This window comes from Marmota flaviventris, chromosome 11 (genome assembly GCF_047511675.1).
Source record: "Marmota flaviventris isolate mMarFla1 chromosome 11, mMarFla1.hap1, whole genome shotgun sequence".
Taxonomy (NCBI): domain Eukaryota; kingdom Metazoa; phylum Chordata; class Mammalia; order Rodentia; family Sciuridae; genus Marmota; species Marmota flaviventris.
In genome coordinates, this window is record NC_092508.1 from 47,132,313 (window position 1) to 47,276,491 (window position 144,179).

The following is a 144,179-nucleotide window of genomic DNA, read 5'->3' on the forward strand; positions in this document are numbered from 1 at the left end:
GCAAATCAAAACACAATAAAAGATACCTCTGCACATCAACTAGGATGACTATAAAAATTTAAAAATAAAAAAAGAAAGTGAGTGTTGACATTGAAGGATATAAGGAAATTTAAACTCCCATTTGTTGATGATTTAGAATGTAAAGGGGTACAGCCACTTTTAAAAACAGTTTGATAGTTCCTCAAAAGTTAAGCATAGAATTACCAAATGACCCAGCAATTCTTATTCTACATATATATCCAAAAGAAATAAAAACAAGTATTCAAACAAAAACCTGTAAATATACACTCATAGAAATAATATTCACAATAACCAAAAAGTGAAATAACCCAAAAGTCTAGTAACAGAAGAATGGACAGATAAATGTGAAATATCCAAACAATGGAATATTATTCAGCCATAAAAAAATGAAGTACTGATACCTGCTGCAACATGAATGGATCTTGAAAACATGCTAAGTAAGTGAAGCAGTAGCAAAAGATCACATATTATGATTCTATTTACATTAAATATTCATAGAAACATAAAACAGGTCAAGGATTGTTTAGGACTGAGAGTGGTGGTAGGTTAGGAGGGTGATAGTTTAAGGTCATGATGTTTCTCTTTGGGGTGATGAAAATATTCTAAAACTGTGCTGGTGGTTTTTTATATCTGTAAATGTACAAAAAAGACATTGAATTGTACACTTTACAAGAATATGTACAATTGGATGAATGGATGAAATATGAATTATGACTCAGCGAAACTGCTTTAAAACAGAAAGGAATGGGGCAGGGGACGTGGCTCAAGCGGTAGCGCGCTTGCCTGGCATGTGTGTGGCCCGGGTTCGATCCTCAGCACCACATACAAACAAAGATATTGTGTCCGCCGAGAACTAAAAAATAAATATTAAAAAAATTCTCTCTCTCTCTTTTTCTTTAAAAATATATACATAAAACAGAAAGGAACCAGGTATGAATTTTGAAATTTTCAATAAATGCAGATTGCAGAAGTTGCTAAAATTGAGAAACTGTCATTGCTCTAGAGAAAACAGAGAGGCTATACAAACTTTTGTTTATACCTCAGAAAATTCCTTTCAAGAGGCAAAGTATGTGACTCAAAGATTTTCACAGACATCAAAACAGAAGCCAAAGAAAGAGATGAAATTATTTATAAAAGAACAGCAAAGGAGTCTCTTGACTAATGGAGCAAATACCAATGTCATACACAGGAGACTCACAAGTTTTCTGTGAATTTTATATCAACAGAAACACAGCCAGCTTGATATGAAACGAAGAATGGGGAGAGAAAGAAATGAAAGGAGGATGGTCAGAATATTACTCTTATTGGCTAGAATAGTCTGATAACTCTACTCAGTTGCAAACACAGGATATAGTTCATGGGGAAAAAAATGAATCGGACAGTGGGGTCATGAGTCACAGAAAATTATTCACAGGACTTAAAACTAAATGGACACAGAAGTTTAGGAGGCTAAGACAGGAGGATGACGGGTTCAAAGCCAGCCTCAGCAACAGCAAGACATTAAACAACTCAGTGAGACCCTGTCTCTATAAATAATACACAAAATAGAGCTGGGGATGTGACTTAGTGGTTGAGTGTCCCTGAGTTCAATCCCCGGTACCCCTCAAAAAAAATAAATTAAATGGAGGTTGCCCAGTGTTTTGAAATTACCTGAACCAGTGACCTTTCCTCCCCGCTTCTATTTTCTCCTTTTTTGAACCAGAATATCTATCCTTGTATTGTACACCTGTCCCACTGTTGTATGTTTGGAGCAGATAACTGTTTCTCTGGCAATACAGTCCACAGATAGAGAAAAATATGTCCTCTAGGATGATGGATCACATCCCAAGCTTCACCCATACCTAATTCATGAGATACGAGATGTTTGCATTAATGAGATTTAGATGGGATTTTGAACTTTTAATTGATGCTTAGAGACTTCTGGGAACTTGGAGATTTTGTGTGAGATTGATGTGAAACTCTGAGAACCAAAGACAGACAGCTGGAGACATAATGCCCCCAAAGATGTGCAAAATCTATTTCACTGAACCTCACACAAAGGCAATTTATAGGTAATTAATTATCCAAAGCATGATAGCATGAAGCATATTTAGTGAACGAGAATGCAAGTAATTAAGGGGAGAACACGGAGTAGGTAGGGTGAAGAGCTGGATCTGGAGAACTAAGATGTGAAGAAGGGATGACATCTACCCAACGCATAAAGAGGTTCTCAGCTCTGTCACTGAATGGCTGCTCTACTCAGCTGCCGTAGGGTTCCCTCAAGAGGGTAGGCTGTCCTCTAGAAATACAGGGAAATTAATTCCTGCTATGTCATATTTATTACTTGCAAGTCACTGGACACCTGTGAAATGCTTGAGAAAAGACCATAGAGGTTCAGTTTGTGCTAGTCATTTAGCACCACTTGGTGGTGATGTATTGAGTTCTAGTTTAGTAGTAAAGGTTCATATTACAAATTCAAAATTGGTATGTCCTAGAAGAAGGAATTTTTTTTTAAATTTTTGGTACCAGGGATTGAACTGAGGGGCACTCAATCACTGAGCCATACCCCCAGCCCTATTTTGTATTTTATTTAGAGAGACAGTCTCACTGAGTTGTTTAGCTTTGCTTTTGCTGAGGCTGACTTTGAACTTGTGATCCTCCTGCCTCAGCCTCCCAAGCCGCTGGGATTACAGGCATGTGCCACCGCGTCCAGCTGGAAATTTAGTTTTTGACCAACTCTTTTACCTTTTATTTCCTTATAAAGAATACCAAAAGTCTCAAAATAATTTACTTATCTGCTAATTAGGTGATAATATCCCTAATTTTACAGATGTTTATGTCCCTGATAATTTCATCAACCTTTTTAACTGCATTATTCAAAGATGAAAAAAATTTATAAGCCATGTACCATATAAAATATCAACAATAATTTCTATTAATCTGGCAAATAGGACAATATTTCAAATTAAATACTGCTACTAATAGACATCATTTAGCACTTTTGTGAATGCTTTATAATAACTATTTAATATTCTGAATATGAGATTGTCTAAAGAGTAATCCCTAAAGATTTCAACACTCTGAGAAATGAAGTAATAGAACTTTAGTCTTAATTACTTTAAAGCAAATTAGATTTTTCAGAAAATATGGAGAAGGGTTATATAGTTCAGTGATAGAGTATTAGCCCAGTACAGGCATCTGGGCTTGATCTTGTAACACACACACACACACACACACACACACACACACAGAGTAAATTACTATGTTAAGGCCACATTTAAAATCTAAACACTATTTTTTTAAAAAAAATATTTTCTTAGTTGTAAATGGACACAATACCTTTGTTTTGTTTACTTTTATGTGGTGCTGGAACCCAGGGACTTACACATCTAGGCAAGCGCTTTGCCACTGAGCCACAACCCCAGCACATCTAAACCCTATTTTTATTAAAATAATTTATGCACTTTTTTATTCCTCAGAAAATAGAGATGACAAGGACAGGAAGCAAGGATGCAAAACTGAATCTAAATATGTTGCTTTCTAGAGATTCCAGAATAGCAGAAAGTGAATAAAAATATTAATTGGAAAAAATAATCACATTGCACCAATTGGTATTTGAGCATGCCAGACTATTCACTTGATGATAGAGAATCTATTTTGTAAGTTATGCCTAGTAATCTAGGCAGCATCACATAGCACAAGGTGTACTGAAGCAGGGGTTGGAATATGTAAGCTTTGGTTCCAACCCTGCCAGTTAACTGCTTTGGACAGGTAATGAACTTTCTGGGCATCATTAGCATTTGGAGGGATTAAGGTAGACTCCTTCTATTCATAGTTCTAATTCACAGCAGTTTGACTGTGATGTGCCTAGAGAATGTTTTTTTGTTTTTGTCCCATTTGGAGTTCATTGAGGTTTCAGGATTGTAGATTGTTATTCTCAAAAATCAAATTTGGAATTTAACTTCAAATAATTTGTCTATCCTATTTTCTGAGACTCCTCTTCTACCTAGCTGGATTGTCCCACAAGTCACTAAGACTATTTATTTTTTGTAATTTTTTTTTTTTGTGTGTGTGTGTGTGGGTGGGTATTTCAGTTGGAATACATTCATTCTATTCATCTATCTCTAAACTCATAGGTCTTTTCTTTTATTCTATTCTCTTTAATTCCCCGCCAATAGATTTCTGATTTCAAACATCACATACTTTTTTAACCCTAAAATATCTAATTGGGTCTCTTGTTAGTTTGCAAATCTCTCCTAAAATGCCCATCTCTTTACTGATGGTGATCATGTTTTCTCATAGACTCTTTAACATAGTCATCATTATTACTTAAAGTCATATCCTATCAATCATTTGTAAGTCTGTTTCTATTGACGGGTTTTTCTCAACAATGTAGGCCATATTTTCTCACATTTTTTTGTTCCTTCCCACTTACGTCCACACTCACTGGGCTGTGGATTACACATTTACTGGGCTGTGTAATTTTACGCTAAAAAGATCTCTTCACTAGCAGACAGTTCAGGTACAGGTGGATCACCTTATACTTGGGGAGGCTTGGCTTTGTGCCTTGTCATTTTGAGCCTAAAATTTACCTTAAAAAAATATGTGTGTGTGTGTGTGTGTGTGTAGTTATCAATGGGCTTTTATTTTACTGTTTATATACAGGGCTGAGAATCCAACCTCACACATGCTAGGCGAGTGTTCTACCCCTTAGCTACAACACAAGCCCTACCTTTTGTTATAAGGTGAGTTAACTGGTCTTGGGTTGTAGAGCTTCCTCCTAAGGAATAGATTCTTTGGGGTTTCAATGGAAAGATGGGCTGTTCCAAGCCCCTGTAACTGGGTAAGATCTGAATGCCAATCTCTTTCTCCTAATGTACACAGTAGCTGGAGTAACTGCTCTCCTTCTTCAGCCTGCTGTCTGCTGTTTTCCTTTGGGCCCCTTGGTGCCTCCCTCACTTGAGCATGTCCAGTTAAAGGTTAGCCAAGGATTTGTGGGGAAGTGTTCTTCCCCTCCCCCTGTAGCTCCTTTCTTTCCTGGATTTTCCTCCTCAATTTCCAGCCGCAATGGCAGTCCCAGCACTCCATGGAAGGAGAACAGCTCTCCCCTCTTCTATGCACACCACAGGGAGCAGTCTCAAGGGAAGTGTGTAACTTCCTGCTTTAGGAATCAAATTCCCTCCAATTTCTGTTTGCTTCAAGGCACTTATGTCTTCAGAGTTTTGTGTTTTTTCCTATTTTGTTCAGAATTTACCATTGTCATCTGACCCAAGTCGTTCTGCCATTATTGGAATTTGAAAGTCCTTTAAATTTTAAATGTTTGTGATTTTACTCTTGAGCACTATAATTATTTACAATGTTTTTGTCCTATCAGGTCAATTAAGTATGTAGAAATATTAGAATACCTGGGATCAAGTGTCTTGATTATATCTAGCTTATGTGCAAGTTGAAAGATGGAATCAATACAGGGAGTATTTTGGATATAATCTGGCAAAAGTGTTTGGTAAGGCAACTTCATCAGGTAATTCTGATCCTTCTACAGTTTGGATACTGAATGATCCCCAAAGGCCTGTGTGTTAAAGGCTTGGTCCTCATGATGGTGCCATTGGGAGGTGGTGAAACCATTAAGGGGTGAGGCCTACTGGGTTCTCCTTAGGTCATCTGGGGTGTGCCCTTGAAGACGATGATGGAAACCCAGCCTCCTCCTCACTCTTTTGCTTCTTGACCATGAGGTGAGAGCTTTTGCTCTACCACATCATAATAGTCATAAATGAGTTTGCTCAGAGAAGTGTATTAAGTAAGGAGACAAAAACAAAACAGAGAACTAATTTTGAACACTTAAAAGAGGACAGGATTGGCAAGGAGCTCCTCATGATATACTTTGCCTTGCCCCTGGGTCAAAGAAACAGGGTCAACCAATCACAGACTGAAAACTCTAAAACCTTGAGCAAAAATAAACTTTTTCTCCTCTTAATTAATTATCTCAGATATTTGGTTATCGTGAAGGAAAGCTGATTAACAGATCCAGTTATGATTCCAGTAGGATGTTCATCAGGAGTTACAACCTTAAATTCCTGGAGTGATCAAGCAAATTAGGCAAATGACTAACAAGGGACTAATCTAATGTAAGAAACAATACCTTCTGGGGTTTGTGTCAAACTAAAAGTTGCTTGGCCATCTTAGAGCAATGTTACTCAGTTCCAATGCTGTATTGGAGAAAGAATGCAGATGGTGATCTTCCAGAATGTTGCAGTTTTTAGGAGAAGCTGGAATCTCAATCATTTGAGTAAATTTCTCTCAGACATTAATGTTGCCCACTGGTTCATTTACTTTTAAAGTACTTAGCAGGCAAAACAAAATGCATAATGCCATTGCTGGCCAACATGTGACTCTGCTCCTAACCCAACATGCTTTCTGGGATTATTCTACCCGATTTCTTGGTGCTAATCCTGCCACTCCTTCTTTCTCCTCCATATGTCCTGGATCTGCCTTCCCCAGTTTTTTCTTCACTCCTTATCTATATTATAGCCTTAATTTTTTTTTTCTCTCAACATATAAGACTTCTCAAGTCCTTTTCGTCTGTGAAATAAGCTTTGGCACCTTTGGTCACACCTAAGTGGAAACTATAACCCTTTCCCTTCCATTCTAAGCCCAGCAAAGCCTAGTTTAGGTGTTTAATTCCCATCCACCACTTGAACCACTGTAATATGGCTTCTGTGCTTCATGCCACAACTGAAACCATTCTTGGTAAGGTCACCAATAACCTCTTATTCTTCAAACATCTTGCTTGTCTCTTCGTGATACTTTTGTCATGTTCTGCCTTGATATTCTTTGTACCTCTAGATGGCACTTACCATCCTGCCTTCTTTTCAAATGTTAAAATGCAGTGCTCCACCATCTTCTTTGTCTCCCTACTTTATACATGTTTTTTTGTTTGTTTGTTTTTGGTACTGGGGATTGAACCCAGGGGCACTTAATCACTGAGCCACATCCCAGTCCCCTTTTGTATTTTATTTATTTATTTTTTTTTTTCAAAGTTATCAGCCTTCAAATTTTCCAAGGCCTATTATTTATTTATTTATTTATTTATTATTTTTTTTTATTGTTGGTTGTTCAAAACATTACATAGTTCTTGATATATCATCTTTCACACTTTGCTTCAAGTGGGTTATGGACTCCCATTTTTAGCCCATATACAGATTGCAGAATCACATCAATTACACATCCATTGATTTACCTATTGCCATACTAGTGACTGTCGTGTTCTGCTACCTTTCCTATCCTCTACTATCCCCCCTCCCCTCCCCTCCCCTCCCCTCCCCTCTTCTCTCTCTACCCCCTCTACTGACCTTCATTTCTCCCCCTTGTATTATTTTTCCCTTTCCCCTCATTTCCTCTTGTATGTTCTTTTGTATAACCCTGAGGGTCTCCTTCCATTTCCATGCAATTTCCCTTTTCTCTCCCTTTCCCTCCCACCTCTCATCTCTGTTTAATGTTAATCTTCTTCTCATGCTCTTCGTCCCTACTCTGTTCTTAGTTACTCTCCTTATATCAAAGAAGACATTTGGCATTTGTTTTTTAGGGATTGGCTAGCTTCACTTAGCATAATCTGCTCTAATGCCATCCATTTCCCTGCAAATTCTATGATTTTGTCATTTTTTAATGCAGAGTAATACTCCATTGTGTATAAATGCCACATTTTTTTAATCCATTCGTCTATTGAAGGGAATCTGGGTTGGTTCCACAGTCTTGCTATTGTGAATTGAGCTGCTATGAACATCGATGTAGCAGTGTCCCTGTAGCATGCTCTTTTTAGGTCTTTAGGGAATAGACCAAGAAGGGCAATAGCTGGGTCAAATGGTGGCTCCATTCCCAGCTTTCCAAGAAATCTCCATACTGCTTTCCAAATTGGCTGCACCAATTTGCAGTCCCACCAGCAATGTACAAGTGTACCCTTTTCCCCACATCCTCGCCAGCACTTGTTGTTGTCTGACTTCATAATGGCTGCCAATCTTACTGGAGTGAGATGGTATCTTAGGGTGGTTTTGATTTGCATTTCTCTGACTGCTAGAGATGGTGAGCATTTTTTCATGTACTTGTTGATTGATTGTATGTCCTCCTCTGAGAAGTGTCTGTTCAGGTCCTTGGCCCATTTGTTGATTGGGTTGTTTGTTCTCTTATTGTCTAATTTTTGGAGTTCTTTGTATACTCTGGATATTAGGGCTCTATCTGAAGTGTGAGGAGTAAAGATTTGTTCCCAGGATGTAGGCTCTCTATTTACCTCTCTTATTGTTTCTTTAGCTGAGAAAAAACTTTTTAGTTTGAGTAAGTCCCATTTGTTGATTCAAGTTATTAAATTTTGTGCTATGGGTATTCTATTGAGGAATTTGGAGCCCGACCCCACAGTATGTAGATCGTAGCCAACTTTTTCTTCTATCAGATGCAGTGTCTCTGATTTGATATCAAGCTCCTTGATCCATTTTGAATTAACTTTTGTGCATGGCGAGAGAAAGGGATTCAGTTTCATTTTGTTGCATATGGATTTCCAGTTTTCCCAGCACCATTTGTTGAAGATGCTATCCTTCCTCCATTGCATGCTTTTAGCCCCTTTATCAAATATAAGATAGTTGTAGTTTTGTGGATTGGTTTCTGTGTCCTCTATTCTGTAACATTGGTCCACCTGCCCGTTTTGGTACCAGTACCATGCTGTTTTTGTTACTATTGCTCTGTAGTATAGTTTGAAGTCTGGTATTGCTATACCGCCTGATTCACACTTCCTGCTTAGCATTGTTTTTGCTATTCTGGGTCTTTTATTTTTCCATATGAATTTCATGATTGCTTTCTCTATTTCTACAAGAAATGCCGTTGGGATTTTGATTGGCATTGCATTAAACCTATAGAGAACTTTTGGTAATATCGCCATGTTGATGATGTTAGTTCTGCCTATCCATGAACAGGGTATATTTTTCCATCTTCTAAGATCTTCTTCTATTTCTCTCTTTAGGGTTCTGTAGTTTTCATTGTATAAGTCTTTCACCTCTTTTGTTAGGTTGATTCCCAAGTATTTTATTTTTTTTGAAGATATTGTGAATGGAGTGGTTGTCCTCATTTCCATTTCAGAGGATTTGTTGCTGATATACAGGAATGCCTTTGATTTATGCATGTTGATTTTATATCCTGCCACTTTGCTGAATTCATTTATTAGCTCTAATAGTTTCTTTGTAGACCCTTTTGGGTCTGCTAGGTATAGAATCATATCATCTGCAAATAGTGATAATTTAAGTTCTTCTTTTCCTATTTTTATGCCTTTAATTTCTTTCATCTGTCTAATTGCTCTGGCCAGCGTTTCGAGAACTATGTTGAACAGAAGTGGTGAAAGAGGGCATCCCTGTCTTGTTCCAGATTTTAGAGGGAATGCCTTCAATTTTTCTCCATTCAGAATGATGCTAGCCTGAGGCTTAGCATAGATTGCTTTTACAATATTGAGGTATGTTCCTGTTATCCCTAGTTTTTCTAGAGTTTTGAACATAAAGGGATGCTGTACTTTGTCGAATGCTTTTTCCGCATCTATCGAGATGATCATATGGTTCTTATTTGTAAGTCTATTGATGTGGTGAATAACATTTATTGATTTCCGTATATTGAACCAGCCTTGCATCCCAGGGATGAATCCTACTTGATCATGGTGCAAAATTTTTTTGATATGTTTTTGTATCCAATTCGCCAGAATTTTATTGAGGATTTTTGCATCTAGGTTCATTAGAGATATTGGTCTGAAGTTTTCTTTCTTTGAAGTGTCTTTGTCTGGTTTAGGTATCAGGGTGATTTTGGCCTCGTAGAATGAATTTGGAAGTTCTCCCTCTTTTTCTATTTCCTGAAGTAGCTTGAAAAGTATTGGTGTTAGTTCCTCTTTAAAGGTTTTGTAAAATTCTGCTGTATACCCATCCGGTCCTGGGCTTTTCTTAGTTGGTAGTCTTTTGATGGTTTCTTCTATTTCCTCGATTGATATTGGTCTGTTTAGGTTGTCTATATCCTCCTGACTCAATCTGGGCAGATCATATGACTTAAGAAATTTATCTATGCCTTCACTATCTTCTAATTTATTGGAGTATAAGGATTCAAAATAGTTTTTGATTATCTTCTGTATTTCTGAAGTGTCTGTTGTGATGTTGCCTTTTTCATCACGTATGCTAGTAATTTGAGTTCTCTCTCTTCTTCTCTTCGCTAGCATGGCTAAGGGTCTGTCGATTTTGTTTATTTTTTCAAAGAACCAACTTTTAGTTTTGTCAATTTTTTCAATTGTTTCTTTTGTTTCGATTTCATTAATTTCAGCTCTGATTTTAATTATTTCTTGCCTTCTACTTCTTTTGCTGTTGTTTTGCTCTTCTTTTTCTAGGATTTTGAGATGAAGTATGAGATCATTTATTTGTTGGTTTTTTCTTTTTTTAAGGAATGAACTCCAAGCAATGAATTTTCCTCTTAGAACTGCTTTCAATGTGTCCCATAGATTCCGATATGTTGTGTCTGTGTTTTCATTTATCTCTAAGAATTTTTTAATTTCCTCCTTGATGTCTTCTATAACCCATTGATCATTCAGTAACCTATTGTTCATTCTCCAAGTGATGTATGCTTTTTCCTTCCTTCTTTTATCGTTGATTTTCAGTTTCATTCCATTATGATCAGATAGGATGCATGGTATTATCTCTACTCCTTTATATTGTCTAAGAGTTGCCCTGTGACATAATATATGATCTATTTTTGAGAAGGATCCATGTGCTGCTGAGAAAAAAGTGTAACTGCTTGATGTTGGGTGGTATATTCTATATATGTCAATTAAGTCTAGGTTATTAATTGTGTTATTGAGTTCTATAGTTTCCTTATTCAACTTTTGTTTGGAAGATCTGTCCAGTGGCGAGAGAGGTGTGTTGAAGTCTCCCATGATTATTGTATGGTGGTCTATTAGACTCTTGAACTTGAGAAGAGTTTGTTTGATGAACATAGCTGCACCATTGTTTGGGGCATATATATTTATGATTGTTATGTCTTGTTGGTGTATGGTTCCCTTAAGCAGTATGTAGTGTCCCTCTTTATCCCTTTTGATTAACTTTGGCTTGAAATCTATTTTATTTGACATGAGTATGGACACTCCTGCTTGTTTCCGAAGTCCATATGAGTGATATGATTTTTCCCAACCTTTCACCTTCAGCCTATGTATGTCTTTTCCTATCAAATGCGTCTCCTGTAGGCAGCATATTGTTGGGTCTTGTTTTGTGATCCATTCTACTAGCCTGTGTCTCTTAATTGGTGAGTTTAAGCCATTAACATTTAGGGTTATTATTGAGATATGGGTTGTTCTTCCAGCCATATTTTTTTATTTCTGTTACTAAACATGGTTTGTTTTCCTCTTTGATTATTCCCCCCCCCCTTTACTGTCCTACCTCCCACTCTTGGTTTTCATTGTTATTTTCCATTTCCTCTTCCTGTAATGTTTTGCCGAGGATGTTTTGAAGAGATGGTTTTCTAGCTGCATATTCTTTTAACTTTTGTTTGTCGTGGAAGGTTTTAATTTCATCTTCCATCCTGAAGCTTAATTTCGCTGGAAACACAATTCTTGGTTGGAACCCATTTTCTTTCAGTGTTTGAAATATGTTATTCCAGGATCTTCTAGCTTTCAGAGTCTGTGTTGAAAGATCAGCTGTTATCCTGATTGGCTTACCCCTAAATGTAATCTGCTTCCTTTCTCTTGTAGCTTTTAAAATTCTCTCCTTATTCTGTATGTTGGGCATCTTCATTATAATGTGTCTAGATGTGGATCTCTTATAATTTTGCACATTCGGCGTCCTGTAGGCTTCTAGAATTTGGGATTCTGTCTCATTCTTCAAGTCTGGGAAGTTTTCTCATATTATTTCATTGAATAAATTGCTCATTCCTTTGGTATGGAGTTCTATACCTTCCTGTATCCCAATGACTCTTAAGTTTGGTCTCTTAATGTTATCCCATATTTCTTGGATGTTCTGCTCATGGTTTCTTAACAGTCTTGCTGAGCTGTCTATGTTCTTTTCCAGTTGAAATACTTTGTCTTCATTGTCTGATGTTCTATCTTCTAAGTGTTCTACTCTGCTGGTAGTATTCTCAATTGAGTTTTTAAGTTGGTTTATTGCTTCCTGCATTTCTAGGATTTCTGTTTGTTTGTTTTTTATAACCTCTATCTCCCTGTATAGTTGATCCTTTGCTTCCTGGATTTGTTTGTGTAATTCATTGTCGAAGTGATCTTTCATTGTCTGATTTTGCTGTCTAATGTCTTCCTTGATACTCCAGATCATCTGAAGCATATATATCCTGAATTCTTTATCTGACATTCCATCTGCTGCAGCTGTTACCTCTTCTAAAGTTGAGTTGACCTGCATTGCTTGTAGTCCTTTCTTTCCTTGTCTTTTCATACTGCTTGCGTTTCTTTCTTCTTGGTGAAACTGTTGTGTTTTTGAAATTTTTCCCCCCCTATATATTTATATTGCTCTTGTATAGTTGAAAAGTCTCCCTTGCAGGTGCGGGCGGGGGCTCTGCTCTGCCCCTCCTCCAATTGGTGTGAGGTGTCTACCACGCCCGCGGACCCCTGGGCCTGATCTGCCGTTCTGTCGCAGGTCTGCCTACCTTGCAGGTGGGGGAGAAGGCTCTGCCCTGCCCCTCCTACCACGCCCGGGGACCGCTGGGCCTGATCTGCAGGTTGGTCGCCAGTCTGCCCACCTTGCAGGCACGGGTGGCAGTTCCGCTCCGCCCCCACTCCAATTGGGGTCACTTGACCACCACACAGGCGGGCCGCTGGGCCTGATCTGGGCGCGGGCGAAGGCTCTGCTCTGCCCCTACTCCAGTTGGGGTGAAGTGTGTAGCACGCTGGCAGGCCGCTGGGCCTGATCCGCCGGTCTGTCGCAGGTCTGCTTACCTTGCTGGCGCGGGCGGCGGCTCTGCCCTGCCCCTCCTACCACACCCGCAGACCGCTGGGCCTGATCTGCAGGTTGGTCGCAGGTCTGCCTACCTTGCGGGCGCGGGCGGCAGCCCCGCTCCTCCCCTCTGGCTCGACGACAAAGCGAGAGAGACTCGGGTATCTGTGACTCACCCTCCCTACCAGGAGACCAACTGTTTCCGTCGCCGCTGGCACCAATGAAGTTCTCTCCTCGGCCGCTCTCCGATGACATCAGATCTCTGCCATGCTGGCATCCCCTGTTCTATGGCTGAATCCCATTTTCTTCTCTTCCAATAGGCGGAGCTGTGCCCTCCGAGCCGAGCTTCTGCCCTCTATGTGCTGACAGAAATCCCTGTAAGGTGGCTCCTGGGAGTCTCTCAATCCTGTTAGTCCAGAGCCCTTTCACTTATCCAGCCCCTCCCCCTGTTCCTCCTCCCAGCCAGCCAGCCAGGTCCTGTTCACCGGAGGCGGTTCCCCAAGGATCTGATTACACTTGCAGCCCCACCGCGTGTCCTATATCCCAAACGATGAACACCCTCTCTGTCATTCATCTAAGCCCCAGTGCTGTGGTGGGGTGATCTGGGAACCAACAGTTTAATTTTTCTGGACCCCTTTGGTGGGCACGCCCCCAGAAACTGGCGGCTAAGATCTTGGGTGTCGCCGCTGGTGTTAAGGGGAGGTGGGGATTTGGAATCCCCTCTGCTTCCCTACAGACATGCCCCCGGAGAGATTCCCGAGGTTTCCTGGCTGCTTGTATCTGGAGGGGGTGGGAGTCACACACCTGCTAACGTGGATTCCGCTGGGAAGGAATTCTGTCGGCGGAACTCTGGTGACGTCACCTCTCTGCTATGGCGGGCCCCAGGCTCCTTGACGGAGTGTCCAAAGGGAGGGGGTGGGACTGGTCTGTCTCTGGTTGGTTTCAGCTCCCGGTTCGCTATTTCATGAAGGCTTGGCGAGAGACCTCTTCCTAGAGTCCCTGCACCGCTCCTGCTGCGCTGCGCCTCGGAGGCTATCCGCCCTGACACGGGGGCTGCGTGCAGGCAGCCGACAGTCGCCGAGTCGCGTGGGCAGCGGCTGGCGGGTCTGGACCTCTGCGCTGCGTGGCGGAGATTCACTCGTCTAGGGCAAACTGTCACCTCCAAAAATCCTTCCAATTCCCGGCCGGTCTCTCTTTAGTGGAATTTTGCTAGGAGTTTCTCAGCAGGTTGAATCTAAGCGTATCCATGCGTCTCTCTGACCCGTTGTTGAGGAGGTACTGAGAGCGCTGCCTCCCCACTCGCCGCCATGTTGGATCCCTGAAGGCATTTTAGGTTCTGTAGAGATAGTCCTTCTCATACAAAATCAGCTTGTATTTTATTTAGACACAGGGTCTCACTGAGTTGATTAGCGCCTTGCTGTTGCCGAGGCTTGCTTTCAACTTGTGATCCTCCTGCCTCAGCCTCCTGAGCCTCTGGGATTATAAGCATGGGCCACCGCACCAAGAACATACATTATACATTTCTCCTGAACATTCCCTTTTACTATTGCCTTTATTAAAATTCTGAACTTTGCTTCTCTAGATTTGATCTTTTGCCAGAGTACTAAGATTTATGTTTATAAGAACCTGCAGGAAATTTCCATCTGGATGTGCTGTAGGTATCTCAAACTTAAATGTACCTTTTCCCCTCCTGACCTTCCTGATTTCCCCCCAAATCTCTGCTTCTTTACCTCATTTCATATCTCAATTCAAAGTCCAACCCATCCCCCAAACCAGAAACCCATGGATTTTAGGCAATGCATATATCCAAAATATGTTTCCTCCTTTCCATTCCCATTTTTACCCTACTGGGTTAAGTAAGCCCTTATTACCTCCTATTTTGGAAGTAACAGGAAAATATCACCAGTCACTGTTCTAAGTCTTGTAATGTTAGTACATTAATATATGCAAGCCCTTGGTACACATCAAATGTTCCAAAGACAACACTCCATAATGAAGTTGCTATTCAGATGTCCATCCTATAGGGTACAAGAAAAAGATGTATAGAAGCACTAGGTGGCTTGTGCAAGGAAAGACAAGTTCTCAGTTAATTTAATAAAATTAATTATTTCAAAGTTACAAGACTGACATAATTTTTTCAATTTAAGTTTTTATAGGTGTTCCACTTCAGGGACAATGGGACAAATAAGAAAACACACCCTACCTACATATCCAAGTCTACTACTTGCTCTCTGTGAGATCTTAATCTCTCTGAGTTGATTTTTCAAATAAAATGAGGAAAAATATATTATCTAAATATTAGTTGATATGTAAATTGTAATAAAGAATGTGAATGGAAATATCACCAAGGTAAAACAAACAAACCAGGTGTTTCTTACTATACTACCAGCTGCTTCTTAGAAATAAGTGGTGCAGTCTCCTCTTCTAAAATGCATGCACTTCTGTCCTTCTTATCGACATGGCTGCAGATGATTGAATTTTGTGGTATTTCAGGCCTGCATGCAAATGAGTCTCTAATTATCAGCTTGCCTAATTAATGATGTGTCACCATTATACACCACTGTAGGGTTCAGAAATGTTTTAAAATTAACCTGGGAAAAGAGAAGTCTGCTGCCTTCCTCTTCCTCAACTAATAAAGGGGAGGATGATAAGACTTATTTGATAAGTAAATAACAAGTGCTTTTGATAACTCCCATTCTTGTATTTTCTCATAAAATCCTAACAACCTTAGACTCTGATACATCTTGGGTATAAAGAGGTTAAGCTTGTGGTAGGACAGAATTTTCAATCCAAGAGGTTTAAACAGTTTTCAAAACAATTTCATATGTCATCTCCTTTGATCCTAAACAGCAATTACTAAGTTAGGACACAAAAGATTTTGCCCATTTTATAACTCACGTTCAGAGCAAACATTTGCATTCTCACCAAGTGTAGGGGCTGTAAATTTTACATATTAATAAGAACTATAGTGGTCAGCATAGGTACGACTTGCTGGCTTAAGAGAAATATCACATCTAATTTAATGCATAGTGTTAGAAATGAGGACAGTGGTTACTTTTGTAAATAGAGTACATCTGGAAAGGGACAGAAGGCAGCTTCTGCAGGCCAGCAATGATCTATTTCTGAACTCATTTTTTTTTCCAGTAGAAATTTATGGCTATGTATTATGCTACTTCAATGTAATTTGCCAAAAATCTTAACACTTCTTTATTTTATTCTCTGTGCATTACATTACAAAAATGCTTTTTATTATGGGGAAATAATTCAGTTAGCTTCCTTATCTAACAAACCAGATTTTAACATTTTCATATGGCTTACCTAAATGCAGGACTGGGGATATAGCTCAGTGGTAAAGTACTTGCCTAACACACACAAGGTCCTGGGTTCAATCCCCAGCACCACAAAAATAACATAAAATAAAATGTAAAAAAAAAAATTAATAAATACATTTAACATGTTTTTTCCAATTACCCCAGTTTTCCCCCCAAATCATATCTGTCTACCCATTTAGAAACTTATAACCTAATTTGTTCTTAAAAATTTATTTTGTTTCTTAGGAATTTCTGACTTTATATGAATTCAGGTATCCAGAAAGTTTCTTATAGAATATCCTGTCTACCAAATCCTAAAAAATTCTTATGAACTTCATTTTAGTTGAAAAATGCTTCTTTTAAAAAGCACCTCTCTCCCTAATCGCTCCTTCACCGCCCCCTGACCCCCAGCTTTGCTTTTTCTCTTCTTAGAGAATCCATGGTATTTTTGAGGAGGCCCATCCTTTGCTAGTCAGATGGTTCCTTCTCATTCAGATGAGATTAGTCCAGGCCATACTTGTTATCCTATCAGTTTTACAGAAGCAGCCATGACCATAATTTTCCTCACTGACAATAAACATATCCACACTAGTCACAGCTAACTATCCCCACCTCCTTCCTGGTTATTGGAAGAGTCTCTGCCAAAAAACAGTCATCTTAAGGCAGTCCACATTCAGCAGCATTTATTACGGAGAATGTAAAAACAGATATTTGGCATCACCAAATTCAAGGAACAAGATCAACCTGTTTACTCCTTGGCAAAGACTTGCCTTCTGATCCTTTGCATCTGATTCAGGGAAGTCTGAAAACTTTTCACTGTGATTAGCTAGGCAAGTGGCAAAATGCTAGTGATCAGTGTTGACAGTTGGATGTGGTTAGAGCCAGACAACTGTTTTTCCCTTTAATCAAGTAAACTTCTTTTTGCAGAAAAGAAGACGTGTCAGGCAGTTTTCTTCATAAGAATCCTAAAAATATATAAATGTTCAGTATCCATGAAACCATGAAAATGGCCAATTAGATATAATAATGTATATATACTATATTTATGTATTACATAAATATTGTATATTTTATATTTTGGCTGATTAAGCCAAAAATTTGTCACTTTTTTACTTAGTCTTTTCTTACTGCTATACTAATTTTTCCATTTCTCTTTCATAGTTTTAAATGATAAAAAAAAATTGATTAAAAAAAAAAAAACAATGGCATAACTACTGCCATATAGAGTTGCAACTGCTGCTAAAACTAACCTACCTGCTTTGTCTCTGACAAGACCTCTCTAATGGCAGAACACATGTCGTCATCAAGTGCAGCCTAAAATCTATAATCTATACCCGAGTGTAGATTATACACATATGTAGTTTTTAAGCATTTTGGATAAAATAGATACTAACAAAATGTCATGTTTATGTTGATCCATAACTTTCCATGGTAACTTTTATTGGAAATTGTTTTAACAATATAAAATTGATCACTCTCTACTTCCTCAGTGAAAAGCAAACTGCTGTATGTTGTATAAAAAGTATTTTATTTCAAAATTGAATGAATAAAAATAGGTTTTTGTAATATTTGTTCTTGTATCATGATTAATTTGTTTTTTAAACTAAAATATGAGTGCTTTTTAACAAATTATTTCAATTTTAAGAACAAAAGATTTTTTTAATAAAACAGACTTAAGAGAAAAACCATCAAATATGTTATTCAAAATGACCCTATAATTCACCAATCTATTTGTAGACAGTTATAAAAAGACAGCTTATATTTCCCTTAACTGAAATGCTTGGAACTAGAAATGTTTCAGATGTGGGAATTTTTGAGATTTTTTAATATCTGCATGAAAATTACCAGTTAAGCATCCTGAGACTGAGCCTCAATATCACTCTCAGAAAGTTTCAGATTTTGGAACATTCTGGATCTCAGATTTTGCATTAGGTATATTCAACCTCTGCTAGAATTAGAGATATATATTACAAAATTATGAAACAAAGAAGAAATATATAGTTTATTTGATTTTTTAAATTTTTTAGTTTTAGATGGACACAATACCTTTATTTTATTTATTTTATTTTTAGGTGGTGCTGAGGATTGAACTCAGTGCCTGACACATGCTAGGCAAGCACTCTACCACTGAGCTATAACTGCAGCCTGGAAATGTACAGTTTTAAAGTCATCTGATAATGTAATAAAAAAGATCCATGTAATGAAATTCAGACATAATTCAGTTTGTTTGGAAATCAAAGGATTCTTTTGTTTTGTTTTGTTTTTTTTCCTCTCCTTTTTTAAGTGGTATTTGGGATCAATCCCTGAACTTAGTACATGCTAGCCAGGCACTCAACCACTGAGTAAAGGATTCTTACATTTCAGGCAAATAAATATTTCCCTTTCTAAGGGTATATTTTAACATTAGGCTCCTGTGTGTGTGTGTGTGTGTGTGTGTTTTCTTTAACACTGCTAAGAATTTTAACTTTTAGAGAGATGTCACCACTTTGAGGTCACCCCTTTAGTGCATTAGTGCTGGTTCATGTTATTAAAAAATAAAACATCATAGAAGAAAAGGATAAAGTCCATACACAAAGGTGGCACCATATGCTCAAGTTTATTGTACAGTCACAAGTTACACATGGGAAACTAAGCAGAACACTGTATCAGCTTTCACTAACTCAAACCAAGTTAGCAAATGACAGATTTGAGGAAAAAACTCATTTCATGTCTCACCCAATGTGGGTGATCACAAGAGAAGCTAAATAAAGATGATTACTTTCTGTGTTACTTAGGTAGCAAATTATTTTGATATATACAGCTTCCAAGTTACCTTAAGATATTTCAAAGTGTTTCAAAGCTGGTAAGGAACAGTTCATATTCAGCCTGAAATAAACCATAGAATGGAGTGTTTAAGGGCAAATAACTTCTTTGTACATCCACAGCAGAAACATTCTTTCCCACTAACAGAAATACTACTAAATCTCTGTTCTTTAGGCTTACTAAATTAATGATAAATTTGATATTAGCTAGGTTTGGTTACATTGTTATATTGCACTTGATAACAATGACAACGAAAACCACCAAAGATTCAACACCTTTTCCAAGAAGTTCATTAGGTATCAGAAATTACAACAAAATACAAGAACATATTCCATGCTGCACATCCAAAAGTTCATTGTTCAAACTCATCATTCGACAAGTTAAAAGGAAATTTTTCCAAAGCACAGATATATTAATTAATTTCATTTACTTTTTGGATCCCATAATTAATTTATCAGATTTTTTTTTGTTGTTATTTATCAAATTACTACATATGCAAGTTATCCAAGAGTACAAACAAGCTGACACTGAGATAGGCAATGGCCACACCACAGGTTTAACAACAACCTCTTCTTGTCCATCTGGCTCATCAACATAGTAACGTATATCAACTTCACATTCTGTTTGCTTTACAAAAACTAGCTGATTTGCTATATACTATAAATGTGCCCCATAAATCTCTTCTTAGGGTCATGATTCAATATCAAAAATCTTTCTCAGCTCTCTTAAAGAAGCCAGTAAACTCTCTTTTATCAACACTTGGATTTTCTCTTTATATAAGTATAAATATGATATTCACGAGAATTAATTATGAATAAGTAATTTCATAACACAGGCATAACTGTGGCAATGACATTCTAATTTGTTTACCTTTTACAATGACAAAGAATTGATCGGAATTTATGATAATTGATCATAAAAGAAAGGAAAATGAAAAAAGTGACCCTCACACAAATTTTCTTAAAATACCAATTCCAAAATAAATACCCTAAAAAAGAAACCAATATCAGTATCAATATTTCTCAACTATGGCAAATGGTTTTAATATCTTCTAACTCGTTTTTTAAAAATTCTCAGATTAATGAGAATTTTCTACTTTGAAATTAATTTTAATTTTCAATAAATCACAAATACGGTAGTACTTGAAATGTTTGACAACTAAAATAGATTCCATAGAACTATTTTTTTATTATTATTTAGTCAAACATACAAGGAAAGGTAGCAGAATACAACAGTCACTAATATGCCATTATGTAAAAATGTGAGTGTGTAACCGATGTGATTCTGCAATTTGTATTTGGGGTAAAAATGGGAATTCATAACCCAATTGAGTCAAATGTATGAAAGATGATATATCATGAGCTTTGTAATGTTTTGAACAACCAATAAAAAAATTTAAAAAAATATACTCATGTGCCACTTTAGGGTAATAATCCCAACATTTTCCTCAGAATAGACTTTCAAATTATACTCCATATTTTTGTAGAGATATATGTGTTCATTTTTGAAAGAAAATCCATACTATTACCTAACACTACATTTCATAAAAGCAATTTAAAACATCTTGTTAATTTCCAACTACAGCATTTTTCAATCTCCAATAGAAATTCCTTGAGATAGAGTTCATAAAAGGAAAAGACTAAATGAAAGCAAATACTAATACCTACTGAAGAATGAATTTCTATTCAAAGTATATTTTTATGAATGACAGCTCTTAGATGGAAAAACAGATATGGAAAAAGTTGCTATAGACCAACTTAGTGACTGCTTGGTGGTAGGCAACACTTGGCCCTAGGATAAAAATATTTTTTTCTTAAAAGAATTTAAATTTATTGGCAATAAAAATACTTATTGCATATGATTGAGATCTTTCAAGCTACTAATAAATTCTACATTCCAAAACCCATTAATTTTAAAACTCACTAAAGCTAAATATAAGGTTTTTTCTGTGTTCTAACTTGCATCTAAATGTGGTTCTACTTTGTGAATATATTCTCCAGTTCAGGTCATCCACTTGTGCTTATATAACACAATATGGCAAGATAAATTGCAATTATTTTTAAAATACAGAAAAAAATAGTCAATTATTTAAGGGAAATATTTATCATTGCCTAATGAGGACAGCAGTTAAAAAGCTACTAAAGTCTTAATTTCTTGAGTACAACATGATGTAATTGCACAAAATAGGGATAATTAAAAGTCATCCCTAGGCCTTGAGGAACTGTGAATAAATCATACATTCCACCAGAAGATTCATCACCCTGCAGGCATATAAAACTACAATTTGCTGCCTATGCTGCTTTTATTAAAAAAGTAATTTCTGTTAAAAAAGAAAAAACTTTAGAAAGCTTTAAAAGGTTTTCAATAAAAAAAAAATTTAAAAGGTTTTCAATAAGTTGAACAGCTTATAAAAATACCTTTTTGTAGTTATTCTGATAACTGAGACTGGTTTTGCACATTACCTTGATTAAACTGAGGAACCACCCATGGGAGTAGCGTCATGCTACTGCTAGAAGTAAACCATGGAGCTACCTGGAGAGTTTTGATCTCATGCATTTCTCATGGGGTGGGAATGGGGATTCAGGTTCCTGTCTGTAATGAAAATGATCTTGACCCGTTATTGCAACAATTTTAGAAATACAAGGAAAAATACATATATAGGAGGAAAATAAATTAATAACTAAAGACTCCACTCTAATCTAAGAACATACTATTAATAAAGTAATAGTCTTTTAATTAAAATGCTTTCTTTAAGTGTATTGTAAATAGCCAGATGAAAACAATGGGATAGATGTGCTTTGGAAATGATTTCCAACTTCGTATGGCTTTAACCATCCGGATATTGAGCTGAAATTACACTATTACATACACAAAAAGGTATTTTTGAATACAGACTACATTTTTATATAGGTTGGCTTAAAGGATTTCTTGTAGGACTTAAACTATACAAATTAAAGTAATAAAACAGATTAAGGATTAAATATAAATAAAAATTAATCACATGTACCCAATTTTCATATTAAAACATTGTACCATTATTATTACAGAAAAAACTTCTCCCCAGGGCTGGGGATTAAACTCAAGGCCTCACACATGCTAAGCACATGCGCAACCACTGAGCTAAACCTAAACACCCAGTTTCCAGGAAATAATTCTGGTGGTATCATTAATTTTTTAAAAAATTCTATGTAACAGATATTAAAATCCAAGTTCAGGTAATTACAAAGCTTTTAGTAGCTTTACAAGTCAACTGTAGTGTAATATGTGTTAAGTACCTGTACAAAAAAAAAAAAATGTGAATGCTAAGGTCCAAATTTAGATTGCTTTAAAACAACAACAATAAACAGCAAAACCCAAAATACTAAATCAGAAATGAAAATTGTAATAGATACTATTTTATATAAAGTAGTAACTGAGGCACCACCTGTGTTATGTACATTGAATAAAAACCATCATGTGAAATTTTATTATTTAAATATCTAGGGCAATGTATGTGTATTAACCTGTCTGAACTTACTTATAAAGAGAAGGCCAACAAATATTGCTCTCAATTTTGTGGTTAGACGGAAGTCACTGAGTACCTTCAGCAGAAGTCTTATAATTTTATTCCTCATGAAGGAAATTGAACTCTACAATCAATCTGGTAATTCTAGTGATCTGGGATGCAGTATAACTTAAAAATCACAGTTAAGTTTCTGAGTTTCCTTCACCATTTTCATGAGGTTGAAGCTGTTCCCTTTCCTGTTCTTCTTGAGGTGGCCGAACACGTTTAAAAAAGCCCATCTGTCAGTTGAAGTAAAAACATTATTTTCACATCAATATAGAAAACTAAAAATATTTTTCCATATTTTCCTTAGTGCGTTATAATTATACCAAATAGTGAGATTTACTGATATATAGTCATAGGTGCACACAATATAACATGATAATTTGTTCAATATTATTCCCCAGGATCACCCCTTTCCTAGCTCTCCTCCCTCTTCCTAGTTCCTTTCCTAATTCCTACTGGTCCCTCTTCAATTTTCATGAAATCCTCTCCCCAAAAAAATACTTTTTCAGTGACTATATTATAACCAAGAAAATTTACATAAAACTTTATGCAATTTCTCTTCCTTTAAATAAGTCATATAATTATGCCACTTTCTTCCTTCCCTTGTTTCTTTTTAATCCTTCTTTCTCTCCCTCCCTCCCCATTTTCTTCTGTTTTCCTCCCTCCCTTCCTCCCTCTTTCTAAGTCCATTACGTACCCTGTACATTACGAAAACTAAGACAGCCAGCAACAGCAATCCTGCCAGAACTGCTAAAATGATCACCCACACAGGCACAGGCATGGGAGCTGGCTGGATGCCCCAGGTGACATTAGTGGTAACCTGTCAGGAAAATAAAAAAGATCTTTAGTCTTAAAAATAATTTATAGATGACTAAGTAGTTGGGTGCTGTTAAATTTTATTTTAATAGTAATCACACTGAATGCTTTTTTTGCATACAATAATTTGGTGGTCACATGTTTTGTATCAAAATATAAATATACACATAAAATTCTCAACAATAGAATAATTTCCAATTGCATCTAAAATGATTTCTAAATATTCCAGTCCAGCCATTTATGTATGATGGCTGATCTCATTTTCAATCCTCAAAAATCTTCCAAATGCCTTCACTTGTTGCAGTTAATTTCACACTTTCTAATTTAATGGGAAGAAAATATCCTTAAAAATCCCCCACATAATTTAGTATACACTAAAAACTCTCTTATATAAGACAAGATGCAACAGTGAAAGGACCAGTTTTGATAAATCTAGGTTGGAATAGTAGAATAATAATATTTTTTAAAAGGTCATAATCCTATCAAATAACTCTTCCATTACTTTAAATATCAAAATAGTTGAAGTGCCATTAAAAAATAAAAAAATGTTTTTAAACATTTAAGGCCTTTGAATGGAGTATATTTACTCTATTTCCCTAAACCAATAACTTACTAATGTAGAGTTGAAGATATCCTCAATTGGAAGGTTTTTGTAAGGAAACTCTATGACATTAAATGAAGCAGATGACTTCAGAGAATATGAATGATTCTGGTTTTCCTTCTGCATGGAAATAACAAAGAGATGATTTTCCAGATGTCAGACCTTTTTGATTGGAAAAAGAAAGTGGAAAAAAAGTGGATAAATCTGCTGTTACATCTGTCTACTTACATTCATAAAGGTCTCAGTCCACAGTAAAGACTTCACATACAGGATTGCACTCTTGCCTCTGTCTAGTCGCCCAACCTGGCAGACAATCCTCAAGCACTGAGCAATTCCACAACCCTGTCAAAACAAATGATTTACTTACCCCGAAAAAGGGGCGTTCTACAATCTCTGCAACATTTAAATATTAGACATTGTATTTTATTATTTTTATGTAAAGGCCAAAGAGAGATTATCTAGATTCGTTTGTCTTGTGGAATTAATGCTTAAAATAATTAGGCTAATAGTTAAGACCGATTTTTGTAATGAAGAGGTTGGTTTTAGTGTGATTGATTATAGAAGGTTAAAACCTATAACTTAAAAGACTTGTTTTTACAGCTAGAACTCAACATTCCTAAGGTGACACCAGAGCATGATAACAGATCACAATATCCCAGTGCAAAAGAAAAGGAGAGCGAGTGAATTTTTAGAGGTTATTCTATGTCAGGCCTGTAGAAATCTAATAGCAAGCTGATGACCTCTGACACACTTGATGTTTTTAATCAATAACAATTTAATCAAAATAACTTGAAGGCTGGTAACCAAAGAAAACAAATATATATCACCTTCTGTGTACCTGTCACAGTGCATTAAACAGATCACATGCATATACCTCATAGCAATTGCTATCTAATAAGTGGTACCACCAATGAATGGACAGGAACAGAAGTGAACTCCCTAGATCTGACAAAGGGCATCTACAAATTCCCACAGCTAACACCACTCTTAATGGTGAGACACTGGATATTTGTCTCTAAGACTACAAGCAACACAAGGATGACTTCTCACTCATGCCATTCCAGTCAACATTGTATGGAAGGTTCTAGTCAGGACAATTAGGCAAAAAGAACATAATGAAAGAATGAATAAAAGTTCTCTCTTCGCAGCTGACAACATCTTATACATAGAAAACACTAAATAATAATCCCCAAAACTAATAAAAGCTAACAGGTACAGAAAAGTATAAGACACAAGATCAACATAAAAATATAAGCAATAAAAAATCCAAAAAGGAAATTAAGAATTTTTTTTTTAAAAAAACAGCATCAAAAAGAACAACATACATAGGATAACATAACTAATATCTACATAAATGCAAGAATAGTACAATGAAAACAACAAAATATTACTAAAATCAAAGAAAAACTAAATGAATAGACAGCTAGTGTTCAATGATGTAAAAACATGATATTTTAAGATGGTAATACCCTTCAAGTTTCTGATCAGGCTCAACAAAACTTCTCTCAAGATTTCAATGACCTTTATTTGAAGAAATGGATAAGCTCGTCCTACAATTCATATAGAACTGCAAAGAACCCCAAGGAGCCAAAACAATCTTGCAAAAGAAAAAAATATTAGATGGTTCACACTTCCCAAATTCAAAACTTACTGTTGCAGAGCTATGGTACTCCAAACAATTTGGCTTTGGCATCAAGAACACACACATGGGACAATGGAATAGAACTGAGAAAGCAGAAGAGGGATTACTAGGGACAGGGAAGGGTGTGATATTAGGGACAGCAAAGGGAGAAGAGGGACATGATCAATGCACAATGTGTGCATGTATGGAAATATCACAGTGAATCTCAATAGAGTTAATATGTGTTATAATAATGCAAAAAGTAAAATGGGATTGTAATAAACCCAAACATATTTATGACAAATTTGTCTTCAATAAGGATGCCTAAACCATTTATCTTTTCAATAAATAATGCCCAAACAACTAAGCAATTACATGCAAGGAATAAATCTGAACTCCTACCTCATGCAACATACAAAATTTAACTCAAAACAAACAGATGTAAATATAAGAGCTATAGGAATAAAATTTGGAAACCTAGATATAAATTTTATAACTTTATCCTTAATGATGGTTTTATAATTTTTTTTGGGGGGGTAGGACCATTGAACTCAGGGACACTCAACCACTGAGCCACATCCCCAATCCTATTTTGTATTTTATTCAGAGACAGGGTCTGTCTCACTGAGATGCTTAGAGCCTCACTTTTGCTGAGGCTGGCTTTGAACTTGCCATCCTCCTGCCTCAGCCTCCCAAGCCAGGGATTACAGGCATGTGCCGCCGTGCCCAGCTATGGTTTTAAAATAGAATGAAAATATAAGCAACAAAAGATGACAAAGATAAATTGAGCTTCTTATATTTAAAAACTTTTGTGCATCAAAGGATGCCATCAATAAAGTGGAAACTCATACAGAATAAGAGGAAATATGTGCAATCATATATCTGATAGAGATGGTATCCAGAACATATAATGAACTCTTTGCAACTCAATAATAAAAGGCGGGGGGAAACACAACAGACACTAGTATGGCAATATGTAAATCAATGGATGTGTAACTGATGTAATTCTGCAATCTGTATATGGGGTAAAAATGGGAGTTCATAACCCACTTGAATCAAAGTGTGAAATATGATATATTAAGAAATTTGTAATGTTTTGAACAACCAACAATAAAAAATTAAAAAAAAATAAAAGTGGACAAAGGATTTTAACAGACATTTTTCCAAAAGAGATATACAAATGAATATGCTCAGCAATGTTAGTCAATAGGGAAATGCAATTAAAAACCACAATGAAATAGTGCTTCACACCAAATGGGATGATTATAAAAAATTAAAAGCAATTAAACAAAACAAGACAATGACTAGTAGTGGAAAAGTTTTAGAGAAATTGGAAGCATCATATATTGCTTGTTGAGAACGTAAATGGTTCAGACATTTGTTTTGTTTTGAGACAGGTCTTGCTATGCTGCCCAGTCTGATCTTGAAATCTTAAGCTCAAGTGATCTTCCTGACTCAGCATCCTGAGTGCTGGGATCTACTTTGGAAAACAGTTTCTTCAAAAAGTTACACACAAAATTTCTAAATACCCCAGTTGTCTCATTCCTAGGTTTATTCCCAAGGGAACTGAAACACATGTTCACATAAAAACTTTTGCATGAATATTCACAGCAGCACTATTAAAAACAGACAAAAAAGTAGAAACAATCTAAATTTCCATCAAATCAATGAAAGAATAAACAAAAGATAATATCTACAAAGTGGAACATTATGCAGTTATAAAAATGAATGCAGTACTCACACATGCTACATCAATGAATCTTAAATGCAAGAAGCCAAACACAAGAGAGCACTTATTATACGTTGCCATATCTATGGAAAGTCGGGAATAGGCAAATGCAGGATTGAAAACAAATTAGAGGTAACCAGGAGCTGGTGGTAAGGGAGAATGGGAAGTAACTGCTTAATGGGTAGATAGATCCACTTCTTTCTAGGGTGACAAAATATCTTTTGGAATTACAGTGATAATGGTTGTCTAATGTTGCGAATATACTAAAAACCACTATATCATATACTTCAAAATGGTTAACGTGATAAATTTTGTGTTACTGTAAGTTTTATCACGATTTTTAAAATTATAGTTTTATAGTTTTCATTTCATGTGGATTGGTCAGAGATAAATTATGACAGAGGTGTCATAATTTGACATGCTAGCATTCCAGAAAGAAATGGGTAAATGTGTCACAGGGCTATCTGGACAAAAATCATTTTAGGAACTGCAAGAGCAGTTTTCAAAATCTGGAGGTAGAAACATGCTGTGGTGGTTCAATGAAAAGCCAGGTGGGCACGTAATCACAGGGGGCAGGCAGGGAGGAAGAGCCAAGTCATGATAAGCTTAAAGGCTTTGTAGGCTCTGGGGTTTTTTTGTTTGTTTTTAATTTTCTTTTCAGTTAGATGGGAAGGCATTGGAGAGACATAACCTGACTTATATTTGAAAGAATCACATGGATTCTATGTGATGAATAAACTGTAGAGGGAAGAAGGAAAGTATTCAGGGACCAAGTGAGGATTTAACAATAGTCGAAGCAAGAGAAGGGATCAGATTCTGAATTATTTGAAAATAGATACTAACTGACTTGGCTGAAATGTAAGATGTGCGATTTGAGAAAAAAGAGTAGATGCAGGTTTGAACAGAGAATGGAGTGGATATTTACTCAATATGGATCACTACGGAAAGAGCAGAGTTCAGAAAATTCCAGGGTCTATTTTTATTTTTTTTCTTTTATTACAGCATTATAGTTTTATATAATAATTGGGTTCATTTTGACACAGTCATGCCTGCATGGAATTTGATTTAATCCATTTTAGTCCCAGGAACTCTTCCTTTCCTTCCCTTCCTCCTTCCTCTACTTTGTTCATCTTCCTTTCACTCACTTATTTATTTTTGATTGGTACTTTATAGATATACATAAAGGAGGAATTCACTGTGGTATATTAACACATGTACACAGAGTAGGTTTGTCAAATTCATTCTGCATTTCCTCCCCTTTCCCATCCACTCTCCCTCCCTCTTGACCTCCGTCTAACCCCACTGGTCTTCCCTACATCTTTATGATATTCGACTTCCCACTTTTCTTCCCTTACTTTGTTTTAGCTTGTGCATACAAAAGAAAATGTTTGACCCCTGATTTTCTAAGTCTGGCTTATTTTACTTAGCATGATGTTCTCTAGTTCCATCCATTTACTGGCAAATGCCATAATTTCATTCTCCTTTATGGCTGAGTAAAACTCCATTGGGTATATATAACACATTTTCTTTATCCATTCATCTATTGACAAGAATCTGACTGGTTCCATAATTGGCTATTGTAAATTCTAAGGCTATAAACATTGATGTGGCTATATCACTATAATATGCTGATTGTAGTTATTCTGGATAAATACTAAGGAGTGAGATAGCTAGGTCATATGGTGGTTCTATGCTGGTCTTTTTGAGGAATCTCCATACTGCTTTCCTGAGTGGTTGTACTAATGCACAAACCCATCAGGAAGTATGAGTGTTCCTTTTTGCCCACATCCTCACCAACATTTACTATTATTTGTATTCTTGATAATTATCATTTTGATTGGAATAAAATAAAATGTCAGTGTAGTTTTGATTTGCATTTCCCTGATTGCTGGAGATATTGAGAATTTTTTCATGTATTTGGTGGCCATCTGTGTTTCTTCTTCCTTCTCTTTTTAAAAATATTTATTTATTTAGTTGTAGTTGGACACAATACCTTTATTTTATTTATTTTTATGTGGTGCTGAGGATCGAACCCCAGGGCCTCGCACATGCTAGGTGAGCACTCTACCATTGAGCCCCAACCCCAGCTCTGTGTTTCTTCTTTTGAGAAATGCCTGTTTAGTTCTTTTGCCCATTTCTTGATAGGATTGTTTTTTGATTATTTGGTTGTTTTTTGGGTGTTGAGCTTTTGGGTTCTTTACATATTCTGGATGTTAATATCTGGACAGAGGAATAGCTGGCAAAGATTTTTCTTCCATTTTGTAGGCTTTCTTTTCATGCTCTTAATTATTCCATTGCTGTGAAGAAGCTTTTTAATTTGATGACTTTCCACTATTGATTATTGGCTTCAATTCTTGACCTTTAGATCTTCTTCTTAAGGAAATCAGTGCCTACACCAATATGATGGAATGTTGACCCTACGGTTTCTTCTAACATTTGCAAAGTTTCTAGTATAATTCAATTCTAATTCAAAGTCTCTGCTCCACTTCAATTTGACTTTGTGCAGTGTGAAAGGAATCTAGTTTCATTTTTCCTACATACAGCTATCCAGTTTTCCCAGCACTATTTGTTAAAGTGGCTACCTCTTCTCCATCATATATTTCTGGCATCTTTCTTATTTATCAGATGGCTGGAAGTGTGCGGTTTTGTCTCTGTCTCTTCTATTCCATTCTATTGGAATTCATATCTATTTTCATACCAATACCATGCTGGTTTTGTTACTATAGCTCTGTAGTATAATTTGAGATCAGATATTGTGATGTCTCCTGCATTACTCTTCTTGCTCAGGATTGCTTTGTCTATTCTGGGACTCTTATTCTTTAACATGAATTTTAGGATTTTTGTTTTCGGTTCTGTGAAGAATGTCATTGGTATATTTGGTAGGGATTACAATAAGTCTATATATTGCTTTTGGTAATATGGCCATTTTTTTTTGAACACATAAATTTTTTATACCATTATTTTATTTGTTTACTTTTATGTGGTGCATGCCTGACATGTGCAATGCACTGGGTTCGATCCTCAATACCACATAAAAATAAAATAAAGTTGGGGCTGGGGGTGCAGCTCAAGCGGTAACACGCTGGCCTGGCATGCGTGGGGCACTGGGTTCGATCCTCAGCACCACATAAAAATAAAATAAAGATGTTGTGTCCACCGAAAACTGAAAAATATATTATAAATAAATAAATAAATAAATAAAAATATTGTGTCCACCTAAAAAACTAAAAAATAAATAAATAAATATTTTTAAAAACCAGCTACTATTACTTGTTTTTGGTCTGCATTCGCATAAAATATTTTTTTCCATCTTTTTACTTTCAGTTTATGAGAATGTTTGCCTATGAGATAAGTCTCTTACAAACAGTATATAGTTGGATCTTATTTTTTAATCCATTCTGTCACTCTATACTTTTAACTGGAGAGTCGCAAGCATTTACATTCAGTTGTTATGGATAAATGGTTGTTATTTCCTGCCATTTGTTGTTGTTATTGTTACATTTAATTTGGTCTTGATTTTCATTTAGTTGGTTGCTCTTCTAAGATCTTCATCTATTTTGGAGCTTAGGGGCTAGTTTTTGAGTTCCTCTGTACAGTATATCTTTAAGTATTTCCTATAAAGCTGGCTTAGTTGTCATGAATTCTATTAGTTTATGTCTACCACTGAAAGTTTTTATCTTTCTATCAATTCTAAAAGATATCTTTGTTCAATACAGCAGTCTTGGCTGGCACCTGTTTTCTTTCAGAGTCAAGGTATAATTTTAGAATGAATTTTACTATTAGATGTTTAAGAGAAGTTCTAATAGGTTTGTTGGATATTGGATTCTAGAGTTCAATACAAAGAATTAGGTTAGAAATATAATTCAAATTCTTGTGCACCAGATAGTATTTACAGCCGTGAGACTCAATAAGATCACCTAGTACAGCACTATCCAAAGTAACTTTCCATGATGACAGAAGTCATCAATATAGAGACATGTATGCTGCTTGATAGAAGAGCTGCTAGCTTCACAGGACTGTTGAACTCTTGAAATGTGGCTGGGATCAACACTATCAGTAGTATAACCAGCACAGATCAAGTGAATGAATGTAGGTGAAGCAGAGAAGAAATCTGAGATCTGAGTACTCTGTAGGTTAAACGTCTGAAAATGGACATTAAGGAGCAGCTAGAGGTGGCAGATGGACAACCAGAAGAGAACAGCATCCTAGAAGTAATTAAGTGAGTCAAAAGTCACTGAGTGAGTGAACTAGGTGAAGATGAAGAAGGAACACAGAATTCATATAAAAGTAATTAATGATTGCTACTCAACATAAACAAAATCCAAAGCTTCTTTAATGGGTGGTGGTTTGCAGGTCTGCTAATTTTCAAAAAGTTAACGATGAACTCCTTTAAAGCATAGTCATAGCATGAGCTCACTCAAAAAAATTTAACCATGTTAGTTATTCTAACATTTTCATTGAGGCCTTCTGGGTTCTTTCTACAGTATTATACTAAAACCTCAAAGATCAGGGTGAGACCAAGAAAGAGGGCAGTTAAAAGAAGCAGAATCAGAAAAATAATTTGGAACATAAAATATTCTTATCAGCAAATGACAAATCACTTAAAAATTTGGCATTAATTTGACTAGGAAAAAGAAAATAGGAGGACTGAATAGTTTAAAATATATGTAGTTCTTTCAAGCACAGCTGCTGTTATTTTTGAAATGTTCTTTGTCATCAGTCCTTTAATCACATATTTTCAAATGTTTATAGTTCATGTACTTGAAATGGCACTTACCAAAGTGTGAACATCTCCTTCACTAAGGGCGAGATCTCGCTTTGTGATGAGATGGTTCCGGTCACCTTGCCCAGCAATTGTGTCATTCTTCTCAGCTGTTTGCAAAGATGAGATCTGTATTGCATTGCAAAAAGGTGATAAATAATAATGGAAAAATTTTATATCGACATTTTGACAAAAGGCTCTTATATACGATTATGCATGAAAATTTGGTGTTACAGAAAATTCACCAGTTAATATGTTAAGAAGAGTGAGGGCAGAAAATATAGAGTCTTTAATGTGTCTTTTAAAAATTAGCTATCCCTAGCCATTACTGTCTCTCTCATTGCAAAACTAAAATGGAAATGGATGAAAATACATAGAAACAGCCTGAAATTCTAAAGTACATCTGTGATGAGTATGAATTTTGAGCATATTTTTTAGTTTTCTTAACTTTCCTTGAACCATGTTGGGCAATAGCTTCTTACAGAAATTTATGTTCTAGGATGATGATGACTATGTCTTAGAGCATATTTTTATATTCTATAAAATGATATTTTCATAGGTCATGTAAATTAAGAAAATCACAAGCAAAATGGCATATCTTATTCCAAAGATACAAATTCCAACAAAAGAACAGTCTTCAAACAATATTATACACTGGATAAACTAAGATGTGATGCATCCACGGTCAAATCAACTCACTTAAGAGTATCTTCCAAGGCTTAATAAACACTCCATAAATGTGGTTCACTATGACTTCACAGAATTCATTATTAACCATTTTACAAATAATCTAATTCTTAGTGTACTGGTTATGAATTATAATATTTGGGCAAAGCCTATGCCATAAAATAGCTGTTCTATTCATGCATTCCACAGGTTTAATAAGAAAGCAATAAAAAGTAATCATAATGAAGAGCTGCTTAATAGCTTGGTTACCTTGATTCTCAAAGGGTTGATCTCCATATCTGAAGTACAGTTCATTGGCCCATCGATGTCATAATGAAGGATGTACAACAAAGTGTTGTTGTTATATTTATAAGGCCACTGAAGATTTAGCATGGCTTTGCTGAATGAACTGGGACCATTGTTTCTCAGCTAATGAGGAAAAGAAATGTAAATACCTTGGGCAAAAATTTATTCTATAATCCTTCCCATGTGCCAACTTCAGAAATCATATCAACAACAGGATTTGAGTAATAGCAGAGTTGCCACAAATAGACTCTAAATTACAACATAATCTTATACAAAGAATATCAAACTCAACATTTGTCTCTAGAGTAACAGGTATCAGGATGAAAATATAAACAAAAGAGTTAAATATTAAAGAGTTATTGATAACAAAAATTTTCAACCTATAGAAATAAAATTGTGATTATTTACTGTAGGCATTTTCAATTTTTAGTCAGAACTGCAAAATGCCCATGGGAAAATACCCAATGACCTAATTCTTTTATTCAAGTAGAATAAATTGGTTTTAAATAACAAATTATATCAATTACCTTCTTTAAACACTTAAAGCTTTTTATCTACTAAAAGCAAACTTATAAATAGGGAAAAATTCAAAGAAATATAGGTACACTATAGGTACATACTAAATCTATCCAGAGTTTACATAAAAATTACATAGCATTGATTTTAAAACATAGCTCAGTTGTTCTCTTTGTTGGCTCTCTCACTAGGTTTCCCTTAAATCCAACAGCTGCAAACCTCATAAATGTGCTGAACAACTGGTCCAACATCTTCTTCAGTCTCAGGGTTCTCCTTGTGCTCCCAATTTGGAATCGGAAGAAAGATATGATCAGGACTTGAGACTCTAAACAATGACCAAAGAAAACCTACCATGAATATCAAAATGATATGGTCAGTTCAATTTCAAAACTATGCTGTATTCAAATGAATAAAATTAGACCTAGTAACAAAGAATCTTAAAAAGAAACACTAGAGAATGCACACAGATACTATAGCTGCTATTAAATCTACACATAACAGGTAAATTGGAAAGTCAATTTGTGCAAAATCTCAATAAGCTTATTTTGAGCATATTATTGTCATGTCTTGTTTCTTTTCAGAGGACTGGCAAATAAATATTTGGGGTTTGGGAACATATCCAAGATCTTTTTCAAACAGAATCTCCTGCCTTAGTAAAATGTACCACTAACATGGAGTATTTATGATCCAAAAGAAGGTTGAGCTTCACAGTTACATTTCAAAAGCAATCATGTCAATAGGATACTCAACTTAGTAATCATACTGACCCTCTTATCTCAACAGCAGCTATAACAGCAAGGTCAACTCTGTAAGATACAACTGGGCTTACTTTGTCAAAAAGATTAGAGCTGAAAAAGAAAAAGAACAAATTTAGAACAGAATTGGATAGAAACATCATCAAAATCCTATTGAGGCAAACCCAGCAAAACTAAAAATGAATAGATTCAAAGCAACAAAGAAATGAAAACCTTCTAAGTCAAAACAATTATTTTTTATAGCATTTAATTCCCAGAAGATGATCAAGTTTTATTTTTTAATGTTTAATTTTGTCTTACAAACTCAAAAATTGACAATATTATTCTTAAAATATAAATATTGATTTTAAAAATCCTATAAAGTACTGGAATTTTAACTTATCCTATTCAAAAATATTTAAAGTATGTTATATAATATATCTGTAACACATTTCCTCAATAGGTATTACAAGGTAACACAAGGTGTTTTCATACCTTTGGATTTGTAAATCAAATTTCACAGAAGTATCCATCTCTGATTGCTGGTGAACACTGAATCGAAGACCAGCTAAGAGCTGAAGGAAAAAGGAACAGATGGTAATATTAGTCAAAGTCTAAAAAAAAGTGAGAAATTTCAAATCCAATATCCAAATAAAAACAAATGTTCTAAAACACACTGTTTATAGTAAAAGTGAACACAGATAATTAAATATGGTTTTCTGTTGAATCTCTTATTTAAGATACAATCGATAATGGAACCTATTTAACAACAATTACTAATAATAATTACACCTCCTTGTGATATTAATTATCTTTCTAAAATGTGCAAGTAAATGTTTGTTGATTCAATTAATTAGATACAATGATTTGTGCCTAAGTCTGGCCAGAACCAGAATTGCTCCTCCTCTCACCTTTCACAAACCCCTCAGGTACCAAACATCCTAATTCCTGCCTGTCACAAACAAATGAGTCAAGGTAAAAGAAAGAAGGCTTCTTGGAGATAATACAAATGATACAAAAAAAATGGCACCTCCTGGGAACTGCCTCCTGCTTTCCACTTTGGAAAGCCTAGAGCTGGCAACTTGGAATAACCAGGAACTTTCTACACTGAATGGGCTGTGAGTGAAAGATCTAGAGAAAATACGGTTACAAAAAAATTAAAAAGATGTTCTGTTGTTAACGACAACTTTGAGTACATACAAAGTAAAAGGACTGATCAGAGTATTTGTTCAAGCCCTCTTCCCTAGACACCATGCACGTAAAAACAATGAGTTTTAGAGAAATATACATTTCAAGAAATATGAAATGTTTAGCTCCAGAGTGAAACAGATCTCAAATTGCCAATATTAATGTGTCATTAAATAAATTAATTGTATTGTAAAAGCAACACTATGTAGACTGTCATATGTTTTCCTTTATACTGAAATATAAGAGGTATGTTTTGTTTCCTTTTTAATAGGTTTGGGAAGAGACCCATTGGGTGTTTGCTTCTTTTCAAGCTCCTATGCTCCCTGCTCCACCATCTGAAGGGGCCTGATCCAACTCAATTTCCCTTTGATCTTCTGTGTGGGACCTGTAATACATGGCTTCAAGTAAATAAGTAGATTCTATCTCACCTAAGAAGACAGTCCTGATATTTGCCAGAGTAGTTTTTGAGGATCCATTAAAGCATCACTTTAAAATACCAAAATTAAAATTTCAGTTCCTTTTTTTGGTTTTTGTTTGGGTTTTTTTGTTTGTTTATTTGTTTCTTGCTAGGGATTGAACCCAGAGCCTTCTACATGCTAGGCAAGCACTCTACCAACTAAGCTACCTCTCCAGCTATAACAGTTCCTAATCCATGTTCTCATCCATTTACTAAACTAAAGGCAGCATCAAAAGCAGATTATTGAGTACGGTACAATAGCAAAACTCATTATTTTAGTATCTTGTTCAAACTGAAAAGAACTCTGTTAATTATGATACTCAAAATCAAAAACCAAATTAAAGACACCGTTTTGAAATGTTTTTGATGTTGTTGTTTTAATACTATGAACAAATGCAGAGAACAGCAAAGTATTCTATAATCCACTCGATTAAAATATCTTACTTGAGTTCCAGCCTTCATTGGGTTCCCCAGGTCACATACCACTTGGCGGGTTTGGTTTTCTGTCTTAAATGCACAGGAAAGTCTTGCTAAGTCCTTTGTTAGACAAAGAAAAAGGACGTGAAAAGGAAAATAAATTAATGGCTAAAAAAAAAGTAGAAACCACAAGATTATAAAGTTACAACTGAGTATCATGCAGTTAGATATTAAATTTATTTTTTTAGTGAAAAAAATAAATCTCAACAAACGTGGAATAAGAAGTCAGAACTATGTGTGATTGCCACATATAAATGCACAAGTGTTTCTGAAAGATCCCTAGAGGACTTACATACATAACCATAGTTCCTCTGACAAATAAATTGATGGACAGGCTTAGACACTTTATCTTTCTGACCTCATTTTCAGGCACTTAGCAAGCAATTTTTAAAATGTCGTATCAATGCATTATGTAAAGTATTAGGCTTAAAAGGAATTACATAGAATAGGCACTCTATTGTCTAGCAATTCAGCCTTAGGTAGAATGGCTAAGCTGTGTTTCATTAAATAGGGGAGTAGCTCATTAATGTTAATAAGACCTGTGAGTGCATTTCAATTTTTAAAGAGGTAGCTTGCTTACTTCACTGTTTCGGACAACCCCAATGAAATCAGCCTGCGGTGGCATGGAAATGATGAGCTCAGCTTCATAGGCACCTTCTCCTTGATTCTGAGCCTTAACAATCAATGTGAGAGGGTTGTCGTCTCCAATATAGATCTTCTTTTGATCACTGAAAGTTAATGTGAATTTAGACAGTGAAAAAAGACTACATGGGGAGTGTATGGCTGTTCAAAGAAACAAGAGATAAATACACAGACAGCCCCAACATGTTCAACAGTGTCTCAAGATATTTTAAGACTTCTTCACAGTTCAATAGAAAACAGAAAATAGCATACTGGGAGCAAGTCCAATACTTTTCTCTGTAAAAGAAAACATTAATGCCATGATGCCACTAATAAATCACTGGCTTTCATATTTATTACTGAAGTAATTTTATATCTCTGCATGTACTTTTGGGGTGGGGGGGAAAGAATGGAGACTGAACCTAGGGCCTCACACATACTAGGCAAGCACTGAGTTTACATTCCCAGCTATTTTTAAAATTTTGAATCAGGGTATCACTAAATTGCCCAGACTGGCCTCAAACTGGTGATTCTCGGGCTTTGGCCTCCTGTGTAGCTGGGATCACATGTATGTACCACCATGCCTGGCTCAGCATGTACTTTTTTTTTTTTTTTTTGTGGTGAAGGGGATTGAACCCAGGGCCTTGTGCATGCAAGGTAAACATTCTACCAACTGAGCATATATCCCAGCCCTGCATGTAAATTTTAATCCCCTAATTTTTTTTTATAAAAGCATGATTTTTTACAATAATCTTTTTAATGTATATGCTATAAAACATGGTAAGGATGTGCTTGAGTCAAGAGTATTCCTACAATGAAGTATATCTTTAAGATGACATATTACTTTGTGATAGTATCCAAAGCTAAATGGTCACAAATCTGTCAAGCTAGGCAACTAGTAAAAACAAAGTAGATATTTTTTAAATTCAAGATTAATAGCTTTATTATTATATAAAATCATGTATTACCCCCTAATATAACTAATTCTCATTAAAATATTAGTACTTTGAATAGGAAAATGTGCTCTGTGATTTGAATTTCTTATGGTAATGTTTATTGTTTGGAGCAAAACTTACCTATTTACAGAAACTTCTAGTTTGGGTTTACAGACATTGTCTTCACCACAGTCAAGTAGAATATGAGCCTAGAAAAAAAATATTTATTTATCTACATGAAAAAAAAATATGCAGGTTGCATATGCAGTGTATATCAGTACATATGTGTATAGACATGCATGAACCCATGTGTATTTATATACACTCATCAACTTGTTCATATACCTGAATAAAAAAAATCATTTATTTATAAACAGGTGGGTGTAGCTTGTTAAGAATGAGAAAAAAGAATAATATTAGTAGGATACAACATAACATTTGGACTTTTTAGTTTTATCTCACTTTAATTGCTATTTTGAAATAAAATCTGGTATAGAAGTAATGATTAAAAATTGAGAGATTCATTTTTGTTTTGTTTGATTTGTTTTTTGCAATACTAGGGGTTGAACCCAGTGCTGCTCTACCACTGAGCTACATCCTTGGGTCTTTTTTATATTTTGTTTTGGGACAGGGTCTCACTATATTGCTAGCCTTGAACATGTGATCCTCCTGCCTCAGCCTCCTGAGTAGCTGGGATTGCAGGGTGTGCACTACCATGCTAGGCTGAAGGTTTTGACTCCGCTTACAACTAAGTTGTGTGAACTTAAGCAATATAAACCCCTAGAATTCCTCACTAAAGAGTGTGCCCTCTGTCAATGTCATGGAAATATGGCTACAAAAGACAAAAGAATAAAGAACGGAAAATATACTGGAGCCATACAACAGGAGGACCAAAGGGGGAAAGAACTGGTCAAAATGATGCAGCATGTCCATGGCCATTTAGAAAGAAAAAAAAGAAAAGGAACCAGAAGTGTTAGAATGACCAGAATAGGTGCAACAAGAAAAATCTGAACTTTTCCTTATCCAGGCCTTTCCAGGAGAATGTGCTGGATAGAACAGTATGGAAAAAAACCCAAAGAGAAATAATGGAAGGTGCAGAATATGTTGGATAAGATGTGAAAACAGGAATATAAAAATTGAGAAAAGAAGGAAGGAAAATTCTTGGTTTGTCTACTCTTAATATCTAAAGGGCTTCATACCCAGAAGCAGATGAAAAGAAGAGAGAAAAGGATTTAAAGGAAAAGAATAATGAAAGGAATCATTTAAAAACAGGTGATGATTGCATACTTCTAAGTCACAAGGGAAGTGCAGTTACCTGGAATAGAATTACTTGATAGGAATGCTAATTGCCAATTTAATTGGGATGAAACCCCAAAATATATGGAATTAATTCAATTACTAGATGCAAGCAGTTGCCATAAGCATCAAGAAAAAAGAAAAGGTCAGGATTGTTAGGAGAATTTATGGTGATTCTGTAAGTCACACAAAGGAAATCACTGCTCAGTTCAGGAATAAAGGGTGAATTTTGTGCATAACAAACTCATGTAAGTTGTGTATCTGAAGTCTGGAATAAGAAATTTGTATAAAAATATTAATAAAACTGTGATAAATGAACACATAGCTAACTACCACTTTGCAGGGTAGGAAAAGAACTAAGCTGGCACTGGAGCTGTGGTTAAAACATTATCAACAGGAACACAGCATTCCTGAATGACTACAGAATAATTAAGTGACAATGTACAGAAGAAAAGCAACAAACAAACAAATAAACAACCATGTTACCAGAAAAGATAGTTTCAGAAGTGGAAACCCACAAAGCAATGTCTTCTATGTCCAGAGAACCAAATCTCTACAGTTATATACTTAATATCTCTCCTTTCTTTTTTTTTTTTCAACTACTGGAGATTGAACCCAGAGTTGCTCTACCACTGAACTACATCCTTAGCCCTTTTTATTTTTATTTTGAGATGGGGTCTCACTACATTTCTGAGGCTGGCCTGGAACTTATGATCTTCCTGCCTCGGCCTTTAGTTGCAGGGATTACTGGCATGTGCCACCATACCTGGAATTATACTTAATATCTTGGACTAAGCAAGAATATGATATATATTTGAATGAAAAAAAAAATGGGATAACCATTCCTTCTGCAGAAACCACTGAATCTCCTACTGCAAAAGAGGAAGCTTTTGATCTGCACTAATATAAGTAGCCATGTAGAAGCCAAATGTGGCCCTTGAGCACTTGAAACTTGTCTTGTGTGACTGAGAAACTGATTTTACTTAAAAAACTGATATTGAAATCCCTTAGTAAAAAATTTTTAGTATGTTTAGAATAACTTGAGTATATATATCTTCTTCAACTATAAATTATATGAATTCTAAATAAACAAAAAAATTTTTCAACAAAAATTTAGCATCTGGATTTATATGTATTATAATTGTACAATATATTCTGGATTTTGAAGAAAGTAAAAAAGCAGAATGTAAATAGTTTGCTGACAATTTTTAAATTGCTTACAAGTTAAAATTATAATATTCTGGATATTGTTATGGCTGAATTATGCTTGCCCAAATTGTATGTTGAAGTTCTATTCCTCAGTACCTCAGAATGTGACAGTATTTGAGATACAGTCTTTAGAGAAGTAACTAAAATGATGTCACTAGGGTAGGCCTTAATCTAATATTACTCACCTGTGCTTCTTAAATGATGAGTCTAGGACACAGACACATGTAAAGGAAACACCACGTGAGAACAGAAGAGAAGGTGAGCATCTATAAGCCAAGGAGATAGGCCTTGGAAGAAATCAACCCTCGTGACCCCTTGATCTTGGATTTCTAGCCTTCAAAATTGTGAGAAAATGAACTTATGTTATTTAAGTCCCTTACTCTATGGTACATTGTTGTAGAAGCTCCAGAAAACTAATACATACCTATTATTAAAATTAATTTCTAATAAAAATTAACTTTGAAAGATAGCACAATACTGACTGACAGACCTTAAGAGGCATAGAGATCCACTTCTAAATTGTTAATCAACATAACACTGTACACCTACCAAATTAGACAATATAAACACAGAGCTATATATAACAGGCTCTCTTGAAAATAGATAGTATAAAATAACATGTGATTACTGATATACAAAATGGATTATTAAAATATAAAAGTTACAAAACACTAAACTTTTTTTTAAAAACTTTGCTTTATGCTGTAGTTATATAGTCCTCTCAAATTACCCCTAAAAAACCAAAAACCAAATGAGCAAGTTATGAGATCCTTTAAAGGAAAATAAAAAAGAAATGACGAGGGGCTGGGGTTGTAGCTCAGTGGTAGAGTGTTTGCCTAGCATGTGTGAAGCACTGGGTTCAATCTTCAGCACCACACAAAAATATATAAATACAGGTTAAAAAAAGAGAAAGAAAGAAAATAGAAAGGTCAATCTATATTTAGTTTAAAGAATTTTATGGGGAAAAAATATCAATCCAAAAATATGAACATGTTATAAAAGGAAGAAACAGAAAATAACAATATTTAAATATATTTAAATACATGTTTTTCACAGGTTTTTCTAAAATTAAAATATCAATCCAAAGTCTTACGTTCTTGTACTTAGCCTATGTACAGAATGATTATATACTATATATGCATATTGGTGAAATGTGTAAATACATATATACCTATATATATACTTTAAAAACAAAATGTATATTAAAGATGTGTATCAAAGGTATTTAGCAAAATACTAAAACGTTATGTAAAGAATGGAGTTTTGTTGTTTTCCTTGAATTATTTTATTATTTTATGCATATGAAATGTGACCCTGGCTTTTTCTGCACACAACTAAGGTCAGAGTGGATTTAAATATGTCTAACAGGAAAGTTCACATTTCTACCCCTCTGACTTATTTAACTAAACATCTACCAACATTATAAAAGCAATCCCTTATGATATTTAAGAACACAAATTATAAGAACTTAATAAAGATCCCAGTATGTAGCAGGAGCACACTGGGAGAGACAGTACCTGTCGACTGAGGTTAGCAGGGGTGAACTGGTTCAGGATGGGACGCAAGCCTGTGGCATCAGCGGCCGTTCTATAATCCAACCGATACTCCATAAAAATAGTAATTGGAGTAAGTTTGTCTCTAAATTCAGATTCATCCTAGAAATGGAAAATCTTCACATTAAAGATGGTATCAACTTAAAGTATCTGGAGAAATCTACAGGTGCACATCACAAAGCCAGCTAATTCTATGAAGCTAGTCTAATTAATACCTCTACTTTTCCTCATTCATTTAAATTAAATGGCACTGAAGGATATACACTTACATTTACATTTTGCTTCTGTGACATCTAGACATTGTGATATGTAGTATTTCCACAATGATTCAATTATATATTTCCAATATAATCTCTTTTTGACCCTTAAGTTATTTAAAACTACATTTCCTAGGAACTCAATTTCCTAAATTATCTTTTTGCTATTGGTTTCTAAAAACTGTTGTTACCGTTTGGATGTTAAGTGTCCATGTGATAAAGGCCTGGACGCTAGGGAGGCACTACTGAAGAAGTGGGGAAACCTTTAAGAGGCTTGGCCTAGCTAGTGTCAGGTCCTCAGGTCACTGGAGATGCCCTTGAAAGGGACTGTGGGACCCCAGTCTCTTTCTCTTGCTCTCTGCTTTCTGGCTATGAGGTGGGTGGTACTGTCCTCCCTCATAACTTCTTTCAGAATTACTGCTTCACTGCAGCCCCAAAAACTACAGGGTTGCTCAACCAATCATGGGCTGAAACCTTTCAAACCTTTTCTTCTTATATGTTGATTACCTCAGGTATTTCTTATAGTGATGGAAAGATAACACAAGTACATTGTGATCAGATACCATATTTCCTATGATATCTCTTTGAAATGTTTAGATTACCTTTATGGCCTATACATGTGTTGAGGGCCACAGACAAGTCAAGATGGCACCTGGCACTTTGTCAGGAGGAGTGGTTTGAGAAGTAACGCCAGCGAGCCATTAAGATGATGGAGATTCCTTAATGACTGATTGCTGTGTCTAGATTATGTCAATTAAGTTAAGCTGTGTATAATTATTAAGATGATGATTCCTTAATGACTGATTGCTGTAACTGGATGATGCTAAATTGAGTCAAGCTGTGTATTCAGTTATGTATAAATACCTCTGCTGTCCTACAATAAAGCAGCTCCTGCTGTATCAACCTTCACAAGTTGCTTGTCACCCCTGGTTATTTTGCCCAGCCAGACTGCTGCATACATGATCAATTTTATTCCTGATCAATTTCTACATTCTCTAATTATTGAGTTTCCGTGCTGAATTCTATATGGGTCTGTGAAATAAACCTGTTAACGATTCTCAATCTTCTAAAGCTTTAGCGATATGTTTGCCTTCTTTTTAAAATTTCCATCTTTTATCTGTGGAAGCAGTTCCCCTAAAATATTCAGATGAATATGAACCACATTCTTTTGTGATATGATTAAGGGAGATCCATGAATATTAGTAATAAGAACTACCTTTGATTTTTAGATTCATGCCAGACTATGATTTTACAACATCTAAGTAAGTAAGTAAGTATCTTATTAAATACTTACAACAAGAGAAGAAAATTGATATTATTAATACTCCCTTTTTAAGGATAAAGAAATTTGGGTTTTGATAAGTAACTTGTGCAAGGTCACATATTGAAAAGAAGTAGTTACAGGTCACCCTGACCTCCATAGAGTCTTTTCTTTGCATCTTCTCTTGCTGTAGTCAAGATGTACCTCCATCCTAAGGACACTTTAGCTTCATGAAAGCGTCTAGACCTAATGAAGGAGTCTCAGATTGCAGAAGGCCCTGGAGAGTCTGAATCCCTAAGCTGGTGTCTGAAATTCCTACTCACTCTCTCCCCAGTGCCCATCCTTGCCAGCAGATTAGGCTCAAAATTTTGCTTTCAACTCACAATTCAGATTGAGCTCAGGGGTTTAGTTGATTGCTGACTTTTTGGACCCTGGAGATTTCCTTTACTGTCTTGAGTCCAGCAACATTTAATAAATATCCTTATCATAATTCATTCAGTAATATTGTTGTTGAAAGGCCATCTGCAGTCTGCCAGAAGTGAGATCCATGACTTCTACTGTCAGGTTTGACGCTTGAAAGAGCCAGATTTCCTTAAGCATATTTTTTTGTGCTCTTCACTTTGGAAGTCATTTAGTTGAAAATGAAAAAGTAACAATTAAAAAGAAAAGATAACAGAACACAGATGAACTCTTACCCGCAGATATGCTATCAGCTCTTCACACTGCATCTGTCCCCCTCTAGAAATTGTCATGTTCTTGGAGTGACCCGGGGACCTGTTATGGAGAAACAGTGCTCGCCGAATTGCTCCCTTTTGCTTGAGTTTATCCAAAAGAAGCTCCACCTGGAAGTCTATATAAATCAAAGGATTTATAACCAATGTATTCTTTATGGACTTACCTCTGTCCTAGATATCTAGAATTTTCATGTCAACAGAGATATTTATTTCTGAGAAGTGATCTGCTTCAAATTCATTAAAAATATCTTTTAATGAGGGACACTACAACATATTAACACTGAATAAATTTACTATAATAATTAAATAATTAAGCCAACCATCCCCGAAGCAATATCGTATGTAATTCCAAATAACAATGGCAGTAAAATATAAAAGGAAAAATTCTTTTAGTTTAAGCTGTAGGAAGTCCAGGGGGTGAAATATATGTGAATTAAGACTTTCACTCTCGGAGGAGGACATAGCTCAGTGGTTGAGTAACTGCTTTAGTGTGCCTAAGACCTGGGTTCAATCTCCAGCATGGGCAAAAAAAAAAAAAAAAAACTTCTGCCATTAATCCAAGTGACAAGACTCTTTGTCGATTTTGATTAAGTACTCATTAATTGGAAACCACGTCATATTAAAACTATGGTAAACAATTTGTACCAATTGAAATTCCTCCTTTGAAGGAAGCTACCATATCAAATGATCAGATAAACATGTCCCTCATGAAGTAAGTGACTGTTTGATGGGTTAAGAATCACGTAAACATGACTGTGCAGAGTCGGAAGCACAGTTGTTAAAATTACCACTTTCTAAAATTCAGTTCTTCAAGTAGTTTCTTAAAAGCAGATGAGAGTATGAATTTTTAACACAACAGCTCTCTTTTCAAGTTTCTTTAAATACTGATTGACTTTCATTTCAAATTTAGGTGAAAACTCAGGGCTATTGTGATTCATGTTTGGTTCTACTCAGTCACACTGCTCTCCTTGCAGTCTCTCAAACACACAGACACACTCCTTCCTTGGACTTCTTTTTTTTTTTTTAGTTGTTGATAGACCTTTATTTTATTTATTTATTTTTATGTGGTGCTGAGGATCAGACCCAGTGCCTCTCACATGTTAGGCAAGTGCTCTACCACTGAGCCACAACCCCAGCCCTTCCTTGGGCTTCTTGAAATTGCCATTTCTTCTGTGTGAACCACTCTTCTGTTCCTGCAGGTCTCTATAGAGAAGTTACCTCCAGTGAGGTCCTGCTGGACTCACTCACATGAACACCTGCCCAACGGCTTCAGTCCTCCTCTTTGCTTTGTTACTCATTAATTAGCACCGTCACTATCTGATGCACTGGCAAATTCTGGCAATATTGATTAATATCCCTACTTTGCTCTCAGGGTCACATCAATTGTTTTAGGAAAGGAAGTACACTCTGCTGGGTAGATTAAATTTAGTGAAGAAAACATTTTCTCCTCACTATTCCTAAATCATCTCTATTTCTAAGATAGTTCGGTATTTCCCAGAAATATAAAGCTAAATATCTCAGTCTACTGAGATATCTATCATCTACTCATAGCAAGGATACTCATTCCCCTCAGAGTTCATCTTACATCATTAAATGCTTACCTTTCTAAAAGCTGTATTTATATATGGTGTGTTATATTTGCTATTTTGTGGGCTAGTTTGCACACAATGTCCATTAATAAATATATTATTTCTCAAATGTATTTACTGGGCTTAATAGTTGCCAAAGTAATTAGGTTGCCATCTTAAATGTGTTTAAGCATAAACATTTAGTTTAAAAACAATAACAATTTGAGTTACTAAGTATCCTATAACATTTTTAAGTGGTATATGTAAGAGTATTAAAATACTTTTGATTTTTCATAGGACACTTACTAAGTTTCCTTGGAAGTGCTCCTTTGCCATCTGCCTTTAAACAGAACCTGACATTAAAACTGTAGGAAAAGAAAATATATACATGTAAATCCTATAATCCAGCTTAGATATATTTAATATCATTCAAATCTCACATTTCTTATACAGTCATCCCTTGTTATCTCTAGGGGATTGGTTCTGTGAACTACCCTTCAGCCTCCACAGATACCCAAATCAGTAGATGCTCGTTAATAAAACAGCACAGAATTTACATATAACCTACAGATATCTTCTTTCATACTTTAAGTCATTTCTAGATTACCTTTAAGTCATATCTACTTATAATACCTAGTACAATGAAAATGCCATGTAAATAGTCATTCTACTGTATTGTCAGGGAATACACAATAATATAGGAAATAATAAGTAAAAACTAAAAGTATGTACATGTTCAGTACAGACGATAATATTTTTTTTTTTTTCCTATCTGCAGTTGGTTGAAACCAAGAATGCAGAAATGGCAGGTGCAGAGGGCTGATGGTGCATAGTTAAGGCCAGGAAGCCCGGCATCTTTCTTCATGTCTTAATATTGTTCTTAAAACATGAAACTACCTAGACTAACCTAACTCATTCTTTAGAAAGTTAAACATGTTTCCTTTCAGGGTACCTTGATGAGAAAAATAATTTCCTAACCTCCATTCAAGTTTACAGAACCTGTTGATAAATCTAAATAAGGGAAATGCCAGTTTAGATTTAAAATAATGTGTTCTATAATTAAAAAAAAAAAAAAAAAAAAAACAATCCACTGAAGCATCCTTTAATTACCAAGCTTCTCTAGAGATGTGCTTTACAATATCTTAACAGGTCATGAAATCAGTGTAGTTGGCTGTATCCAGCATCTTAAAAAAGTGTATACAATAAAGAAAGTTGATGTAAGTAATGGGTTTATAGGATTATGGTGCAAGGTTTATTTCTAGCTGTGTATCATGGTCAAAATTAGATGAAAGCTAGTACTTCAATTAGTGCATTTGAAGCCTTCTAATTATTAGCATAATTACAAGCATATTATTAGCATCTTCACAGAAACATAAAAAATGAGTGAAGGAAAGAAAGGCAGTAAAACTAAAAGCCAAAATCTTGAAAATAATTTGATTAACAATCAATAAAAATTAAGAGCAATTATTATGAAATGATTAATGTAATCCCATGAATAAACTAAATTTTTTTAATGACCATAAAAATTCAAAACAAAATCAGGAAAATATCTATCATTAGCTCTTTTTAAATAAAATTTTCCTGTTTACCAATCATTTTCCTCTTCTTCTATAATTCTTTGCAATTTTTCTGTGCAAGTAAAGAATGTGAACAATGCTCCTCTAAGTGATGTTAAAGTACACAGGGCCAAAAACTTCCAATAGTTAGTTTTGTATTTATTTTCACATATGAGAAAGATATTGTCTTTTCCATTGTGGGCTTTTTTTTTTTACTTGTAGATGGACACAATACCTTTATTTCGTATTTTTTTTTTCTTTTAATGTGGTGCTAGGATTGAACTCAGTGCTTCACGTGCATGCTAGGCAAGCGCTCTACCACTGAGTCACAACCCAGCCCTCTCCATTGTATTTTTAAAATACTTTGAGATAAAGTATGAGTCAGTTTAAAGGAAACTTAAGGAAATTATAATACAGGAAGAAAGAAAATATAGCAAATATCCTGAGTATCATACACATGATAAACTTGGAAAACAATGGGGCAGAGAAGTCAGACACTAGACTTATGAAAAAATATTGTATTTTTCTTTGGAAACCAGAAAAGAAACAAGTAAAAGATCAAAATATAAGGGCAAAGTAATTTTACCATACAGCCATACATATTTGAAATCTGAAAAAGAACATCATCTTTTAAAGATTTCATTTAAAGGGTTAGGTTTATGGCTCAGTGGTAGAGCTCTTTCCTAGACTATGGGAGGCACTGGGTTCGATTCTTAGCAACACATATGAATAAATAAAATAGGTCCATCAACAACTGAAAGAAAAAAAATTTAATTAAAAAAATATTTCATTTAAAAGGGCCTGTTTAGAATGAAATTTTTATAAAATGAGTTCTGAGATCTTGTTAGCTTTTTCTTCTTTTTAAATATATTCATTGACCATATACAATTCTTTAAAAAATATAGTAATTTATTGAGTATTTCTGGAGCATTCTAGAAATTTTCCTTGGAACACTATTTCTATAATCCAATCTATGGCCAAAAAATGGAGTGTATCCACAGAAACTGCTTTAGTAATATTTTAGCCCTGCCATCTTAATTTTTAATTGTTCTTAAAATAATTGAACCATTAATCATAACTATTATTAAACACATATCCTTACCAGGAAACTTTGAGAGCTGTCCCAGGCAATGGGCAGGTTTTATTGTCTTGATTTAAAATGCTAGGGTATACTTCAAGGCCAGCATTTACGGTGATAACAGGTCTGGCCCTATTTTTAAAAAAGGGAAGAAAAAAGTTCAAACTTAGAAGCTGAAACTTGGGTTGATCCCAGCATTTTAGGTTCACATTCACCATGATACAGTAACATCTAAAGCATTCTTTCTAAGAGCAAAAAACATTGAAACAAACTTTTAAGTGTAAGATGACCAACTGCCTCGGTTTGCTCAAAACTTTCCCAATTTCAGCACTGAAAGTCCTGCATCCTGGGAAATTGCTCAGTTCCAAGAAAAGCAGGACAATTGGCCAACAAATCTGAACTTAGTCCATTAAGTAAGTTACAAGGTCCCTACTTAATGCAATGCAACATGAGTGTCATAAATCCATCTGTGTTAACATAAGATAATCTCTAAGATACATCCAAGATGTAACTGTAGTAAAAGGAAAAGAAAATCTCACAATAAATAAAGAATGTCTACAGACACACATACATTTACGCACATGATCTCTTTTAATACATGAGTACTTTTTGTAGGACATACCTAATAAACTAGTAATTGACATGAGAAAATATATTTTTATTCTATGATCTTTATGCATTGTTTGAATATGCACCACATGCAGGTATTACTTCATTAGCAGCAACTTTAAAGCTAAAACAATAAAATACAGTTAAGCACTCCTAATTAAAAAAAAATCCAAAATCTGAAACTTTTTGAGCACAAACATAATGCTCAAAAAGTTGTGGATTTTGAACTATTTCATATTTCTTATTATAAGGGATGTTCAACTGGTAAAGTCTATGTAACTATTTCAAAATTAGAAAAATTCTAAAATCTGAAACATTTCTGATCCCAAGAATTTCAGATAAGGTATTTGCAACCTGTAAATATAGTTTTCCAAATTCCAAACATCCAAGTTTACATCTTGTACAAAAATACAGTAGACTCAAGTCAATGAGATTGCCTCAAAACGACAAATCCCTGAAATCTATAAGTACACACATTCCCCCAAAGCTGTAATTAGGTTGAGTCATCACAAACTCTACCACCTAGCATCGATGTTAGGTTTCCTACCATGCTTAATCTCCATCTGTAGAAATATTAAGCTACTTGAGATACCAGTTGATATTCTATGAGAATTGATGAAATAGAGAAAACTGGTAATATATATGAAGTTGGAAAATAGAGAAATATGAATTTTTACACATTTTTCTAACAAAAAATATTCATGTGGGGATCCATTACATAATCACTGTGGTCACAGAATACTGGGCCACAAACACCAGGCTGGATTCCTACCTCTTATAGGAAAATACAGCCTATACATTTGATGTGGGGAAGAGGCTCACAATGGAACCCAGGATCTGGTACCTGCTGGGTTAAGTGCTCTACCACTAACAACATATCAGCCCCTATCCATACAGTTTTTAAAGAGAAATGAAAAATATAGGAGAATGTCTCTGAACAAAATTTAAGGACAATGAGCAAAAACTCTGAACATTTTTCTAAATAAAAAAGTCTATACTGTTCTTTTCTTTGAGACTTCCTTGTATAAATACTCTTTACCCACAGCAAATCCTGAATAGAAAGAACAAACAAGTTTTATCCTTACTCTAAGAAAATTAAAACTGAAATTCAAACACTGGGATTTAACTAAAAGAATTTTTTAAAATTCAAAATATTCCCATAGTACAGAACATGAAACATACCTGTATAACACAGCTCGATCTACACCAAAAGCTCCTACAATTAAGTCTTAAGCAAAAGCAAAAGAATATGTTAGTAATAATAATTGTTTTTAAAGCTTATGTATCATTCTAGAAATGCTTAATGCACATAAGATTTAAACATTTTCTCAAAACTAAAAGGTTCTAAGATAAGATATATGAGGATAAAACACTTGAAAACTATAATAAGTGTTCATCATTGCAAATGCTCATCATAAACCAGACTTTCATTCAGGTAGATAAAAACTTTTTCTTGGCTATTTCATAAAAAGAGCACCAAAAAGGAAGTGTATAGCCAGCAAACATATACACTCCCCAAAAGCAAAAGCTTTACAGATACCTGTGTATTTATACTTTTATTATAAAATTTTCCGCCAGTTCTCTTGTTTTAGAAACAAAACCAAGAAAGCACATATACATATGTTGAATATGATAGCAGGCAGCATTCAAATCAGCAAGAATAAAATACATTAATTTTTATACATACAAGCATAACTGGTCAATGATTTAAAAAAACTGAAACCACAGATGCATTTTACAATATATCCAAGTTCAATCTAAGGAAACCTTTTCTAAGCAGAGAAGCATACAAGAGCAAATAAAGACAGACAGATTGAATTATATGAAAATTCAAAACATCTTTATGCCAAAGACACAAACATGACAAACTGGGAAATGTATAAAAGAGCTAAGAAGTTAAAAATTGTCAATATTTAAAGCACTGCACAAGTTTAAAAATGAAGGAATGAAAGAAAGAGAAATTGTGTCTCAATTGAAAAGGAGAGAAAAAAAAACATAAAAAGGAAATTCCAAAAGTAAGTATACAAATAAACAATAATGCTTATCTTCATTAATAGTTAAAAACTGTTAACTGAAACAAAATAATATTATCTGTGGCTCAGGAGGCTGAGACAGGAGGATAATGAGTACAAAGCCAGCCTCAGCAATGGTGAAGCATTAAGCAACTCAGTGAGACCCTGACTCTAAAAAAATACAAAATAGAGCTGGGGAGGTGCTCAGTGGTCCAGCGGCCCTGAGTCCAATCCCAATACCAAAAAAAAAATAAAATAAAATAATAATAATAATAATATAATACATCTACTAGGTACTCCAAATTATTTTAAAAGAGGTGCAGTGTGGGAAAATGATTATTTTTTTACTGCTAGTGTTTTTGAAAAAGTTGACAAAAGCCATTTTGTAGAGGAAATGGGATTATTTTTTAAGGCTGTTCATAAAGTACACATCTTTGACATACCAATTCTAGAATTTTGTCCTAAGGAAATATTCAGTGGTATGCAACAGAATGACATGTAAAGATATAAATGCCCTCAAATAAGGTAAAATTAGATATGATATAGCTATTTATTAGAGAGAAACATAAAATTTATGTTTTAGAAGAAAAATAGGGGAATTGTTTCCCATACTTTAAGAAAACAAAATATATAATAATCATGTTTACAAAACATGATTCTGCTTTGTTAAGAAATATGTATGAATGCAAGCCAGGCGTGGTGGTGCATGCCTCTAATCCCAGCAGCATTAATCCCAGGAGGATCAAGGGTTTAAAGCCAGCCTCAGCAAAATCAGGCCCTAAGCAGGTCAGGGAGATCCTGTCTCTAAATAAAAATGCAAGAAGGGCTGGGGATGTGGCTCAGTGATTAAGTACCCCTGGGTTCAATCCCTCGTACCAAGAAAAAATAATAATATGAATGCATAGGAAAAATATGCTTTGCTGTATTTTCTAAAAGTTCTATAATAAATATTTTATTATAACATACAACTGGAAATAATGCCAATTTATAGATAAGAGTAAACTTTATGTCTTATTTCTAGAAACCTTTCAACATATTTGTATATTGAGCTTCTATTAACTATTTCAACAACAAAGGTGATCTACATTCTCTCATTTTTTTAGAATAAAAAGAAGACCTATTTTGATCCTGGATTCATTGTAATACTCCAAGTATATAAGAGCCTGAAAAAGGTTTTGCTTGTTCTAATGGACTAACCCAGTGAGCAAGTTTGGGCAAATGACGTCCTCAATCTCTTCTCACATATAGAAAAATGGCCTCATAGTAACCTAACTTAGCTTGTGTCCCCTCACAAGCCTTATTAAATAAATAATTTACCTTTAAAAAAAAAAATCACATTAATTAGTCAAGTCCACAAAAATGCTACATCATTAAGCACAAAAACAATGGCTAACGTTTAAAAACTTGGAATGAGCACTTGGTTTTTGTTTATAGCTTCTACAACATTTTTCTGACATTTTATTATAGACCTCAAGACAACGAAACAGACTCAGAGTTAAGTGTTTCATATTGTATGCCACCAGGAAACAGCTGCCTTTCTTCCTGTCCCCTGTACTGAGAACAGTGTCTTCTGTACAAGGGAGGCCTGATCAATGCTTGGAATATTCAACTGAAATAATTTGTAATATAAACCAAGAGAATGGCAATTAGTACTCTTTGCTATTTGGACTGAAAAAGTGCACGAGCCACATGCATTTACAGAAAAGCACCTGGATATCCATTCTTGTCTATGTCTGTGGCTCCCTTCATGGAATAGCCAAAGCTTGGTGGCATGCTCTGTGCAGCCCACTGCCCTTCGAGGATCTGAGATGGCACTGTGTTCAAGCCCGTTGATCTTCCATTGAAAATATAAACAATTCCTTTTTTATCTTCACCCCCATAGGGAGCAGCAATTGCAATATCTGTGAAAGGAAAGGAGAGTGAGGATGAGAGAAGAAAAGAGAAGGGTAACAATGATTCAGGAGAAAGGGGACAGGGAAGATGGGCAAGACAGAGAGAAGGAAGTCTTAGTGTTTACAATTATTTACATAGTGATCTTAATATTTACAGAAAGCTACTGGGGAATGAGACTGATCGAACTATGTTATGTGCATATATAAATGTGCCATAATGAATCCCACTATTAAGTATAATTATAATGCACAATTTAAAAAACTGAAAAAAAAATTTAGAACCTCTTGATCATATTAAATATTGATTCAAAATTCAACAGAGTACTTTCTATTCAACAGTAACGATCTAATTCAAGGAGATTCGAGCAAAACTATGTAGAAATGACATTAATTCAGAGCCAGATATTTTTGGATCTGACCCTGGGCAAACCACTTAACCTTTATAGACTTAAAATGCTTTATTTTTAAAATTAGGAGGTAGAGAGTGAGGTGGGCATTTGTCAAAAGATTCATCTAAAGTTCATTAGTTCTCAAATTTCTAGCTTATTTAGCTATGCATAGCTTTTGTTTTTCCTAAGCAGAAGTAAATCCAGCTCAGAAATTTGAAGGTTATAACTTCATGCTGATCTTGCTCAATTTATAATGAAATGACATAAACAAATAGAATTTAAAATTCTTAAAAAAAAAAACTCCAAAATATCAAATGGTCACTATGATCTTTATAAATTCGAAGATATATTATAAACCCATCCACTTCTCTGTCTCTGCTGCTACCACCTTAGAGAAGCCCTTGCCAGGCTCTGCCTGTACCCCTGGAGCAGCCACTCAAGTGGCCTCGCACTTCTAGTCTTTCCCCATGGCTCATTCTCTTCAAAGCCGGCCAGTGTTAACCTTACTGTCTCAGATCCCCCTTCTTGATAGCCTTCAATTATTTCTCAAAGCATTTAGAATAAGACCTAAGTCGTGCCTGGTATGTCTTCTGCTCACTTTGAAAATCTCTCCTACCCTCTCTACCCTCCTCCTTTTTGTTTCATCCACTATTCCCAGCAATCTTGGCCTTTTTTCTATTTCCTAAACACACCAAGTTAATCTCTGGGCATACCTTTGCTGTTTTCTCATCCAAACAGCTTTTGCTCCACAGCTTTTCAAGCCTTGCTGCTTCCGCTCGCCATACATCATAGATGAAATGCTATCCTGTCAGTGAGGCCTTTCCTAGAAACTCTAAGAGGCCGAGTACTTGTCCCTCAGGACCCCTACTATATTGTACTTTCTTGGAACTCTTGGAACTCCCTATCACAGTACTTTGTCTTAAAAAAAAAAAAAGCCCAGTCACACTACCTGCATTTCCTCATTTTTTGTTTACTTACTCTATGAATCTCCATAAAACAAGCTTCATGAGATCAAGGACAAATATCTGTCCTGCATCTAATGGTCCCTCTGTACCTGCCACACCAAATAGCCTCCAGTTCCTTAATGTATCCAAACTGTTTTATTCCTGCTTAATGACAACCCCTCAGACACCAAAGATACCTTGACCTCTCACCCATTGTATAAGACCATTATGCCCACTGTGATAATCACATTCTAGTGTTTATTTTTTTCACATATACATTGCCACTACATAAAGACATGGGTGGGTTCATGCATTTTAAAGAGGGAAAATGTATATGTGAAAAAATGGGCTCATTTTCAGCACCTACCATAACATTTGTTCTTAATGGGAACTAAGAATGTACCATCCTTTAAAATTCAGTATTTAAATTATTTAAGAATCTCTCTGTTATTCTTTTTGAAGTTTTGAAAGGTAAATATAATTGCTAAATTAATATGTGCATTAAAAAGTATTTATTAAAATATAATTTCCCAACAAAAGATGGCTCTAAAGTTAAGATATTATTATTACAAATTATCTTTAATTTTTCTAATCCCTTCAATATTTTATACATGCTTATTATCTTTTCCCTTGGCTGTCATTTTTGAAAAGCACTATGTTTTCATGCAATCAATTTTCTCCTTTGATCATTTTAGTTGCTCTCTTCTGGTTGGTTTTTTTTTTCCTCCCCCCTGCTTTTCTGAAAAGATGTTGACAAAAACTGCACAAAATTACCCTGGAGCTATGTAAAATCGTGGAATATAAATTTATTGTTTTGCCTTTCATAACCCTCTTGATAGTACCCAGTGTTTTCCTGATGAGGATAGGTAGAAAGAGTGGGATACAGAAATACAGAAGCAATGACACTTAATGTTATCAGCCATGAACAAAAATAGAACCAGGTTATATTATAATTAATGATATATTTACACAAATCCAGCTCAGACAATTTTCCACTAAATTCCTTATCTTTCAAGAACTACTACTTGGGACAATAAGACCTAAGGTAAAACCTTGGAAGACCATCAACACCCTCTATGGAATCTCTCTCTGGAAGTAAAATCTCTTCATAAAAAATTTCTAAAACTTCAATGTTTTTAGCTGTTGTTTATATTTTTTTGTGTTGGCAGATCATATCCTATTATTAAAATCTAATAAGAAGGATGAGATAATGACTGGATCACAATATCAAGGAAACTTCCATAAATTGGTTAGAATACCCTTGACAGAAAACAAGTCCAGGCTTTCCCAGAAAGCTTGGGAGACAGAGGCCCAGTGATATAGCAAACAACTCATCAATTTTATGCAAAGCAGAACCTCAAATATAGGTCTATACTTTCTAGGTAGTAGTTGTTATTAGTAAGTAATGGTTTGGCGTGTTTTACTGTATTTTTTTCATGTTTTATTATGAGCCGTTTAACGCAGCTTTATTTGATTTATGTTAAGTTATCTTGGTGTCTAAAATCTTCCAGATTATTTTAGGAAGCAAAGTGTGCCTCTGACCTATTGTTCACTAATGTTGAATATTTCTAGGGTTAATCAAGATGACACTTGAGTGGTATATAACATACAACTACCCATGAGGCAGGACTGGAGCCCAGAGTCAAATAACACTTTTCTTTCCACTAGAGAGTAAGTCATCTGTACTTCTGGAGTGTTTTTCTTCATTAATTTCCTTTACATTTTGGGGAAGCATATCCCTAAACACTGTTGGTTATACAAACACACCAACAGTTCATCTCTCTATCCTGTGATCCCTAGAAAGATTTTTAATAGTATTTTTTTAATCTTGGTAACTTGTGGCATATATTTCATGTTTCTGAAAAGAGTTCTATAGTAAAAGCCAACTTTGTTTTTTAAAGATACATATAGCTATTGAAATGATACTATTATAAAAACAATGGACCTTTTACATGTCCCCATGAAGAGACAGAGAGCCTGGCTCAGAAAGTCTTAGACACAATAAAGTTATGACTTTAAAAATATTAGTGGCAGCTCATACTTATGAGATTAGAGTTAGAATCAGCACTTCCTTGACACTGTGCTGGGAGCATTATTTTTGTTTTTCATTTTTTCACTTGTAATCAAATGGACAGTAGAGGGCACTGCCGTTTAGCAGGAGGCAGAGAGAAAAATCAGCAGCTGGCACTGGGCTCCACAGGAATAAAGCTTTCTTCCAGAAATTAACCATCTGACACTCTAACTTGAAGCTTCATGAATAATACCTCAGGAGAGCTGATTTTTTGAAAACTTCGCTCTGATCTTTAACGAAAAAAAAGACAACCTGACTTTAAATATCCTATCTTTCTAGGAAGGTTCACTCATGCAAACTTCTCCAGATGGGTGCTAGGACTTTTCCCAGGTGGACACAGAGCATCCGGAACCCACAGTTGCTGGATTTTAATCTTACCATTGAAGCCATCCTGGTCCAGATCTCCCAAAGGAGCTATGGCACTGCCAAACCGTGCAAAGACCTCAAACCCGTTCAGTTTTGTAGTCTGGAATTCTCCGGAAGCTTTCTGCAGAGACACGGAGACCTGCCCCACCTCTTGGAGTTTGCCATCAGAGCCTCGATCCATGAAAAGTGGTGCTCCAATAAACACATCTGCATAACTGAAAGCACAAAATCTTCTCACCAGAGAAAGATTGGATTCCATCTCTTAGTAAGCATTTTCTTTCTCATTAAAACGCTGCTTCCCTCTCTGCACCTCTCTCATGGCTGTGCTGAAGCACAAAATTATCACAGTAGTTATTTCAAAGTCAAACCTTGCTTCAGCTCTTTTAAAAATCTATAAGTAGTTCCTAAGCTTACTTTTTTTTTTTTTTGCATTATAAACACTATTGAAAAAATTGTGACCAGCATAGAGTTTGCCTAATATTCATGATTAAGGTTGCTTCAAATTAATTCCACAAATAGAAAGAAAATTAGCAGGAAGGGGATCAAGAAACAAAAGAAAAAAATGTTTAGTTTTAGTAGAGCATTCATAAACACGAAAGGAAACAGTTTTCTAGAAACATTTTTTTAAACTTACTCATCCCCATTAATGTCAGTGGCAGCGACAGAAAATCCGAAATATGCAGCCATCTGAAGACAAAGACAAAAATGAAATGTTTATACTTCATCTAACTGGCTTAGACAATATTTATTATTAATATTTACATGTATTACACGTACCACATTGAAACCCTTACTCTTTTCTCTGCACTTAAGGGCTTCAATCTGAATCTCTTTTGTTTATTACACAACAAAGACAATCAGTTAATGAGTCTTGTTTATTTTGCTAGATTTATGGGAAAAACATTCCACACACATCATTCCAGCATCTTCAACATGTGCCCAAGTATAGTCAATTTTCCTTCCCAGCTCTATTATCTCACTTCCTCTGCATTCCCCCAAAACACAACAGTCAGACACACTAACAGAAAGACAGATGGTCACAGACAGACATTTTAATTGAACCAAAAAATAAGTTTCATACACATATATATATATACACATATATGGATGCCTATGCAGTACGGACAATTGACAATAGCTATTAATGACAGATAATAATTGGCTTTCCAGTATGAAACCACTACTATAGAAAAATTACTGTTTGGAAAAAATATAGAAAGGAGCTCATTTTTGTCTCATATTTCACTTGTCAGATGATTTTGCTTTTACTTGTCAGATGATTTTGCTTTTCGATTATACATGGTTAAATGGGTGTGGGCTTATTATGGACTTATAGGCATAGGTAAAAGAAATGCCTTTCCCACCACAGAGGACTAGTGCCCATCACAGTCAGAGCAGCCTGGCTAGAAATAAATGTGAAAAGGAAGTTCTAAAGACAGGCCCACACGCAAAACAAAATGAGGACAAAGGACAGGTTAAAGATGACCAGAGTGAAGAAAGAATCCACACACTGAAAAAGGAAAGTTAGGAATGCTTCCAAAATTTAATTTGGAAGTCTGGAATTCTCCTGAAGCTCTCTGTAGAGACACGGAGACCTGCCCTACCTCTTGGAGTATGCCATCAGTGGCTTGATCAGAGCATCTTATAAGGGAGATTCTCACATTATCTATTTTCAATTGATATAGTGTAACCAAGAAAAGTGAAAGGTATATTCTGTACTTGATGACAAGATCAGAGCTTGTGTGTTTAAGTACTCAGAGTTTGGGGTACCATGTTGATGTGTGACTCGAAAATAATAGAATAATAGTTGCAGGCTTTTATGTTTGTCCTGAAAGTATAAAGGACGGCATTTACTCAGGGGAGTTTGATCCTGAGCACTGTGGTTGAAGTATTTTCATTGGATTCTCACAACTATGCCACATGCCTATCTATAAAAAAACAAAAACAAAAACAAAAAAACAACTAAACAGTTAAGAAAGAATGTTTTGTGCAATGCAATAGCAAAAAATCATGGATGATCCAGGTCGTTACTCATCCAAAGCCCATGTTTTCTAGCCCCTCCCCACATAATAGCTGGAAAGAATGAAGGAAGCTTCATGAAGACATGTCAGCATCCAGAGACACAGGTCATCCGACAGGACACTCTGCTTGAGCCAAAGAAGTCACAACAGCAGAAGGAGACAATCACCCCTGAAATAACCCTAAACACCAATCAACTACAGGCCTTTTGTGTTGCACAGCCACCCTGGTTGCCGCACAGATGGAAGAGGTTTCTGGAGACCAGGGTTCTAGTTTCTCAGCCTATTAATCCTCTCCCAAAACCTAGCCCTCAGGTGAGCATGTAGGCTGGAATCCCAGAGCTGCAAACCACAATGAGGTGTTTTTCTTTTTTTCTCTACTTAACTGTTTGTTTTTTTTATCATTGCCAACTTATTATTTAATTCTGAGATATACAATATTATAAAATGTCTCTACTTGTAAAGAATGCCTAGTACTTAAAAGAACTACATTTTAATTGAAGAATATTTTATTTCATGTAGTACAAACCAGGTTTGCTTGTAATATCTATAATATGTAAAACTGTGCCATGCTGTTTTGCCTCTAATAAAATTAAGATATAGATCATTCCTTAAAGGGAATTGAATGCCATCAGCATAGAAAAGTTTTTCTGAACTTCCACAAAGAAAGTTTTTGTAGTTTTATGTGTGTGTAATTTGATTTTTTATTTCCTAAAAAAAAAAAAGAAAGAAAACAAAAAAACAAAGCCATGATAATCAATTACAAAAGCTAAAGTTTTGCTTAAATTACTTGGCTAAAGCAAAGGTTAAATGTATAAAGCCTATCTTATACCTAAAAATTAAATATTATAGAATCATCACTCCATTTTTATATCACAAAGCAAAGTTTTAAGACATTAGGGAATGTTGAGTGAAAAAAGCAAGACACAAAAATTTAAATAAACCACTTTTTGTTTACACACACACACACATACACACACACATACAAATGAGAAATACACCATAATGACAGTTTGATGGATTATCTGTTTGACTGGATGATAGATATCTCTTATACTTCATCTCCCACAATTTCTCTAATGAATATGTACTTTTGTAAGGATGATGTTTTTAAAAGCATACCTGCTCACCAGTAAAATTGTGCAAAGAGGACATGTTTTTCCCATCATAAATATAAACCTGTGTAGAAAAAAATATAAGCACATGAAGTATAGTAAAATAAAAGGTAACACACAGATTTTTAAAAACAATTTTCATCTCTCCTACCATGCCCAGAGTCCTTGCTGCTCTTGGAACTCCCGAAACAAAGTCTGAAAAGAACAACAAAAAATAAATAAATGAACATGTCTTCAATTTTAAGACCAACATTGGAAACTGAAGAAGCAGCTTAAAGTTTTGTTTTATAACTTTAGTAGAAAATGAGATATTTTTTTAAAAATTGATATTCCAGGGGCTGAGGCTGTAGGTCAGTGATAAAGTACTTGCCTCGTATGTGTGAGGCACTGGGTTCAGTCCTCAGCACCACATAAAAATAAATAAAGATACTGTGTGTTCATCTACAACTAAATAAACATTTTTAAAAATTGATATTCTATAATAAAAAATAGCATTTTAACTACTAAAATCAAAATCTGAAAAATGCAGAAATCATCTCAAGTACTCAAATAAATGCACAGGAACCCTCAAATCACTGTAATCTTCCTAAGCAAGAATTAAGATAATGTAACCTATGAATTAAGAAAAGTTATCCTTAAGTAATGAAAAATAATATAAAGCAAACTGAAATGGGGTAGGGGTGGCTGTGGCATAGAAGTAAGACCAAAGTTGGTCAAAGTCTATCTAAGACTGCTGCATTGAGCTCTGAAGGAACACTGGTACACAGAGGAAGCGGATAACATCTTACAGACCTTGTCCAGAGGCTACGAATCAAACCTAAATAAAGAAGGAATGCTCCAAGAGGACAGAATTTGCTGAAAGCAAAGAGGAAGGAGCTGAAGAAATCACTGACTGTGGTTAGGGTGGGAAAGACACCAAGGCCCACAGCAGGCCTTGAACAACCAACAGAGAGAGAGTAACAGAGACCCAGAGTGGGACTCTCCTCAGTGTACTAACTCTTACTAGTGTCTTCCATTTAAATTCCATAAAAATAGTTTCAAATTGCTGAAGAATCTCAATGTCACGTTTCAAACGCTTGATTTAAATTCTTTAAAGGATTAAACATAGTTCACATGCTTCATACCATCTATGCCATCACCGTTGAAATCTCCGACAGCCACTGAGTAACCTACATGGGAACCAAAGGTGAGACACCATGAGGGCAGGAGTTAACAGCGTCTTTGTTAAGTCAACTTCCCTTCAAAATATGATCAAGTAACTCCTTTAACTAGGTAGGGTTTTGTCTTTTGGGGTAACAGCTTAATAATGTATATGACAAATAAATTTTAAAATAATTCAGCTGGGCTCAGTGGCTCATACCTGTATTCCCAGCAGCTCAGGAGGCTGAGGCAGGGTGATGGAGAGTTCAAAGCCAGCCTCAGCAAAAGCAAGGTGCTAAGCAACTCAGAGAGACCCTGTCTCTAAATAAAATACCAAAAAGGGCTGAGGATGTGGCTCAGTGGTCAAGTACCCCTGAGTTCAATCCCTGCTACGCCCCCTCCCCCCAGGTGAATAAATAAATAAATAATTCTGTTAAATACTCAAGTACACTATCTGTATTAGAAAAATAGGACTATTTTATCCACTTTACAAAGGAATCTATTAAAATTAGGGTAAATTTGCAGTTCATCAAAAAGAGGAAATAACAGATTCTCTCAATCAGTAAGTACTAGTTCTGTTGAGTATGATTTGTTTTCATAAATAAAAGAGAAATTTAAAGAGAAAGAACAAATGTTAATAAATCCCCAAGACCCAAACTGTAGTTTAATGAATACTACATACATTAAATAAAACAGTAGTAGATATTTGTACATCTAATGTAGTTTAATAGTAGCTAAAAGTGCAGTAGTCAGACCACCTGGGTCTGAATCTCAAAACAGCAAATTATGTGTGACTTGGGGCAAGTGCTTTTGCCTCTCTGTTCCTCAGTGTTCTCACCTACAAAATGAGAATGACAGTGAACTTTCATAGACTTGTGAGGACTAAATGAGCAAATACACACAAAACATTAGGAATGCCTGGACCATAGTAAGCACATCTGAAAGGTTAGCCACTGTTATCACCACATAAACAATCACACTCTCCAATATCCATTACTGAAATGTAACACAACCTAAGTACTCAATAACAATTTGAAATTGTACATTACTTATGCTTTAAAAAATCTTAATCTATTTCACATAAAAGATTTTTATCTATTTTAATAATAGAACAAATATAACCCTTTACCTACCCAAATAACTGTCATCAAAAATTGCTTGTGCAGTCCGAGTGGCTAACTGATTATTATACTTGATGCTATAAACTTTGGGGTCATATTTAGATACAATTTCTGCCACTTGATCCGAGATAAGCTGACCTGACCAAAAAATAAAAAAAGAAAATATATATATATATCTATACACACATACACACGTGCACATAAACATGTATATATAGGTAATAAATGATCTTCTACTGGGAACTCTATGATATAGACAATGAATACTACATACATTAAATAAAACAGTAGTAGATATTAGTACATCTAATAATTAGTCTTAATCCTCCTTTATAATGCTAAATTTGAAGTCAGAGATTCTTTTACTTAAAACTTTTACTGTGCAAGCCAAAACTTAAAATTATTCTCCATTAATAAAAAACTAAAAACACATATTTGGTCTTAATTTACCAAAAATTCAAAATAATGAAATCAAGAACTATTTCCCAACCAAATCTGTAAAAACAAACAACTACTGCAATGATTAAATACTGTTACCTTTATAATCAGAATAATCACGTTATTGATTTAACTAGTTATCTGAATGCCCTCATGAAGCAATCTGGATGGGTGAGCTCACTTTGTCTCACAACCTTAAATTATTAGATAGACATGGAATCCAGATGACTACACAAAAAGCAGATAACCTCCACCCCAAGAAAGGTTGGCTGATTTATTAAATACCACCTGCCTAAAAATTTTGATTTCTGCCGTTTTGAAAGAAACTCATAAGAGCTGAAGTTTTTGAGGTGGATCTAATTTGTTCTGTCATATGGGGCAGCACTTTCTAGAAGCTACTAGTTTATCCTCTATACCTAAACAAACTGAAAACATAGAAAAAATTCAATAAATGTTTTTTGAATCAAAGAACAGAGGAAAATGATAATCTGTTTAGAATAAAACATTACCATTTTTTTATGCAGAGGCAATTCCAAGATCTATTAAACAGTTCTATCTAAAGTACCTATTTATCCAGGGTGAAATCTGTTGATGTTAATCTTATTAAAACAAAAGATTCTCTGCCAATTCACTCAGTTTTAGTCCTATATTCTAGACCACTTATAATAAAACTCTAATAAATATAGTATCTATTTGTCCTAATATATAATTAAACGGAAACACAAAAATATATGATGTAATAACTCAAGGTATTAAAAGAACAAGTCATTTAAAAACATTCACATCTGTAACACCTAAAAAGAATTGCAGTCCTGAGAATCACAAAATCTAGCTTCCCTCACAGTTTTAGTTCTCAGGCATGACCATCAGTTGCTTCCTTCCCCTCTACTGAATGACACACCTAGTACAGAAGAAGAGGAAATCCATGTTTGTTTGGTTGTTTTTTCTTATTGGTAGGACAAAAGGCATGGCCTCCTGCATGCTGAGCAAGTGCTCTACCACAGAACTACAAAACCCCAGGCCACAAGTCCATAGTTTTATAACTAACAGGAAAGTATTAACATCCTATTACTTTTTCATATGTATTTTAGAATACCAAGTTTTGTTTTTAAACAGTAAAACACAATTATAATATTCCTAGATCTCTTCCCAATAGACAGATAATTCATGGAAATTCAAATTTTGCTGTTCAGGGTAGTATATCTCACATACTCTTTTCTTCATCTCCTCCTTTGATTTCCCTTTCAACTTTTCATTTATTCCTATTATCATTCCTTCTTATTTCCCTTCCATCCCATTTTCCTTCAGCAAATCTCTCTTTGGCTTCTCTATTACTTTAATGCAAGCGAATGAGGTTCCTACAAAGAACCAAGTAAGGAAAGCATAGTGCAGAACATAAAAGTAAAATTCAGAAATTAAAAAGTACTTTCAAATCCATATATGCATAGGTTTTCCAATTCTTCCAAACACTGACAGTGTTTAAATATCAGAAGAATAATAAACAAGAGTTATGATCTTGTAAATAGCATTTGGGGCAGAAATTATCATGTCAATATATTGACTAAATAAATAATTGTGATCTCTAATGATAAATAAAACATAAACAAAGCAAATAAACAGATTCAGTTAACTATTTTCATACTGTCAGCAGTAACGATCTGTTATTCATTTGTTCAAATGGAAATTTAATTAGGCCTCCCCAAATGATTGAAAAATATAGTTTTCTCTTTGTCAATGCCAATTTAATTATACTTTTAAAAAGATAATAATAAGATCTTCTGTTTTAAAAAGTCCCCAACACTTAAGAGATTAATCTTGATGTCAGTGATTAATGAGAAAATAAACATTTAATTATTCTAATGAGCAATTTCAAAATACTATTAAAACTCTGAGCTGTCAGAATGCCACAATTTGCCTACCCAGATTGGTCCTACTCCTACTAGTGGTTGTGTCATGGCTTCCAGAATACAGACATAAAGAAATACACACCACATAAAATCAAAATAAGTTATTTTAAATCTTATATACTTTACTTTATATTTTACTTTAAAAATATTATTTTCTACTAAGAATATATACATATTTATAATATTTCTTGCTATTTTCTTTTTTAAAAAGTTACATAACTGAATGTTTATAAACATATTACATTTTACATTTCTTTTTTAAAACAGTTTGAAATTTTTCATAGTTGCATGATAAACTAGGTGAATCAAAAACACACAGGCAGTATAGCATAATTTAAAACATATTAACCTACCTTGCCAATAAAAACTACCGGGACCACCAAGAAGTACTCTGTCAGCCTAGATTGAATCAAACAACAAAAGTATATATATTTAAAACAAAGAGCACTAGAAACAGAAATCAATGTAATAAGCATAAAAAATACTTATGTGTATTTATACCTATTAAAATAAAAGCCAATAATATTAAAATGTTCATATTCATCTAATTCGGTTTTAGTGATTTTTGTAACTTTTATTTAAAAAATTAAATATGAAAACATCATTAAATATCATTTAATGATATTTAATGCATGAAAATATGAAAACATTTTTTCTGTAGAACTCGGCTATTTTCCATGTTTTGAATAATGTATTAGCTCAAAGAATTATTGGGTTACAATAAAAAGTCACTTCTTAATACTATATATGAGATTTGTGACTTCATAAGGAAGTTTTTTTTAATATCAATGAAGAATTTTCTGCTAAAAGAATATTATTTTTAGTGTCTCACATCAGGTGTGAAGTTAGAAGGTAAATTTCTACAAATTATACTTGACTAGCACTTCTTATATCTATAGCAAACTGTAAAGCTTTAATTGGAAGTATTCTAAATTTGAGCACAGTATTTTAGAAATTTCTTCTTGCTGGAGGCAAGAAGAAATTTTTTTTATTCACTCCAAATGCACACATATTCCTTTCAGGCTCTCAACAACTTCATGCCCCAACTATATAAAAACGGTTCCAAATTGTTCAACTTAAAATATATGCTTTCTTCACAAATGGGTTTAAGAAAGCAAACAGTTAATTTAGCAATAACTTGTGCAGCATGAGAATACTTCTAGGGGAATAGTTGTATAGGCATAGGTATAGAAAACGTGGATTTTTAAAAAAAATAACTACTGGAGAAAATATATCTTGCAAGTTTAAGCCTAATGTTTATTAATATACTTTATTTCTGTTTGCCTTCCTTAAAGTTTGAATTATAACTAAAGTAATATGAAACTAAGTGAATTCAAAAATCAAGTACATAGTAAAGAGAGTTAGCAATAATTATTAGCATCTAGTTCAGAAAAAAATTTAATGAAATAAAGCAAATGTAAAATATAAGAAAATGCTTTATTAGTACTCCATCATCCCACGATTTTAATTTCAGTTTGTTTCATAAATTTATGGACTTTTCTTTGTTCACATTTTCCAAGAAAGCTATAAAGTAAGCTTTCCAAGGAAGCTCTACTCTTAATTAATCGATATATTTTTACAACTCTCTAAAAGGAATTACTATTTCAATTTGATCAACAAATTGTTTACATAACTCACAAATAAAGAATAAAATAAAAATTTATAAAGAAAAGTACTTGAGAAAAACTTTGAAAATATAAAAGAAAATTTTATTTTAGAAAAGAACATATAAGCTAGCAACTATGAAGGGCCTATTAGAGCCTTGGACATGAGATGTGCTACAATTAAGAAATCACATCAGCTTCCCTGGGTACCTATAGGCACATAAATGGCAAACATTGTGCTTCTTGGCTTTTGTATAATTGTGTAATAAAGTTTCCAATTGATAGTTTTGTGAAAAAAAAATTTCAGTTGAAAACAGAAACTTTATTCTATAAGTTCATGTAAGTGGAATATTTAATATTAAGTCACAATAGTTACCTATCATTTACTGAGGAGATTCTTTACTTCCCTCCATTCTCATCATCATGTCTATTTGATGCCTATTTCAAATAAGCAATGTTTACTAGGGAGGGAATAATATAAGGCAAGAATGTCAAAACGAATGGGTTGTTTTATTAGCTATTTCCATTAAGCAGGTAATAACTATAAAGACGCTGAAGTAATGACCAGTTTACTTTTAAGCACAGTTTATTGATAAGGTAGATCCGAATCTCATTCAGTTTTAAATAAGAACTTACTTTAGTAAAATCAATGCTGAATCCTCCTTGACAAAATCCCTGTCCATCAGCATCAATATTTTCTAAAATAAAAAGATTGGAAATATACACAAACCCAAAAACAAACAATATAAACAAAACATGAGAAAGTCTGATATCACCATAATTACAAGACAATGTGCTAGTTTCTGTGACTGGTCAATCATGCAGGCACTGAGCCATCATCCTATTCTGAAAAGGTTAGTATGCACGTTTATCAGCACCATTTCCTCAGATTTGGAAACAAGAGACACTGAATATCTGGACCAGTTTCTGGGTAACAGAAAGATCAACTACAAGTGTGAATTTCAAACTTCTTTGTTTTAACCACAACCCACAGCAAGATTATAGTTTATATGACAACACACTATACACTGTGTATAAAATAATGTTAAATATGTAATGTAAATAAAATTTCACAAAATAGGTGCTGGGATTGTGGCTCAGTGGCAGAGTGCTTGCCTTGTGCATGTGAGGCACTGGGTTTGACCCTCAGCACCACATCTACAACTAAAAAATTATTTTTAAAAATTTCACAAAATAATATTACTATTGTTACATATAATATATTCCAATATTTTCTACTTTGTATTTTATTTTACTTTTCAAAAAATTACTAGTTATGTCCCACTATATGTAAAACACAAATGAGTTTTCACCTGCAACTTAAAACCTGCCATCTGAAATCACTCTTTGTTCCTGTCACTCTACTCTTGCTAGGTCTTTGAGAAATTATGAATAACTTAGCAAAGGCTGGGCTCAATGGCGCATGCCTATAATCCCAGAAGCTCAGGAGGCTGAGGAAGGAGGATCCTAAGTTCAAAATCAGCCTCAGCAACTTAGCGAGGCCCTAAGCAACTTAGTGAGACTCAGTCTCCAAAACAAAATACAAAAAAGACCTGGGGATGTGGCTCAGTGGTTAAGTGCCCCTGGGCTCAATCCCCAGTACCAAAAAAAATAAAAAATAACTTAGCAAAGAGATACATACATTCCTCGCACATACATTTCATATACATACATTTTATACTAACACTAAAAATAAAAGCTATATAAAGAAGATAGTTGAGAATTTCAGAAAAGGGCAAGGCCCAAACTTAAGACGTTCTATGAAGAACAAAATATGAAACTGTGCTCACAACATATTTAAAACTGGGATCTAATTAGAGTGAACATCTTTAAACATGACATCTTCAAGTATTTCCCAACCAAAGTTGTTTTGCTCTTCTGCAGTTATCTTCCCCTTTTTGTAGTTCTCAGAAAAGAAACTAACTTTGAATTACATAATTAGCCAATTAATTTAAATTAACTTTAACCATGAGTAATACTCTACCAAGAATAGAAGCCAGGATGAATCTAAAGACTTTCTCCTTGATTTATTTATTTATTTATTTTGTGGTGCTGGGGATTGAACCCAGGGCCTTGTGCATGTGAGGCAAGTACTCTACCAACTGAGCTATATCCCAGCCCTCCTTATTTTATTTTAAGGAGAGCAAGGAACAATGGAAAGCACCATCCTTCAATTATCAAAGAATTCTTGCAACCAATGTTACAAATATATAAAACTTATTACTGCATTAGCCACCCAAATATAGGAACCAAAAGTATATACATTTAGTCATAAGGACAACTCCAAAGAATTTTGTGTAAAATAATCCCATCAAAAATTTTGAATCCATTTCTAAACCTGGGAAGGGCCCCAAGATTACATACTGAATATCTAAATTTGAAATCTTTTTTTTAGAAAATGGCCACAAGAGTGTAATACTACCCTGATGTAAATTTTTCTAACCAAAAGAGAGTGGGAAAATGTGGGGCTGGGATTTCCAGTGTCTAGTGAATCATACCAAGGAATTCTGCTCTAACCTCAAGTTAGCCATTTATTTCCTTTATTCCAGCTGCATCTGGGGAACTATTTCAGGCTATTTATAAAGACATTCTTTTCTGATTATCATATGTACAACTCACTGCTTTGTTTTCCCAGAACATCCAGCTAAAACACATTACTGTTCCTTAAAATTGTCTTAACAGGTACCTATTGAATGGAGTGTTTCCAACAATTCAAAAACCTTCATGTTGAACATATTTCAATGAAGGCTTTGTTTTGTTTTATTACAGATAATTAATACTTCTCTCATTTGTTTCACCTTGCAATGATACTATAGGTATGAATATTATTGATTACAATAGTAGTAGTATCAGCTAGTGCTTACGAAGCTCTCACTGTGAGCCAGATATGATGTTAAAGCATTTTACATAGAATTTCCTTTTAAAATGTTTACAGCAATCCTAGAAGATATTATTCACAGTTTGTACAGATAAGGAAATTAAGTAACTTGACATGCTGAATCAGCTAGATCAAATAAAGAATTACAGATCTGAATCCAGGTGTGACGACACTACTATGTTTTACTATCTCAAATCAGCAATGTACTTAATATTCTCTAAGTACTGAAAAAATGGAAGGAACTGGAAATCCAAACTGGAAAAAAATCTATGTTCAAATAATATTATCATCAAAAATATTATCATCAAAGAACTCAGCTTTTGCTTGGCATTGAAAGAGTATTTATTTACATCATGTGATTTGTGGCTCAGGCACGTCTAGAACAGATTGGACATCTGGTCTATTGAATAACACCAAGAATGGTCATAGATGCAGTTATGAAAAGCCGGAAGCAAATGTAATCAGTAACAAGGAAAACTGAGAGTAGATAGGGAAATTCCTAGTCCAGACTGTCCACACAGGTCATGCTAACAACAAAACCAATCAACCAACCAAACCAAAACACAAATAGAAACAAACAAACAAACAACAAAAAAAAAAGCCCATAAACTAAATACAACCAAGACAAGCAAAGTTATCAAGAAGTTGGCAATATAGCCCTACAAAACCCACATCATCATGAAAAATAGAGAAGAGATATATATATATATATATATATATATAAACTGTACCTCTGCCATACTTTGTTGGAACTAGTGTTTTACCAATAAGAAAACAAGGGTCCAGATGGATTAAGTGAATAACCCATAGCTGTAGGTTAATTATTACCAGAATTTGAAATTATCAGTCAGGTTTTGAAGCTTTTAACTTTTGAGATTTTTCTCTGGATAAGCTGCCCCTCTTAATTTGAGCCTAAAGGCAGCTCAGCATTACAAAGTTTGGATCAAAGAATATGTACAACAATCAAGGGTAACTGATGCCAGGCCTGTTAGGAAAAAAATATTCACTTTGCTGTTGTGTTTATAAGATTGTTCTCCAAGCTTTTCCTAAGATTTGAGGTTTTATTATTTAGGTCAGAGTTCAGTAAACTTTTTCTATAAAGAGCCAGATAATAAATATTTTAGATTTAGGGGCCATACAGTGTGGCAACCATGGAAATACTCAACTTTCCCAGATAATATGTCAACGAATGTGTGTTGCTCTATTCCAATAAAACCTTATTTACAAAAACGGCCACAAGCCATAGTTCCCCAATCAGATTTAGATGTTAAATACCTTAGAAAACAAGGTTTTGAATTACTTTATAATTTCTATGCCTAAACCAAATAATAAAAGCATTATGCGACAGATCCACAAGGAATCATTAGGATGCACATTTTCAGGAGGTTTCTGTTTACTGTCTCATTTAGGGAATTATCCAGACCTATTCTCTTGAAAGACACAGGATGTATTCCTTGCAGAAAAGCTGTGTTTTAAACCAAAGCAACTGAAATAGAAAGCATTTTCTGTTGTTAGTAATGCAGGAGAAAGGTTCCTTTGGAACAAGACAGACCTAAGAGGCTGTGGGTACAGCTCAGTGGTACAGTTTGTGCTTAGTGAACATGAGACCCTGGGTTGAAGCCCCAGCATCAAAAAGAGAAAAAAAAAAAAAAAAAAAAAAGGCAGCTCTTAGTTCAAATCCTCATTTGACCACTCAGTACCCATAGGAAGTGAAATTTTTTTTTTCAAGTGTCTGAATCTGTTTCTACATTTCTCAAATGAGAATAGAGTGTTTGTATGTGTGTTGTACAATTGATAAATTATATTCTGGCATACAATAGTTTGCTTCTTCCTCGTGGCTATAAAATTATCCTCTCAGAGTAAGAACATTTTTGCAATACAGAAATTAAAAATTTATTCCTCAGATTTTCTCTACACTACCAAAAATAACAGTACCATGAACAAAAAAAACAACACAAAAACCAACAGGACAGATGGCACAAAGCTCTGAGGATGAAGCTTCTGAATCCCTCCATCCTGTATAGGGTGCTCTGGGACCTAATTTTTACTCACACATTAAATGGATAGGGGACAACATTCTTTTGATGTTTACTTTCCACTTACAATAGGTAGAATCAAGGTGGTGGGCTAAAAAATAAGTGTTTAATGAAATAATTTGCAGTTTTCTGGAGATTCAACTACTTAGAATTTGGGGGACCAAATAGTTCCTTAGACCTGGTGCCACATGTTGCTTTACGTGGAGAAAAGGAATCTAGCATGAAAAGTCTTATAAGTTGAACTTTTGTTATGAATTCTCTCTATTCAACTATTTGGTGACCAGAGGGACATAAAAAGAAATAACTTAAGGGCTAGGGTTACACCTCAGTGGTAGAGCGCTTGCCTAGCATGTGTGAGGTACTGGGTTCAATCCTCAGCAAATCAAAAAGTTACAACCAGGAGATGTGATTTAGCTGGCAAGAAAAAGAGATTTGACATACTATATTCAAACATTTATATCTCAGTACCCCACTATTGAGAAAGTTGTGCTCAATGTGCCAGGAACCAAAAATAAATATAATAAATAAATGTATTATGAAAAAAAGAAAGAAAGAAAGAAAAGAGAAGAAAAAAGAACTAACTTAAAAAGTGCTCCAGGTAAAAACACCACACAGCAGTCCACTTTTCTTGACATGGTTTTGCCTCCCACAGATTCAGTTACCCTAAGTCAATCACTGTCTGAAAATATTAAGGGGGAAATTCCAGAAATAAACAATTTATAAATTTTAAATATATTTTAATCATAGGATATTATTATAACTATTCTATATTATTAGTAGTTAGTTATTATTGTTAATTTCTTAGTGTGCCTAATTTATAAGTTAAATTTTATCATAGGTATGTATGAAAAACACAGTAGCACAGAGGATTCCATTCTGTTTTTGAACATTCATGGGAAATCCTGCAATGAATCTTCCACAGACTAGGCATTTTCATCCTCTATTTTTATGTTTCTTGAATAAACAAGATTTAGAATAGCAGTTAATTGAACAAAAGGCAGGGGTGCAAAAAGACTGGAATCTCTAAGGGGAAAAAGATGTGCAGAGTTTGGAAAAGCATAATCAAATGTATAAGAGCTTGAAATCATGGTTAGTCACAACATTAATTTCATTTAAAATTTCAATTAATATTGGTGAAAAGCATGAAACTTTTATATCACCTGTTTAGTAGCTAATTTACCTAGAAACTCCAAGTAAGGATTAAGAATTTAGACTTAAGACTCCTAAACTATATAATCTGGCTCTTTAAGACATATTTTTCCCATCATTATTCATGTAAAGCAAAGGTTCTCACACTTTGGTATACATCAAAATTACCCTGTAAAGCTTATTAAAAATGCATGTACCTTGGCCTAACCTAGACCTACTGAATCAAAATCTTTAGTTGCAGGGTCCTTCATCTCTATTAAAGAAGCTCAACTGAGCACTTTTTGACATATCATGATTGAATTCAAGAGTTACAAAGTCAGATATTCATTACTAACAAAGGAAGGTGAAAGGAGTTCTTACAAACAATAAGCTTATTTACTTCATATTTGCAGTTTCTCTCATTAATATGATGCTTTCATTTTCCTCTCATAACCTGCATGTTTTATCACACATACACACCCACACTCACACACTGATTTTTAACAAACTAGGCTCCCGCCCCTCTTGTTAAAGGCTGGTACAATTTCCCATACATACTTGACCTGCATGGAGCATACTCAACAGTCTTTGTTCCATCTTGAAGAAAGCAAGTTCCAACAGGCTCTCTCTCCTGTTTCAGCTCAGTCCTCCAGTGGTACAAGGGAGCACAGGCCTGAAACCAAAGGTTCAGTCCATGATACAAAAAGTCTCCAAAAAATTATAATATCACTTTCTAAACCTTAATAAAAATTAAGCCAGGCACAGTGGTGCATGCCTATAATCCCAGTGACTTGGGAGGCTGAGAAAAGAGGATCACAAGATCAAGGCCAGCCTGGGTGACTTAGCAAGATTCTGATTGAGAATAAAATAAAAAGTGCTGGGGATATAGCTAAGTGGTTCAATCCCACTACTATTAAAAATTTTTTTAATTAAAATTAAGATTAATCAATCTATCCTATCATAGTAGTAGATAATAATTTTTAAAGTAATATTTTTCTCATTTACTTCTGAAAGCCAATTTGTGGTCCAAATATGTGTATTCAAAATAGTTAGAAAAGATATTATTTCATATTTCTTTTATTTATTTATTTATTTTTATTTTTTGGTACTGGAGATTAAACCTAGGGGCACTTAACCACTGACCCACATTCCCAGTCGTTTTTTATTTTGAGACAGGGTGTCACTAAGTTTCATAGGGCCTCACTAAGTTGCTGATGCTGGACTCTAATTTGTAATCCTCCTATCTCACCCTCCTAAGCCATTGGGATTACAGGTGTGAATCACCAAGCCCTGCAGTAACATATTTCTTGATGCTATGTGTTAATAAGCTGAAGGTCACAGACCAAATCAACTTTTGAACTCAGTAACACTCAGTGTATTTAGGATACACCCCTAAATTATACAGTAAATAGTTTACTGAGTAATTAGAATTTGCAGTGCTTATTTATTTTCCAAGTAAAACATGAAATTTTTGTTTTCAGAATTCTAATTTCAATGTCATGTAGAAGCCATAAAATAGCGCACATCTACGAAAAGCATTGACAATTCAATTTACTGAAAAAGTGTAATAGATTTCTATAATACTCCTTGAAGCAAAGTGCTAACGTAAATACTTCAGACTTCAACACTAGGCTATTTTATATCCACCCTGATAAAACTGTAAGTACGAATTTTTACTTCTGCACATGTGATGCTCTAGAGTAGCTGATTTGCTCCTCCTGCTTCTTTTTTGCTTCCTTGCTCTTCTTTCTGCCTAACATGCCCCCCTTCTCAAGCCCATCCTTCATCTCAAATTGTTAAAGTCTTTATAAAAATTCTCCTCTTGAATAAATTTTTCCCAAAATTCATTGTCACTTGAAAAACAAAAGACAGTAATAAATACTAAGCAGGTAATTAAAATAGGGGAGGACTCTCCAAAGAAATGATATTAAAGCTGAAGTATGAATAATAAAGAGTTGATTTTGAAAATCAACAAGATGACTGTTATAAGCAGAGGACACACAAACATTAAGGTACAAACAGAAATGACTCTATATATGGAATAAATGGACAGAAAGACTAGTGTGACCGAAGTATGAAGATGGACTGAGAAGATGCCAAAGAGAAAGGCTAAAACCCAATTTGGGGGATGCTGATAAGCCAGGACAAGTTTCTGACATTCATTCAGAGAGTAACAGAAAGTGCTGGACTGTTTTCACCATAGGGAAAGACTCCGTTTCCCTTCAGTCCTTCTATGTAGAGTAGCAGTAGTTGGGGCAACAAGGTAGCAGAGGGACAAGAAGAGCTAGTGCTCAGGCTCAGGTGAGAGTGGTGACGGCTCACTACAGGGCAACAGTGATGAAGATGAAGATCTCCTGATGGGTGTGGGATACATTCTGAAGGCAGAATTGATAGGGTTCCCTGGTGGATGGGAGAGCCATGCTTCTCAATTGCCAGGAAGATTTGTATAGGAATAGATAAGTTTGTGTGCTTCTTTATGCTTTTTGATGAAGGGTAACAGGAGTCCTATTTGCACCATTTTCATTTTCAACAATCTATTAGACATCCAAAAGGAAATGCCAAATAGATAGCTAGGAAATGTGCTTTTAAAAGTCTAGGGAGAAGCAGGGTGTGGTGGAACTCTCTCACCTGTAATCCCAGCAGCTGGGGAGGCTGAGACAGGAGGATCTCCAGTTCAAAGCCAGCCTCAGCAACAGTGAGATGCTAAGCAATTCAGTGAGACTCTGTCTCTAAATAAAATACAAAATAGGGCCAGGGAAGTGGCCAGTGGCCAAGTGCCCCTCAGCTCAATCCTCAGGACAAAATAAATAAATAAATAATCTAGAGAGAACTAAGAGCCAGAGATACAGATTTGAAGGTTGTAACATATAGTTTGTATTTACAGACATGGTACAGGATAGGAGCCCCTAGGTAAAAGGTATGAGAAAAGAACAGGGTCTGGAATAGAGCTTAAGGACACCTCATCATTTAGGAACTGAGTAGAAGAGGAGCCATGAAAAGAAAATGCAAAGGAGCAGCCAGTAAGAAGAAAAATCAGGAAAGCATGGTGTCACAGAAATCAAGGGAAGAAATGCATTTTTAAAAGGTGGGAAGTAGGGGCAGTGACCATGTCAAATGGTGCTGAGGGGCAAGAAAGATAGAAGTACAACTGGTGGTGGGGGGGGATATATTATATATATAATATATATATTGTATATTATATATATTATATTACTATATATTATTTTATACATCTCATGGAGATATATATTATTTATATATATATATATATATCATGGACACATATACGAAATGATGTACCAGTGGATTTCAGTGATCTGACAGTTAATGAATGGTGAACTCAGCCTTGCCTACCGCCAGGAGTGACTGAGAAGAGAACGAGAGGTGCAGAAGTGGAGACAGTTACTGGAGAAAGCACTCTCCATGAGAAGAGATGCAGAGAAATGGGGCAGAGGCACAGGGGAAGATGGGGGAAGTAAAGGGAAAACTGTTTGCTATATTTTTAAAAAGAAGGAGCACTAGAGCTCTCTTAATCACAGGTATGCTACTCCTAAATTTGAGTGGATAGAAATAAACTGATGGGAGCTATCAAGTAGGGCATGAAAAACGAATAATACAGAAACAAGGGTAGAAAAATCAGGAGCATGGTATCCTCAGAGGAGCAGCCTTTGATCACAGCTACCTTATTTCACTGCATTCTGTGTGCTTGACAATGCTGAATTTCACCATGAGCTTGAAACCATCACCCTTGCTATCCATCTCCACATAAATTGACACAACTCACCTGAAAAGAAATATCACAAAGACTTACCAAAATTTTATCCTGTTTTGACCTCACAGATGCTCCAAACCACTGGTGCGATTTAAACTCCAATGGATCATCCTTGGCATAATCTCTGTTGCCTAAAATAACAGAATATTGCAAGAGATAAAAAAACTAAATATATTGGTCTTAGTATAAGAAAGTTTATTTCTGTACAGCCAGGTTAGGAATGTTGTACCTTTGTTTAGTCAAATACTATATTCAGCAACCCAGAAGAACAAGATCCAGGGTTGCTCTGAACCCCAGCAAATATCCTAATTCACATGTGAAAAGTAATTGTAAATGAGATTTCCCAGTTACTAAATCATTACATAACTATACAACAAAAACTGTGAACACTTATTATACTGCCAAAAGTTTTTTCTATGGCTTAAGGATATGTATGAAAAATCAAAGCTTATGAAACTCTTTTGTATGACACAGTTTGTAAATGACAAGGCTAAGATGAACACCAACGACAATATGAATCAAAAAGTTACACCAGGAAATGCAATTTAGCTGGCAGGAAACAGAGATCTGACATATTATATTCAACCGTTTATATTTAAGTACCTCACTATTGAGAAAGTTATGCCCAGTGTGCCAGGAACTAATAACATAAAGCACTGTGGAAGTATATAAATCCTTTCCTCTGAAAAACCCTAGATCTAGTCAAGGAAAAAGTTATGAAAGTTTATGCACAAAGTATTCTGAGAAGAGACTATTTTTAAAGTCAGGTTTGTTCCTCTTAAATCTGTTGTCATAATTCTTTATTAATATGTGTTTAAATAACTATATTGGACATTTCAGCAGACAAATATCAATTTTAAGAATCCCAGGCAACATGTAAATGTCATCAAGAGGTTTAGCACAACCATCACCCACCCAAGATAGTGAAATTACTCACTAGTGGTTACGTTTGTAACTTCTCTAACCACCATAGAACTAATAGTAGTTATGGTTATTCAATTCTATTCTGAAGACTTAAGACTAAAGAGTTGTAAATAATTAATGAGAATTTCAATAATACCAGGTATCCTATGTAAGGTGGAACCTCTAATGTTATTCACTATATTATTCTTTTAGCTTTTTCCTCTTCTGAAAAAGAAAGGTGTCAGTCGCCAAAGGTCTCAAACTGGAATCTAAATTACCAAGTTTTTTGGTCAGGGATAGCGAAGGCACCCTTTTTTAAGCTTAGAGAAGGAAGAGAAGAAATCGAAGTAGCTAATATGCACTATTGACCATGAAAACCGAGTGTTCCCTTGGCTTGCCTCTGAAGCCTGCACTCACGGTGCGTGAAATAACACACAAGTAACCTATATACCACCCGAGAGTACATGTGCTCCCTTACATTTCCCATCTTCCCACAGTTTAATTCAGAACATTTAACTGTGTTGTCCCTAAGCTAGGAGAAGATAAAGCAGTTCCAGTCAATAAAGAGTGGATGAGTTCTCTATGTTTTCTCTCCCATCCATGAGGCTCTTAGACGAACTGCTAGATGGAAGCATCCTTGGTCCAAGTCTTTGGGTCATCCAGGACCCCTGTTCGATGGGGACATGAACAAGAAATAATCTCCTTCCTTTTTTTCTTTTTCAGTACTGAGGATAAAAACCAGTGTCTCAAGCATACCAAGCAAGTACTCCACCACTGAGCTACATCCCAGCCTTTTTTGTATTTTATTTTATTTTGAGACAGGATCTTGCTAAGTTGCTGAGCTAGTCTTGAACATGTGATTCTCCTTCCTCAATCTCCCAAGTAACTAGGGTTACAGGTGTATGCCACTACATGTGGCTAAGAAATAAATGACTTATTTTTAAGTAACAGACTTGGTGCTATGTTTGTAATTGCAACATGTTTTCACTGAAGTATAGCCTAGCACAGACTGTGTAGTGTGTACTAGACACATAATGCTATTTCCAACAGAGCCTGAATAATAACCACAAAGAAACATAGCCCTTAAAAGAACCAGATTCAATTGATAATGTTTTAAAAATTTTAATCAAATATTCACACTTATAGGGACTGGGGATTTAGCTCAGTTGGTAGAGTACTTGCCTCACATGCACAAGGTCCTAGGTTCAATCCCCAGCACCACACATATACATACACACACACACACACACACACACACACACAGAATTCTGTTTTTTAAAAAAATTTATAATTACCAGTTACTTAATGGGAATTTTTTGTTTATTCCAACACAAGATAACTATATTCTCTCACTTTGTTGTGGGCTTTCTATTCTTTTCTGTTTCTATTTTATTCTATTCTATTCAAGAAATAAGAGTATTTCCCCTTCACATCAATGAAGCAGGAGAAACAGAGTATGACTGTGAAAAAAACAGCTGACCTTAGAAAGAGTCCCCTCCACTAACTTGTATCTGAAGACAAAAAGCAACTCCATAAACTAAGGAAATCACAGCAAGTTTAAAAAGGGAACTGAGTTTCTAAGTTAGTGTACTTGAACCACAAGTAATATTCTTACAATTGCCACCTCCTGCTTTTGCTTTTATTTAAAACACAGCCTTTTCAGCAATATGAAACTCCTAAGATGCCCAAGCAGAAGTAAGACTTTTTTAAGAGTAGAAGAAATCATAGGTTGAACAGAACTGTCACATCAAAGAGGTTTAAACTAAGGCTCCATATATTTTCTTATACTCTAAAATTTCCAAGGTTAAAAAAAAATGTACAATGGGATAGACCCAATATCACTACAAGATAACTATGTGTGAGAGCACACATATATCTTTTTCCCCTTAATAATATGTCAGAAATGATAAACTGATGTCATCATTTTCACTGTGGTTTAGTAACCCATTACACAGCCATACAATAGTTTAACCAATCCCCTGTACCTCCTTCTGTTTCAAATTTGGGAATATTTCTGTTTTGATTTAAGAGAACAATATTCTCTCAAGTCACATCTACATCGTCCTCCATTTTACACAAGACCCTCAGCAAAGCATGTCATTCAGGGCAGGCATAGATTCATTGCTAGATTAAAGTGATAAGCTCCCCAAGAATATGGCATGTCAAACAGAATAGTGGATACATTTCTGTTAAGTTTCCAAAGTAAGTTTACTTTTATATGTAAGAGTTCCCTTCTTCTCAGTCTGCAGTCTGAAAGAAGTCATGCTCAGTCTTTTTTCAGAGGACTTTTTCTCTTGCCTGGAAAACTTCATTCCTTCCATTCTAGATTCAAAGCGTACCTGGAAATTTAGCTGTGAGTGTCCACTTGTGACCTCAATGCATGAAGAAATGGGCGTCTACCTCTCAATGTGTCTATCACAAGACACAATCATGGAACCTGCAATTATAGTGGACAAACTGTAGACTAGGGATGTGTCAGGAGTTATGGGGAAAGGGAACAGAGCATAAAGGAGAAAAATGCTTTGTAGGCCCGAAAACTTCATGCAAAGAAAGGAAGAGTGGTAAATACTGAAGTCTTATAGAGAAGTGTGCATTGTTCATTGTGATTAGAAAGAAATACCTAAAGAAGTCGTTGTCAAGGGCATCTGTGCTATGCTAAGAAGAGGCTTCATGGGATTTTTGAGTGGCCTCTATGCTAAACAATATTTCTTCAATTATTATATCACTAAAAAGTTGGGCAGAAGTTCCTGCTTTGCAAATAATTATTTAATTATTTCCCTACCACTTTGAAAAACTGTCTTCATAAATATTTTTCTGAACAAATATACTTTTCTCTCAATGTGTATGTAGTGGCTGGCACAAGATGCTGTTGTGCCTTGTCAAGTAGTTTGTCCTCGTCAGAGGTACCATGCTCTATCTTCGGTTTTTAAAAGAGATGGTTAGAAAACATCCCTTGCTATAATGATTATTGGACACCTGTCTTTGAAGATATCAGGCTTAGTATAAGCTAGAAAATGTCATAAAAAATAAGAATAAATTTTATAATTATATTTTTGCTTTTATATGCATTCACAAGTATTATGGAACAAAAAGAATCAATAGTTATTTATATGTGGTAATTAATAAAAATGAAGGCACACAGAGGTGAAAAAGCATCCGACAATGTGACTCTCTTTGATGAAAAAGTAAGTTTAGCCAGGCGTGGTAGCATACACCTATAATCCCAGTGGCTCGGGAAGCTAAGGCAAGAGGATTTTGAGTTCAAAGCAAGACCCTGTGTCAAAATAAAATATTTTAAAAAGGAGTTGGGGATGTGGCTCAGTAGTTAAGTGTCCCTGGGTTCAATTCCTAGTACCAAAACAAAACCAAAAACAAACAACAACAACAAAAGAAGTAACTTTTAAAAAAAAGCATTGGGACTGGAGTTGTGGCTCAGTGGTAGAACACTTACCTAGCAGGTATGAGGCACTGGGTTCAATCCTCAGCACCACATAAAATAAATAAAGGTATTGTGTCCACCTACAACTAAAAAAAAAATTAAAAAAGCAAAGCATCACACAATGTGACTCTTTTTGACAAAAATGTAAGTTTAAAAAGCTCATTCCAATAACATGTACCATGTCCCAAGTTCCATCTGTAGCACCATGGTGGGCAGGGATGAATTTCAAAAGTAAACTTGAGGAGTTTGACTAAAACTTAAATCTGCTCAAAACCAACAGCCATATTTTAAAGCACCGTGTAATTAAATATGTTTTCAATTACATTACCAAATGAAAGAAGCCAAACATAACTGGATATAATGCATTAGCGTGTATTAGCACCCAAATTTATTCAACAGTCTTCAAAAACGAAAAACACACACACACACACACACACACACACAGTTTTCAATGCCTCCAGATTCAACAGTCACAGCCTCAAATTAACATCTTTTCATGAAGTGCTCAAAAGGAAGTTTTCTTTATTAACCAGAATTTTTTTTCAGATATCTTCAAATATTTGATTCAACATCAGCAGAAGTTTCCCTCAAAGGACGTATGAACAGAATGGATGGGAGAATGAAAAGGAAAATCTCTCTCCAAACAAACTGACAAGAAGTTCATTCATGACCTGCCTGAAAACTGGCAGCTATTCTGGGACACATGAGTGAAGTCAATATTTTGAGTCAGCCCTGAGGTCACCATTTTGGGTGATGTTGGAACTCCCCAGACTGCCTGGAGTGTGCCACCGCCCTGGAAAAGGAAAAGGGATACAGATAACTGCAGAAGTTCCAGGGCTAGAAAAAAAAAAAAAAAAAATGCTTTCTTCTGGCAATGATCAAGATTACAAAGATTGCTGTGCAGAATGACACACCATATTGGAGGGCATTTCACACAATGACATAAAGGAGAAGACTCTGCCCTGTGGAATAAAAATTAACATGAGATTCTGTACTCTCACTTTCAAAAGTACAGAGGGAAATGTTGCTAGAGAAACTTGAAATTAATTAGCAAGTCAATCACTAGAGATTTGAAAATTTAATGTCTATATCTCAGCTTTTGATATTTTTGACTTCCATTTTATCAGACTCCTATGGCTAAATGCTTGAGGACAGAAGCAAATGAGAAGTGCAGACTGTCATAACTTCCTTATTAGCAGCCAACTCTTCTGACTTCCTCAGGATTTCAAAAGCCATTGTCAAACATTTAGCATTCAACCTGCTGGAGAATTACACAGGGAATACTTATTAAAAAAAAAAAAAAAAAAAAAAAAAAAAACACCTTGTTACCTTAGAGCTATTTCTTCTTCTTCTTCTTCTTCTTCTTCTTTTTTAATATATATTTTTTAGTTGTTGATGGACCTTTATTTTATTTATTTGTATGTGGTGCTGAGAATCAAACCCAGTGTGTCACGCATGCTAGGCAAGCACACTACCAATGAGACACAACCTCAGCCCTTTTTTCTTCTTTTTATGACTAAATAACATCCATCCTTTGGAACAAGAATTTTTGAAAAGGCTGAAGTGAGGAAGAATGGCAAAGCATTAGAAAAACAAGAGAATGAATTTTTAATTTAGATGCTAAATGCAGTTTTAGTCATTTGATTTCCATTCATTTCTATGATTTCTATGATTAATAAAATTATTTGGGTCTCTAGAAAATTTGAGTTTTTTGCTTAACAAAAAAAAAACTATAAAAACAATGCCATCTTATATCAGTCCTTTAATAAAATAGATAACTCAAGCAGCTTTTTTAACTCAGACATCACTTCTGCTCAGTTGTACTTCCTAAAACAAATTTGCTTCAAAGAAAAATTTCCCAGTAGAGCTTATATATTTGTGTAAAATTTGACAGGTCTGAGGAAAAAAAAATCTCTTTTGATCATGCATTAAACAGTAAGTCCTAGGTACCTCCTATGTCCAATGCTAGAAATAGAGCAGTAAATAAGAGAGATGAAGTCTTTGCTTTTCAATGAGAAGAAATAATAAATAATTACATAAGCAATAAGATATTTTCAGAGAGTCTCAAACACCATAAAATATATTTGAGGGAAAATAATGACGAGGTAGTAACATAGCTACTGGTACCATGTATTCACCTAACAGTGTAGTGAAAAAAATGTCTTTCCTCAAATTGGGGCTTCTAGTATTCAGCTATTAACATCTCTGACATCTGAATGTGTATTTTAGTCAATGGGGAAATACATTTGTAATTAGTATTATGTTTTAACACCCATGACACCCTTACATTTATAGTCAACAAAGGTGCCAAGAAATATCAATAAAAAAGAATCTTTTCAACAAATGGTGCTGGAATAATTGGATATTCCTATGCAAAATGACTCATTTGGAATACTACTTCAGAACAATACAAAAAAAAAAAACTAGATGAAATCTCAGACATTTTAAAATATTAGAGGTAAAACTATGAAACTCTTAGAAGAAAACAGAGGAATAAATCTTCATGACTTGGGTTAGACTGGTTTAGGAAATCAAAAGCTTACTGATAAAAGAAAGATCTGACATGTTGGACAATGTCAAAATTAAAATTTCTGTGCTTCAAAAACACCATTAAAAAACTGAAAAGATACTTGCTTATCACGCACTGGATAAAAGACTTGTATCCAAAGTAATAAAAACAAATACAAAAAAAAAATCAGTTTTACTTAATAGAAAGCCTAATTAAAAATGGGCAAAGGACTAGAAGAACAGACATTTCTCTAACAGGAATATAATAATAAGCCTAAGAAAAGATACTCAGCTTAATTAGTCAACAGGTAAACACACACCAAAACCATAATGAAAAATGACTTCACACTCACCAGGATGGCTATTATAAAAAAGAGAACAAGTGTCTCTAACGAAGTAGAGAAAGTGGAACCCTAATATATTGCCATGGGGAGGCAAAACAGTCCAAAGACGTTTGAAAACAGTTTGGCAGCTTTCAGAGAAGTTACATGTAGATTACCGTATGACCCAGAAATGTTACTCCTAAGTACCTAAGAAATATGAAAATATATACCCACACAGACTTGTACACAAATGTTCATGGTAGCACTGTTCACAGTAGCCAAATAACCCATATGTCTGCATAATGCAAAATGGGGAATGAACAAAATACTTATCCATTAAACAAATACTACTCAGCAACAGAAAAAAGTAAAGGTTGATTGGGGATTTTATAGTTACACATATATATGAAATATAAAAAGAGGAAATAAATACACACAAAAGATTAATGTTGCTTAGGGATAAAGTACAAATGGGGATAGACTAATACAAACATAAGATTTCTTTTTAGGGAGATCAAAATACTCTGGAATTAGACTCTAGTAATGATATGAAAGTTTAAAAACATGATAAAATTCATTCAACTGCACATTTAACATAGGTAAATATTATTGTAAAATTTTAACTATTAATGCTGTTTTAAAAAGTGATGAATCTGACCGGGTGTGCCTGTAATCCCAGCAGCTCAGGAGGCTGAAGCAGGAGGATCATGAGCTCAAAGCCAGTCTCAGCAACAGTGAGGTACTAAGCAACTCAGTGAGACCCTGTCTCTAAATAAATACAAAAAAGGACTGGGGAAATGGCTCAGTGTTAACTGCTTCTGAGTTCAATGCCTGATTACCAAAAAAAAAAAAAAAAGAAGAAGAAAGTAATGAACCTGTCAGATAGAAAAGCAGCTGCAACACCGAACAGAAATGAATGTTTATGATAAAGACCAATTATCCAAATTAATAAAAAAAAATAAACAGATTTGAAGCTAGAGATGTATAGCTCAGTGCAGAGCACTTGCTTGTCATGCTCTAGGATCTGAGTTCTATCCCCAGCAGCAATACCACAGCATCATCACCACCACCACATGCATACAAACACACACAGAAAGAGAAAAAAATAGAAATAAAAAAGATTATATTTGGGCTGGGCATATAGCTCTGTGGTAGAGCACTTGTGGATTATTCAAAATGCCCTGGATTCAATCCCCAGCACTGCAAATTAAGTAAATAAATAAACAGATGTGTTAATAATACAACAGATCAAGAATAAGAATAGATAATACAAAACAACAACAAAAAATAATAAGCAGGTAAAAAAAATCAAATTCACCAAAAGAATAGAAACATCAATTAAACAAAATAACTGTTTCACTTGTTAGATAAAAAAGACAGTATCAAATTTGGTTCAAAGATATAAGCTGTATCAATATCTTCCTACTTGATAAATATATAAGGAAGTCCTAAAAATATTTCTTTGACTTCTAAATTTTATATTTAGAAATTCATTAAAGATTCATTTAAATATAAACTAAAACTAACCAGAATGTTCAGCATGTTCAAAGTTTTTAAAGTAGTAAGGCAGCAAAATGCCTAACATAATAGGAGACAGATTGAGTAAATTATGATTTTATGTATTTACACACACACACACACACACACACACACACACACGTTATGGTTCCTAATTTCCTGGGTAATAGGATTTAGATGATTTTTATTTTCTTTTTGCCTCTAAATTTTCTTTTCTTTTCTTTTCTTTTCATACTCTCATCAATAGACACACATGATTTACATAATGTTTTAAAGATTTTTTTTAACAAAGCAGTTTGAAAATAAACCATTAACCTTCACATGGAAAAGGTTAGTTAGGAGTGTTCACATTCTCTCTTAATTTACTTTATGTTTACATTTTTAACTCATACACACAAAGGAATTTTAGTTCATAAAATCCAAGAACATTTCAATTAGAAAAGCTCTTCCTTGTATTTTTAAGCATTAACTTCCTGGGAATCTGATGAAGGGATGATTTACTTTATAAACTTCTAAAATGTTTTTAAATGCTCTTAAAAGCATAACTGTATTGATTTGCTTTATAAACATCAAAAGTTCTTTGAACTACTCTAAAAGAATAACTATATTGACAAAGGCAAGAAACAAAGGTCCCTAAATCCAATGTGTTTCAAATCAAAAACTACTAAAAATTTAATCATATATATATAGATAAATAGATGTATTCTGAAATCATAATCCATAGACATGAGAAAGTATAATTAATTTGCACAGAACTATACAAAAAAAAAGTCTTGTACATAACATAAGATACAGATACCTTCTAGAAATGAATGAAAAGTATATCCAGAACAAAACAGGATAAGATTTGTTTTACTGGGATTGATATTTATTTATTTATTGAATTATCACCACCACAGAAACAGAGAATCAAAATCTCCCTTCTTCCTTGAGTAAGTCTACTGGTACTGCTAGAATCCTGCACAAAGAATACAGGCCTTTTGAAAGCACCCACTGCTTTATCAATGCTGGTTTGTTTTCTCCTACTGATGAGAAAGAAATGGTCCTGAAAGCATCTAACATTTTAAAACAAAAACGCTTTACTGAAAATGTAAAAAAAAAAAAAAAAAAAAAAAGAAAGAAAGAAAGAAAAAGAAAAAAATCCAATCCAATGTTAAGTATTGAAGAATGGATGAGTCAAATCAAAGACCAAAGTGCACAGCAAAGAAGTCGTACTTTAAAGGATTGTGAGGGTTTAGTTTCAGCAAAACATTGAAAATAAAATACTAACTGCAGGAATGTTAGTTAATTAGTGATAAATAAATGGGGCTAAACGATTTCTGAGGTGCTTACCAGTTCTCTAACTACATAATTCAGGATCAGGAGATTACAGATTATATCAGGAGAAACATTTTCATATAAAAAAATCCTTAGTATAAATTTATGTTCTATTAACAAGGAAGGGAGACTATTTTTGTTCTTAACTTTATAATTTACAGGACTGTTGCAATAGTAGAAAACTGTAGACATAACTCTGGAAGACAAAATTCACCAAAAGGAGGGAGTTAAAGGAGGCTATTTTAGAGTCAATCTGAGTGAGTGTTTTAATTGCAATGAGATGCAAACTGTATGGCTCAGAGACTAGAAAGCCACTTATTCTCTATTAAATACAAAGTCTTGTAATGTGCAGAAAACACTCCACAGCATTTTTCTTGACAGAGAACTAGCACTGTCAGTCCACCCACAGCCTAAAGCTCAGCCATTCTGAAGAAGTAGCTAAGTGTGGTAGCAAGATATTTCAAAAAAGAATCTGACCTCTGACCTTCTCTAGGATGGGCCTGGTGGGCAAAAGGTGACATCTGCACCATATCTGGCATATAGAAGTAGGACCTTCTCCTATTTTTAAAGGACATATTTCACAAGCATACCAATAACCTATTTCTAAGCAAAGAGTCTTTGGCAGGTCCAGGTAATATATATTTTCCTTTCTCAGGGAGACTGGCAGTCTATCTTTTTTGGAAAATATTTATTGTGGAGAAAATTGGGCAATGATCAGTCTGTTAGTAACATCCGCTTCCTTTAGAAAAGGAAAATATGTTGCAAGGGCAGGATTTTCCCAAATGTCACAATAACAGAAGTTAAAATGTAAGCCAATATATAATCCATTTAATATCCACACCCATAATTATCTTTATGTCTTTCCTCTTCCTTAATTATTCACCTTCCCATAGTTTAGCTATAAGCCTGATATAAACCATCCTTTCTTTACATGTATGGTGCTTCCTGTTTACAAAATACCTTCAAAGACATGATTTCCTTTGTCTATTCAACAATGTGAGAGGTAAATATTATGGTTCTTTGACAAATGGCAAAACTGAGGCTGGCAAACATAAGTAAGTCACCTGCCCAAGGGTCACCTAATGAGAGCCTGAATCTGAGCCAGCAGATTTTTTTTTTTTTTTTTTTTTTTTTTTGGTCTGGAAGCAGCTTTCAGAATAAACTAATGTCAATTAACAAGATATTTAAAATGGCCCTGTGGTAGATAGAGTAATCCTCCACCTGCAGGCCAAGGTATCCAAATCCTAATTCGCAGAAACTTTCTCTTGATTAAGTGACATTACATGGCAAAAAAAAAAAAAGACTTTGCAGGTTTATCAAATTAAGAAACTTAAAATGAAAGATTATTCTGGATTATCTGTGTGGCCCCAAGAGGGAGATGGATGATTCCATGTTAGAGTGATACAATACAAGAAAGACTCTGGAGTCACTGCTGGCTTTGATGATGGGAGGAAGGGGACACCAGCTATGGGACACTGGTGGCCTCTAGGACATGGAAAAGGAAAGGAACGAAGTTTCCCGCTACAGCCTGCAGAAGATATGCAGCATTACGAACAACTGATTTTCGCCCAGTGACACCCATCTTGGACCTCTGACTTCCAGAACTGAAGATAACAAATTTGTGTTGTTTTTAGACATCTAGGGGATGGGGGTGTAGCTCAGTGGTAGAGCATATGCTTTCCATGTGCAAAGCCATAAATTCAACTCCCAGCACCAAAAAAGAAAAGACACTGAGTTTGTGCTAATTTATGACAAAAGCAATAGGAAACGAAGACTAACACATACACAAAACTGAGATTAGACTGCCCTAGTCTGCTACATGAATAGTGTCCATATTATTTGTTTTATATAACAGCCCAATATAGTTTCAGAATACATTTACTTCCGAAAATATATAGATCATTAATTCCTAAACTAAATCATATGCTAATCTGTGGCTTCAGTTCTGTTTCCATGTTCAAATTCAGAAAAATTGTGATTTTTCTACAGATCAGTCATTTCAGCCTAAAACAACAACAAAACCATGCCCCAAAATGATCTTTTTGTTTTCACTAATTCTATAATGCCTCAAAATTCTAATTATTATGACTATTTGGGGGGAAAAATCAGTTTTCAAATATTATATAGACCTTGGTTAAAAGTCTACAAATTATGAGAATTTACTGGATAAAAGGGTTTAAATTCCAAGAAGGCAACTGCTGTGATATTTCAGTCATTGCATAAACATGTAAAATAGGAAACCGGGCCTTTTTCTTTTTCTTTTTTTTTGCATCCCAGTTGTGGTTTTGTTTACATAATATGTCAAGAAAATCAGAGAGAAAAAGAAAAACCCAGAAGATAAGTAAGTGGTAAGTCAGAAGAGTTTAAAAGAAAACTAAAAAAATATTTCAAAGCCAAATTTCACAAATCCAAATGATAATAAATTTTACACTGAGGTTTCCATTTTTTTATGCTTGCTAAAATATAAACATTATTCAGAAAGCAAAGCTGCAAGTAAGCTTGTCATCTTGGATTGAACTCCAGAGGTGGGGGCAGTGTCTAACAGTACGTTTCTATTTACGAATTGTTTTTTTCTTAAGGATGCATACATGTATAAAAAATTCTAGAAGGATAAATTGCTGTGATAAGAGACATTGCCTCTGGGTAAGCTAGTTTAAGAATCCTGTTTTTCATCTTATCCCCCTTTGGACAGACTGAAATTTTTATTATCATGTACATATTTTATTTTTTCAATAAGTACAATACGATCTGAAGCCAAATTTCAAAAAACAACAACAAATTTATCTTGAAATATACAAAACTCATGTTATTGAAAACAGAAATATATCAAAACATTTCATCTTATCAAAATTGAACTGCATTTCATTTTATTAATATTCATATTGTATTAGAAGATAAATGCTCTGACCCAGAATATTCTGAATAAGAGGTATTTTTCTATTTGTGTTAAAACTGTGCCTGTTTATAAAACTCTGGAGGTTTTCCAAGTTTTTGTCACATGAAAAAAAATAGAGTTTAATGTTGATAATTTCAAATGGAAAAGAACCATCGTGACTTGGTTCCTCTTAACAGGATTAGTTACTGATTTGGCACTCATCCCTCACATGGAATGGAACAGTCTACATCATGATTCCTGTTTCACTGATATAATTCCCAGAAATAATATATTTTTGAACCAGGAGGAAACAACAATATGGAAAAAAAGTGAATTAATTTTATTCAGGCTTATCTTAAAGCATTCTAATCAAAGCAACAAATCAAAAATCATTAAAAAATTGCATAAAATTTACACTAGGACTAGGGATAAGATTTAGTGGTAGATGGAGTGGGGGCAACTATTAGACTAGAAAAAATGTCACATTATTTCTTTGAGAATTCACTAAATCCATATAAATATAAATATGTCAGCATACACACACATATATACACACATACAGGCACTTTCATACATCAATATAAACGTACAAAGAATTATGGATATTTAGTTTCAATGATGTAAATTAAAACTTAAATTATGCAATTTTTCTCCCTACTATCACAATCCTGACTCTGAAATTTTTTCCTGAAGATAAAATTATCCTATTACCAGAAAGACAACATACAATTTTCCCAGTGAATTCTGAATAAGAGGGATTTTTGTTTGTTTGTTTTGAGTCATCTAAATCTACTTGAATATAAAAGATTCCTCAGCTGGTTTCTGTAGCACAGCCCAAGGCTTGGATGAAGTCATGATCAGGGAGCTAATCTTCCATAATGATCAGTAAGTCATGCTTCAATCTGGCTGACAGAGAAATGACAAAAAGCTTTCTGAACCTATGATCTCCTTTTTCTTAGAAGAAATGCAAAACCACATTAATAAATGTCCCTTAAATTTCTGTACCAACACTATCAATTTAAATTGGAAGACATCTAAAGCAACGGAAATGATATATTTTTTAATTTATTTATTTTTAATTAGGTATATGTGACAGCAGAATGCATTTTGATTCATTGTACACAATTGTAGCACAACTTTTCATTTCAGTGGTTATACAGGATGTAGCATCACACCATACATGCAGTCATACATGTACCTAGGGTAATAATGGACATCTCATTCTACCATCTTTCCTGCCCCCATGCACCCTCCCCTTTGCCCAATCACAGTTCCTCCATTTTTCACATGCCTCCCTTCCCCTCTTTATGGATCAGCATCCATTTATCAGAGAGAACATTCGGCCTTTGGTTTTTGGGGATTCGTTTACTTCACTTCTCCAACTCCATCCATTTACCTGCAAGTGCTATAATTTTATTCCCTTTTAATGTTGAGTAATATTCCATTTTGTGTGTGTGTGAGTGGATGTATGTGGGTATATATCACAGTTTCTTTATCCATTCATCTATTGAGGGGCATCTAGGTTGCTTACACAGTTTAGCTATTGTGAATTGAACTGCTATAAAGATTGATGTGGCTACGTTACTATAGTATGATGATTTTAAGTTCTTTGGGTATAGAACGAGGAGTGGGATAGCTGAGTCAAATGGTGGTTCTATTCCAAGTTTTCTAAGTAATCTCCATACTGCTTTCCAGATTGATTGCACCAATTTGCAATCCCACCAGCAGTGTATGAATGTGCCTTTTCCTCTACATCCTCGTCAACACTTATTATTGTCTGTATTCTTTTTATTTGTATGTGGTGCTGAGGATCGAACCCAGCGCCGCATGCATGCCAGGCAAGTGCGCTACCGCTTGAGCCACATCCCCAGCCCCTATTGTCTGTATTCTTGATAACTGCCATTCTGACTAGCATGAGATAAAATCTTAGAGTAGTTTTAATTTACATTTCTCAGATTACTAGAGATGTTGAACATTTTTTCATATATTTCTTGATCAAATGTGTATCTTCTTCTGAGAAATGTCTGCGCTCAGCCCATTTATTAATTGGGTTGTTTGTTTTTGTTGTTGTTGTTGTTGTTGTTAAATTTTTTGAGTTCTTTATACATCCTGGATATTAGTGCTCTATCTAATGTGTGTGTGGCAAAAATTTGTCCCAAAACGTGATTGTTTCTTTTGTTGAGAAGAAGCTTTTTAGTTTGAGTCCAGAAATGATGTATTTTTAATGCTTTCTTATGCCACAAAATTATGGAGGAAATCATACACAAATCATTTGTTCTTATACAACTATCCCTGAGGGTCTGTGGTGATTATATTCATTACTTTATTAACACAACGAATATTACTTTAAAAAAAACATTTTTTAAAAAAACAAATAATGTAAATTAAGAGAACGGGCCACATTATCAACATTTACCTGTTGCATCAAATTCAATTGGTTGGCACCGGCGGCTAGAAGACCAGTCACATTTGAGTACTTGCCCTCCTTCTACAATCCCAGGCTGGGTAGTGTTTGCTTTGGGAGCTCCCACCAGAAGAAACATCCTACTAAAATACAAAAGGGATGGACAATATTTTAATTGACACCAAGCATCAGCAATATCTTACAATTTATGAGGAGGAATCATTCTCTTGATATTATCCACAACTACTTTTAAAAACTACTTACAGAGGGCATAATTTTCCTTGTTCATTTGGTATTCTCTTACATACATGTACTATTTGGTCTACTTCATCTAAAAAATATCACATGATAACTTCAGGGCTACATTCATTTAAAAATGCACATTGGTCAAATTGCACACTTGAAATATGTACAAATTATTGTATGTCACATAACTCAATAAAGCTGTTTCAAAAACGTATGCTACCTAAAGTCAAGGAAGTTTTATGTCAATTTGTGTGATCTGATATTCATTTTTTAAATTTAAATTTAATTTTAATGGTATATAAAAATTGTGTATATTTATGAGGCACTGTGATACATTTTGATACAAGTATACTTTATGTAATATTTAAATCAGAGTGAACATATTTATCTCCACAAGCATTTTATCATTTCTGTTAGGTGAAAACATGCACATTTCTTTCTTCTAGCTTTTTGAAGTAGAGAGTACACTGTTATCTATAGTCACCCTACAGTGCAACAGAACACCAGAACTTCCTACACCTAATTGTAATTTAGTGCCCTGTTATGTAGTTTCTATATTTTGCAGAGCAAAATATATAAGTCTAAATAGATTATTACAAAATATGATAATTATAAATATTACCATTTTTCCATTTTAAAAAATTATCTTTGATTAGAACTATTGTATCTCGATCCTTTCATTTAATGGTGACTGAAAAACTTCTCTTCACAAGAGTAATCTAGTGGCTTTCTGGTCAAAGATTATGAATGACTACTATTTCATTTTTTATTAGCGTAAAATAAATTGAAGACAAAATAATCACTAGCCAAAAATCTTAAGTATAAGAAAATGCTGTCTTTTGTTGTGTTTTATTCATTCAAAAAAGGTGTGAATAGAGCATCTCCTCTTCATAAAGGCAGTGCAGAACTAGGGACACCTGCTTTCAGTGGGGTGCACATTCCCCTGGAGGCAAGAAACTAGCCAACAAAGAAACAAATTACTCATATTGTAATGAAGAGAGCCAACAATTGGCCAAGAAAGATTATTTGGGAATAGGGAGAGGAGATCTTCTTCAGATAAAGGAAAGTTCTCTCTAAGGGATGAAGGAGAGCACAGTTCCTTTAGATGACAGGAATTTTCTCTAGGGACGCTGTCTTTAAAGAATAGGGAAGAGAGGCCTCATTAAGAAAAAGCAGTCAGGGAAATGATCTTCCAGAAACTCACAGTAAATTGAGGTAAACAAGGGGCTGGGGTTGTGGCTCAGTGGCAGAGCGCTCACCTAGCACATGCAAGGTCCTGGATTCCATCCTCAGCACTACATAAAAATAAATAAAGGTATTGTGTCCAACTACAACTAAAAAGTAAAATTTTTTTTTTTTTTTTTTTTTTTTTTTAAATGGGTAAACAAGATTCTAAAGTGGGCCTTCAGGAGCATCTATGAGGGAAGAACAGAGAAGAAATGTGGGATGAGGGAGTGAGAGGAAGTGGTTGACGGGGAACCCCAAACAAGACAGAAAGATCCCAGGCAGGAAAGAATTTAGTCTGCAGGAGTTACAGGAGAAAAGGTGTGGCTGAAATAAGAGCAAGCTGGGAGTGGCACAGAAAAACAGTTTGGGAGTCTGGCACAAGTCATTTGAAACCTTAAGAAAACTAAATTTCATACCCTTTGGGGAAAGCATTAAGAAGGGAATACAGCTAGGCATGGTGGTACACTCTGGTATTCCCAGCTACTCAGCAGGCTGAGGCAAGAGATCACAAGTTTGAGGTCCAATCTGTGGCTATGTAGGGAGATCCTGTCTCCAAAAAAAAAGAAAAGAAAAAGAGAAAGAAAGAGAAGAATAATCTGGGCACGGTGGCACACGCCTATAATCCCAGAGGCTCAGGAGGATCTCAAGTTCAAAGCCAGCCTCAGCAAAAGCAAGGGCCTAAGCAACTCTGTGAGACCCTATCTCTAAAGAAAATACAAAATAGGGCTAGGGATGTGGCTCAGTGGTCGAATGCTCCCCAAATTCAATTCCCAGTACCAAAAATAAAGAGAAAAATAGAACAAGGAAAGCAAGAGATCTGCAACAGTGCCGGGAGGTGACAGTGACCTGCAGTAGGAAGGTGGGTGGAGAGAGGAAGGTGGGCGGATTGAAGAAATCTGCAGTAGAATTAACAGGGAGAGTTGGTGGCTCTGAAGATGGGAGAAAGGGATCTTTCTTGCATGCATGGATGCGAGGGAAGCTTATAGAGTCTAGGAGTGGAAGGCAGATTAAGTATTTACAGGAAACCATGAATTTAGCTCAGTATGTCAACTTGAGATGTCTGAGACACCTAATTGGTAGCCTGGAGCTCTGAGGAGAGCTCTGCCTGAGAAATAGTGTGCTGAGAGTATCAGATCATAAAATAGATGAGTTCACCCCGGAGGAGCTTTAGAGAGAAGTCATCCTAGGAGAACACTCCAAAGAGGAACCACTCTCAGGAATTCAGAGGAGAAAGAGGATACAGTGGAGACTCTCGGTCTTCTAAAGAAATTGATTGAGATGCAGAGGAAGAAAAAACAGGATATGGGTAGACACATCACTAAGTAAATGCTATGTCATTATCATTCATTTCCTTAAATGCTAAGTATATTTACAATTGTTTTCCCCTTTTGTGAAATTATGAGCAAACCTATATTTTAAATGTGAAATGCACTCATTTTAATTTTCTTAAATCAATTTCAATTTCATTTATTCTGGGCAGGAGCTACCGAATTTCATCTAGACTAGACAAAAAACTGGCTGTGTGAATTACTAGTTATAAGCATCTTCCTGTCTGAGACTTATCTTGAAACCTGCAAATTGAAAATAAAAATGAAACTCACAAGCAAACCACGCCCTGTTTAATAAAGCTTTATGCAGTCATATTTGGCATCAATAATATACCAACGTTGGGTCTCTTCCATTATAACAAAATAATTCTGGGTAGGAAATCAACTTAGTTTTCATTCAGTAAGAATCTTTCATAAGTAAAAAAAAAATTAGAATTGAGTAAATGAACTGCCACCTACTCCTATTCCTGACCCTTACCCCCCCCCCACATGCGTACCACAACCTCCTTATTCTTTTTCTAGAGCAGAGCTGATTTACATAACCAAATTACATATGTATGTGAATTTACATTTATTTAAATATATAAATTACATGTATAATGTTCTTTTCTTTCAGTAGGTCAAAACTTTGACCACAGGGCTGGTGGTGTAACTCAGTAAGAGAGTACTTGCCTAGCATGAAAGTCTAGTGCTAGGTTATAGCTCCACTACCATTAAAGAAAAAATGATCTCAAAAATCACAAAACTGTACATCATCTGAATTAAATATTTTTTCCTGTATATCTTGATGAAAAATAACATTTCACACAAGTGTGCATTTCAAGGGCTATACCTTGAAAAGGGCTTGGGTCATTTATGCAGTAGTCCTAAGAAGGATAATATACAGGTATCGACATGTTTTGAGTGTTGTGGACCATACCAGGCTCCAGGGGTTAGGACTAGTTCACAGAATCTGCCTTGACACCTACATTCAAATTCATTTCTAGATTGGTATCAATTATCACTTAATAGAACCATTTATAATGTTTTGTCAAAACTATTGTTCCCACCTTATGATAAATTGCTTCTTCGAATACAGGGGGCTCTAATTCACCCTTATGCCTGCCACACATGTAAAAACTCAAGAAAAGTTCATGATGGAGGAACAAGCAAATTTAATAATTATAGTTCTCAAAGTAATCACATATTTTTAAAAAGTAATTTTCCAGTATGCTCTAATATCCCTAGGATGAAGAAATTATCCTCTACTAAATGTCCAACCATTTAATTATCCTTAAAACAATTTCCCTATTCAAAAATTTTATTCAAAGACAGATACAGTGGTGGGAGCAGTGACACATGTCTGTAATCCCAGCAGCTCAGGAGGCTGAGGCAGGAGGATCGAGAGTTCAAAGCCAGCTTCAGCAAAAGCAAGGTGCTAAGCAACTCAATGATACCCTAAATAAAATATAAAATAGGGCTGGAGATTTGGCTCAGTGGTGAAGTGCCCCTGAGTTCAATCCCTGGTACACCGACCCCCGCCCCCCCCAAAAAAAGACAAGTATGGTGATGCACGCCCATAATCCCAGCAACTCAGAGGGCTAAACCAGGAGGATGAAAGTTGGAGGCCAATCTCAGCAACTTAGCAAGGTCCTAAGCAATTTAAGAGACCTTATTTCAAAAAAAAAAATAGAAAAATCACTGGGTGATGTAGCACAGTGGTAAAGCACCCCAGGTTCAATCCCCAGTACCCCAAACCAAAACAAACTAAACTCTATTCAATTTTGGACTCTAGATATCTTCTTTACTTGGCACCATGAGACAGAAAGAGCTGGGAAGATTTTAAGCCTTCAGCAAAGACAGAAGAAAGGACGCAGTAGGAGAGTCCTCGGAATGAAAACAGCACTGTGTTGGCAGCACATAGCTTGAGTTCCTTGAATAAGACCACAAACAAGGCTGCCGCTTTTCATCAGATTTGCACATTATAAGCATGAAATGACAGTAATTAGATGTACTAAAATGGATGCTCACCCAGCTTTCCTAAACATACCTTCATGTGTAGTCTTGTATACTGGTGAAATACACAAAAAATAGTAGAATAATATAAACGGAATGTGAGAGCATTGTCAATACCTAAGTGCTAGCCTACTAGAAGAAAAAAGCTAAAGATATTTTAATTACTTTTAAGATATTTAAGCGTTTTTTAAAAGAGAGAAACAGTGAGATGGAGAAAGTAAGACTACCTTAGACATATGTTAAAGTCTTAAGAGATAGCTTTGTAGTGAAAAAAATAAATATTTGCATAGAATAAAAGATATAGAATGGTAAAAGATGTTGTCTGAGAAAATTAAGGAATAGAAAAAGCAATACATGTTGCAAAAATGAAAAGACTGTTTATGAAATCTTTATTTTAAAAAAAATCAAGTAAGTTTAAAATTCATCTAATAAATGGCTATAACAGCTGAATTCAGTTGACAGAGGTAACAAACCAGAAAAAAAATGTTCATACTATAAGCAGCACAGTCTGATGGAACGTTTGGCATTAAAAGCTATAAATACTGCAAATCAATTGAGGAAGTCACTTTAAATCTCTGAGTCCCTGGTTCCCTGTTCCAGTGAATGTAAATAACAATGTCCACTATAAATATTTACAAGAAAAATTTTCTAAAGGTGAATAGCAGACAAATGCAAACTTAGACAATCCAAAAACATCCTAAAAATACAAGATGATGGCATTGGAACTATCAATGACAATTAATACAATTAATAAACTATTCCCTAACAAAGTAGAAAATATAAAACTAAAAATATGTTTCGAAAAGCCATTTTCCTTACTCAGTTTTCTCAAAGGGCTATAGAGTCCAGTAACTCAAATGAAGGAAAAACTGATAAAGGATAGAAAATTTAGCTTACAACATTTTTCTGACAAAGCGGACAGGTTGAGTGTATGCACAGAGTTCCAGAAAGATGACAAGAGATTTCACTGATGAACAATGAAATCATCATTCTATGGCTATATACAGTTATTCATCTATGGCTGAATAACAACTTCAATTCATGTCTTCAACTTTTTCCTGACAGACTCCATATGTCTCCAAAAAGTTTGCCCAAGAATATTATCAGGATCCCGCACCATTCTTTTGCAATGACTGGATTCCTAAGCTTTAAGTGACTCCTTAGGACTCCAAAATTAAAGTTTATATCCCCAGGGTATGTTATTAATAACATGCCAAGAACTGCTCAAAGATAAGGGGGGAAAGTATAGCAAGGGAGAGAGCGCGGGGAAGAATGAGCAGGAGGAGGGAGACAGGAGGAAAGGAATAAAAGAGGACAATAGAAGAGAAGGGAAAAAGGGAAGGGAAGAGGTGTAAGAAGTAGAAAAAGAAGTGAGAGACAGACGGCAGGATCCGAAAACCAACCAGGAAGATGGCCTTTGGATGCACTTCCCATCCAAGGAGCACTTGAAGGGCAGTTGCTTCAGGGAATGTGACCCTGGCTACCAAGGGAGGGCAACCTGCCAAACAAGGACAAGGACATTTTTCAAGCCCTCCAAATGAACTGAGTTATTTGGCTGCTTTCAGCACTGACCTTTCCAAGATAAAACATGTTTTAATATATTTAGCTCCACTCTGAGGTGACCAATGAGACTTCACCAAAAGGAATTTTGGGAAAAATATACCATACATGCATGTACAAAGCAATGTAGATAAAGTAGTGCTGAATGTTATCTCACAGCTATAATTCCAGTTTCAGATTTACCTTCATTTAAAAAATATACTAGAATCAGCAATTGTATGATGTAAAACAGAAACAGTATCTGAAAATCCCATAGATTTTTCCTTTCTCTAATGTCCTATGAACCTGTGGCCTTAATCAGGAGTAATCTACCTAGGATTTGCCTTCTAAGTACTAAAGACTGTAGCCCCCACATAGGTGCTATTTATGATGAGAAAAACCAGCCAGCAAAGCCAAAGCCACACTGAAGTTTATGAACTGAAGTCATTTTTTAAAGTGTCGTGACAATGTTTACAATGGTAAAGGGAGAAATGAAATGAGAAGTTTTAAGAAGTGCACACAGATTGAGGCAGACCACAATGGCCTTATCTGGGTTGACAAGTCTGGACTCCTCTGGCAATGGAAGCACTATTGAAGGAACCTGAGTGGCAGAAGAACTTTAGGATCCAAAAGGATGTTTCTGAAATATAAAACTAAAAGAAACATATATGATGTCTGATACATCTCCGAGAGCCACATGATGGTCAGAGGGAGAAGGTACGACCTGAGCACCAGGGGCCACACCTGCGATGACTAGGGCCGAGATAAAAAAGGCAGTAACAGAAGTGGAAAGCAGAGAGGAACACCAGGAAACCTTAACAGAGGAGGGACTTCTGAGACCTTCTGCTGGTGACTAAGCACTGACTAACGCTGGAGGAGTGCAGTAGGAGAGACAAAGAAAAATAGAAAATGAGAGGGAGGAATATGGAATTATTTCCAGGGCAACAGTGAAAATGATGGCACCACTAATAGAAGCAGAGGAACCACGGAGATCTCTTGGTAAAAAGGAGCTCACATTTAGTCAGAATGAATTAAGATGGGCTCATCAAGGAGAAATGAGCCACAACCCACTGGAATACCACGACTGAGCTCTACTTTTAGATCTGAGATGACACCAGGGCAGCAGTTTTGTTTTAAAACTTTCCAGGTATTGCCATGTCAGGACTTCCAGAGGTTTAAAAGTAAATTCTCCTTCCATAAAATACTCATCCATCCCTTGTCCTGTAATACACAGTAACTATAAAAAAGAGCCATTGGTTTCTTTTTTAAAAAAAAAATGTTTTTTTAGTTGTAGATGGACACAATACCTTTATTTTGTTTTATTTGTTTTTATGTGGTGCTGAGGATCAAACATGCAAGGCAAGCGCTCCACCACTGAGCCACAACCCCAGCCCAAATCCATTTGTTTCTAATGAGGAAAAAAAAAATTTGAATTTAGTGCTATATAGCACTACTTATGTGTGTGTGTGTGTGTGTGTGTGTGTGTGTATAATGTACAACACCATTTATATATGTATGTATGTGTATATATATGTATATATATATATATATATATATATATATATGTATACATACACACATATATTTAAAATGAGAACTTTATATACTACTTGGAGAATGAATAAGTGTACATATGTAAATATGTATGTAAAATGAGACCCTTATGACATACTATTTTGAGAATACATAAGGAAATTGCTTTTTTAAAAACTTCATCATGTGGGGCTGGGCTTGTAGCTCATTAGTAAAGTGTTTGACTACCATGTGTGAGGCGCTGGGTTCAATCCTCAGCACCACATAAACATGAGGATATTGTGTCCACCTAACACTACAAAAATAAATATTTTAAAAAATTCATTATGTGGAGCCAAGCACAGTGGCACAAACCTGTAATCCCAACCTGGGAGCCTGAGGTAGGAGGATCAAAAGTTTGAGGCCAGTCTCAGCAACTTAGCACAGCCCTAAGCAACCTGAGGAAACCCTGTCTCAAAATAAAAAATTAAAAGGGTTGGAGAAAGAGCTCAGTGGTAAACCCTTCCTGTGCTCAATTAACTTTAAAGGGGGAAAAATCATTATTTGTGGAAAAAGTTGGGTGGTGGAGAGCAGTAAGCTGGAGATATAGTGCAATAGTAGAGATCTTGCCTAGCATTCATAGAACCCTGGGTTTGATCCCCAGCAGGCAGGGGTTGGGAAGAGGTGGGAGGATGCAGTATTTCAAGAGATAAAGTAAGTGGGATTTGAATTACACAGGCTATCTTTTGCTCCCTCCCTTATCCCCACCCCACACCAAGCTGCTCAAATAACTTAAGACTAAACTCTTGGCTTCTATTTCCCTGTCTATATGAACTAGTTCATGGCCTTTCCCCTACTTCCCCTGGTGGTTTGTACTGAAATAAGATATAAGTAAATGTGCTTTGCAAATTGTAAAATAGATTTACCAATGTAAAATATCATTATAATACTCAAACCTAGTATGCAGCTTTTGATTTCTCCAATTATTCTGCACACACACAAAAAAAAACAGGATTGGACTGAGGTTGTGTACCTCAGTGGTAAAGTGCTTGCCTTGCACATGAGAGGCACTGGGTTCAATCCCCAGCACCACATAAAAATAAAATAAAGGTATCGTGTCCATCTACAACTAAAAAAATATTTAAAAAAAAATAAAAACAGGATTACAGTTCTTGGCCTTAATCCGATCTTTCAATTTTATGTAAATATAACAACATTGTATCCATAAGTCAATGCGTACAAAAAGAAAACTATGCAATGCTAATATTTTATTGATCATGATTTTTAATCACTATTTTTAGAAATTCCAACTTCAAACCTAAGACTCATCTATGGAGCAATATTTTGAGTGGCAACCTTAACATTTCTGCTTAGTACTTCATTTTCCCTTCTCTTTAATAAACATCGGCCCACAACAACAATAATATGGAGATAATTCAATAATAATTTTTCTACTACTTGTGTATCTTAGTTCATCTTTATCTTAGTTTAAAAAAGAAGAAGAAATAAAAATAAGGTATAAAACAGTTCTATAGCTTGCATAAGATATTTGGACACTTTAAACTATAAGGGGCAGCAGTAAACTTCATAACTGTTGCTTGCTCACTAATTCTTCCTCCTATGCAGGAAAGAAATTCCTTAAATAGCAAACACCTTTTATTATGTGTTTTTCCCTCTTATTAGTTTATGATAACACCAAATAACAATAATAAATCCAACTAGCAATATAGTAAATGACATCCCATATACCTTGGATTCAATGCTTATTAAATTTAAAAGTGTGTTTCTACAAAATTAAGCATAATTTTAAAATTAATCTGTGTTTAATCTGAAAAGATAAGTAGAAACCTTTGTTTATATATATTTTATTCTTAAAAAAACTTCAAAGGGTTTCTATTTGCTTCATTTTTAAATTTAATTTTAATACTAGGGTTTCCTACTCTACTAGTAACAAAATTGCTGATGAATACTTTAAAATATTACATGAACTTAAACCCTATTTCAATTTTAGGTTACCATTAAAGGCCAACAGGTGAGATTATATAAACATATGAGGTCATATGATGTATGAAGTCCTAGTATATTCAATGATCATAATGACTGGCCAAAGATTAGCCACGTGCCTTGCAACAGCAAATATCAATAGTAAATATTACTGTGTTTTCCATAATAATAATACTTAAAAGTGTGTCATCTTGTCAAGTATCCCTACACTGAACTCAAGGAAATTGTTGCAGAATATCTGCAAAACACTCCATCAGTTTTGAAGTATTTAAATGCTTGCTTTTCACAAAAGACACATTATACATTTAATTATCAGAAATTCTAAACAAATTAAATCTAAAGGTGCATCCTTAGAAGCAACTGAAATGTATTATACTGTCAAAGGATATGTACTTTAAAATATCTGTGAACAAAAATTTTTAAATGGTAAAACTAGCTAAAATGATGAAATCAAGAAGTAGCACTCTGGTAGAGAGTATTCTTAGCATATGTGAGGCCCTTTCATCTAATCTCTGGTATTTGCTCCTCCCCTAAAAAACATTACATAGAATGTGAAGTTGTAAATGCTATCTGAAGTTACTATCATTTTTACCACTTTGGAAAAATCTGTGCTCAGGTCATACAAGAACCACTGTGACTGGAAATGACAAACAAATCTAAGTCTGCTGCATGAAACAATGCCTAGTTTCCACTAACTGCATCCAATCTAAGTATTGTTGCAAAAGTTGTTATCAAAATGAATGATACTCAGTAACATTCAGAAAAAAAAAAATGACAAGAACAAATCCTAAAGAATATCCTAACAGTCACAGAAAAATATGTAGACCACCCTCAAATTAGGCATGAATGTATTGGGAAAATGGTCTTAAGTACTGACCATGCAAATTATCCTGTACCCTTCCTCCTAACCTCCCCAAAAAGGATACCTAACAGAGAAAACGTAGAAACAAAATTATGTTAAAACTTCTAAAAACTTAGATCCGAATGTACAGTATCCCTCTTGAAAAGATTTAAACATCATAACTTATGTAGTGAACACTCGTTAAATCAGTATTTCTAAGGCTAAAATGGGAGTGGAGTGGGGGTGGGGTGGGGGTGAGAATGATGTCAGTGTTCAGTAGAGTCAGAGACAATCTGCAATCCAATAATGAATATATAACTGTTTCAAATCCTGAGGGTCGTTGCAAAGCGGAACGTTGCCAATTTGAAAACATAACTGAATTACAAAAATAATGCAGCATTCAAGTGACCTGCAGCGAGTGAAAACTCAGCAAACACTCTTGTTCTTTCTGAACAATGACCTAAATAGTGAATCACTATAAAAAGCGCAGATGACACATTCAATTCATCTGTTCAACTCAAATGCTCAAATGTCTGACAGTCCCAAAGATAAGACACAATGAATTTAATACAACAATATGGTCACTTTAGTCATCAGAATGTCTGGAAAAGGAGTGAGAAGAAACAGAATCAGACTAAGAGGCGGAAAGAGTGGGGGAGGGCGAAAAGAATGGGTGTTAAATCTGTGAAGCAGAAAAGGGCTAACTGGTACAGGAGAAAAAGAAGTTGGGAGATGAAATTAACCAAAACAGAAGCTGGGCGAAGTCCGGCAGGACCAGTCTTTGTTGATTTCCCACTTTTCCTAAATTTTAAGAACAGATCTGCTTCAAAGCTCTCTCTCCTTCTGCCCCCAACCAATTTTAAGAGATGGAACTGGATGTCGAGCGTTCACCCACTCAGGATATAAGCCACCCCGGAGTTGGTGTGGTTGGAACGCACAGACGCCGGGATCTTCTGGGAGATCAGCCCGGGGGGTGGGGAAACGCAGGGTGGGTGCGCGGTGGGGGAGGGGGTGGGCTCGTGTTCCAAGTGCCGCCACTTACGAAGACGCGCTGGGCACGAAGAAATCTACCGCGAAGCCGAAGTAACTTCCCTCCGGGCCAGAGTACTCGGCGGGACTGTCCACATCTAGGTTGAAGGCGCCGCAGAGAGGCAGTAGGAGTCCGGAGACAAGAAGCAGGAGGCGGCTGGAGCGAAGGTGCAGCCGCCGTCGCACGGGAGAATCCATAGCCAAAGTGCGCCCGGGACGCCGAGCCTGGAGCGGCGGCCGCCCCTCCCGGGGCGCACGGTGCCAGCGGCCCGCCGCCCGCGCGCGCCCAAACTTGTCGGCCGCTCGCTTCCCAGCCTGCCTGGGACAGCGCTGGGAGAGGCAAGGGGGCTGTTTCCAAGTGGCTGCCCTGGAAGTGGGGCGCAGGGTGCGCGAGGCGGGGGCGGCAGCGCGAGTGCCCCTCGTCTCCTCTGAGCTCGGCTCAACGCAGCGTCACGGGCTGGGGACTGCCAGGGTGAGCGCCGCACCTCGGGCCTGAGAGCTGCGGCGGGCAGTGGGAGGAGGCAGGGCAGGAGGAGGAGCCGGCTGGGGAGGCCGAGCAGCCCAGCCCCGGGAGGAAGTTGGAGGGGAAGAGTCGTTCTCCGACTGGAGAGAGCCAAAAGCACTTCCGTGCGCGCTGTCGCAGCCTGTCCTAAGAGCGGGGCTCCCGTGCCGTCTCAGTCCCTTAGAGCCCGGGTTAGCGGCAGTACTCCTTGACGATGGCCTCAAACCGAGAACGCAGAGTTGAGGTCAAGTGATGGTCAAGTGTCCTCCCGCGTTCACAGGAGTGGCAAGGCACCCCACGTCCCCCGGTGGTGCCAGGAACTTCCCTACGACTTTTAAGAATGCTGAAAGCTTTATCCGCTTCTCGTATTTCTACTACTTAGCCTGACAGACTCTCACCAGCGAAACTATAATTATTTGTCGTTTTCCTTCCCATTCCATCCCACACACAAACACTGAACATAATTATAAAGTTCCAGAGTGCTAGCACAGCCTCTCACGAGCGAGGTGTGTTAAAACGGAATTGCAGTGGCTGACAAAAAGATTGGTGAGGCAGAGAATCGGTAGTAATCGTTTTAAAGGAAATCAAAATAGTCGAATTCCCGGTTTGTTAGTTGAAGTTGTATAATTTCAGAAAACTGATTCGATGACTTTGGATAGACAGACTTTGAGAGCTGGAAGACGGAATATGCACCACAGAAACAAGGCCCCTGGTAGTTCCCTTGCTGTGGGCAACACTGGACTGAAAGACTTCTGCAGGACAAAAACCCTGACATTTTTCTTTGTACTACCAGTTGTTACCACTTTGCCAAGCAAATAATAAACAATAAAATGGCGCATCAGTGAATGAATGGCAGATAAAATGATGAGTAAATTTTGCTCAGAGAAGTGACTTCCCCATGTTGTGCATCACTTGTTAAAGAATTTGATGAAAAGGATAAAATATAAATAGGTTATGTGGATCTTACTTTACAAGTACTGGAACAGTAATTTCAAAGTTTTCCCTAGTGACTATTAAAACTCAATCATGGATCAGGTGCAGGTGCATGCTGCGTCCCTGCAAGCTCAGCATTTGGGAGGCTGAGATTGGAAAACCCCTTAAACTCAGGAGTTCAAAATCAGGCTGAACGGCACAAGGAGACCCTATCTCTGAAACAAATATAAAAAAAAAAATCCTCAATCTCAATCACAATATGCATTAAGGTAATAACCAGTACATAATATATATGTATCTCCCAATTTGAAGTTTAAACATTATATTAAGTATCTTCATTTTAAAATTTTACTAAAAGATATGCAGCAAAGTATTTGGTATCTTTTATAAGTGATGCTGCAGCATCTCCCTAAAAGAAATTACCAAATGAGATAGAAAATCCTACTTGAATATTTACACATAAATACAAATACATCTTTCTCTTCACTGTTTCCTAATACATCCAAGAGTCCATGGATATGTACACCTAAACTCTGGGATCTTTTATACCTTAAAAATCTGAGACCCTACCCACATGGAGGTCCATCCAGCTAGGGAAGGCAAAAGAGTTTAAAGTGAATCTAGCTGGGACCCATGGAAGTGTGCCAGTAATCCCAGTAACTCAGGAGGCTGAAGAGAGAGGATTATAAATTCAAGGCAGGAGGATTACAAATTCTCAGCAATTTAGCAAGATCCTATTTCAAAATAAAATATAAAAAGGGTTGGAAACTGGGTGTGATGGTGCATGCCTGTAATCCCAGCAGTCTGGGAGGCTGAGGCAGAAAGATTAAGAGTTCAAAGCCCAACCACAGCAATTTACTGAGGTCCTAAGCAACTCAGCAAGACCCTGTGTCTAAATAAAATATAAAAAGGGCTGAAGATATGGATGTTAAGCACCCCGGGGTTCAATTCCTGGTACCAAAAGAAAAAGGGTTGGGAATGTAACTCAGTGGTAAAGTTCTCTGAGTTCAGTCCCCAGTAACACACACACACACACACACACACACACACACACACACACACCTGGCAAATTACAGTGTGGGTAGACCCAGTAAGCTTCCTCTTCCTCAATTTTTTTTCTTTTTCTTTCTTTCTTTTTTTTTTTTTTTTTTTTTTGGTACCAGGGCCTGATCTCTGGAGCACATTACCACTGAGCTACATCCCCATCCTTTTTAACTTTTTATTTTGAGACAGGGTCTCACAAAAGTTGCTGAGGCTAACCTCAAACTTGTGATCCTCCTGCTTCAGCCTCCCAGTCACTGGGATTACAGAGCACCACTGTGCCCAGCTCTCCTCTTCAACTCTTGATTCTAGGGTAGAAGTCCAACAAACTAGGGAAACATGAGGACCAGGGAAAGGGAGGAACCAAGGGAATGGTGATACAATGTGCCCACCAAAACTTAATAACACATCCTCAACTAGGCCTGCAAAATGCTACTAAAAGCAATTATTCTTTAGCTATTCTTTATGACTTTATTTCAAATTAAAGGCCTTGCAAATCAAGCATTTTGTATTAGAAGAAGAGGAGGAGGAGGAAGAGGAGGAGGAGGAGGAAACAACATGCATTTCTATTAGGAGACAATGAAATAGACTAACCCTCATCAACGAACCTGGGGTTATAAAGGCGGGCATCTTTGTGTGACCATGCTTGAGCAGTCATCCACACAAGTGCCTTGCAAAATGTTTTATAGAGCATATCAATTCAGCCAGCACTTATTCAAAGTCCACATTGTGCTGGGTACTTTGTGCATGGACAAGGAAAAAATATGTTTTGTTCTAAGGGGGGGAAAAGCAGTGCCCCACCTCCACCCCTACAGCTCTACTCTAAAATACATACACTGCAACAAGTTTCCATCTTAAAAGGAGAAGTGCCTAAGATAGCTACATTAATACTGACTGCTCTTTTTACAGAGAAAATAAAAATTTAGGTAATAAAAAAAATTTTGGTTTTGAATGTTACCCTCTACCTGTCTGTCCTTTAAAATTTTTGGTTTTGAATGTTACCCTCTACCTGTCCTTTAAAATCTGCTGTCCTTTAAAATCTTGTGTAAATTCAAGTGTCTAGGTTCAATGTTTGGCTTCACCAAGTTCTAGCTGTGTGACCCTAGGAAAATCAATCCAACCATTCTGTCCCTCAATTTTATTATCTAAAATGGAACTAATAATTGTACCTATCTATTAGAATTGAGCAGTATTCATTGCCACTAATACTCAGTGCAGTAATAATAGTTAATCTGGATGATTGTTATCATACTGTATTAGTACTGCTACTATTTAGCCAATGCTTCCTTTAATGACCATAATCAAACTGAGGCTCCATTTGGCTTTCCTTTGAATACAAAGGAGCTCAGTTCAGTTACGCCAAGATAATCTTAGAGAAATTTCAAACTTTTATTTCTTAAATAATAGCAAGGGAAACTGAGCTTATAACCCACAGAAACATTTCTGAAATGCCTATCTAACACCCTGCATTTCTGCAGAATCTTTAATTCATGAACCCAGTTCCAGAGTTTGTATTGCTTTCTTTGTTTGTTGAACTCTCTCCTGCCTCTCCACTCCCAAATATTTATTAGGAAATTGGCATGGCCTCTCTCTCTCTGCACCTCTAGCACCAGTGCTGCTTTTTTCCTACCTGGAATGTATCAGAAAACATCCCAACCAGTATCATGATCCTTAGATGAGTGGTAAACAAGAAAAGGCAGTCAGGAAACTTGTCTCCTTTCTGGACCTTTTACCTAAACTACCCATCTGAGTACCTGTCCTTGATTCACTGCATTTCTCAAGCCCTGGGTGAGCTTATTTATTATTGAGCTCTCAACTATCACTTATTAACACTCCAGCTCACAAAAGAGCTTTAGCTGTATTAAATTGCCTAACGTTTTTCCAGAGCACCATCTTTGTTCACAGAGCTCCATCTTCCTGGAAAACATTAGCCTCCCTCTTTAACCACTTCCCTCAGCCCCATCCTCTGTCACATACAAACCTACACAATCTCCTCCACCTGGCGCTTCCTAGTTCCTGCTCTTCTTTCTAGACTCACATCAGACATCCTCATGTCCTCCAGGAAAGCTTCTCTGAGTTGTCTTTCTATCCTTTGAGCTCCACCTGGGGCCTTAGGAATTACTTCCATTGTCCAGAGACTTAATAATAACTAACATTTCCATTTAACTACTCACTTTATGTTGGGCATTGTGCTAAGCAATCTTTGCATATACTAAGGTACTTTGTCACAAGCCTTATCAGATAAGTTCTATTAGTATTCCCAATTTAAAGGTGAAGAAATTGATTACTTAAAAGATGAAATAATTTTCCAAAATCACAAAGCTAGTGTGGCATAAATGTTTACAATATCAAAATAAAGAAGGACAATATATTTAAAGTAATCTGAGAATTTACTTAACAAAGTCTTCTTTCCCTAAATCTATCTGATCCCGCCCCCACCCACTGAGGATTAAACCCAGGGGCGCTTTGCCACTGTGCTATATTCCCTGCCCTTTTTATTTATTTTATTTTGAGATAGAGTCTTTTTAAGTTGCCCAAGCTGGCCTTTAACTTGCCTTAGGCTCCTGGGTCACTGGAACTACAGGAGTTTACCACCTCACCCAACTTTATTTGAATTTTTTATAGCATATATATTTTTTTTGTCTATAAGAGGTCTTAATCAACTGGGCACAGTGGCACATGCCTATAATCCCAACAGCTCAGAAGGCTGAGGAAAGAGGATTTTGAATTCAAAGCCTATCTCAGGAATTTAGCAAGGTCTAAGCAGCTTAGTGAGACCCTATCTTTAAATAAAATATAATAAAGATATTCAGGATATGGCTCAGTGGTTGAGTGCTCCTGGGTTCAATCCCCAGTACCAGGGGAAAAAAAGTCTTAATCAAATTTTGTCATTGTTGCATTCATCAAAATAAGTTCTAAGTGCTATGTTTGTCCAAGAAGTCATGAAAGTAGACCTGGATCGATGTTTTTATTAAAGACTAAAATTGGTGGGTTTTTTTTTTGTTTTGTTTTTGTATTTTTGGAACTGGGGATTGAGCCCAGGGATGCTTAATCACTAATCCACATCCCCAGTCCTTTTTATCTTTTATTTTGAGACAGAGTCTCACTAAGTTACTTAGGACTTCACTAAGTTGCTGAGTCTGGCTTTGAATCTTGATCCTCCTGCCTCAGCCTCCTGAGCTGCTGGGATTACAGGCATGCATTTCTGAACCCAATTAAAAATGGTTTTAATTTATCAAAGTACTGCTATCAAGAAAGAAGATATGGGCTTAAGGCCCTGTGTTCAATCCACAATGACACAAGAAAAAGAAGAAAATACACATTAAAACTTATTGTTTCTATTAGAATCAAACTTCTGTTCTAAATAGACAGCCATATTTCTTCCTATATATGCACATTTATGAAGTGTTTTCCTTGGAGTTCTATTGCCATAAGAGTTCTTTTTCAAACAGTCTCTCAGGGTTTGGTTAAGTTATTGTTTCTGGAGGTTTAAAGTGGAGTATTGAAATTCTTCCTTAGGGAGCTGTGGCTGTGGCTCAGCAGTAGCATACTTGACTGGCATGTGTGAGGCACTGGGTTTGATTCTCAGCACCACATATAAATAAATAAATAAATAGATAGATAAATAAATACATAAAATAAAGGTCTATCAACAACTAAAAAAAATACTTAACATTAAAAAAAAAGAAATTATTTTTCAGTCCTATAGTACTATGTCTACTGTTAGGACAATTTTACCCCAGCATGGAAGCAGAAGTACAGCAAGTCAAAGACAGTATTTAGATGACATTGATTGTAAGCAAGGGTATGGGGGGCCACTTCTGAGCTATTTGCATAGCCTCTAGTTGGCCTTGAAGCCAAGGAGATTTCTGTCTGGTATTGCAAGTCATTTTGTGGCTTATTATGCAAAGTACATGACCTCAGTCTTTGCTGGGCTATAGAGGATGCTCTGTAGTAGCTGTGGAGTTTGGTGTTACCCATTGGGCTTGGGAAGCCCACCCCTTGCCTTATTTAGTGAAGAATATTCTATAGAAAAGACATTTGTGTATCCCCCACATAAATATTAAAAAAAAAAAAAAAAAAACACGGGCTCACTCTCTCCTTCCAGTGTAGAAGCAAGACTCTTAAGGTCCCAGAGCCATCCTGCCCTTGCATTTAAAATTATTTCTGTGTTGTGTGATTTTTCGCCAGCTCACTACTCACAGGGGAACGTGGTATATCTTGCCTGAGTGGGCCACAGGTGAGACAAGGGAAAAGAAAAAGAAAGTGAGATACACCCTGGAGACTGGGGTGGGCAAATTGACAAGGGATGGAAATGCACTGATAGGATTTGGCTTTGGATTTTTGTTAGGGTAGAGGGTACTAACTTGCAGTGGCATGAAACCTTGGAGTAGCAGGTAACTATAACTATGCCTCTTACGGTTCAGTGCTGATGCAGCTGCTACTGCCCATTTGGGGGAAGTCATAAGCTTGTGCTGTGTAAAAACTGAGAGCACGTGCCTACAAAAGGACCATTTTGCCCTTTCTAATCTAGTGCCATCCAACAGAAGGTCATGTTATGTTGCCTTGTGGTAACTTGTGGGCAAGTGTGTGACCTTGGGGACATAATATGTGCACATAAATGTGGGTAAGGAGATTGGTGGTACCATTTGGTGGCTCTGAGTTGTCTGCCCATCTTCCTATGATGAATTCCTTCCATCACCCCACTCACACAAGGGGAGCAGGAACTTATTATGTCCATATAGTATCATATGATGGTGATTGAGTGCTTTGGGTCAATTGCCCATCAGAGGCCCTTTTAAATCAGTCTGTCTGTCTGTCTCTCTGTCTCTCTGTCTCTCTCTCTCCCCACCTGTTTTACCGTTCCTGCTCATCTCTAACTACCTCCCTACCTATGATAACACTACAATGAAAGATATGCAGGGAAGTGAGATTCAAAGAACCAGAATAGAAATCACAAACAATAGGTAACTTTCTGGGGGCCTGGGGATATAGTTGTGGGAGAATTCTTGCCCAGTATTCAAGGGCCTGGGTTCAATCCTCAGTACCATACTCACACCCAAAAGATAACTGTCATACTCTCCAGGCCCTTGAAAATCTGTACCTGAAACTGAGCAGCACATCTCGGGGGCTGGAAGCTTCTGGAGGCTATGCACCCATGCAGATCTCCTTTATTACAAGTATTCCATGCTCATTGCTTCCTCAGTGCTCCTGTCTCCAAGATTCTTTCCTCCTCCCCTAGGAATGCCATTCTTGTAGCTGCTGTCCTATTCCAACTGCTCCTAAACATCAGCAGTCAGCTTAAGATTCATCCTCTTCAGGGAGCTTTAAATGGCTTTTCTCCTTTCTTTTAAAAATGGTTTATATTTCCAAGTCTAATCCACTCACAATCTAGAATCCAATTAATTTCTCCCTGGTGGTATGTACTCCCTGGTGGTTTTGACAGCATTTGAACACATTCTATTTAACAGTAATTCTTGACATCTACAGGTATATTGCCTGATAAAATTAACACTTCCTTAAATATAGGGGTAATTTTAAAAAAAATATTTTTTATATACTTCCATAACATTGAACACAATGCTGAACCGATATATTAAAAAATCAGTAAGAACTCAATGAATTGCTACAAACTCCATCAGGAAAACAAACATGTTGATGGTATCCATCATTTAATATACAGTGTCCAGCACAATTATCACCAAATAGCAAGAGACAATTATGTATTTATTGAAGGGTAAATGAAGGGAAGTATGAATTAAAAAGAATTGGTTGGGGGGCTGGGTTTGTGGCTCAGTGGTAGAGTGCTGGCCTAGCATGTGTAAGGCACTGGGTTCGATTCTCACCACCACATATAAATAAATAAAACAAAGGTCCATCAACAACTAAAAAAATATTTTTTTAAAAAAGCAATTGGTTAGATGGTTGTGTAGCTCTGTGGTGGGGTGCTTGCTTAACGAATGCTTGAGGCCCTGGATTTGATCCCCAGCACCTCAAAATCAATCAGCAATTGGCATCTTTATAAATTGAATGCAAAAAGTGAAGGTAATAATAAGTTTTCTTCCATAAATGAGTACATTGTTTTGAAGAAGTAGAAAAGTTCAAGAATATCTAGTAAATTCATTTTACAATAAGCAGCTATTCACATCCTGAAAGTGTTTCTTAGTTTCTGTAATGTTTTTTCATTCCTTGTTGCAATTAGGATTAGGGTTTGAGATTTATGAAGGAAACAAAATTAATCACATATAGCAACAAATGTCTTGTGTACTTCTCTAGTGTTTTCTGTGCCTCACTGCAAGAATCTCTGTTCTCCAGACAGACTTTCTGAACGTTAAGGTCATGATTCGTGACTTTTGGAATTTCTCTTTAAATGATCAATTTGGAAGAAAGATCATGCATCTTAATGCATCAAAACAAAACAAAACAAACAAACAACAACAAAAAAAAAAAAACACAGCCTCTTCTTACATCGTAACAACTGAAGGAGACTTAATTTGCTTTGAAAACTGGAATGAAGTGTTGAAACCTCTTATGGGTACTAATAATTTCTCATTTCTCATTATATCATTTTTATATCACAGGAAAGAATCAGGTTTGGATGAGGATAAAGCTAAGTTATCATTGTATCATTCAAAAGCTAAACTAGAAAAACAAAGCATTAATGGTATGTTTAGAATCAGATAATAGAATTTTTAAAAAATAATGTATCAAAAAAACCCATAATTTTTAAAATCACTCTTTTACACATGTCATGACTCATAAAAGAATCATGTGGGATAATCTAAAATGTTTCTGGCACTTGATAAATGATTGCTAATACTTTCCTCCAACTAATCATTTTGTACAAATATAGTCTTGCTGTTACTGGATCTTATAGATCCAAACTTCTAGCAATTATTTCCTTCAGTCTTATGATAAATGTAAATACTCATAACCAAAAGACCTTTTTTAAAACTACAATCTAGGAAGTTACACATTTGTTTATTTTTTTCTTTGGAAAAAAAATGACAAGAATATGAGTCATTAATGGCAAAATGCACATTTTATATAATAATGTATATTTCCTGAAATTATTTTTGCTACATACTTTAAGCCTATACTGTTAGTAACATGTCATCTAAATAATTATTGCAATACTTTGCTAGTAAGTAAAAATAATCTTCACATTTCAAAAAGTCTAGCTAGACATGTCTACATAAATGCATTTTTTTCAGTAGAAAATTTAAATATCAAGAGGTTCTGGGAATATAGCTCACTCAGTAGTGGAGAATGCTTAGCATGCACAAGGCCCTGGTTCAATCCCCAGCACCAATAAAATGAATTTGTTTACATGACTCTTGCACTGCTTTTTTTCCCATATAGAGAAACATTCCAGTTAACTGGTCATATTATAGGATATGTTAATCATTCATTTAATCAAATATTTATTAAGCACACACCCCCAATTATGTGCCCAAGATTTCAACTGGAGCTTGATCTGCCAAAAGAAATCACATACAGTCCCTCTCATGAACCTAGAGTTTGCTGGAGGTAGTGGTATATGCCTACTGTCTAAGAAGATCACTAGCGCCCAAAAATTTGAGACCAGTCAACACATTGGGATTTTCCCATCTCAAAAAAATAAATAAATAAAAAATAAAAAACCCTATAGTTTGATTAGAACAACACTTAGATAAATATTATTAGTTAACATAAGAATGCTATGTCCCAAGTACTCTATTAAAATGCTTTATATGAGATTGAGGTTATAGCTCAGTGGTAGAGCACTTGCCTAGCACTCTTGGGGCACTGGGTTTGATCCTCAGCACCACACAAATAAATAAATAAATAAATTAGTTAAATTAAGGCATTGTGTCTATTTACAACTAAAAATATTTTTTAAATGCTTTATAGGGGTGCTGGGGTTATGGCTCAGTGGTAGAGCATTTGCCTGGCATGAGTGAGGCACTGGGTTTAATCCTCAGAACCTCACTAAAATAAATAAAATAAAGATATTGTGTCCATCTACAAAAAAAAAGTTCTTTATAGGAAAAAATTTAAAATGATTTATATGAATAATGCCTTATAATAACAATATAGTTGCAGAATGAGGGTAATTTTCTATCATTATACAGATGAGAAAAATAAGTGTACTGATTTTAAAATGCTCTCTTCAAGAGGAACCTATTTTTCTACCCCTGGAGTGTGAGCAGGATTTACTGAATTACTTTTAATGATTAAAATAAAGATAGAGTGTTTGGGAGATCTTGTTGAGTAGATTATACAAAGTACCCAGGTCGGGGTTGAAGTGGTGGCTCAGTGGTAGAGCGTTTGCCTAGCATGTGTGAGGTATTGGGCTTGATTCTCAGCACTGCATATCAATAAATTTTTTTAAAGGTCCATAATATATACATACATATATGTGTATGTATGTATATATGTGTGTGAATATATATATATATATATATATATATATATATATATATATATATGAAATTAAGTGTGTATGTATGTGTGTAATATGTATATAATTTTTTAAAAGGTACCCAGGGTTCCTTCACTTGTCTAGGTTGGGAAACCAGCCACCATGTTGTGAAAATGCACAAGCTGTCTTATGGAGAGGTCCACGTGTGAAGGTGAGGTCTCCTCTCAATTGCCAGGTAAGTAAAGCATCTTCATAGTAGATTCTCCTTCCCAAGCAGCCTCTCAGCTGACTGCAGCTCCTGCCAACATCCAACCCTTGGATACTGACCCAGAACTATCCATCTAAGCAGCTCTTTAATTTATAACCCACGCATATTGTAAGATAACCTTTGTTGTTGGAATCAAAATATTTTGTGAATAATTTGTTATTAAGTAGCAGAGAGTTAATACAAAGAGTATAAAGAAGTTAGTAATTTGCTAAGATAGCAGAATTGGTATGTATAAGTGGTATCATCCAGTTTATTATGGCTAAGGTGACCACACAACTCATAGTCCAACTGGGACACTTAAGACAGTAATAGATGGACTAGTAATAATTATTAGTTAGCAGCAATATTGTTATTAGCATATAACATTTATATTCTGGATCTCTCTAAAACAAACTGCAACATAGGATCACTAACTCTACTCTGCTCTTTACTGCTACACAACTGTGTTTCCAATGTAAATATGTATATAAAATGTAACCAGTTCAACAATAGAAAGGATAGTACACCTATTCTGATAAAGAGTGCTAGCTACCTATTCAATATTCATTGACCTTGTCTTGTTTGGTAATAAAATCCCTATGTCGTGTGGTATTAATAATGTGTCCAGATAATTCTGTACCTTTTAAATGATTCACTTGAGGAGTTTTCTAAAATCTCCCAGTCTTGCTTCCTCTACAACATCAAGCCTAATTAAGGATCTTCACCTTTCAAACAAGATGAAAATATGGTTTTTCATTTTCATAAAATGTTAAATACTTGGATTTAACAGGAAATGATTATGTTCCTTAAGGAGTTAGGCACAGAGCTCTTATTACATAATTTGGTTTAGGTTTAGCTCATAGAAACAAAGACGAATTAAATGTTTGTTACATGTTCAACATTTTTGTGAAGCAACATGGTATTTCTACAACTATTTTTTATTTTTAAAAAGTGATAGCAACTAAGGAGATGGCTATATGAATTAATTGCACTATTAGACATAATAAAAATACTTTAAGAAGTTAACTTTTAGCCATGTATAGACATGGTACATGTCTATAATCCCAGTGACTGGGGAGACCAAGGCAAGAGGACTGCAACTTAGTAAGATACTGTCTCAAAATAAAAATAAAAAGGACTGGGGGTATACTCAATTATAAAGCACCCTTTGTTCAATTCCCAGTACCAAAAAGAAAAATATCTAAGATAAATATATAAAATGAAAACTTCAAGGACTGCCTAACAATTATGGTGGGACCAAAATTCGATAGTGAGTGATGCTTACTAGGAAGAACATAAGCTGGCAGGGTGTGTTGGTACATGCCTGGAATCCAGTGATTTCAAAATCTGAGGCAGGAGCATCACAAGTTCCAGGTCAGCCTCAGTAATTTAGTGAGAACTGATCTTAAAATTTAATAAAGACTGGAAATGTAGCTCCATGCTAAAGCACTTGCCTAGGCATGTTCATGGCACTAGGTTCAATCCCCAGTACCACCAAAATAAATAAATAAATAAAAGAAGAACATAAAGTAAGGCTCTATGGCCATTTGATAGGGTTGTAATATATCAGTGCCATCCAATAGAACTTCATGCAATAATGGAAATATTCTGTATTTATACTGTCCAAATGTTTGTATTATCCACCTGTAGCTTTTGAGTACTTGAAATATGACTAGAATGACTGAGAAACTGAAATGCAGTTCTTAAAAACTGGCACTGTCACGTGTAGCTAATGTCTCCCAAATTGGACAGATAGTTACAAATGGCATTCATAGAAATGTGAAAGAATCAGATTCAATGCCAGAGCTACAAAAATTGGTGGTTAAACTTTTTTTTCCATTTCTGCTTCATTTTTCATCAAATTTTTCCATTTCTAATATTTGGAATTTTTCATTCACTAATTTAAGCATCACAAAATAATAGCATTTCATGTGCAGCAGAAAAAAACAGAAGCTGTTTTGGCATCCACATTTCTGACCTTCTCTCATTTCCTTTTTACTGACTTCAATAGCTCTTCCCTTCTGGGACATCTCCCATTTCAAATTTGATGACAAGGTACCAGGCTGCAGACCAAGCCCTAAATGCAGGGAATTCAGGTTTACCAGCTATTCCTCTGCTCAAAGAGCAGAGCCATAGAAACTGATATGGTCATACAGGCACAATGATGGTTTAAGTGAGATTAAGTTGATTTTAAGGTGATATCAGTGGTACATCTAGGATTGCAAAACACAAATAATTCCTACTATTACAAGTGTTCTTCTCAATGTTTTCAAAGATTCTCAAAAGGACTTAAGCCAAGGCTGAGTTCTCAGTCTCAGGAGCACATTACCTTCTGCATCTGATCTGTTCATTCAACCTTGCACACCCACTGTTCTCACCCAGTGATGCAGCATGGCCTCTTCTAAATTATTCCACAAAGAAACCCAAATACAGGACAGTTACATGTGGCAGAATTTATTAGAAAGTTTGAGCACAAAGGCCGAGACTAATGTTTGAGGCTAATGCAGCGGAGGACAGTCAACCACTTGCAGCTGAATATTAGATATCCCTGTTCCATAAAGTCCTCAGCCATTTCTACCATGGGAACTTCTTACCCAGCCTTGTGACCTCATTCTGCTGCTTGCACCCAGCTCTTCCATGCGTCTCCTCAGCCTTTGTCACCATATCCTGCTGTCTGCACCCACCTCTACCAGATCTCGTTCTCCTCTCATCCCCAGGTCCCTGTTTCTTGTCTCGGGTCAAAGCTATGTCTCTCAGATTTCATGCTGAGCAATTCAGACATCTGTCTGTTTTGTCCTATTTTATACAAATTGTATTTAGGTTTTATATTGCCAGACACAAAATTTCAAGTAAATAATTAAATTAAAAATGTTCTTATCCTAACTTAACAGGATTTTTGTTCCAGAATATTTAGGAGCGACTTAGGAGGCTGAGGCAGGAAGACTGCTTGTGCTCAAGAGTTCAAGGCCATTCTGGGCAACACAGGGAGACCCCACCTATATAAGAAAAAAGTCATGTAACTGTACAGATAAAAAAGTAATTGAAAACAGTTTGATGAGCATATCTGTGTGTGTGTTTATTTAAGAATTAGCCAACACAGTGAGAATCCAATACATATGGGAAATAGAATTTAAAAGAAAAATATGTCTAATTCCCAAGGAATTTTTCACATACAACTCTTGGTACTTATATAGGGAGAAAGGAATCCCTAAATGTGCCCCAAATTTTTAAGTTCAATATAAATCAGTTGTATTGATTAGAAAACTTTAAAATATCCCCCTAGTCCTTCTTCTGTTACTTAAATCTGTTTTTAAACCAACTGTGAAAACTATATAATTATATATAAATATGTATGATTAAATTAAAAACGTTCTTAGACTAACTTAACAGCATTCTTTTTCCAGATTTTCAGATAAAATTTTCTTTTTCATATAACTATGTTATATACCTATGTATTGCATAAGCTACATGCAATACATATATAATAATATAATATATATAATATAATATATAATAACATATATATTATATTCTGTTACTTAAATCTGTTTTTAAACTAACCGTGAAAATTACCAGTTGCATAATATTCTTTTTATTTGTTCTAATTAGTTATACATGATAGTAGAATGCATTTTGACATATCACACATAAATGGAGTATAGCTTCTCGTTCTTCTGATTGTACATGATGTAGAGTTACACCGGTCATGTAATCATATATGGTTAATAATGTCCAATTCATTTCATTGTCCTTCCCACCTACACACCCCCTCCTCCCTTCACTCCCCGCTGTCTGTCTAATCCAAAGTACCTCTATTTTTCCTTAGACTTCCCCCACAACACACTGTGAATCAGCATTACATTTCAGAGAAAACATTCAGCCTTTGTTTCTTTGGGATTGGCTTATTTCACCTAGCATGTTTTCTAGCTCCATCCATTTGCCAGCAAATGTAATAATTTCATTCTTCTTTCAGATTAATATCCCATTGTGTATATATACCACATTTTCTTTATCCATTCATCTGTTGAAGGGCACCTAGGTTGGTTCCATAGTTTAGGTACTGTGAATTCATCTGCTTTGGACATTAATGTGTCTGCTTCACTGTAGTATGTTGTTTAAAGTCTTTTCAGTATAAACTGAAGAGTGGCATAACTGGGTCAAATGGTGGTTCTATTCCAAGTTTTCTGAGGAATCTCCATACTGCTTTCCAGAGTGGCTGCACCAATTTGAAGCCTCACCAACAATGTATGAGTGTACCTTTTCCCCCACATCCTCACCAACATTTATTGTTGCTTGTATTCTTGATAATTGCCATTCTGACTAGAGCGAGGTGAAATCTCAATGTAGTTATTTATTTATTTTGTTGTTGTATTTTTTTAATACCTTTATTTTATTTATTTATATATGGTGCTGAAGATCGAACCCAGTGCCTCACACTTGCTAGGCAAGCACTCTACCACTGAGCTACAGCACCCCCTCAGTGTAGTTTTCATTTGCATTTCTCTAATTAGAAGAGATGTTGAACATTTTTTCATATATTTGTTGATTGATTGTATTTCTTCTTCTGTGAAGTGTCTGTTCAGTTCCTTAGCCCATTTACTGATTGAGTTATTTGGGTTTTTTGGTGTTAAGTTTTTTTGAGTTCTTTGTATATCCTGGAAATTAGTGCTTTATTTGAGGTGCAGTTGGCAAAGATTTTCTTCCATTCTATAGGCTTTCTCTTCACGATCTCGATTGTTTTCTTTGCTAAGGAAAAGCTTTTTAGTTTGATTACACCCCGGTTATTGATTCTTGATTTTACTTCTTGTGCTTTAGGGGTCTTGTTAAGGAAGTCAGTTCTTAAACCAACATGTAGAGATTTGGGCCTACTTTTTCTTCTAGTAGGCTCAGGGTCTCTGTTCAATCTCTTAAATCACTGGGATTATAGATGTGGGCTACTGCATTCAGCTTACTTACATTTTTATTACTTAGTCTTTTTCTTCAATACTTTAGCCCATTTCAGTTTCAATCAAAGTCTCCTACCAAATCTGTTTCCCGAGGAGGTTGTGAAAAGTCTGCTTCTTCTTTTGATTCCTGCCCTCATAATCCATTGATTAATGGGTTATGGAGAAGAACAAAAATAATCTTCTTTCCAGTGTGTGTGTGTGTGTGTGTGTGTGTGTGTGTGTATGAGAGAGAGAGAGAGAATGTTTTAGTGTGTTTTGCTATTACTAAAAGAACTGACCAAAACAATTTTAGGGACAATAGATTATTTTGAGGGCTCATGGTTTCAGAGGTCTTAGTCCATAGACAGCAGGCTTCATTCCTTGGGGCTCAAAGTAAGACTATCATCTTGGCAGAAAAGTGTGGTAGAGGAGAGTGGCTCACATGATGATCAAAAAGCAGATAGAGAAAGACTCCACTCACCAGATACAAATATATACCCCAAAGCCATGCCCCAATGCCCACCTCCTCCAGCCATACCCTACCCACTTTCAGTTACCACTCAGTTAATCTCCATCAGCTGATTAATTCACAATTGGGTTAAGGCTCTCATAACCTAATCATTTCTCCTGTTAACCTTCTTGCCTTGTCTCACACATGAGCTTTTGGGGGACACCTCAAATCCAAATCATAATATGCTCTATTTTTCACACAAACATTTAAAAATGCATCTGTCTTTACCTGGGACAGTGCATAATGATGAAGATGTCAACTCCAGTGGTACTATACACAGGGCAATGCACAATTACATAGCCACATGCTTCAGGTCTCTTCCGTGCTAAAGGAAATCTTAGTAGGATGTCGTCTTAAAGGGTTGACTGAGGACTACTGCTATCTGACATCCTTATATATGAAGTATGATGCCAGGATCCGAACCTGGCTTACTGAATCTGAATTTCTGTGGTGGTAACCTGGTATCTTCCTTTTTAACAATTTCTAATGGGAAGTTTAATGTACACTGAGGTTTGAGTATTTCACCTTTTTAATTACCTATTGTGACATCACAACCTCTTTCCCCAATTCTAGGTACATTAGACAATAATTTATTATGTTTCATAATTCTATTTGGGTTGATTAGAAGTTTATCATCTGGTTTCTCCTGGTCTCATTCAAGCCACATCACTGAGGCATGTAAGACTGGGAAAGTCCAAAATGGCCTCCCTCCTGTATTTGCTGTGGTGCTGGCTGTCTGCATGGCACCCCAGTTCTCCTTCTCATGAATTCTCATCTCCAGTTGGCTGGAGCATCTTGTAAGGAAGCTTCCCAAGATGCAAAGATAGAGCTGCAAGGTCTCTTGAGTCTAGGCTTGCTTACCCAGAATTCCCACCACTTTAAAAAATATATTTTTAGTTGTAGTTGGACACAGTACCTTTATTTTATTTATTTGTTTTTATGTAGTGCTGAGGATTGAACCCAGTGCCTCGCACATGCTAGGCAAGCGCTCTACTGCTGAGCCACAACCTGAGCCCCCCTACCACTTTTATTGGAAAAGCAAGTTATAAGTCTAGACCAGGTTCAAAGTATGAGAAAATAAGCTCCATTTATTTTGTGCTAAAGGAAATCTTGCTAGGATGTGCAAAGCATTTGTAGCTGTATTTATTTCTTCTCCATGCCACAGCACTTATACTTTGAGCTTTTACTATGATATCTACAAGGATTGAAATGGTTATGAAACTTCTAGAATATGGAATTTATGGACTTTGGTTTGAGATCAAAATTTCTGCTAATATTTGCTAGGAACAGGTTGGTTTTCTTTCAGGTCCCAAAATCATGATTGTCAATAACATGGTTAATAGAATCATCAAATGTAAAGGTCCATACTCAGCAGAGAATATTCAGAAGATAACAAAAAGAAGAACAAGAACAAGAGATAGTAATGAAGCTCAATGGTAGAGTGTTTCCCTAGCACACACAAGGTCCTGGTTTCAATCCCCGGCACCATTAGAGAGAGGGGGGGGGGGAGAGAGAGAGAGAGAGAGCGAGCGCTAGAGTTGGTAGCTACCTTTCCATTGTGGACCTTCTCAAAACCAACTATGGATGTATTTAAGAAACATCGTTAATACTTCAACAGAATTGTGTAATTATTCACAACTATTTTTATTCAGTACTTTCCCATTGAAAACTTCAAAATATGAAAAATAAAGTCAGAATTGGCTAATGTGAACTTAATTTTCTCTTCTGCCATAGCTTATCCTTGAGCCATTCTGATAACAGCAAAAGATTTCAATTAAACATAAAAATAGTGAACAGGGTAAAGAAGGATTGAAGCCAGTCTGAGAAGTTTGATACAGAGTATGAATTAAAAGCTCATTTCAGGAGGAAGGATTGAGATATCAATGGTTGCAATGCTTGTTTTGAGTTAGTAACAAAGAAAGGGCAACTATCCAACACACAATCTCGGCTCCAAATATTTGCCACTGTATTTGCAAACTGTATACAGCATCAAGAAAACAGATTTAAAATGCATTCTTGGAGAGTGGCCTTTGAGGGGGCTTAAATAGCAGCGATTCTCAAGAAAAATACTTGATTGAAAAAATCAAATAAACCACAAAAATATCATTTAAAAGATGTATTTTTTAATCAACTAAAAGAAACGTGATTAATATGTATCCTGCCTCAAGTTAAAGCATTTTAATATATTTTCCTGTATTTAGCACTTTGGATTTTTTTTTTTTCTTTTGGTTTAGATTGAAGGAAATTTTGCCAAGGTTTGTGTCTTCCTGAGTCAGCAAGTAAAGTTCCCATTACTCTCCCAACTGAATGAGTCATCAGCCTGGCTTGGGGAAGTCACAGAGTCCTGGATGTCTGGGCTGGAAGAGAAACAACATTACAGTCAATTAGTCTAGACAGTTTAGGGGACAGCTACTTGGCCATTTATGGTATTATTTCCCCCGCCCACACACACACCTTTTTTTTTTTTTTCCAACTGGGGGAGCCTAGAGAGCAGAAAGACTCTTGGGAGTATATGTAAGGTTGCCAGATTTAGCAGATAAAAATACAGGATGTTCAGTTAAATTTGGGTTTCAGATAAACAAATACTTTTTCACTATACCTATATTCCATGTGATATTTGGAATATATTTTCAACTTTAAAATTTTTGCTTTTCTGACATTCACTTATTAATTTTTTAGTTGCAGATGGACACAAAACCTTTGTTTTATTTATTTATTTTTGTGTGTGTGTGTCATGCTGAAAATCAAACCCAGTGCCTCACACACACATGACAGGCAAGTGCTCTATCACTGAGCCACAATCCCAGTCCTCTGACATTAATTTTTAATTGGGCATCTCATATTTTATCTGGCAACTCTACCAATATGCCTCATGCACCCACCATTTATTATACTACAACTGTCATAGAGATGGTCTATTTTCCTGAGATTTAGACAATGAAATTTGCTATTTTTCTTTCATCTTTTTTTTTGGGGGGAGGGGGAGTCATGTAATTACTGTCCAACATCAGAGAAAGACATAAATGATCACTGACAAAAATCCCTTGGAGCAATGTGGCTCAGACTTTCATGTGCATGTAAGCCACGTGGAGTTCTTATAAAAATCCCAATTCTCATTCAGCAGCCTTAGGTGGGACCTGACATTCTGTGTCTAACAAAGCTTCTAGGAGAGAGCCAGGATTCTGGTCCAATGGACCACTGTTGTCAGTAGCAAGGTTTTTAATGTTTCTCAAATTTCTCTGTATATAAGACTCTCTGGGGGAGTTTTTGAAATTCTTGATGATCAGGCTCTTCTCCATCCAAATACAATCTGAAGCCCTGGGGGTGGGAGTCCTGTGTCAGTACTGTTTTTTCACTCTTCAGTTGCTTCCTATGTTAAGAACCACAGTCTTTGATCAATCAGCTCACTTGTATGCTGGTTAACATTTGTGTTTATCATTTGAGTGAAAAAAAAAAAAAACACCCTTAAAATACTGGCAAGCTGGTTGTTACACACTTACTATAATCTTGAGAGACTGAAGTTTGAAAAACACCACAAGTGCTTACAAAGTGTCCAATTCAGTTGTGCTTTCTAAGCAATTAAGAAAAGCCATAGATTTCTATTATTTTAACTGCTATAATAAATATTTTCCATTAAATGTTTTCCAGATTTGGAAATTTTATATCTGTAACATCATGATTGTTGGAAAATACTTTTTCCATGAGTCTAAAATAATTTATTTTTCTTAGTGTCTCTAATGGAAACCAAACAACCTCTACCTCAGAGTTAGTCTGGCTTGGAAAAGACCAGAATTTATTGTCTATTACTCTTTTTGAGGCTTGGTTAGAGTCAAGGAATGTGAGTTAAGGAAGAAAATCAAATCTTTAAGTTTTTGTTCTTTTTCACATAAAGACATGTCAACCACAATGAAAATTTTCTTTCAAAGCAACTGATACAAATATAGCAAGATATAACACATACTTACACAAAACAGGATTGCTGACATAAAGTTGGCTGGGGGAAACTTTTTTTTTAATTTTTTTTTTTTTTTTGTAGTTGTAGATGGACAAAGTTGCCTTTATTTTATTTATTTTTGTGTGGTGCTAAGGATCCAACCTAGTGCCTCACACAGACTAGGGAAGTGCTTTGCAACTGAGCTACAGCCTCACCCCTGGGGGAACCTTTTATAAAAGTTTTGTTTTTTAACCAAGTCCTTGTTTTCCCCCCTAATTTTGTCATTTCAGTGTCATCTGTTTTTAAGCCATCTTTCTTAAATCACAATCTTTTCTGCAGTCTTGCTGAAATTGAGGAAAGCTGGAATGCTGGAGCCCATACAATATTTCTTTTACTTTTTACTTTTATTCTGTTTTCTCTTTGTCTCCTTCCCTCATCAGGCATTCTCTTCTCTTCCCTCATTCATGCCTAGCCTACACATTCCATCTTTTTACTGCTCAATCCTGCACCCCAGTGCCCCACCACTCCAGAATCTGTGACCTACCTCTCCCCGCACTGCCAGAAGCAGCTACCAGGAGCTGGAAAAACAACCTTAAGTCCATACATGCCACTGATGCTGGGTGGCCCCATTAGCAAGTTGAAAGGCTGCCAACTTGAAAAGGTGACTCAGAAGAGATACAGAGAACAAGATCATTAAGATTTGTGGATGACATATTGTTCTGCAAACATTTAACTGTGGGTCCTCAGGGTGCCTATCAGAAAACTTTCTCCTGGAGACAGGTGAGAGGAAAGTGGAAATGACTCCAGATCTGTCCTTCATACAAAGTCAGCTACTGAAATGTTTCTTTTCTAAACAAAGGTAGTTTGCTCTTCCTGCCAGGAAAAGTCACACACATTTTCTTAAAACACAGCCAGCACCATAAAAGGACATTATTCAATAAAACAGTAACTATGTTAGTAATTGTTAAGCAGTTACTATGTTTTTATATGAATTTGACCTTTAAATCTTTATAATAGCTAGTACAAGTACTATCATTACTCCATTTTAAAAATGAGAAAAACAAGACTTAGAGCATAATGGCTTACCCATGGTCACACTGGTAATTGGGTGATGAAGACAGGGTATGAACACAAACAAATCAACTTAAAGGTCAAACTTCCAAGTATAGCTCTGCAACTATATATTTAAATATATTTAGAGCCTATGCTACACAATACTGTTTCATAGTTCTTGCAGGAAATAACAATCCTAAAGGACCTTAATTTTAAGCATTGTTGATAGTAGATGCATAACTGTTGTAGTTTTCTCTAAACTGATACAGTGGTTAAAGGGGTTATTTGAAGTGCTTGATATTAAATAATAATGAATCACAATAAGAATGTGATTCTGTTGTCAATTTTCTTTCAATTTTTCTGATTGCAAAAAGTAAGACTCTGAACATTGCTAATTTGTGTGAACATCACTACTTATTTGCTAATATTTTTATTTATTATAAGAATGTTGGGGCATAGGCAGGGGAACTTTAATAACTATTTTGTGTTCATTTCTAAGATTTACTTTCTATTTATGGAAAATTATTTGGGTTTATTTATTTAGTTTGGGATATACATTTTTTAAAATAACATTTGCATTATAACAAGTGCATGGTAGAGTTGTTGGAATATGTGTCAAAAAATAACACTAGTGGTAATACAATGATTAGAGTCTAAAATACTTCAAATAAAACAATGAGAACAAACCCCAAAAGGACTCTGAAGTCTTATCTTCCTTAGTAGTATGAAAATATTTGAATTAAGAAAGAAATGAAAAGTCTAGCCTTCAAGATAAAAGAAGGTAAACTGTTGTTGAATTGCTCTGGACTCTAGATTCCCAGACTTCTAAAAACATGGGAACATTCTTTACTCCTCCTCCTTGTTCTAAGGCAATACTGTGTTGTAGAAAGAACTTCTGCCTCACTTTCAGAGGTTGCAGGTTGGATCATGCTCTGCCACTAACCTTAGGCAGGTTCTAACAATTTCCTTGAATGGAATTTCTCCATCAAGAAATAAAACATTAGCTGTGTGTTGTGACACATACCTGTAATCTCTTCTGGAAGCTGTGGCAGGAGAATTTTTTACACATCTGCCAACAACTCTACCATGCACTTTTTTTATAAAAAGGCATGCAAATGTTATTTTGAAAGAATGTTATCCCAACCTAAATAAGTAAACCCAAGGCCAGCCTGGGCAATTTAGCAAGACCCTATCTCAATAAATAAATAAATAAAATGAAAAGAGTTGAAGATGCATCCATTAGTAGAGCATCCTGGGTTCAATCCCCAGTGTTGGGGAAAAGAAAAGAAAAAATCTAATGAAATAGTTTCTTGTAGCCTTTTAGTCTATGATTCTACACTCAACATATCCTCAATCATCTTTAAGATGTTTTCTAGGCCCTACTGGGACCATAAGTAAATGTAAATGTATATTTACTCACACATGCTCCACAACTAAGTGATAATCTTCCCCCTATGTAATTAAACATATATATTTATTCATTTGCCTTTTTTCCATAGAACTTATCTAGAAGAAGCTTTGTGTAGATCTGTATAAATAACTTATGTTATTTGAGAGAATATGAGCAATGCAAATTTTATGAAGCTTCTGTTTTTGTTATTAAATTTCAAGGCTTATTTGGGATGGGGGTGAAGGCTCTTTTTTTTTAAGTCAGCTGCATGTTAGGACCTGGTTTTATTCTGGGAGAAAATGAGGCTTTCACTTCCTTTACACCATTCAAAGAAGCAAGCTTAAATTCCAAGAATGCCTGTGGCAATTACCAGGCACTGCACTTCCCCCTCTGTTTGTTTATTTTTATGCTGGGAACAAAGTACAATTAATTACCACTGGTCACCACACTAGAGTGTAATTATGTCCTGAAAGGATGACCAAGCTGCCTTCTCTTATTGAATCACTGTGTGCACAGAGATTCTTTTCCAGAGCTGCTCACAGACATGATCAGCTCAGTACTGTTGCTGGGCACAGCCTGGACTAAAGAAAGATGGCCCAGCTGTAGTCAGTACCCTTGAAGTTTCCAGGTTGGTTGCCTGACAAAAACTCAAATCAAATTACAGAGAACACAAAGGGCAAAAAGCACAATATCAGTTCTGCCTAGCTACATATGCAGTCGACTAGCTATATAACATCATTTAAACACATTTGTTTTATGATTCATTTTTTTGTTTCAATATTGGCGGTTCAATCCAGGGCCTCACACATGCTCCACAACTAAGTGCTCCACAACTAAGTAGTAAGTGGTAAGTGCTCCACAACTAAGCTACACTCCCAGCCCTTTTTAATTTCTAATTTTAGAAACAGTCTTGCTAAATTGCCCAGGCTGGCCTAAAACTGGCAACCCTCCTGCCTCAGCTTCTGAATTAGCAGTGATTACAGACATGTGTCACTGCACCCAGCATAATCTGCTTTTTTTCTTTTTAATTAGTTCTTTTTAGTTATATACAATATTAGGATTTCTTTTATCATAATTACAAAACATGAAATATAATTTGCTCTAATTCAGTCCCCAGTACTTCCCCTTTCCCTCTTCACTTCACTCCCTTTGTTCCCTTTCCTCTCTATATTGATCTTTCTGCCTTTTGCTAACAGTTTCTTACAGTTGTTGTTGTTTTTTTTTTTTAAATTAATACTTTGTGGCTATAAAGGTGAGATTCAAAGGAAAGAACAGTGGAATGAATCTGACCTAACCTCCCCATGTACATAATGATTCACTTTAAAAAAAAAAAATTTTGGTTGTAGATGAACACAACATTTTTTTTTATTTATGTATTTAGTACTGAGAATCGAACCCAGTGTCTCATGTGTGCTAGGCAAATGCTCTACCACCGAGCCACAACCCCAGACCAATGATTCACTTCTAATAAACAACTTTTTGAAGGTTCTCTTTTATTTGGAAGAGAGGAGACACAAACTGCCCTATAATCAAGAAATTTAGAAAGGGGATCTAGCACATTCATTTGTTCATATCTTAGCACCTTGCATCAACCATGATGCCCACATTTTATTCTTTTAGGTATTCACTAACATTTTGAGCATTTTATGCATAGGATAGAGTAGTGTCACTGGAGGAGGCCCAGGAAGGTCTTAAGAGGGGTATCTCAACTCAGAGCAACAGGGTCCTTAATGAATGTCACAGGAAAATATTTCAAAATGAGTCAGAGGCACAAGCAGAGATTTATTAAGGAAAGCAAGGAATGCAGATTCAAGGGAGAACAGAGCTTTCTTGAGAGTGAGACACTCTTTGGGAGTCTCAGGTTCTTTTAAAGGAAACTGAGGGAGGGAGGGCCATGGAAGGTATGTGAGGATGACATCAGTCTGGTGGTCATAAGATCATTTTTGGTGGTCTGGAGTTCTCAGAATCTCTAGCATGACATTTTCTCCATTGTCTGATCAATAGATCATGTTTGGAAAGTATTCTCTATTATGGGTTATTCTTTTTCTTTTTTTAATATTACAAGTTTTTAAAAATACTATACCTCCCTTTGCAAGTGTTAACACATTGCACAGGGCAGCCTTCATAAATGAGTGAATTTTCAGTAACTGTTAAGATTGTCAGTGACGATTTATAGATTTCCCAGAAATTCAGGAGTGACAGGCCTTGGAGAAAAACTGACTTGGGAAGAAAATGTGTGAGAAACTTTAACACACGTCTTCCAGATTCAGGTTAGTTTCCTTTTCTTTCCTTTTGTCTCCTTACTACCTGCCTTTTATTTCTTCTGTCTCAAGGGAACATAATGAACGTGTGTAAAGAGAAGTATGAGACGTTAACTGCATTGAGAGTCTGTGAGTGTAGAAATAAGTACCGGTAACATAATACTAATCCGCAGGAAGGGCAAAACAACAAGCTTGTCATTAACGATCTTTGTAGATCCTTGCCCTGGAGACTATGTTATTTGAAAACGATGTATGTATTTGTATTTTATTTTTTCAATGTTCAAAAGATCAAACCTCAAAAGAAAAGTTTCAAATAAATCTGACTCAGTGACCTAGATGTGGCCCAAAATAACAGTGTTTCTGTGATTTGTTTATTGCCAGCGCTGTAGATCAATAAACCCCATCAGACTCTCTCTTGTTTACTTCAGAGCAATTATCTATTAATTGACTGTTTGCTAGGAATGGTAAAATAGTTAGGAAGAAGAGAGCTAACTAGACTAGGATTCAAGTTTTTTAAGACTGAATACCCTTCAGCTTGAAACAGATTGAATTTGCATCCCCTACCCGCAACCACCAAATTAGGAAGATACAGATGTTGAAGGAAGCCCCAATTCCTTTGGACATGTTAAGAAGACTCCAGGGACTGGGAAGAAGATGACTCCTCTGAAATTCCTTTGGAAATCATTTGGAAGAAAGTGAAAACCTGTAAAATTTCTGACTTTTATCATAATGCATTCCTTCCTCCTTTAAAAAGTTTTTCTTAACTCAAAGCTTTTCAAAGAGAAATTTTGAAACAATTTTCTTTTGTCTGCCTTAAAATCTGGCTTCAAATAAGACATATTTTCCTAGTTTGACTTCAGATATTTCTGAAGCATAAGTGTTATGGCCTAGCCTCTTTCCTCAAAGGCATGATAAGAGCTGTCAGTAAATAGACTCTCTTCTTAAACATCCCCTGCACAGTTAATGATGGATCCCCACACTGCAATCTCATGCAGACTTCTACCCATTCATTCAGTAAGTACACAACAAGTCCCAAATAATTCAGAAGTTTAAATAAAAAGGAATGACCTGTATCATTTGTTGTCACAGCTGCTGAGAGGTCTGCTTATTTAGTAATTTATAAAAAATCTTTCTGTTAACCATACCAATTTTAAAATGTTTTTCGTGGTCAGGCGTGATGGCTCATGTTTGCATGTCTGTAATCCAAGCAACTCAGGAAGCAGATGGATTGCAAGTTTGAGGCCAATCTCAGCAATAGAAAGAGACCCTGTCTTAAAATAAAAAGGACTGGGTGTTTTAGCTTAATGGTAGAGTGCCTCTGATTTCAATCCCCAGTACCAAAAAGTTAAACAAACAAACAAACAAAAAACCTCACTTTTTGTTGTGACTTATTAAATCCCTCTAGAAAATCAAGGATTTGATGTTTGTTTTACATCAATGTGTGATTTTCATTAATATGCTCACTCTTAAGAGACTTTACCAAGTCAAAGGAATAAGGTTTTCCTGTGGAAATCATTAGCTTAGATTCTGACCTGCAGGGAGCTAGTGTGGCTTGATGTTTATAACACAGAACATGGGACATGTAAAGGCAGGAGACCTCAATTTACTTCACTTGTCAATGACTCTATTTTTCTATTCCACTTATCCTATTTGATCCTTTTTCAAACCCACCTGCTCTTTTTTCATTGTGATTTCTTTTTTTTTTACCTTATGTTTCTCTGCCTTAATTCATGTGATTTATTTTCCAAAGTACTTTGTTAGTAGCCTATTTCATATAATTCTGTTTTCTCAAATTCTTAGAGATACTAATTATAGCACTTGCCAGCTCTCACCCATGACAAATTATTTCCTTATGTGTCTTAGAATTCATTAGAGATTGCCTTTTTTTTTAAGAGAACTTCCATGGCCCTACTCAGAGTGTGCTTTCATTTGTTTCTACTAACTGTCTCTGGGTGTTCCTGGTCTAGAATTCAAATGGTTCAGGAAGAGATATCACCTTGCCGTCTCTGGGATTATAGATAGATTTTTTTTTTTCTGGTTCTCCATTCATCTCCTTTCTCTCCTTTGTAAATCTTAGTTCCTGTAGAGGTCCTAGTTTCAAATCTCTATTTTAACTCTTCTTTCTGTTGAGTTTTAAAGTCTAACTCCTTAGGCCTTAAGGCCTCTTTCAACTTCATACCTACCCTGGACTAAAACCTGCCCACCAAGGTTTAGTTTCCTTTTAATACTTTTAATTTTGCAAGCTTACCATGGTATTCACAATATAATTTATTTTATTTTGCTGACAGTTCTAGATATTGGTAGGACAGGTTCTCTATTAGTCTTCCATGTTCCCAGAACCATTTTCTTTTGTTGTGAAACACGGGTACCTGTATGTATAAGATAAAGATAATGATAGCATGTACCCTATACAGTTTGGGTAAAGATTAAATGAGGATCTTACTCCTTTCGTTAGTCAGCTTTCTGCACCTATAGAAAAAAATGCCTGAAATAATCAACTGTTAAATGGAAAGGCTTATTTTGGTTTACAGTTTTGGAGGTTCCAGTCCATGATCATTAGTCCTGTTGCTTTGGACCTGTGGTGAGCAGCAAATCATGGCAGGAGCATGTGGTAGAGCAAAATCACTTCCATCACCAATCAGCAAAGAGGCAGAGGAAGAGTCTGAGGTCCCACAATCCCCGTTGAGGGTACCCTCCCAACAACCTAAGGTCCTCCCAAAGGCCCCACATTTCAAATGTTCCACCGTCCACCAGTAGCATCAAACATGGGCCTTCGGGGGACACTGAAGATCCAAACTATAGTAATCTGCCCCTGGTCTCTAAAGCTTCATGACCATCTCATGATGTTAAATACATTGAGTCTATCCCCCCAGCTCTCTGAAGTCTTAGCTAGTACACTGTCACTTAAAAGTCCAAGTCCAAAGTCTACCATGAAGCTCAAGCCAAACTGAGCTGTGAACTCCTGGGCATACTTGAATCATGGCTTCAGTGGCCTCTGGGTGCACTGCCCTTGATTTCTGAACACGCCGGAAAGAAATCCTAGGGAAAGTCCTGAGTGAGCAGGAATGTGAGGTTTTTTTCACAAAGGAAAATATTTTTTTTTAATATTTTTTAATTGTCAATGGATCTTTTTATTTTCATTTATTTATATGCAGTGCTGAGGATTGAACCCAGGGCCTCACACATGCCACAACTCCAGCCCCACAAAGGAAACTCTCTGAAACAAGTTTGTATTTTTTCACTTGTGGGCTTGTGATGGGTGGGATGGCTTCACAGATCAAACAGATTCACAGATTCCTGATGGGCTGTACTGAGTGAAATATGCTGTTAACTTATCCAGACACATTTGTGTTTTTCCACAATGTCAAAACTTACTGAATAACAATAAATTCAAACTACATCAATTTCATCAATTTTAATTCACCAGTCATACTTCCCATGGTAGTCAGCAATGGGGCCATCACAAGTTTTTTTTTTTTTTTTAAATTCCATTACAATCTTAATTACTAATATCTATAGCACCAAAATTGTGCATCCGTCTGTACGCAATGATGTATAGGTTACAGAATGACTAGCAAAAGGTTAATGGTGGCCTATTTAAAATAGGCAGAAATGAAAGCAAAGGCAGAGAGCTGAGCTGGATGCAGAAGAGTCATTGCAGTGGCCAGGTAAGAGTTAAGGAGCCAGCAGCAGAACTTGTTTAAAGCACAGAGCTGTTCAAGGCAAGAGGTGGAGCTATTGGGGAGCATGGAGGTGTTCAAGGTGAGGGTCCAGATAGCAGATAGTTTTGAAGTGGAAGGTATCAAGCAGGGAGATGGAACTGAGCTCAAGCCCCAGGCACAGAGTCAGGAGTTTGTTCCTTGCCTGTCAGTCTTGGGACTGGTTCACTGGGTGGTCTGATAAGATTGGTAAGATGATGGGTCACTATGTGCTGCTGTACTACCATCTTAGATGACCTACCTTTTATGTGTTTTAGGTGAGGGTCCTTCATCATTCATTAGTCTGGTGTGTTTGATAAGATCACAAGCCTGGTCTCTTTGATTTTTTTTTTTTCTTTTTATGGTACTCAGGTTTGAACCCAGGACATGTGAGGCAATTGCTTTACCACTGAGCTAAACACCTACCCCTTTAAATTTTTTTTTGTACCAGGGATTGAACTCAGGAGCACTAGACCACTGAGCCACATCCCCAGCCCTATTTTATATTTTGTTTAGAGATGGATCTCACTGAGTTGCTTAGTGCCTCACTGTTGTTGAGGCTGGCTTTGAACTCTCAATTCTCCTGCCTCAGGCTCCCAAGCTGCTGGGATTACAGATGTGCACCACCACACCTGGCTAAATTTTTTAAATTTTTAGACAAGATCTCACAAAGTTGCCCAGGATGACCTTAAATTTGTTGTCTTCCTGCTCAGCTGCTTAAGTAGTTGGGCTCATTGATACACTTGGCTTTGACATGAGTCTGATACATTCATGCAACCTGTGTCTCTGATGTAATTTGATAAATTCACAGGTGGCAATTTTTATTAGCACAATTAATTTCTTTATCAGCATGCACCTTAGATTATGCTGTGCAGCTGGGGATTATTCTTTTTGCTAGATTCTGTAGGTAATCTATCCAGACAAATTGCTGAATCATTCTGCTTTAACACTTGCACTGAAAATGGTGTAGCTCAGGGCAAACTCCTTCTTATAAAATAGAATAACTCAGAGCAAGGCATAGCCTGAAACTGCTGTTCTATATAACGTGGAGTAACTCAGAGCAGGGCACAGGCTTCTATCCATGGGGCCCTACAGACTTCCTTCCTATTATCCTACTGCAAAGCATTTGGCTTATAACCACACCCATGTTGATCAAAACCTTACATGCTCTCCTTTTCTAGTCATGCTACAATTTTTTCCAAACCTTTCTGTTCTACTTCTTTTGGCTCCTGATTATTAGGGTAATTTGGCTAAAAACATCCAGTAATACACATGCTGCAGCCTCACCTTTTTTTGTTTTGTTTTGTTTTTGTACTGCTAGAAATCAAACCAGAGAGCTTTGTATATACTAGACAAGTGCTGTATGGGACCTACATTCCCAGCCCCTAGGCTAGCACCTTTAAGCCTGACCTCCACAGTGTTTCAGGGCACAGGTAAGATGCATCAGAATTCTTTGATATGGTATAAGCAGATGGCATCTAGTGTAATTTACAATGGAAAACTCAATTCCATCTGAAACATTAGCATAGCGTTTACTATCCAAAGTGCTATCAGCATTCTGGTATTCTGAGCTCTTATAACAGAATCACCTGTTAAGCTCTACTTACGGAATTTAGGTTTTCTCTAACCAAACTTCCAAAGTCCTCCTCCTAAAAAGAAAATTCTTCACATTGATAGGTAAATAGCATTAGCAAAGACTGCTCTCATTACCATTTTTTATTAGTCCATTTTTCTTTGCTATACCAAAATAACTGAGATAATCAACTGATAAAAATTGATTTTGGCTCAAAATTTGGAGGTCATAGTCCATGATTGATTAGTCCTACTGATTTTGAACCTGTAGTGAGGCAGCAAATCATGGCAGGAGTGTGTAGTGGAGCAAAACCACTTACATCACCACTCAGTGAGCAAAGAGGCAGGGGGGGAGCCTGAGCTCCCACAATCCCCTTTGAGGGCACACCCCCAATGACCTAAAGGCCTCCCCAAAGGCCCCACCTCTCAAAGACTCCACCACCTTTCAATAGCATCACCTGGGACCAAGCTTTTAACATGTGGGCCTTTCTGGGACATTCAAGATCTAAAATTATGGCAGCCACTGAGGATAGTAAATTGAGAGTAGAAAAGATTATAAGAAATCAAGGGAGTTATTGAAAAGCTAGAAAGACTAGTGATAAACAAGAATTGGTTTGCAGTTTCTAGGATAAAGCGCCAAATAGTAGAAGCTAAATTTGGATATTGCAAATTCAGTCTCGTGAAGTCCAATTATCCAAAGCTTCCAAGATGGCACCTTGAACACTGCACCCTGTAGGGTGGTATGGTGTGTTCTTGCATAGTGGAAAGTGAGAGGGCAAAGACAGAGGGCAAACAAAGGAGCTAGTGTTGCATGAGCCTCTTTTATAAGGGCCTCATCCCTGATCTGGGGTCAGCCAAGGTAAGATACAAGTTGATGTTTCAACACAATGGTGTTGTTGGCTTCATGTGCAGCTGGTAATTAATTTCCCTATTTCTCCACTTGCATTCAATGTCCTTGTAATTAAATTTAGAATATCTCAGAATGTTTCTTTTATCAAAGTTAAAACTTATTTGTTATAATATAGATTGATTGGAAGCTACTTAATGCAGGCACACTGACTTTTCCTCCCTTTTCTTCTTTTTGGGCAATAATTGTATTCCCATGTCTGGCATAGTACCTGATGCATGATAAATAAACAATAACATTTACTGAATTAATGAACATGTAGAGGGCATCCTTGTAGGAAATTAAGGTAATAGAACACATTACAAGACAAGGTTTTTAGAATGAGCTGGTAAGGATAAAAGACACATGGATTTGTGGGACCTCACATCTTTCCTGAATTGTCTTTGCTATGAGTAATTGCAAATTGGAATACACCAATTTTCTTGTAATTATATACTATTTGTCCATTTTTTCCAAGTCTATTACACTTATTATTTTTTAAAATATTTTTTAGTTATACATGGACACAATATCTTTGTTTATTTGTTTATTTATCTTTTATGTGGTGCTGAGGATCGAACCCAGTGCCTCACATGTGTGAGGCAAGCACTCTGCCACTGAGCCACAACCTCAGCCCTATACTTATTATTTTATCTTTTCACAGGTTGTAGGCATAGTTGAAATGCTCATATTTTACACAGTAGGAATCTTGAGAAAAAATACTCTTGTTTTGGTATTAGGTATGAAATTCCCTTAAGGGTAAAAGTGTACAAGTATTGTTCCACACTCCAGGTTAGGTGGTCTTAGTATGGAACTGAACTGCGCATTAGGCATAGTTCAGACTGGTTTTCAGTGGTCATCTCTAACACACCTGTCCTGTCTCCCCATTGTCCTGCAAGCTACTCCATAGGAGAAATCCAGCTGGGTTCCCTGCATAATATCAGTACTAGTAAATTATGTTGTTTAATGATTCACTCACTTAAGGGCTCTGTTCCAGTAAGATCTGACACAGTCAGAAGCATTTGAGCTTCCATTGGTTTCAAAACAGGAATTATAATTCATTTTAGCCAAGTGTGAAATCATCATAACTCATGTTCTTTTGAAACACATTTTGAACAACATCCTGCTGACTGCAAAGATGCATATAATCCCTCAACAGAGCGATTGCTCATTCAACACTTAAGTTTTAAAAGGAAACAAAATTTCAAGTATTTAATTTTGATCATTTACCAGTCTGTTTTTAGCAGATAGGCCTGTACTATGATTCTTTTGAACACAGACAAGTTTTCTGAACAGAACACTGAGTTTTTTTCCCCATTAAAGATCATCACTTAGATGTAAATTTATCATTTTAGATGTTGAGAAGTATTCGTTTAAATATGAGGCACTAAACTTGAATTCTGATCCTGAGAGCAGGGTGTGTGTGTGTGTGTGTGTGTGTGTGTGTGTGTGTGTGTGTGTGAGAGAGAGAGAGAGAGAGAGAGAGAGAAAACCTTTCAGGGATATAGAGATTAACAGAGGCAAGAACAACAAAAACTGACTAGTTGTCTAGGGAATACGGAGTTCGGGTGAAACAGGAAAGTACCAAAGAATAGAATCAGAGGCAATACCAAGTAAAATAATAGGAACTATTATGACTAGTACTAACATCTGTATAGTACTTACTACGCACAAAACACTGTTACATGGGAAAAGTATTTTCCTGCTTTCTTAGGTTATAGGTTTATTGTAAACTAAATTAAATTTAGTTTGTTTTATGAAGGGCCCTTGCTCAATAAATATTGTCCAATAATAATGACATTAGATTTCCCAAAACAAAGCAAATGGGATAAGGAATGAAGGATTGAGGGCAGATATGGAGATGTTTCACTGGGTAAGGATGGAGAGGAGCTGTTAAAGTAAATTAGGGCATATCAGACTCTTCCCAGATTTTGTCCAAGTTTCAAAGATAATTTCTTCTTTTCATTAAAATAGCCATCAAAATACAGCTGAATGATGGTGGCACTATAAAAATCTATCTGTGGGGGTGTTGCTTTCTTTACCCTATGCTTCCCTAGCTTGGCCCAACCTCCAGAATGTTCTGGGACTGCTGATATGGAAGCAATCACATCTCTGCTGGCAGCAATGCTGGTGGATTTTGTTTTCTAGCATTGGACTTTGTATGAGGGAGTCTTTCTGGAATTTTGTGCTAGTAGCAGCACAGAAGGCAAATGTCCTCAATAACTGAGTGCTGTATGTACTTACTTCTTTTCATAAAAATTGATCTTGATTAGGGCTAACTCAGCATGTCTCCAAAAACAATCATTTAATTGTTTCTGGCATGAATTTAACCAAAAGGAGATTTCATGTTCATGCTAATACCTTCATGCCACACAGTCTATACTATGCTTTCCTAGCTTAAAAAAGAGTCTTAGTATAAACTGGACTTTAAAACAAACAAATAAAACCCCTCAATGCCTACATGGGTTGGGGAATGGGAGTAGGGAAGAAGGAGAGCCATGTACATGAGAGACTTCCATCACTTTTCTTTTTGGTACTGGGATTCAATGACTGAGTCACATGCCCAGCCCTTTTTATTTATTTATTTTGAAACAAGGTCTTGGTAAATTGCTTAGGCTTGGTAAGTTGCTGAGGCTTGCCTCAAACTTGCAATCCTCCTGCCTCAGCCCCCTGAGTCCCTGGGATTATAGGGATGTGCCATGCCCAGATTATCATCTTTTTTTAATGATGGAAAAGCAATCAGTAAAAACTAGAATTAGAGGATGATATTTGCTACTGTGACTCTGGAAGGCTAAGGTTTCATTAACAATGTAAATATCTGTTGGTTGTGTGGGATCTAATGTTACAAAGACATTTTTCATTTGCAAGTTATCAAACCAAGAATTGCCTATTTACAACAAAGAGAAACTTCCAGTTATTGGAATTGCTATAGCAAGGAAGTGGAACATTGGTTATGGAGGTTTATATAACACAACAATATGAAAAGGACCGGGAACATTTTTCATTACAAATATCTGGGTTACACAGGGAGATCATCTTTACTACTTACTGTGTCAACTTGGACAAGTTTTTTTTTTATTTAATTTTTTCTAATCTCTTTTTATCCAAGTTTCTTTTTCTATAAAGTTGAGATAATATCAGTTCATTCTTCATAGACTTGTTGGGATGTTTGATTGGAAAACATAACCAAATGATTTTGATGTTGTAACCCTAAAATAATAGGCTTATCATTTACCCTGTCATAGAATAAGAAAAGTGAAAGTCCTCCCCAAGGGACAGGTCTGACTGTGGTAAGCAAGACCAGAACATACCTGGTCACCACAGTGATCCACTGATCATATAGCCCACTTCCTTTTCCAAAACCCAGAAATAAAATAAGCCACTCATCTTCCAGGGAGAGAAGTGAGTGACAGAGCAGAGAGACCTGAGTTATTAATCCTGCTAAAATCCCTCCACAGGAGACATCAGGATTGGTCTTCATCAGGATTTCACCTTCAGGGTGAAAGCTGAAAGGACAGTCTATATTCAGCTAATGCCAAATCATATTTATGGAACAAGAAATAGGAAATTGATTTAACACAGAGGAATTTAGAAGTGTACACGAATGTAATAATGATTACAGTGATAGCAACATATACTGAATTTTACAGTGAGTTAGGGCACTGTTCCAAGATTTGTTATTGTATTTCTCAGTTTTTTTTTTTTTTTTGTAAAAAATAAAGCTGGTATTTCTCCACAAATCTGACTCCCTAATCTTTTCTCTCAGTTGGTTTTGAGTTAGAAGGAGAAACATATTATATTTATTGGGTTCCCAAATTCTAAAAACCTATTATGTTGAAAGTTCTGGGAGATTACTGCAGGTGACACACTAATGACTAATCCTGTTTTCCTTAGGGATGTTGAAATTTAGTAAAAAGAGTGAAACAAATAACTGTAAAAACAAGATGAATATTTAAAATAATGGAAGCAAAACAAAGTGTTTTGGTAAATTCAAAGGAAGAGAAATTACTATTATCTGGAGATATCAAGAAAAAATGGGATCTGGGTGTGCCCAAGCCTATAATCCCAGTAACTTGGGAGGCTGAGGCAGGAAGATTGAAAACTCAAGGTCAGACTCTGCAACTCAATGAGACACAGCAAAATAAAACCAATAAACAAGCAAAAAACCCAATAACCTCAAACTCATGGAAGAGGTGGTATTTAATATAGTTATTATTTTAACAGATTGACCTGGGTAAGGGAACATGTTTAGCAAAGAACAAAGCCATGAAAGTAGACAAGCATGAGTTTGATGTCAGAGGAACAAGGACAGAGAGTCATATTTGTGGAGAAATAGCAAATTCTGCGGATGCACCCTTATCCATGGTTTTGCTTTCCATGGTTTCAGCCACCCCCCAGTCAACCATTGTTATGGTTTGAATATGAGGTGCTCCCAAAAGCTCCTGTGTTAATGTAGGACTATTCAGAGGTGAAATGATTAGAATAGAGGAGCTGTAACCTAATCAGTCCATCCTAGTTTGGTTGGTAACTGTGAGCAGATGGAGCATGGCTAGAGGAGGTATGTTACTGGGGGTGTGCCCTAAAAGGGTTCTTCTTCCCTTTGGCTTCTTCTTTTTGTCTCTTTACTTCCCAGCCACACGGTATCTTGAGCAACTTCCTTCTGCCATGTCCTTTCACTAAGATGTGTTACTTCACCTTGGGCCCAGAGCAATGGACTCAGCTGACCATGAACTAAATCTCTGAAACTGAGCCAAAATAAATTTCCCTCCTCTAAGTTGTTCTTGTCAGTTGGTATTTTGATCATAGGGATGCCAACCTGTTGAACACAACCATGGCCCAAAGTAATGCATAGTAAGATATTTTGAGGAAAATTATGAGAGAAATCAATTTATTATGGGAAATTGGCTCAAATGATTATGGTGGCTGAGAAACTGGACACGCTGATGACTCAGAAAAGTTGGTGGTGTAATTTAGTCCAAGTCTGAAGGCTTGAGGAAAGCTAATGATGTAAATCCCAGCACCATGCTGGGGAAGAAAAAAAATCAGATAAGATGTCCCTGCTCAAGCAGGTAGACAGGAAGCAAAAAGAGAAATTTCAACTTCCTGTACCCTTTGTTCTTCTCAGGCATTCAACAGATTGGATAATACACAACTTCATTGGGGACAGGAACAGCAATCTACTGAGTTCACAGATTCAAATCATACCCTCATTTGGAAAACATCCCTTATACACACTCAGAAATAATGTTTAACCTGAGTACTTTATTGCCCATCAAGTTGACACATCAAATTAACCAATGCAAGTAATAGAACATTTAGCTCAGACTTGAAATAATGAGTTTGAGGTACCAATGGAACACTAAAAAAAAAAAAAACTCTGTCACTTGTGGCTCCATTCTGTGCTTCAAGTGGTGTAGAAATATTTTTAATATTCCCATTTTTAAGCTATCATACCAATTCTGTGCTTTATTAATTTTATTATCTAGGGTATTTTTCTTAACCTTTCTCAACCTGACTTTCCTAATGTGTTGGAAGGAAAACCTCATAGACTAGTGAAAGGTAGATAACACGTATACTGACCTTACATAGTTCCTGGCACGTGACAGGTACTAAGAAGGGATAGTTAGCACCACCATCATTATCCAGAGATGAGTCCAAATACAGACTCTGTCATTTACTAACTATGTGATGATTTAATATCTAAAACTTTGATTAGCTCATCTACAAAATGGGAATAATACAAAACTATTGCATATGGTTGTTATAAAGACATACAAAATGATCTGTGTATAGACCCCTTAAGAGGCCAGTACTAATAATTCCCACATAAATTTGTTGTGAAGGAAGTTTTTAAATGTAAGACATTCATTATGGTGGCTGGTATACATTCAAGACTCAATGAATTTTAGCTATCGTTACTATTATTACTACTACTGCAATTGCATTAGGTAGACACTTTCTGTCACCCCTTCATCATGAGATCTTTGAAAATCTTCTCATTACCTATCTCACTTAGAAAATTAGATAGATGGATAGATATAGATACATAGATGTGTTAAAATACAAACCGAAGATCTCTGAAGGGAAATTTGCTGTGTGTGTAAGAAACTTAAGGCTATTTGGACTTAAAGTTAATATTGAATAATATGTACAGAGTAATTCTTGAGAACCCTGAGGGACTAAGGAAGAAAGAAGTTCTGATGAGTTCAGTAGGTATTTCCTCATAGCAGATGGGAGAATCCAGGAAAGGACACAAAAGGAGAGATCAGTGATCCAAAATGATACTTGTTATAGTACCAAGGATGGACAAAGTTACAGGAAAGAGGGACTTGTTAAATAGTGCTAAATGGTACATAAAGGCCAGAGAAAGAGGTAATCTTTGCCAAGTATGGGGTAATTGGTGACCTTTGAGAGAATGGTTTCAGAAAAAGAACCATGGGTGGAATCCAAATTCCAAGGAACTGAGGAATGAGTGGGTGGAAGGAAAATGGAAGCTATGATGGCAGCCTACTTTCTAAAGACATTTTCCAAAGAACAGAAGGAAAAACAAAGGGCAGTAACTGAGAAGGTGGCATCCAAGGGGAGGATGTTTAAATGAAAACACCATCCAGAGAGGTTCTCAGTAAAATAAGATCCTAGCAAAAGCCAGTGAGAATGGGCATAGAACCCAGGCTCAGCCTTGTAATGGCAGAAACTCACATGTGAATAAGGAGTTCTAAGAGATATTGAGACAGAGAAAGTGAAATCGCACAGGTCTTCATCAGATATCTTGGTTCTTACTGGTAAATGAGAAAGTCACTTTTAAATTCTGAGAGATTTCCCAAAATGGTATGGCAACTGAAGGATAGCGGAGCCATTATAGCAGGTTGAGAGCTGGTTAGAGCTGCATAAAATAATTTCTGGGAAGTAATGTGAGCTTAGTTGAAAATAGACACATTTAATTGCTATGGAAACAATGACTTTCCCTAAAAATGTTCAGAGCAAAATAGCATATTTTTCATTATTTTGACCTTGAAAATACTAAGACAGGAATGACAGAAGATAAAAATGGCAAGGGATACCGTGTGGTGGTGGTTTAAGAGTATATTGCTTAAAAACAAACAAAAAAGGAGTATATTGCTGACATGACTTGGTACATTATGACATGACAAATGAAGCTAGAAGATAAACTAAAAGAGAGATCAAGGCATAGATGGACACCATTGAATTAATAACAAGTTCAATGATCATGAAGAAATGGGGGACTTGAAGCCAAGATCAGAATACAGATTTTCTGGAAGTGAGGCAACATCAATGAGATGAGGTCTAGGGAGGCCTTGCCAGGTGGTGGATGTGAGAGTGGAGCTTCTGTTTGAGGACGTCCAGAACACAGCAAGGAAAGACTGTGTAAGAATATGGCCCAGGGGGTATACACAGGAGCTTTGCAGTCAGAGAGGCCTAGCTGCAAGTCCCAGCTCTGCCATTCTCCAGTGGGGTGACCTGTGAAGGTTATTAAACCTTTCCACATCTGCTTGTTTTCTAATCCATAAAAAGGGAGTCATGAGTTCCTATTTTTTTAGAACTGTTGTGAGGATCAAATGAGATAATACATAGTGTTTTGCATTTGACACCTAATAAGCATAGTTTTTATTAATATAAATATAATATAGTTTTTATTAATATGTTACTTTCTATCACCTTTGTTTATCATTGATGTGGATTAAGATGGAGAGGATGATGGTAGATGGGGTACAAAAGTCTATGGGGAAGTCACCAAAATTTTGAGGTTAGTGGATGACTGAGTAAGAAAGATTAGAAAAGCTAATAAAAATATGTACTATAATAAACATTGAATATCAAGAAAAAGAAAGGAAGGAAGGAAGGAAGGAAGGAAGGAAGGAAGGAAGGAAGGAAGGAAGGAAGGAAGGAAGGAAGGAAGAAAACAGCAGCAGCAATCCCTGGGTAGAATTGCTCCAAAGTTTAAGCCATTGACTTAATGATATCTTGAAAAAAAAAACAACCAACCAACCACAAACAAACATATTCTTTCTTGTTTGTTGGCGTGTACTCTTAGGCTGGTTACTATCATACTCCCCAATATTGTACCATCAGTTTCAGATATTCTTAGGGAACGAATTTAGGGCAATATTGGTGGATCTCTCTGGAATGTGAAGGGGCTGGCACCTACTCATTTCTATTGGGGATTAAGACAGCAGGGAAGTACTACTCTATATTTTGTTATACAAATGATGTTGCAGGGGGTGCCCTCAGAAGATTCCTTATTATGCATATGTGAATTCCATATTATGCATATGTGAAGGAATAATAATTCCTTATTATGCATATGTGAATTCCATATTATGCATATGTGAAGACTGCTTATATCAGTCTAACCACAAGTAGCTAGACCAACCAAATAATCATAAATATGACCACAGATGAAGTTAAGTGCTATGAGGTTCTCTATAACGAAAGACTGAAAGAAGACCTGAATTAGGGGAAACCTTTCAGGGAGATGTATAATAGCTTCCAAAGAGCACACATTTTAAACATTTAGGTAAAAATGACATTAACACTTTTTATTATTAGTAGCATATAAAAATATTTCCTTCCTTTTACCCAGATTTTGATGATATCAAACTTTAAATATTTGCTAACCTGTTAGATGAAAAATGTATCTTATTGTTCTTTCAGTTATTCATTTTCCTGATTACAAATGAGTCTGAGTATCTTTTCAATGGTTTGTGGGTCATTTCCTTTTAATTTTTATGAGTTTCTTGTTCATAACTTTTGATTATTATTCCATTTGACTGTTCATGCTTTCCTAATTTGTAAAAATTCTTAATGGAATCTGGATTCTAATCCTTTGATTGCTATTCATGTCTAGCTTTTAAATAGATGTTTGTTGTAGGAAATGTCTGTTAATTTGCACAGAACTTTTTGCTCCTTTGGATTCATAGGCTGGTTTACTGATAGTAACTGATTGATCCATTTCCAAAGGCGACCTTGCCCAAAGTCAATTATAGGAAGCCCTCTACAACGGTGTTTTTTAAAGCATGAGGAAAGAAAGCCTTAATGCTCAAATGCTTTCCACCTCATGAGACTGATGACATAGCTGAAATCCCCATTAGTCATTCCTTAGGGACTTTTTGAGAACTTGGATTTTAACTGGGTGACCGGTGTTATTATCTTGTTGAGACAGGATATTAGCTTATTAACACATTAACAGTGATTATGTTCTTTTATTAAATGTTTTGCTACTCTTTTCTACAGGGTAGAAAAAGAATGTGGAGGGAATAAGATGTACAGATCAAGTAAGGAATGTTTGAAACACAGTGCAAGGTCCATGCTATTAAAGAATTTTTATGGAGGGCTCTAAGCAATGAGGAAGAAGTTTCAAGGCAAATTTCTCTTTCTCGGGAAGAGAGAGAGGAGAAAATCAAATTAAAGTTTGATTTTTTTTTTTTCCTAGAATCTTCAGCCCTCTAGTATTTGGGCTATTTGATATTGATATTAAACTGTGATAGTTTCCCATTGAAATTAGGTGCTATTTTGGTTTCTCCCTTTTAAAAAATAAACTTAAATAATCAGTTCTATAGTTATGATTCAACAAATCCTTTTGAACTTCCCTCACAAAAGAGTCCTGTGATAGAAAGAATCCTTTGAGATTTAAAATGAAGGAATTACAAAGAAGGAGCATAAAATGCTTGTCCTCCAACTGGGGGTGCAGCTCAGTGTAGAGTGGTTGCCTAGCATGTGGGAGGCCCTGAATTAGGTCCCCAGCACCACCAACAAAACAAAACAAAACAAAACAAAACCTGCAAACCAATGGTGTGTTAGGATTTACCCTATT

General features: G+C 35.8%; 1 protein-coding gene across 3 annotated transcripts; it reads right to left on the reverse strand.

Moving 5' to 3' along the window:
• Window positions 1–18,826: 18,826 nt before the first annotated feature.
• On the reverse strand, window positions 18,827–103,436 carry Itgav (integrin subunit alpha V). 3 transcript variants are annotated; one of them, XM_027943961.2, is made up of 30 exons: window positions 103,004–103,436; window positions 91,282–91,412; window positions 76,022–76,113; window positions 72,769–72,883; window positions 66,805–66,866; window positions 64,918–64,963; window positions 62,232–62,357; window positions 61,083–61,127; window positions 60,110–60,153; window positions 59,966–60,022; window positions 57,460–57,512; window positions 56,838–57,040; window positions 52,873–53,064; window positions 50,334–50,379; window positions 48,567–48,674; window positions 46,215–46,273; window positions 44,302–44,456; window positions 42,053–42,190; window positions 38,172–38,239; window positions 37,055–37,202; window positions 36,442–36,534; window positions 34,848–34,927; window positions 34,386–34,466; window positions 33,838–33,943; window positions 33,067–33,225; window positions 32,146–32,259; window positions 24,247–24,360; window positions 24,031–24,138; window positions 23,299–23,421; window positions 18,827–22,834 (listed from the first exon to the last, which is right to left on the reverse strand). In XM_027943961.2, exons 1-30 carry the CDS (start codon window positions 103,186–103,188, stop codon window positions 22,739–22,741), a joined length of 3,147 nt encoding a protein of 1,048 aa, XP_027799762.2. In that variant the 5' UTR covers window positions 103,189–103,436; the 3' UTR covers window positions 18,827–22,738. The 3 variants fall into 3 exon arrangements, with proteins under 3 accessions (XP_027799762.2, XP_071475105.1, XP_071475106.1); XM_071619004.1 differs by having other exon boundaries at window positions 91,282–91,409; window positions 103,004–103,283; XM_071619005.1 differs by lacking the exons at window positions 66,805–66,866; window positions 91,282–91,412; window positions 103,004–103,436 and having other exon boundaries at window positions 76,022–76,110.
• Between the last annotated feature and the right edge of the window lie 40,743 nt (window positions 103,437–144,179).

Excerpts from the sequence above, each read along its gene's own strand:
- Itgav (XM_027943961.2), bottom strand. The coding sequence starts at position 103,188 with ATGGATTCTCCCGTGCGACGGCGGCTGCACCTTCGCTCCAGCCGCCTC. Across the intron at positions 42,191-44,301 it reads AGCTGATAGCATATCTGCGG|GATGAATCTGAATTTAGAGA; the intron begins GTAAGAGTTCAT and ends TTCCATTTCTAG. Across the intron at positions 23,422-24,030 it reads ATATCTTCAACTCTACATTA|GTTACCACTAATGTCACCTG; the intron begins GTAAGTTATTGG and ends TTTTCCTGACAG.